This window comes from Oryza glaberrima, chromosome 2, assembly GCF_000147395.1.
Source record: "Oryza glaberrima chromosome 2, OglaRS2, whole genome shotgun sequence".
Classification (NCBI taxonomy): domain Eukaryota; kingdom Viridiplantae; phylum Streptophyta; class Magnoliopsida; order Poales; family Poaceae; genus Oryza; species Oryza glaberrima.
The window spans coordinates 25,816,083-25,953,932 of NC_068327.1; the positions used below are offsets into that span (position 1 = coordinate 25,816,083).

At 43.0% G+C, this 137,850-nt stretch overlaps 16 protein-coding genes and 1 non-coding gene across 31 annotated transcripts in view; 6 read left to right on the forward strand and 11 right to left on the reverse strand.

Annotated features, from left to right (window-relative positions):
• Window positions 1-922: 922 nt before the first annotated feature.
• Window positions 923-2,672, reverse strand: LOC127764009 (VAN3-binding protein-like). The gene is made up of 4 exons (XM_052288815.1): window positions 2,340-2,672; window positions 1,868-2,255; window positions 1,621-1,767; window positions 923-1,503 (listed from the first exon to the last, which is right to left on the reverse strand). The coding sequence occupies exons 1-4, from the start codon at window positions 2,628-2,630 to the stop codon at window positions 1,124-1,126; spliced, it is 1,206 nt and encodes a 401-aa protein (XP_052144775.1). The 5' UTR covers window positions 2,631-2,672; the 3' UTR covers window positions 923-1,123.
• Window positions 2,673-8,831: 6,159 nt separating this feature from the next.
• Window positions 8,832-10,105, reverse strand: LOC127761709 (probable aquaporin TIP2-1). The gene is made up of 3 exons (XM_052286033.1): window positions 9,883-10,105; window positions 9,552-9,802; window positions 8,832-9,433 (listed from the first exon to the last, which is right to left on the reverse strand). The coding sequence occupies exons 1-3, from the start codon at window positions 10,007-10,009 to the stop codon at window positions 9,065-9,067; spliced, it is 747 nt and encodes a 248-aa protein (XP_052141993.1). The 5' UTR covers window positions 10,010-10,105; the 3' UTR covers window positions 8,832-9,064.
• A 6,755-nt stretch (window positions 10,106-16,860) lies between these two features.
• LOC127761848 (uncharacterized) lies at window positions 16,861-17,875 on the reverse strand. 2 transcript variants are annotated; one of them, XM_052286181.1, is made up of 2 exons: window positions 17,614-17,875; window positions 16,861-17,492 (listed from the first exon to the last, which is right to left on the reverse strand). In XM_052286181.1, exons 1-2 carry the CDS (start codon window positions 17,715-17,717, stop codon window positions 17,219-17,221), a joined length of 378 nt encoding a protein of 125 aa, XP_052142141.1. In that variant the 5' UTR covers window positions 17,718-17,875; the 3' UTR covers window positions 16,861-17,218. The 2 variants fall into 2 exon arrangements, with proteins under 2 accessions (XP_052142141.1, XP_052142140.1); XM_052286180.1 differs by having other exon boundaries at window positions 16,861-17,543.
• A 2,875-nt stretch (window positions 17,876-20,750) lies between these two features.
• Window positions 20,751-22,688, forward strand: LOC127761474 (protein NONRESPONDING TO OXYLIPINS 2, mitochondrial-like). 6 transcript variants are annotated; one of them, XR_008015254.1, is made up of 3 exons: window positions 20,751-20,993; window positions 21,104-21,310; window positions 22,396-22,688. XR_008015254.1 is itself a non-coding variant. In XM_052285771.1 (3 exons), exons 1-3 carry the CDS (start codon window positions 20,881-20,883, stop codon window positions 22,419-22,421), a joined length of 264 nt encoding a protein of 87 aa, XP_052141731.1. In that variant the 5' UTR covers window positions 20,751-20,880; the 3' UTR covers window positions 22,422-22,688. The 6 variants fall into 6 exon arrangements, 3 of the variants coding, with proteins under 3 accessions (XP_052141731.1, XP_052141732.1, XP_052141733.1); XR_008015256.1 differs by lacking the exon at window positions 22,396-22,688 and adding an exon at window positions 22,137-22,389; XR_008015255.1 differs by lacking the exon at window positions 22,396-22,688 and adding an exon at window positions 21,741-22,100.
• Window positions 22,689-25,464: 2,776 nt separating this feature from the next.
• LOC127763353 (remorin 4.2-like) lies at window positions 25,465-28,534 on the reverse strand. The gene is made up of 7 exons (XM_052288023.1): window positions 28,398-28,534; window positions 27,844-28,283; window positions 27,148-27,259; window positions 26,845-27,060; window positions 26,563-26,773; window positions 26,167-26,248; window positions 25,465-26,060 (listed from the first exon to the last, which is right to left on the reverse strand). Exons 2-7 carry the CDS (start codon window positions 28,228-28,230, stop codon window positions 25,869-25,871), a joined length of 1,200 nt encoding a protein of 399 aa, XP_052143983.1. The 5' UTR covers window positions 28,231-28,283; window positions 28,398-28,534; the 3' UTR covers window positions 25,465-25,868.
• On the reverse strand, window positions 28,520-32,564 carry LOC127763352 (F-box protein At5g51370-like). 2 transcript variants are annotated; one of them, XM_052288020.1, is made up of 3 exons: window positions 31,121-32,564; window positions 29,008-29,269; window positions 28,520-28,929 (listed from the first exon to the last, which is right to left on the reverse strand). In XM_052288020.1, exons 1-3 carry the CDS (start codon window positions 32,293-32,295, stop codon window positions 28,861-28,863), a joined length of 1,506 nt encoding a protein of 501 aa, XP_052143980.1. In that variant the 5' UTR covers window positions 32,296-32,564; the 3' UTR covers window positions 28,520-28,860. The 2 variants fall into 2 exon arrangements, with proteins under 2 accessions (XP_052143980.1, XP_052143982.1); XM_052288022.1 differs by having other exon boundaries at window positions 28,523-28,926.
• A 2,597-nt stretch (window positions 32,565-35,161) lies between these two features.
• LOC127763915 (putative expansin-B14) lies at window positions 35,162-36,547 on the forward strand. The gene is made up of 4 exons (XM_052288720.1): window positions 35,162-35,327; window positions 35,437-35,549; window positions 35,690-35,883; window positions 36,199-36,547. The coding sequence occupies exons 1-4, from the start codon at window positions 35,162-35,164 to the stop codon at window positions 36,545-36,547; spliced, it is 822 nt and encodes a 273-aa protein (XP_052144680.1).
• Window positions 36,548-45,365: 8,818 nt separating this feature from the next.
• LOC127761349 (expansin-B11) lies at window positions 45,366-47,127 on the forward strand. Its single transcript, XM_052285628.1, has 4 exons — window positions 45,366-45,704; window positions 45,809-45,921; window positions 46,083-46,276; window positions 46,380-47,127. The coding sequence occupies exons 1-4, from the start codon at window positions 45,461-45,463 to the stop codon at window positions 46,705-46,707; spliced, it is 879 nt and encodes a 292-aa protein (XP_052141588.1). The 5' UTR covers window positions 45,366-45,460; the 3' UTR covers window positions 46,708-47,127.
• Window positions 47,128-58,129: 11,002 nt separating this feature from the next.
• Window positions 58,130-63,074, reverse strand: LOC127761065 (uncharacterized). Of its 5 annotated transcripts, none has more exons than XM_052285277.1 (8): window positions 62,821-63,074; window positions 61,223-61,555; window positions 61,064-61,133; window positions 60,898-60,953; window positions 60,522-60,597; window positions 60,398-60,434; window positions 60,203-60,317; window positions 58,130-59,113 (listed from the first exon to the last, which is right to left on the reverse strand). In XM_052285277.1, exons 2-8 carry the CDS (start codon window positions 61,534-61,536, stop codon window positions 58,900-58,902), a joined length of 882 nt encoding a protein of 293 aa, XP_052141237.1. In that variant the 5' UTR covers window positions 61,537-61,555; window positions 62,821-63,074; the 3' UTR covers window positions 58,130-58,899. The 5 variants fall into 5 exon arrangements, with proteins under 5 accessions (XP_052141237.1, XP_052141235.1, XP_052141240.1 ...); XM_052285275.1 differs by having other exon boundaries at window positions 62,495-63,074; XM_052285280.1 differs by having other exon boundaries at window positions 58,132-59,113; window positions 61,223-61,514.
• A 1,079-nt stretch (window positions 63,075-64,153) lies between these two features.
• LOC127763951 (uncharacterized) lies at window positions 64,154-66,497 on the forward strand. The gene has a single exon (XM_052288758.1). It carries the CDS (start codon window positions 64,219-64,221, stop codon window positions 66,076-66,078), a length of 1,860 nt encoding a protein of 619 aa, XP_052144718.1. The 5' UTR covers window positions 64,154-64,218; the 3' UTR covers window positions 66,079-66,497.
• Window positions 66,498-70,865: 4,368 nt separating this feature from the next.
• On the reverse strand, window positions 70,866-70,937 carry TRNAE-CUC (transfer RNA glutamic acid (anticodon CUC)). The gene has a single exon. It is a non-coding gene; the product is annotated as a tRNA-Glu (tRNA).
• Window positions 70,938-83,471: 12,534 nt separating this feature from the next.
• LOC127763928 (zinc finger protein ZAT1-like) lies at window positions 83,472-84,936 on the forward strand. Its single transcript, XM_052288735.1, has one exon. The coding sequence runs from the start codon at window positions 83,688-83,690 to the stop codon at window positions 84,717-84,719; it is 1,032 nt and encodes a 343-aa protein (XP_052144695.1). The 5' UTR covers window positions 83,472-83,687; the 3' UTR covers window positions 84,720-84,936.
• Window positions 84,937-92,643: 7,707 nt separating this feature from the next.
• LOC127761100 (uncharacterized) lies at window positions 92,644-95,309 on the forward strand. Its single transcript, XM_052285319.1, has 2 exons — window positions 92,644-92,988; window positions 94,431-95,309. The coding sequence occupies exons 1-2, from the start codon at window positions 92,880-92,882 to the stop codon at window positions 95,207-95,209; spliced, it is 888 nt and encodes a 295-aa protein (XP_052141279.1). The 5' UTR covers window positions 92,644-92,879; the 3' UTR covers window positions 95,210-95,309.
• A 545-nt stretch (window positions 95,310-95,854) lies between these two features.
• On the reverse strand, window positions 95,855-100,330 carry LOC127762623 (acyl-acyl carrier protein thioesterase ATL4, chloroplastic-like). The gene is made up of 5 exons (XM_052287104.1): window positions 100,104-100,330; window positions 99,439-99,539; window positions 99,232-99,341; window positions 97,168-97,260; window positions 95,855-96,124 (listed from the first exon to the last, which is right to left on the reverse strand). The coding sequence occupies exons 1-5, from the start codon at window positions 100,328-100,330 to the stop codon at window positions 95,999-96,001; spliced, it is 657 nt and encodes a 218-aa protein (XP_052143064.1). The 3' UTR covers window positions 95,855-95,998.
• A 2,889-nt stretch (window positions 100,331-103,219) lies between these two features.
• On the reverse strand, window positions 103,220-106,196 carry LOC127761101 (acyl-acyl carrier protein thioesterase TE3, chloroplastic-like). Of its 4 annotated transcripts, none has more exons than XM_052285322.1 (5): window positions 105,967-106,196; window positions 105,738-105,838; window positions 105,415-105,524; window positions 104,869-104,961; window positions 103,221-103,604 (listed from the first exon to the last, which is right to left on the reverse strand). In XM_052285322.1, the coding sequence occupies exons 1-5, from the start codon at window positions 106,182-106,184 to the stop codon at window positions 103,500-103,502; spliced, it is 627 nt and encodes a 208-aa protein (XP_052141282.1). In that variant the 5' UTR covers window positions 106,185-106,196; the 3' UTR covers window positions 103,221-103,499. The 4 variants fall into 4 exon arrangements, with proteins under 4 accessions (XP_052141283.1, XP_052141282.1, XP_052141281.1 ...); XM_052285321.1 differs by having other exon boundaries at window positions 103,224-103,622; window positions 105,756-105,838; XM_052285320.1 differs by having other exon boundaries at window positions 103,237-103,622.
• Window positions 106,197-126,336: 20,140 nt separating this feature from the next.
• LOC127762624 (acyl-acyl carrier protein thioesterase TE3, chloroplastic-like) lies at window positions 126,337-128,732 on the reverse strand. Its single transcript, XM_052287105.1, has 5 exons — window positions 128,434-128,732; window positions 127,929-128,029; window positions 127,734-127,843; window positions 126,952-127,047; window positions 126,337-126,630 (listed from the first exon to the last, which is right to left on the reverse strand). The coding sequence occupies exons 1-5, from the start codon at window positions 128,730-128,732 to the stop codon at window positions 126,514-126,516; spliced, it is 723 nt and encodes a 240-aa protein (XP_052143065.1). The 3' UTR covers window positions 126,337-126,513.
• Window positions 128,733-134,254: 5,522 nt separating this feature from the next.
• Window positions 134,255-137,850, reverse strand: part of LOC127761163 (peroxisome biogenesis protein 19-1-like) — a 3,624-nt gene continuing 28 nt past the window's right edge. The window contains exons 1-4 of the mRNA XM_052285405.1: window positions 137,690-137,850; window positions 137,274-137,583; window positions 135,916-136,232; window positions 134,255-134,577 (exon numbers count right to left, since the gene is read on the reverse strand). The exon at window positions 137,690-137,850 is cut by the window's right edge and continues 28 nt beyond it. Coding sequence (XP_052141365.1) covers window positions 134,532-134,577; window positions 135,916-136,232; window positions 137,274-137,583; window positions 137,690-137,793 — 777 coding nt within the window. The 5' untranslated portion in view covers window positions 137,794-137,850 and the 3' untranslated portion in view covers window positions 134,255-134,531. The remainder of the gene's footprint in view (window positions 134,578-135,915; window positions 136,233-137,273; window positions 137,584-137,689) is intronic.

Genomic DNA, 137,850 nt, shown 5'->3' on the forward strand with positions numbered 1-137,850 from the left:
ATGTATTATTAATTGATTTTTAATCCCGAACGAAAATCGGGGCGTTACACCGTGGCGGTCATCAGAGGCATGGCGGCCTCAGACGGCTTGCCGAGAGCGTGGGAGACGGTTGCATCTGGCCGACGCGGCATCGTTGGGTGGAGGGGTCTGAGATCGGCTTGGCACAGAGAAGCGCATCCGATGGCAGCGGAGGCCGGCTCGGCGCGAGAGGCGCGGGTGGCGGAGATGGAGGCCGGCTTGGCGTGAGAGGCGCAGCCGATGGAAGGATACCGGATTGGCGCGAGGCGCGTCCGGTGGAGGAGGCCGGCTTGGCGCAGAGAGGCGCGACCGGCGGTGGAAGAGGCGACCTAGGTGCGAGGAGAAGTTGCCGGTGGGTGTGGAGCGGACTCCGGCGCACGAAGGTTGGCCGGCGGGGGGCGCCGGTGCAGGGGTCCTACATGTCAGCAGAGCTAGTGTGGTGGTGGAGCTTTGTTGATCTAGTGGCGGTCGGTCACGCTTAGCGGCGGCTGGTCTGGTGCTAGCCTTCTCCTGGGCTTGTGTGTTGGCGATATCGGTGTGTGGGTGATGGTTAATTTTTTTTTCCTGGCTACGACCCTAGAGGGTTGTAATCTTGTATTTTTTTTCCTACTCTATCAATAGAACTTTACACCGTCTCGTGCGAGTCGTTCAACAAAGTTTATGCACTGTGCTATAGTGCTATCAGTTAGATGCACGATTGGTAGCGTGCAAAAATTGTTGCTTTCCCCCGATACCTGTAAATGAAGAGGGTCAATAACTAATGGGCTCTCCCCCGAGACCCTGACTGAAAGGTCAAAAAACGCCTTCAGAATTCATATGAGTACTACTTATCACTGCGTGTTTGCATTTTTGAGCGGAATTGCTACCTAAACAGGTAATGAGTGGCGTGTGTAAAGAGAGCAGATACATCAAAATCTTAACACCGACATTTATCTACTGATCCTTATACAAATTATTCATGTTATTACAAGTATGCACATTTATTCTTCAGCTCCAACACTGAAACGCCTCGGCTGCTCCCTTTGCGATAAAATGAACGGGCAGTCGGGGTCTCGACAGGTAAATTTTACAGCAAACAAAAACGAATTCACTGGGTTTTTACGTTTTACGAGGCGCTAAGCCGGAGAGATTCGAAGGAGTGCTCGAGCTGAGCCGTCCCGCCGGCCGCCTGCCGGAGCAGATTCTTCACCGACTCCACCCAGTCCTGCTTCTGCGCCCTGCTCTCGCACTGGAACTCGACCACTCCCTGCGCCGTCCTCAGCCCGAACTGGCACTTCTCCGACGACGCCGTCTCCGGAGCAGGAGGCACGGCGCCGCCGCCGCACGCGTGCGGCGCCGGCCACGCCTGCACGTCGTCGTCGACGCCGTACACGACGCTCTTCTTCTTCTTGGAGAAGGCGCCGCCGATGTGCTTGCTCTTCAGCTTCACGATCACCTGCGACTTCTTGTTGATGTAGACGGCCACGCGCTTCCGGTGCAAAGCGCCTGATGAGAAAATTGAAAAAATCACCATCCCAAGATCGAGCTCAGTTTGGGCGCGCGGCGACGTGACGACGTTGTGACGTGCGTCCGTGTCAAGGAGAGGCTTTTTTTGAGCTTTACCTTTCCGGCTGCGTTTCAGGAGCGTCCCTTCCTTGCACCATATGTCGCCGCGGCAGCTGCCGGTCTTCTCGTAGGGCGCCACCGCCGCCGCCTTGCTCCTCGCCTCCCGCTGCGCTCTCAGCCTCAGCGCCGTCGCTCCTCTCAGAGCTGCCATGTTGCGAGAGAACTCGAAGATGATTTAGTTGCTTCGGGGTTGGCATGCGTGGCAGGAGCTAGAGAAGGCCTGTCGTGATGCATGGTTGCTCACCTGTGGCTGCGGAGGCGGTCAGGGTCATGAGATCGCCGGGGCTCCGCACGTCGACGGCGGCCTCCACCGCGGAGGCGACCTGGTCGTGGTCGGCGCCGGCGAGCTCGGCGATCTCGATGCAGTGCGAGGCCAGCAGCTGTGTGGCGGACGCCAGCGCGGCGTCCATCTTGGCGTCGTCGAGGTCGTCCGGGTCGTTCGCCGCGCCGGAGGCCACGGCCGCGACGGCGGCCGCCACGCTCGCCACGGTGACCGCGGCGTGCACGCGCGCCCGCTCGGCGCGGGCCTTGTCGACCCTGCTGCTGCTGCTGCTGCTGCTCCCGTCCCTGTGGTGGAACCACCTCCCGATCGTGTGCTGGTGCGCGGAGATGGCGCTCCTGCACCTGGAATACTGCACGCAGAAACACGAACTCCAGATCAGATCATCTCGCAAAAAAACCTCTCGCACTCTCCATCCAATCGCGGATGATCTTACGCGTTTGCGGGGGCTCAGGTTTGTGCCGGAGGCGGCGGCGAGCGCGAGCGTCTCCGGCATGAGCATCCCGGAGAGGCGATCCACCACGAAGTTGGTGCTCCGCCTCGCGCCGACGCCGCCGGTGAGCACCCTGGATATGTCCGACGCGGACACGCTCCACGACCGGGACAGGAACTCCATGGGCTCCATCAGCGTCTGCACCGCCGCCGCCACCGCCGCCGGAGGAGGAGCAGCATCCATGAGCAGCAGGTGATCCCTCCTCCTCATCCTCCCCAACATGTGCCCTTCCATCCTCACTTCCCCTGCGATTTTTCTCACACACGCACTGGCACGCTGCAGTGTTCAAAACTGTCACTTCCAATGCCTCGCCATCGCTGGCTACTTATCATGGGGTCAGCCGAGCTGTGTCTATCGAAGGGCACACGAAGCACGGGAAAGAGGGTGCGTGGGCGGCAGGAGACACCAAGGCTTCGGTGACTGACGGAGCTGCCGCCCGTGTCGTCGCTTTGCCGCACGGGGGCGACACGTAGCAACAGTGCCACTCGCCGGCGGGTGGCCATTGCCGGCCTCGTACGTTGCATCGTAGATATCAGATGGGGCCGGGGCCCCGTGTAGGAGACAGGCGCGTCGGGGCGCTAGGTGTATAAAAAAGAGCGTGCATGCACCTCGGACTCGTGAGCCTGCCAGTGTACATTCTCTGCTATAGTTTTATGGGGTTTGTTCGTTTCCATGCGGAGGGCGGTGGACTGTGGGCACGCCGAGTTTGTCGGAGAAAACGGACACTGGTCACTTGGTCAGCAATCGTGTGGGACAATGGTGCCAAAGTGGAGTGGAGGATACTGCAGCCATCGTCGAGGAGATCGGGATCGACAATCCCCTTGCCGTCGACAATCGCGCGAAGCCACAGCCTTTTTTTTCTCGGCAGTCGTCACCACCGCTCCCCTCCTTCGATCCGACCTCCGTCGTCCCTCGCCTCTGGTGAACAAGGCAACGGCGACGGCGTCGGCGTCCTCAACCTGATGCGACCGTATGCTGCTTGCTGCCTCTGTAGTCTGAACACGTAGATGGGTTGGAAATTGAGGCCCATCAAAATGAGGCCTACATGACGGTTATCACACACCGAAGACCAAACTCTGGACCTAACGCTGAGCATTAATTAGTCTGGCCGGTACACGGCCTATTTCTTGAGGTCCGCGCTGATGAAATGAATTTACGGCTGCGCAATGGCCAAAGAGCAATTCTACGGTTTTTTAAAGGCACCATGAGGTAAAAAAATTAGTGTAAAATTTAGTACTTACAGTACTTAGATACCAAGATGTACTATTAAATTTACAACAGAAAAAAATAGTAAACCGTAAAATTACTCATGGCCAAATGTTTGCGCACGGTTCCTGTAGGCAGTTCCTGCGCTTAATTGTCATCCGTCCAGTCACAATTTGTGCCCGTTGCGCCTTGGGATTGCACGTCGGTGTCTCTATATATGGTCCCGTTAGCCTGCATCCGCTTAAGATAAGATTAAGCACGACATATAAAACGAGAGTGTTATTAGCATATGATTAATTGAGTTTTAATTATTTTAAATTTTTAAGGAAGATTTATCTGATGTTTGAAAGTTACCTTACACATAAGTTTCGTATGAAATATATCGTTTAGTAGTTTGAAAACATGTTAACGGAATCAAGTTAAAACTAGCATGGTGGCCCGCACAGATTGCACAGCTAGCATCATTATATTTTCTCTCATATAATATCATATATGTTTTCTCATTATATTATTCAAATATATTAAAATGACATCATAATTTTAAATTTTGCAATAACTTTACGAAACTACTAATGTGTAATATTCATATTGTATTTTATATACGTGTTAGTTATTAATTATTTTTAATATCAAATTTTAGTTATTTGTAAATTATATATATATCTATGTGGACTCTAAACTAATCTTTCAATATTCTTTAATTTTTAATTTTAAATTTCAGTTACTTCTAACTTGTATTCCTATATTGACTTTAAACTCTTCTTCCCATGTTTTTCTTAATTTCGAATTTTAGTTATTTGTAAATTGTATTTTTATACGGACTCTAAACTATACTTTTAATTTTATTATGTTTATTTCGAATTTTAGTTAGTTTAAATTCTTATATAGACCCTATACTCTACTTCTAATATTCCTTATTTTTTAAATCCGAATTTCTATTTTTTTCTTAATTGTATTTCTATATGGACACTATACTCTACTTCTAATATTCCTTATTTTTAATTCCAAATTTCTATTATTTCCTAATTCTATTTCTATATGGACTCTATACTTTACTTCTAATATTCCTTATTTTTAATTTCGAATTTCAGTTATTTCCTAATTGTATTTCTATATCAACTCTAGTCTCCTCTTCTAATATTCATTATTTTTTAATTCCGAATTTCAGCTATTTCTAAATATATATGGACTCTAGTCTTCTCTTCTAATATTCCTTATTTTTTAATTTCCAATTTCTGCTATTTCTAAATTGTATTTCTATATGGACTCTGCTTTTTCTTTTTCTCCGATTAATGTGAGAATTTTTAGGCCATGAGAGCGAATGTGGGAGCTCCTTTTTCTATTCTTTTAATAATATAACTAGCTGTGTGACCCGCGCAATTGCGCGGCTAGCTTCCATACAAAATTATTTTTTAAAAAAAAAAAGTTAAATAGCTATATTTTTATCTTAGGAATTTGATCAACCTAACCTTATTATCTCCATGTTTCTAGTTTTATATTTTTGAAAATCACACATGTCGCTACCTCTTACTTATTTGTCATCCTTTTATTTTCTTGCTCGATCTATTAGGGTTTCTATTTATCCTCCTTGGAACTTTTAAAATTAGACAATTTATTGTCTCGTTGGGTTTTGTTTTTTATAATTTTTATAAGTCTCCGTCAAAAGCCACCACTCTACTCGTCTACAGTCCATCCGCCGCCTCCTTTTCTTTGCTGCCATTGGGATTTTAAAATTGAACATAATTATCATCGGTGTTCATTTTTAACTTTTTAGAAGTCCCGGTAAACCGTCAACAGCTTCGCTATTGTACTCCTCTATGACCCACCCGTTGCATTCCCTCTTAATTATCATTGAGATTTTAAAAATCGAACGTGATTATGATTTTGGTTTACCTTTTACTTTCTAAAACTCTTGCCATCCATTGTGATTGTGCTGCTTAACAGCTTGCCCATCATCCCTTCTCTTAATCATTACTGGGATTCTATTTAATTTTTGTGTTAAATTTAACCACTATAATTTTAACATGATATCATCTAACAAATATTTTTTAGTAATATTAAAATTCAATAATATGATAAATAGATACTACTTGAACTCTTTGGAATTCATATTAAAAACCAATTTGGAGTTGTATTTTATTTTAAATTTTAATTTTTAAAAAATATTTTGTTGTGTTCTAGATGGACACTGCTTCTAATATTTTTTATTTTTAATTCTAAATTTCAGTAATTTCTAAATTGTATTCCTACCTGAACTTTGTCGAATTCTACGAATTCGTATTGAGATCAAATTTTGGGATTCATCATGACGTGTCTATCACTCCGCTCTTTTTTTTTTTCTAATTTCTTCTGTACTTTTTACGTTATTTGCTAATTAGGATTACCAATTAATCTTCGAAAACCCTATATCTTAGTCGCCAATAATTTATAATTTTGGGATTTACATCACTTGCATATATAAGTTTGGGATTTATATATGTAATAATTTTGAGACTTATAGTCTAAATACGTTAAAATTACATATATAATTTTAGGGACCTATAACGTAAATACATACTTACTATTATTTAATGAAAAATATGACGACAGGCACTCCCTTCCAATTTGCCGTGCTAGTCATCAATCTATTGAAAAAAATGCATGACATTTGGTGTGCTTTCTCTCCGGGACGCCATCCATATTTTCTCCAGGAGTGCTAGGCTAGCTATTTAGGCATGCATATATATGGCAGTGCATGTCCTTTTTTTTTTCTTCGATGGTTAATCGGATACGAATTAGTACAACAACACGGATACGAGAAATCAATTTGCTGTATGATTCTTTCCATATATTCATTGATCAATCTGCACCATTATAATCTGGACCCACTACGATCTAACGGTGTAGATATTTCTTTTTTTCTCTGATTAATATAGGAATTTCTAGCCCCCACAGCGAACGTGATGCCTCCTTTTCGAGCTGTCTTAATAATAACTAGCATAGTGGCCCGCGCAGATTGTGCGGCTAGCATCATTATATTTTCTCTCATATAATAACATATATGTTTTCTCAATGTATTATTCAAATATATTAAAATGACAATATAATTTTAAATTTCTAAATTGTATTTCTATATGGACTCTGTTTTTATTTTTCTCCGATTAATATGAGAATTTCGCGCAATTACGCGGCTAGCACCCAAACAAAATCATATATTTTTTTAGTATGATTTTACTTAAAATTTATTAAATAGCTATCTAGCTATCTCATTGTCTTAAGATTTTGAAAGACCAAACCTTTTCATCCTCGTGTTTCTAATTATATAGTTTTCAAAAGTCACACCAGTTGCTACCCCTTATGTCATCTCCTTCTTTATTTGCTTGCTCAATCTATCACTATTTCTATTCATTCTTCTTGGAACCTTTAAAAATTGGATTTTATAGTTTTTAGAGTTTATTGTCACGTTGGGTTTCATTTTTATAATTTCTAGATGTCCCGTCAAACGTTGCTATTATACTCCTCTACGGCCCGTCCACTGTCTCTTCTCTTTGTTGTCATTGAGATTTTAAAAATCAAACATAATTATCGTTTGGGTTTATTTTTTACTTTCTAGAAGTCCCGCCAAACCATCAGCGGCTTTGCCATTGTACTCCTCTACAGCTCGACCGCTACCTCCCTTTTTTATTGTTATTGAGATTTTAAAATCGAACATGATTATCATTTGCTTTTTTTTACTTTTTAGAAGTTCTAAACCTTTAAAAATTGGACTTGCAGTTTAATTTTTTATAATTTTTAGAAGTCCCATCAAACGATGCCACTATGCCCCTCTACAGCCCGTCCGCCGCCAAATATTTATTGTCATTGTGATTCTAAAAATCAAACATAATTATCGTTGGAACTCATTTCTTATTTTCTAGAAGTCCCGTTAACCGTCGGCGGCTTTGCAATTATACTCTTATACACCCCGCCTGCTGCTTCTACTTTTTATTGTCATTGAGATTTTAAAAATTGAATATGATTATCAATGGGTTTTTTTTTTACTTTCTAGAAGTTCCAGCAACCGTTTTCCACGTTTGCTTCACGGCCTGCCTGACGTCCCTCCTTTTAATCGTCATTAGGATTCTATTTTGGTGATTTATTAACAATTTTTATATCTCGTATCAGCCACCATCACTCTACTCCTTTATAGGCATGTTACTTAATTTATCTCGTCATGTGTTTTAGATGGTCTTTTCTTTCAATAATCTTTATTTTTATCAAAAATTTTAGTTATTTATAAATTGTATTCCTAATTGAAATCTTAATTTTCTTTTTCTAATTTCAGATTTTTTTTAAAAAAATTAGTTAATATTGTATTGTGTTATTATAATGTTTTTATTTTTTATTTTCAATTTCAGTTGTTTCAAAATTGTATTTCTGCTTGAACTCTCTTTTAATTTTTCTAGTTTTAGATATTATTTTATTTTTATTCTAAATTTTAATTAATCTCGTATTGGGTTCTTATATGGATTTTTCTTTCAATATTGCTTATTTTTACTTCCGAATTTCAGCTAATTTGGAATTGTATTCCTACTTGAACTCTTATTTTTTATTTTCTTTTGCCAATTTTGGATTTATTTATTTTTATTCCGAATTTTAATTAATCTCGTATTGGGTTCTTATATGGACTCTTCTTTTAATATTCCTTATTTTTAATTTTGAATTTCAGCTATTTTTAAATTGTATTCCTACTTGGACTCTCATTTCCTTTTCTAATTTTGGATTTTATTTTATTTTTATTTCAATTTTTGATTAATCTTGTATTGGGTTCTTATATGGAAATTTATTTCAATATTCCTTATTTTTAATTTGTATTTCTACTTGGACTCTCCTTTCCTTTTCTAATTTTGGATTTTTATTTTATTTTTATTTTGAATTTTGATTAATCTCGTATTGAGTTCTTATATGAAAACTTCTTTCAATATTGTTTATTTTTAATTCCGAATTTCAGCTATTTTTAAATTGTACTTCTACTTGGACTCTTTTTTTTCTTTTTTTTCTTTTTCTCCGATTAATGTGGGAATTTCTAACCCCCACAGCGAACGTGATGTCTCCTTTCAAAGCTGTTTTAATAATATAATAGATAGATAGATAGATAGATAGATAGATAGAATAATAGATAGATAGATAGATAGATAGATAGATAGATAGATAGATTATCTTAGCCAGAAAAGGGACATGGCTTTCAAATTTCCTGGTACAAACCAAATCTAATGCAAATTGATCTTATCAATTGTGTCGATGAAATTTTACAATTTTGATTTCCCCTTCCAGACAACAATCGCAGAAAGTGACCTTTTACATGTACCGTGTTTGACAAAAAGAAGGTAAACCGGAAAATACAAAGCCTGTGAACGTATCACACACGACGAATATCAAATCAAGCAAACGTACGATGCATGCAAACTGACACGGATACTTCAATTAATTCGGTTCATCCACTTTTAAGCGTAGTCCTGGTCGGCAACGGGCTGGTATGAGCCGATGAACACGTCGCCGTACACGAGCCCGGCGAGGCCGCCGCCGATCAGCGGGCCGACCCAGTAGACCCAGTTGCCAGCGAAGTTGCCGGCGGCGACGGCGGGGCCGAAGGAGCGCGCTGGGTTCATGGAGCCGCCGCTGAACGGGCCGGCGGCGAGGATGTTGGCGCCGACGATGAAGCCGATCGCGATGGGCGCGATGGTGCCGAGCGATCCCTTCTTCGGGTCCGCCGCCGTGGCGTACACCGTGTACACCAGCGCGAACGTGATGACGATCTCCATCACGACGCCCTCCAGCTCGCTGATGCCGGCGACGCCGTGCGTCGGGATGGCCTACACGCGTTCGGATATCGAATTCACCGGTTAATCACGCTGTCCTTCTTGTCGGGAAATATATACACAGCAGTTTAAATCTAAGCCTTTAATCTATGGCGATGGTGTGCGTGCTGACCTTGCCGTGGGTGACAAACTTGAGGAGGAGGCAGGCGATGGAGGCGCCTAGCAGCTGGGCGATCCAGTAGAATAGTCCTGTGAGGATGGTGATGTGGCCGCCAACGGCGAGGCCGAACGTCACGGCCGGGTTAAGGTGGCCGCCGGAGATGTTGGCGGCGACGGAAACGCCCACGAACAGGGCGAGTGCATGGGCGATCGCGATCGCCACAAGGCCGGCCGGGTCGAGGGCGCCACCATTGGTCAATTGCCCTACACAAACCAAGCCGTCGGTAGGTCAGAAATGAAACATACTACTGTACATATCAAACCGGAAAATGCGTTGAGCTCACCATAGGCAATGGCGGATCCGACGCCGGCGAAGACGAAGAGGAGGGTGGCGATGAACTCCGCCACGTAGGCCTTCACGGACGTGGCGCTGAAGGAGTCACCCAAGCTTCCGAATGCGAGCTTCACCATTTTTAATCTATATTTTTTTTCCTTATTACTCTGATAAGTGTGGAGAGGTCTCTACGCTTGAGAGAGAGCTTGGCGATTACTGATGTGGCGAAGCTCGTTCAGCTTAGGCCCCTTTTATACACATGGCGTCGTGCTGGCAACTTAATTCGTCAGCTTCAATTGTGGTTTAGAATAGAACGGGCGGTGCGGATGATCACCAAAAACATTTTAATTAGACGCTAGCTTGTTCTATGATTGATACTAGCCTCTGCCCAACCGCACTTTGCTTTGTCCAAATGTTTTGTTGCTATTATGAAATTTAAGTAGGAGTAGGACTAATGTGTGGCTATGAGAATACTAAGACTCTGGATGTTAGCTAGCAGTAATAATATGGATCATATGTTGTGCATTTGAATGGCAGGAAATGTTTGATGTGCTGCGGTGCTGCCTTTGTTTCTTATGATTCTGACGAAACGAAGTGAAGTTCTTTTTTCTTGCCAGTGTACACTCAAAAAGTCTGCCCGGTGCTTTTGTTCCTTTTACAAAATATAACGTCATGCCTAGAAAATTTTGAATTTTATTAGGTTCCACCGTGAAAAGCCACTGTTGACAAGTTGCGTAAAACTCTTCCTCTCAATTCAAAGGAAAAGGTAGCTTGTGCAGGAAAATGGTTCACAATTTGTTTTTCGTCTGACTGTTGAAACTAGTTCAACTCCCTCCGTTTCTAAATATTTGACACCATTGACTTTTTAGCACATATTTGATCGTTCGTCTTATTCAAGAACTTTTGTGGAATATGTATTATATATATATATATATATATATATATATATATATATATATATATATATATATGTATATATGTATATATGTATATATATATATGTATATATGTATATGTATGTATGTATATATGTATGTATATATTTATATGTGTGTGTATATGTGTGTGTATATATATAACAATGAATCAAATGATAGGAAACGGTCAAATATATTTTAAAAAGTTAACGGCATCAAATATTTGAAAATGGAGGGAATACTTCTATATGCATGACAAATACGAGTAACTAGGGAAAGTCTGCTGTGTGATTTGGCTGATAATTATTGCCCTCTTGTTGAAAGCTCGCATTTTTCAACAGTTGGTCAGGTAGAAGCATTCTCAACTCAGAATATCTTCGCTAGATACAGTGAGGTTATACTGGATGTCTTCAAACTGCACTTTCTACATTTCTAGATAGTTCGGATCACCGATCGGTAGAGGAGCAAATGGGAACTCTAAATTTTGAAGTCGATGAAATATAATATTAGATATACGAAGTTCGCGTCAGGTACAGCAAAATGATAGTGATAAATCGGTGGCAAAGACGTCATTAGGCAAGGACAGACGATGATTAGGACTTGATACATTGGTTTCTTTTATCCTGTAACCATTGAAAATTATTCTTCCTACATTTCCTCCCTCAATGGAAGTGCAGTTGAGCAAAGGTGAAAGATTTCATTTGTTCGGAGTACATTTAATCATTTATACATGTTGGTGATGGTAACAGAAGAGAAATTTTTGTAGTGAGGGCGGTCGTTGACTGCATGCATGGCTGATATCTGGACGGTGGAGTTGTTGACAATATGCAGTTCTATCCAACATCAGTAGTCTAGTTTGATTATCATAGCTTGCAGGGTTTTAGCTCCGACAAAATTACATCAGAGAAGCTGTGAATTACTCCACTAGTATTTCTCTAGCACCTAACATTCTTTTAATCCATGTAAGTGAAAGCCTTACCAAAGATGTAAAAGCTTTGTGCTCCTATCATGTAGGTCATGCAGACATCATGCAGAAATGCACTTAACAGGAAAATTGCAAGAATCTTCTGCAATTTCATATTCTCTGACAACAGCCAATTTTGTGACTCGCGAGGCACGCATTTTATAGTGCAGTTGTTAGCACTTTTTTGCTATGATCCAAGGCTCCTAGCCACTAATTTTTCAGAGATTAGTTGCGCTGTCCTGCTCTCTGCATTATTAAGCGGCAACATTCCTCTGTGCATTGCTGTCGTTTAATGACGCTGCGAGGCTGCAATGGTGTTGTTAATTACCTTATCGCTTTGCGCAGAAATGATTGAGAAATCACGCCTGCAATTCGGAATCTTTTCCACATGAGTGCCACTCTTGTGTTTGTCTGTCTGCCTGCCTGCCCTCAGTGTGCAAGTTGCACGTTCCTTCTTTGCTTAGTGTTTCTTGCTCAAATATTGTTATCCGTCCAGCTTCACCTTATCTATGTATGAACTGTGATTAATCGGAAATCCGATCCTTGCTTTGCTATTCTGTATTTATTGTCTTCCAGTTTTGTGTAATGTCAGCTCAGGTAATTTGGATTCCGTCACAGACGCATCCAGCAATGGCAGCTCAGTTGCAGCAACGGAACGAACGGTGTGGGATGCGTTGTACACGGGCTTGGGCTTGTAGGCAAGAATCAATAGGCCTAGCTCGTTGGACTTCCATGGCCCAAATTTGCATGAGATTTCTTCAGCGGCCCAAGAAGATCGGAAAGTTACCGGATCAGGCTTAAGCTTAACCCAAGTCTACGACAATTTGTCACTGTGGCCCACTCGACCAGCCCAAGCAGACCCACAGGAGACTGTGATCCTCTTCTCTGAAAGTCTGAATCCAGCCTAGTATCTTTTTTCGAGAGGATAATGGCACGAGCTCTGCCTATTCATTAAAGGAGAAAGAAGCAGTTTCACGTACAGGGACATCTCCAAGAGGTGTCTTCAGATTTATACACTGGAGGAGATTACAGCACTTTGAGAAAGTACAAAGCCACTAACAGCAAAAGTCGGCGTTTTATCATCTAAACGATTTGCGCTTCATCGAAGGCTTTGCACATGTTGAGTCAACCACATGTGACACTGTACCATAGTCATTGTTAAAATTTCTAGCATTTCTTTATAGCCAAATCCTCTATGTCGTGTAGATGAAAAGGCCATCAAAATTCTTTCTATGCTCTTTGATCATTTCTCTCCGGCAAGCTTCCCACCAATCCAGCCTAGTATCACGGTCACACCAACAGGAACACCAGTACACCACCAACACATTTTAGCACACAGGCTGACAGGCAGCCAGGGTCGAGAATTATTGTCTTTGCTGTGCACCCCCTACACGTGCTCGGTCACTATTCCAGAACGGAGGCAGTCCTTGACCGATACACAGTGGGCGTACCGCTCAAACACCTATGCATCCGATCTGCTCGCCTGGTAATTGTTAACCATGCTAGTAGACCATAACTTCCTGAGTTTGATCCCAGTTTAGCATTGACAAGGGTTGACTTGAAGTCTTGAAGTACACGCCCACTAACTAATGCTCTCTTCGTTTCATATATATATATATATATATATATATATATATATAAGTCGTGTTTTGATATTTTTTTACTAAACAAACTTATTTAAGTTTGATCAAATTTATAAAAAAATAACAACATCTATAACACCAAATTAGTTTTATTAAAACTAATATTGAATACATTATAATAATATATTTGTTTTGTGTTGAAAAATTAATGTTACTATATTTTTTCCAAAGCGACTTGTAATATGAAACGAACTAGCTGGATGGCCTGCACAATTGCGCGGCTAGCACCTAAACAAAATCACATATTTTTTATATGATTTTACTTAAAATTTATTAGATAGCTATCTTATTGTCTTAAGACTTTGAAAGACCAACCCTTATCATCCTCGTGTTTCTAATTATATAGTTTTTAAAAGTCACACCAGTTGCTACCCCTTATGTTATCTTGTTCTTTATTTGCTTGCTCGATATACCACTATTTCTTTTTATTCTTCTTGGAACCTTTAAAAATTGAATTTTATAGTTTCTAGAGTTTATTGTTATGTTGGGTTTCATTTTTATAATTTTTAGATGTCCCGTCAAACGTTGCCATTATACTCATCTACGGCCCGTCTAATGTCTCTTCTCTTTGTTGTCATTGAGATTTTAAAAATCGAACATAATTATTGTCTGGGTTCAATTTTACTTTCTAGAAGTCCCACCAAACCGTCTATGGCTTTGCCATTGTACTCCTCTATAGCTCGCCCGCTACTTTCCTTCTTTATTGTCATTGAGATTTTAAAATCGAACATGATTATTAGTGGTTTTTTTTTACTTTTTAGAAGTTTCGAACCTTTAAAAATTGGACTTGTAGTTCTATTTTTTATATTTTTTAGAAGTCCCATCAAATGATGCCACTATGCCCCTCTACAGCCCGTCCGCCGTCTACTGTTTATTGTCATTGTGATTCTAAAAATCGAACATAAATATCGTTGGAATTCATTTTTTATTTTCTATAAGTCCCGTCAGCCGTCGGCGGCTCTGCAACTATACTCTTATGCACCCCGCCCGCTGCTTCTCTTTTTTATTGTCATTGAGATTTAAAAATCGAATATGATTATCAATGGGGTTTTTTTTTTTTACTTTCTAGAAGTCCCGTTAACCGCCTTACTCGTTTGCTTCACGGTCTGCCTGACGTCCCTCCTTTTAATCGTCATTAGGATTCTATTTGGTGTTTTATTAACAATTTTTATATGTCGTATCAACCGCCACCACTCTACTTTTTTATAGGTATGTTACTTAATTTATCTCATCATGTGTTTTAGATGGTCTTTTGTTTCAATAATCTTTATTTTTATCAAAAATTTTAGTTATTTATAAATTGTATTCCTAATTGAAATCTTATTTTTCTTTTTCTAATTTCAGAATTTTTTTTAAAAAATAGTTATTACCGTATTGTGTTCTTTTAATGTTTTTATTTTTTATTTTCAATTTCAGTTGTTTCAAAATTGTATTCCTACTTGAACTCTCTTTTAAATTTTCTAATTTTGGATATTATTTTATTTTTTATTCTAAATTTTAATTAATCTCTTATTGGTTCTTATATGGATTCTTCTTTCAATATTGCTTATTTTTAATTCCGAATTTCAGCTAATTTTAAATTATATTCCTACTTGAACTCTTCTTTTATTTTCTTTTGCTAATTTCGTATTTATTTATTTTTATTCCAAATTTTTATTAATCTCATATTGAGTTCTTATATGCACTCTTCTTTTAATATTCCTTATTAATCTCATATTTTTTTTATTAATCTCATACTATGTCTATATGAATTACTATTCTAATATTTCTTATTTTTTATTCCTAATTTCAGTTGTTCGTAAAATGTATTTTTACTTGAACTCTTATATTTGATTTTTCTAGTTTCTAAATCTATTTTATTTTTTATTACGGATTTCAATTAATCTTTAATTGTGTTCTATATGAACTCTTCTTTCATTTTTTTATTGTGTTATTTCAAAATCAAATAAAAATCCGTGCACATGCCATCATGCTATTCTGGTTGCTAACGTGTGCATCACCCAAATACGGCTCACTGTGCAGCCGCACGGCTTGACCCGCTGCTTCGGATTTCCGTCGCTCCCCGCTAGCATCTATCTTCATATCAACAAAAACGCATCCAAATTACGGTTCTACAGTGGTTCGTTGCCCGCTGCCTTATTTATATATGTGTATTATAGCCTAATTCATCTCTAACTCTGGTTAATTGGTTTAGGAAATCGGACAAAACTCTTTTGAGTCCGTTTGCATGTAAAGGTCCTAGCTAGAGATTGATTCTAATTCTACACGCGTACGGTACTCCGTATCTCTTAATTAACATGCCAAGTTTGTCTTAAATCTCAGACATTGAAATCTATGCCTCTTACAATCCAACGGTGTAAATAATTCATATTTTCTTCGATTAACGTGGGAATTTCTAGCCTCCACGGTGAATGTGGTGTCTTCTTTTCGAGCTGTCTTAATAATATAATAGATATTATCATTGAAGAATATTTAATCCATTATCTAGAAAATATAAACTACTGTTGAATAAACAGTTATCGGAAATATGCCACGTTAGTCCGTGCACACTCATCAACTACCCTTTTTCCAAATTCTCATAAAAAAATTACACTAGAACACTTGGTTCGACAGACCGATCTATCTAATATAATGATATACAGTGGCAGTGTGCCCCTCAAACATGGTCTGCCAAAATGCCAACACCACTGTTACATTTGGGCAAGCACGGGCCGGCCGCTCGGCCGCGGGGTGATAGGGCGATCGACGTGCCGCAACGCAAGCCACACGCACACCAACCGTGTTCGTTTATCTCGTCGTACGGAGCAGATCAATCGAATAGCTCTGATTGACCGGAGCACGTACACAGTGCTGTCCGTCTGCCAAAGCTCGATCTTACATATCCATCTGACGGCCACGGCGAGACGGATATCGAGTGGATAGATGGATTCCCGCGCCCACAAAGATCTGCGTGCCATCCGAGGCTAACCCACAAGTGGGGGGAATATAACATGGTGTTTGTCGGCCACTTTGGAGTCCTTTAATATTTTGCAGCATACTCCGTACTTGTACGAGTTGTTGATTTGATTCCTCTGCATCGGCACGCCGCCGAGGAGAAGAAAAAAAAAAGGCGAGGGTGCCGAGCATGCAACGCGATCGCCTTCTAGAGTCTTCTTCTGGATTAGTACGTACCGATCAACTACCGAGTACCACGTACATATCGCAAGTGCCAGAGGAAGGGATGGATGATGGATCGTCGTCTTTCATGCATGAAACTAATCATCAAGCAGACGTGTAGTAGTGCTTAATTATTGAAGTCTTAATTAAGTACTAGTACTGATGTGTATGGTTCGTGTTTCGCGATCGTTTGAAGACGATCGATGTGGATGGAGACTGATCGCGATTTGGAGCGTAAACATCAACCGATCGATCGAGTTGAGGACAGTCTAGCTCGTTTCCTCGATCCGATGACGATCGATAATGAATGACGGGAAGCACCGCATGTATTGCAAGTAGGGTTTGACGACAATGAGTTGGTGAATGTCACGCATACAAGACCTAGGCTAGCTCCTCCTTTCACTACTTGTCAAGTTGATACTTCTCGTCAAACATGACATGTCTATGAAAACATACATATAGCTTTAATTAGCTAGGATGGAGTAGTATCATACATTCATACACACACGCGCGGTTAATTAACACGGGGACAATTTACACAGGGATGATCTAATTACCTAGCGATGGGCACCTAGCTAGCTAGAGCTAGTTTTGTACATGACGGGGTGACGCAGTGAAAATGAAGGATTGATCCATCAGCTATGGTCCGTATTAGACCATAGCTCTTTAGCACAAGACGTCCTTGAGAAGCTTGTACCTACGGACAGCGCCGGCCTTGGAGACCCTCCGGCCGCCGCCGCCGCCGCCCTCCTGCTCGCCTCCGCCGGTCGACGCCGCCTGCTTGCTCCTGCCACGGTACTCCCTGGAGAACGGCTCCTCGTTCCCTTCCGACGATGGCCCCTTCTTCCCGGCGACGACGGCGGCGTCGCTGAGGCACCAGTCGCACACGCCGGCGCCCGCCTCCACCGGTGCCCCGTCGCCGTAGTAGTTGGTGCAGTAGCTGCACGCATGCATCCGTTGCCACGACCCGTCAGTTCTGATCACTATGTACCTACCTAGACGCCAGGAATCAATAGGGAGAGAGGTAGAAATTAACGAGGCAAATACGGAGGAGTGCGTACGAGTGCTGGAAGCGGCGGCGGCAGCGGGCGCAGCGGAAGAGCTTGTCCGGGAACCCCACGTCACCGCACATGGAGCAGACGGTGCCGCCACTGGCCATGGCCATACCGAGACGGACGTACGTACTCAGGCGGCGGCGAGATAGCTGACTCGGCCGGCAAGGAGGAAGAGAGAGAGAGATGGAGGAGATCGTGGCGAGAGAAAGGAAGTGGCAGGATCGAATGGACGGAGAAGGGTTTTAATACGCTCCAGCTCCAGGGAGTGAGACCGAGAGTGAGTGTGACCGTGCAGACCGCGTGAGATATAGAGGAGAGAGAGATCGTGGGTGGATGGTGGTGGCAGAGTGGGCGGCTGGCACTTGGCTGCGTGATGCGTGGGGGGACCCTTCCCAGGTGCGCGGTTTTTGGTTGGACGAGGCGGGGCCGACCGGGTTGGAGACGGGCCACGTGTCCATGTATACATTACGTACGTGTAGTGGATGTAGGGGAAAGGAGTGGCACAAGTAATCGCCGCGTCAGTTATCATATCTGTTGTTCAGAGCTGGAAGCTTTTAACGGCGTTTACCAGTACTGCGCACTACTCCCTCCGTCCCGGATGGGACTAAGAAGATTCGTAGTTCGACGTTGCTATCTTATGTGATGAGGAGAGTACCGCCGAAGATCGAAGGGGTGGTTCAGATTAATTTCATTTTAAACCATGTTACTTTTTATAAAGTTGTCAAAAAAATATACATATATTTATTTTTTATCAATCTTTGATAAATACATAAGACCGTATCAAAACTTGATAATATTGTCAACTTACTAAAATTTTGGGTAAAATTTATTTTAGCTATAATGTGAACAATCCTAAAATCGCTTTCTCATGCAACCATGTAAATGTACATCAAATGACTCAAAACTTACGAACGACAACTTTTTCTACAGGGAGATAATTAATCGCTGTAATATACGGAGAACATCGACGACGTGAACAAACAACGAGCTATACTAGCTAGCTAGTAGGCACCGTGCATAATTAACCTTCAGGAGAGATCGGAAACAGTTAATGCTATAGTAGATCGTACGTACGCTGGCTCTTGGCTGTAGCTCGATCGGTCGTTGGTGCCCAGGGGCCAGACGTCCGCGTACGATTAATCATATCGATCGATATCGCGCAGCACATTTATAAGCCGTCCGGTACTCCCCACATCGATCGATCGATCGTCGTCGCTGGAACAGCAGCTACTAGTAGGTCGGTTCGACCGTGTCCTTCACGTCCATGGACGGATCGAGTACGTCCGAGCTAGTCGAGTGATTTGTATACATGCAGGGGTCCCTGGCTAGCTAATCGCTTAGACCGGAAGAATCCTGTAGCCGCTTACCGGCCGCTCAAATTAATCATGGATGGAGACGTCGCACTTGACACACATACACAATATGCATGCACGCACGCACGCGTACGCACTGTACGCTCGCTGTAGAACCAGGAGATTATTAGTGATAGATGGATATCATACAATACACAGGGGGAGTAGGGGATCGATGCAGACGTACGGCAACCGCCGAGATCCATTGAACTGCGCCAGTGCAGACGCAGATACGGTGTATCATGTACACGCCGTGTGGGCGCCGGCCGTCGTCGCGACCACTGCTGCGGCATGTGTGCCGATCGATCGATTCTTGCGATGCACCTGCCGCACCGCCTGAATTTGTCCAAGCGAGTAATGTGCGAGGTACGGAGTACGGCCCATGCGTCGGCCATGGCACGTACGTACAGACACATGCAATGAAATGGTGTGATCAGCCATGATGAATGTATGGTGCTAATTAAGCTAGCTATACAAGGAGTACTACGTACTACTATACCAATGCAGAATTTCATTGGAGCAAGAATTTTTTTCAGGAATAATATGGACTGATTGGAACAATATTTTTTTTTTCTAGGGAAGCAGTGCATTACATATTCTTGCATGTCAGGTCTAGCTCTGCCTTGCAATGCTGCAGCGCTACCTCATCGCTGCCTGCGTGGTTCCTCTTCGGAGGCAAAGGCAGCGAGAACGGGTGCTTCACTGCTTCGCCGCAGGCCTGTTTGTTCTTGGACGTTCTGGAAACCGGTTGATTCCACGCCACGCAAGTCTCGTCTGGATCGGATAAGGAAGCAGTCTCTTTTCAGAGAACTGATGCGCGCAGGATATCCTGCGGAGAAGAACGCTTGCACGTTGCAGTTGTCTCCACGTGCAGCTCTTGAACTCTTCAAGACCTGTTGCACTCTTGGTTCTTGAACCGAGAAACAGGTTATGAACTCTTGAAGACAGGTTGTACTACTCTTGAACAGATCGATCGCCAAACAGGGTATGGGGATCCTTTTGAATTTCCTTTCGATTCCATCTGAAAATTCTCACAACAATCAACTCTATCAACACATCAACTCCAGACCTCAGCAGTTCAGCAAATGCAACAGATGGAGTCTGAGAAGCTCAGATGACACAGAAGCACCACTACTGCACACTGCAACAGCGAAAGGAGATTACGCCCTCACGAGTCACAGGACCCCGCGACTTGTAGTGGTATGTCAGGACTATGGGCCATTGCCTGCCTAGCTTTCCTCCGATCCCAGTAGTGGTTCACAATCTGTGATCTGTGCAGCTTCTTCAACTCGCAAACTGTCTGTTCAGTGATCCCCTGATACCAGATATCTGGCATGTAGACCATATATTCAACGGTACGTAGACAGAGCACCGCATTGCAGCTGAACTGCTGAAGATTTATACTCACTCTCAAGGCACATTGCATTACCGGTTTCTCCCGCACATTAACTGATCACACCATCATCGCATCAAAGATGCAAATAGGAGTACAACACAAACAGTGCATGCTAACTATATTTGCATTGGTTTTGGAAGACTAGGATGCGTTATACCCGGTTTTTGGTTTTGGAAGACTAGCGATGCGTTATACCCGCTTTTGCGGTTCAGTGATATGATTTAAACTCGACCCTTAGACGAGAGACTTCAAGTGAACTTTCTTCCCTGATATATCTGTTTTCGACAGCCCATTACTGTTTCTTGGGCCAATAAGTTCCAGTTCTCTTCTTAAGGCCCATTAGACCACATCCGATAATATCTGGCCCAACATCTCCATCCCCTCCTCCAAGGAAACCAAAAGGGTATCGTTCTTCCCGTGCCGCCGCCGCCGCCGCCGCCGCTTCATCCCGACGCCGAAAGCCCGAAACCTAAACACCTCCTCTTCCTCGCACGCCCATCTCCGGATTCCAACCAAATCTCCGGGATGGCCTCGACCTGCTTCCGCGCCGCCGCCCGCATGGCCTCCTCCGCCTGCCGCTCGGCGGCCTCCCGCTCAATCCCCTCCGCCGCGCGGCGCGGCGCCCCTCGCATCTCCAGGTAACTTCCTCGGGGGGAGGCGCTGCTTGGTGTCTCTTGCTTTTTTTTTTTACCCTGAAACCGTGGGGTACCGGATCTGTGACGGAATGGCTTGTGGCTGTGGCGTGCAGGCTGCCGGTGGAGCTCGGGTGCAGCGCGGGGTTGTCGCTGCTGCCGCTGCACAGCGCGGTGGCGGCGGCGAGGCTGACGTCGCGGCTGAGCACGGCGTCGCGGAGCTGCTGCGCGCTCTCTCAGGGTACCCTCTGTCGCACCTATCCCGGACTTTAACATCAATCAATACCATCGATGAGATGCACTTGCCTGTCTTTTCCGTTTGGGTGAGAACCGTGCCCGTGCGTATTATTGTACCAGTACTTCATTTTCTTCGCCCGCTACTGGCGCAATTACTTGTTCATCTGCTGCTGTTTGTTTCGTCAATGTAATAGTTTTGCCCTCAACCAAGCGTTTTTGTGCTCAGCTCTCTTATTTGTGTGATTGATGTGTGACATAACTCTGTGCCGTTGTGAACATATAACGATTTCTATGCATACACTAATCATTTTCTCCTTTAGTGCACTAAAATAGTGTTGCATACATGATAGTGATACATCAACATTTTTACAGTACAATCCTTTTTTTCTTTGATGATCAACACACCATCACATCAATTTCATGTTGTATATAATAAGTCAAGAGATTCGCTTGTTAAGTTTTCTTTTTTTTTTTGATGAATTGAGGTCAATTGAGTAAGACATCTGGTTTCTGCAGGCACATGACTTGCTAGTTCTTGAAAGATTTTACCAGGAGCTTGCTGTTTTGCTTCACAATCATCGAGAATGAGTGCCTTAACATGTCAAATTGTAATCAAGACTAGCGTTATGTTTTTTAAGCTAGAATCTTAGCTGCCTATGTTGAGGGGCAACATGATGGAATAAAGTAACATCATTTTACATGTTTTGCGTAATAGTTGGCTGTTTGCCCAAGTCTATTTGTCTGTGAGATATTTAATACAATCTACGTAATTTTCCTATGGCATTTGCAATTTTTTCCTAGACTTTTCCTGTTTGCATGGATGCATGCTCATTTGATTTTTTTCTTTCAACAAAGAATTTTATAACATGGTTGCCATTTTAGTTTACAATATGATCATTCTTCTCTTCTCAGATGAAAGTGATGGTACGTGAAACATTTACGCAATGTCTTAAAGGTGGTGCTTGGCTGTTATGGCAATGCTGCACATGTATTACTGCGACATCCGCCTTAGTCATAGAATTTATGGTTTTGACACTCCGGATTTTGTAAAAGTTATTTTGGTAGTGTCAGGGATAAACATCAATGCTGTATGCTTCCACACTTATAAAGTTATAATGAAGCAATTGAGATATTCAAAGTTCTGATGTATGCTTTATTTGTGTTTATATAGAGATGGGTCAGTCTGTCCCAAGGTGATAAATGCTGGAAGACCTGCTCATGTCGTGCTATCAGACAATTGATTTTGTAGAGTGAACTAAATTGGTTTCTGTGTTGCCTGATTTTACCCCTCCTAGAACTGTGGTTCTGTTGGACCTTTCAAAGTTTTTGAGATAATGCCCCTTGATATCATTTGTTAAAAACAATCAAGGACATAATGCAAAAGCCCGAGCTGTATTAGTTACAATTCTGGGTGTCTTTCCTGTGATAATAATGATAAATGAGATGCAATTTACAAGTACTCAATTGTTGCTATGTTGTTTCGATGTATTTTTCTTTTTATACTGTTGTGAAATGTCAATGTGATGTGTGCAAAGCTGAACCTTAGGAGTTACGAGGTTCAGGAGTCAAGGACACTCCAGTGGTGACTGAACCATAGTTTGGCCGAATATGTCATCTGTTTGATGTTTGAATTATCCTTGACTCACAGTGTCTTGGATGTTGTCTCAATTCAGCATTTGAATTCTCAATGCGGCATTATGCTTGGAAAATTGAACTGAAAAATTATGGGAGGTGACGGGAGCCATCAGTCGTGGCACTTTTGACAGTTTGTAGCATTGTATTCCTGATGAATTTTGTGTGGTCTGTCTTGCCGCATTGCAGTTCGAAGGTGGTGCGACGTGAAGTGCTAGTGTCAGCTAAAGATTGTAAAAGTCCTATACACTAGAAATAGAAGAAAAGAAACGAAATGTGAAAATGCTTTGCTTTCAAGTCAACACAAGAAATAGCAATCCTTCAGATTTCCCAGTAACCCTCCTATTCTCCTAGGCATGAGGAGCAGAGAAACCCTGCTTGGTCACTCACGGTCTCACGCCAGTAAAGGCAGTAACCTCTTCGAGCAAGCCATGCTCACTTACTCATGGGTTCGCGCCTGCTTGCCACCGTTGCTGTGTCTGTTTGCCTTTGCTGCCGGCTGCTGCCGCTGCTGTTGTTGTTGGCTTGTTGCCGCTCTCCCGCCTGCAGCGCCTCGTGCGACGACGACGACTGCGGCGGCGGTCGCTGCTCCTGCACATAGGACGGCGTACCCGGCCTGAACTGACCCTGCCCCTGCCTCTCGCCGATGTTGCCACCGCCTTGCTGCGGTGGAAATCGCTGGAGATTTTGGTGTTGAGCACCAACCTGAGCCTGATGTGCGTCCCACCCTTGCTCTCTCCGGTTGCCCTGCTGCCGCGCCACCGGACGAGAAGAGCATGCCATGGCGGCGGCGAGAGTCCCAGACGCCGGGTGACCGTGCCCCGCAGGCCAGCCGTTGGGCGCCACGTGCGGCTGCCCCGGCGTCTCCAGCATTCGACCGGCTGCTGACAAGCCGACGGCGCCGCCTCTGCTCGAGCCGGGACGGCCGCCGCAGTTTGGCTGCTGCGGCCGCGGCATCCTCGCGAGGTTGCATTGTGTGCGCTGTGCCATCGCCGTCGCGGGGAGAGGCACCGCGAGCGGTGTCGACGGCATCGCGCGTGGCGTGGCCTCTGCATGCGGCACCGGCACTGCAACCGCTCGGTGTCGGTGACCTCCTGAACACGATGAGTTGCCGCACCGGTGGCCGCCGGCGGACTCGTTGGCTTGCCGCCACAGCTTACGGCACAGTGCCAGGTGATGATTGACCCGGTCGATCTGCCTTTTCAGCGACACTTTCAACATGAACAGCTCGAAGAACTCCTCGTTTTGCGAACGTAACTCCTTGTACACTACAATTCATAGTTTCATACATACATGTGCGCACGGTCAGGATGAACTGAATTTAGTTTATCTCAACTAGCTCGATCGATTTTGCAGATGTGAACGTTCATCCTACCAGCGTAGTAGATTACCGGATCGATCTTGCTCCTGCGAAATTGTCGGAACATTTGTCCCTTGGACAGCCGTGCTTCCAGGCACCTCGCAATCACGTCCTTCACCTGCATTGATCGTCAATTTATCACACATTTGCGAGGTCGATAGCATCATCGGCGGCTCGGCCAGGGGCGGGTCTACAGTGTAACGGCCGGTGTCAAGCGACACCGACGAATTTTGTCAAAACGTATAGTTAAACTGCTTATCCATATATTATAGCACTACGATTTAAGCATAATTAGCATACTATGACACCAGTAGATACGTTATGACACCAACGAATCAATTTTCTGGATCCACCACTGGCTCGGCGAGTCGTCAGCGCAAACAACATATATTTGTAAATGAAAAAAAAATAATATGTAAATAAAACTTGTATATACGTATTCTTAACAATCTAAAACTAAAGACTACGATGATGAAAAGAAATCCTAAAAATTAAATTTAAATTTTGGCTGATAAACTTAAGCATAAGTAAAAAGATATCTCTTATTCTTGCCTTGCTTACATGTTGGAGAATTTCTTCCGTATCGTCTACAGGTGCTGTGGCATCATCTTCCGCCGGATTTTGATCCGCGCCGCTTGCGCTTGGCATCGCCGTCGCCGGTTATTCGCTGCAGCGGTGGACACAACGCAGTGCATTCGTTACCCCACGATGTTACACCTTCTAGCTTAATTAGCTAGCCGAAGATGGCGCTCCGGTGGAAGGAGGGCGGCTTCGTTCCCGGCGCCGGAGAAGAGAGAGAGGCCTCGCTCGCGGCGGAGCTTGTTGGAGTTGGGATTCTGGAACGGAGAGACCGCGAGGCGAGATGAGCGCTATCGCGTCTCCTTTAACACGTCAAGAGCGCTCGTGCAGAGACGGGTCATCACGCGCGCGGGAGTCGGTAGCACACGTCTCCGGCTGCAACACGAGTGGCCTCCCCGAATATTCTGGTACTGTGGTCTGACAGTTACTAGTAGAATATTTCACAATCTTTAATAGATTATAAACGCGTAATTTATCTCTGAACGGAGTATTCTTTTTTTCTTCTGGACTTGCAAACCTGAGCGCATTGGAATAGTTGATAATGCACTGGAATTGTTCTGGTTGCAGTTACTTGGACAAACAAATACTTCTAGAAACCTTGTAAAAAAAAAGTCGCATCACTGTAAACAAATCATTAAATCAAACAACGAACAGGAATTAACAGCATGGAAAAGGAGAGCATATAGGGATTATCAGATCATACCAAAACAAGAAACTTGTCAGTTTGCCACTGTACATGTACATCCAAATCCTACTGGGGAAATAATGTTGTGCCTGAGAACAGTACTTGAAACCACAACAGAAGGGAAAGTACTATAATTTGGCCCTGACTGTTCGTGTCATGTTTAAGAACAGTGTTCAAATGCTAATCAGGTATACAGCCTGAAACTTCTATCATCTAAGGACGACAAACCACTGCTATTATATACAACAAATTTTCTGATTTCAGTAGTTGGCACTGCTTCTGAGTACTGACAGCATGTGCGCTCATTTTAGTCTCTCCGTGCTGGCATCTCGGCAAGAGGTTTCAAAACAATCGGCTTGCTTGGATCTACCACAAGTGAAGAACTCGTTTACAGAAAAGCCAGTGACCAGGGGAGCTTTCCTGTCCTAGACATCTTCACCATTGCTCTCTCAACACTAGCTATCTGATTGTCGGTTGCTGCATGCTCCTTGATTTTCTTCTTATCAGCTTTCTTTTGTGCATCTTTTATTGCCTTTTGCATCTTCTCTGCTGCTCTCGCTCTCTTCTTCTCCAACTTGATCTGTTTCCAGTTGAGGCACAAAACCAACAAAGTGTCAAACGACAACTCTGACTATATCCCAAATTAAAATAAAAGATAATCAATGCAGTGGGCATACGAAGCATACCTCAATTCTTTTCATCTTCTCCTTTGCCTGTGTAACCTGATTCATCTGCCATTCATCGATGTCGGCCTCTTTCCTTCTCAGCCTAATCGAATTAAATAACATCATAACTCAATGAGTTCGAAATATAACCTTACGGGGACAAACAAATCTAAATGTCATATAAACTTAATCAATGACAGCATTTTGTAGGCTATGGATTATGAAGATCGAATATTCAATAAACTAGACAATCACAACTCACAAGCATTCATGTTTGCAGTAGTAATTGATAATGGCTTCAATTCTAATATAAGGCTCAAGAGATATAATGCTACATTTTAATCAGCTAATAAGCAATAATTTTCTACAAGTGTCAGTCCAGAAGTTATGACTGAGAGATCAGAAGATGTGGATTACTTGTCTATGAGCTTTTCAATCTCCGCATTCTTCCAGGCAACCAACTTGGCGTGGACAAAATTTTCCTTATGTTTTACCGCAGAACCCTGGGGCCATCTCCCCATTCTTTGCACTGCAACTGGGCTATTTTCGCCATCTGAATGGTTAAACGCACCGCCATTATGATCACTTCCCTCATAGGCACCACCAGCCTCAAAGTTCCAATCACGAGCTGCAGATGAAAGAATTGTCATAAAAAATATTTTTCAGAACTGACGAGACTCATGAGATTTAGATCAGTACCTGAGGATATATGAGAAGACAGAGTATCAGCCTGCCAATCCGTTTGATCCACTGCTTCATCCTCTTCTTCACTGACTTTGGGCAATCTCCATTCATTGATAGCATCCATTGCCCCCAAACGCCTACGGTAATTATGTGAGGAGCGAGCTCGGCGCATCAATCTAGCTGGCGTGGCCTTGTGGATGAATCTTGGTGGCACTGGATTAGTTCTCTCAACTGCATGTTTTCAAGCGCATTCAATAAATGATGCGATGCAAGAAAAAGTCAAGTTAATCTATGGAGGGAGGCAGCAGAAGTAATCACATCTCCTATCCAGCAGGGAAGGTTGTCTGGGCGTTTGCAGTCTGATGTGTCGTGGTGTGGTAGACGGATTTATGAAATCTCCTCTGTTTGGCAGCCTTTCTTGGTCTTCTTCCTGCAGATGATTGGCTTCTTAACATTTCCAAATCACGTATGGGAAATGAAAAAATCAAACCGGCAGATAGTACAACTAAATGGATACAACCAAAAGCTACTTGTAATAATTCTATATGGACCCAGACAGAGAATTATCCAAATTTAGTTTGATCGTGTGGAAAACATGTAATAACATAACAAACAAAATGACTGAGCTAAGAATTCTCTAGTTTTTGGCTATTTCAAGATTCAGAAAGCAGAAATGTAACAGCAAACCAAGATTGTCAATACCCTTACTGCTTTGATATTTGAATCGATCAAAGGTCACAAATCAAATCCAGGAACATTGATAAATCTTGCATTGAGGCACTAGACCAATGGTTAAACTGGAGGCGTTTGTTCCTGTAAACCATGCAAGAAACTGAACAACCTCATCCAAGAAACCACCTTCCTCCAAAGAACTAACGCAAGAAGTCGGCGAAGTTTTCCACAATTCAATAGTTACAAGCTACGCAAGAATGGGAAATTAAGACCAAAGGCAGCAAAAAAATCAAGAACCTTCAGGACTGCGCCTCCCCCTGGAAAAAGAACACGGAAACTAACCAGCCGTGGCGTGACGAACGAGGAGGCGTCATCACCGTCGCGGCAGCCCTCCCCTCCATTGCTGCTCACGGGGCTGCAGATTGGGGACGGCGAGGCGGGGCGGTGGTCGGTGAGCGACCCGGCGCTCCACGCGGCGCAGCTGCCGTAGGAAGACGCCGGGCGGCGGCCGTAGGGCCCCCCGCGGCCGCCCATGGCGGCCATCGCGAGCAGCATCTGCGTGCTCCTCCCGACGGACGCCTCCGGCTCGGCCTCGGTGTCGGCGGCGTAGAACGCGGCGCCCTCGGAGGCGTCGGAGCGGGCGGGGGACGAGCCCGGCGAGACGCGGGACGCCGCGGTGGGCTCCGCGACGCAGGGGATCGGGATCGGGACCGCGGCGGCGGCCGCCATCTTCTCGCCGTTCTTCTTGCCCTCTTCCGGTGGCGGTGCCCTCCCCTTGATTTCTAGAGAGGAAGCAAACGTTAGTCGCGGAGCGCGCGAGGAAGTTGTGTATTTAGACTTGAGAGTTGAGAGAGAGGGGATGCCTTCTGACTGGTGGGCCAGGTTCTTGTACTAACCTTCACTGACATGCGGGCCCGGTTCGTAGATAGCTGTGCACCGGCATCAGTTCGCTGCCCTTTTCCCTTCATCTCCCGTTCTCTTAACTGAACCAGCACTAAAATTAGAAGCACCACATGAACATTCAAGAAGCAGGATATCATCTGACAATATGAATACATCATTTGCGATGGTATGTGCAGCGAACAAATTTTCTGTTGGCTCTACTGTTAGTCAGGAACTAACAAGTTCTGCCATAACTTATGAAACAATATTCCGTGCCATGTGTGGCTTTTAGCTTGCTACAAGTTACAACTCCGGCGCAAAGACAAATTTGCACCTCAATTGAGTTTTCATACTGTAAACTTGTGGGTATAGGGGAATTGGCGAGGCGCCTTTTGCCCTAAGTTGGAAGAATTTGTAACAACTTCTAAGATCAAGAATATTCCAGGAGCACGCAGAGCTTCTGGACTTGCAATCCTACTAAGCAGCAACACCTGTTGAATAGTTCAGCATCGTCCCTTTGACTCGTTGATGGCCTGGTAAGATCTGCTGCAAGAAAAGTTCAATCCATAGACAGATGAAGCGCAGCTCAGGGGAATGGAGCACCAAGGTGATCAGACTTCATACCCTTTTGCAAAGCACCCTGCCCTTCTTTCCCATTCCAGTGCCAGCGAGGCTTGCAGCGAGACGTGACTTGTTGTCAGGTCTCCACTTAAGCTCTTTGAAAGTGGAGAAAAGCTCTGAGAGGGCAGGGCTGATTTCCTCATCTTTGATTTTATCACAAGAGACAACTTTTAGGCTCTGCAGATCACTCCATGAGGTTATCACCGATTCTAGACCTCGAGTTGTCAGTTGTGAGCAACCTTCTAAGGAGAGGAACTTAACTCTCCTGAAAAACAAAGAGAACGCAGCAGACATAAGTCAAGATCCTGAATTAAGCCAAGAAACACTTTCCACGAAAAATGTAGGTTGTGGACCATATCTAGGTATGTAAAATGGCTCACCATTTCCAGAAGAACAAAACATTATTACAATACTATTGCCAGTGAAAATATATAGTAAGTATTTGCTAAAGCGTTTCGAGAGGAAACTATTGAAATATCCAGATGAAAATTTGAGATGGTCGTCGTGCTACTGTGGAAGTGTGGATGAAGGTAAAACATGGTTTTAGCCTGTAGGTAATCTGATGTCAACTCTAAGAATTCCAGTTACACGAATGCATCTGATTTAGAGCTTTAGAGGTTATTCGTTCATTTTATTCCACTAATTCATTGCAGTAGATTGCTGCCATATTCACACAAAAAATGATAATATGCCACAATCGATGGCATATAAGCAAATAATGGGTCAGAAGAAACTGAAAATTATTCCACGTATATAAAGAAACTACCTACCCTAGTTAGCCCTGGCACTTCCAATGCAAATCTTGGCATTGATCAGTACTAGTAACAGTTATAAGACTCTAGTCCAGGGAAAAACAAATACAGGGAAGTGTAGGCGGATAACATTTACGCATCATAAATAACTACATTTAGTAGCCCAAAGAACTACATCAAAAGACTCTACCGAGACACTGTCGATTTGTTGGCCCTTTTAGAACAAGTAATCCTTTACTGCATAGTTTGGCAGAAGATCCATGAGCAAAAATGCAAATATCCTCCAACGAATATTCCATAACATCAATCCACGGTTTGTGATGGAAGAATCGGCATGGCAATAGGTGGTAGTGGTTTATGGTGAATCTGACACCACCCCACCACTGCCTATTGTCTGTGAAGAAAAAAACGTAGAGAGCATGGCATGGGGCAAAAGGATATGTCAACAACAATTTATTTCTACTACATACATTGCAATTCTTTTTTTTTAATTCCATAACAAAGTATGGGCACTCAGCTAGTCTTTACTGAATCCATTTGCTCAGGTAGTGGTGCACGGTTTGTGTTCGAAGAATTGAAGCGACCTACATCTTTATGAAATCCATCGCTCAGACATCTAAGTCATGGTTTGCATTTTTACCAGTCACAATTATCTGGACACAAAAGGAGAAAGTGCACGAGGGGCTAGATAACGCACATCCTAAAATGGCAATATAGTGAATAACACAAACAGCATGTGACTTGCTCAACACAAGAGGAAGAATAAAAGTGATTATGACAAACAATATAACGCAAATACACAATTATGGAATACTTTCACTTGAACACATCTGTAATAAATAATTGCATCTTTTCCAAGCAATCATATGCTAAAACAACCAAAAATGACAATGTTAGCCAAACATGCAGTATACTGAACAGAGGTTGACTAGATTATGGAGCTTATCAAAGCTCACACAGACATAATCAGTAGACAAAAGGAATAATGATGGAGGCTATCTAAGTGAGGTTTTTACGACACTACCGAATAATAAATTTTGCGCCCTCAAGTCCCATGATAATTGTTATTTAATTAATTACCACAGAAGCAATAGTGGCATACTGACTCCAAACATGGAGGGGTCCATGCATTGCAATTTGCAAGCATTATATCTCCTGACACTAAACCAGGGTCAGAACAACCAATCATCAGTTACCTACGACTACTTCAATTGGTAGCAAGTCACTATCACAGTCTGACAGATCAAATATAAAGCAGGAATAACTAAACAATCAAAGTTCAAATACACAATCTGCCCACATTGTGCGATCATTGTAATATATCAACAACCTAGATTGACGAATGAGATTGGTGATTACTATACCTGCACAGTCCTGCCATGGCAAACATGTCATCTTCAAGGCCCCAGCAATTCTGGACCAATAACTCACGGGCACCCTCACAAACCAAAAGGAGAGCATGGAGGGCACGACGGTCACGCAGCTGGCACTGCTGAAGCTGCAGGCTCTCAAGCGTGAGGCAGGCACCAAGATGCTCCGCAGGCCCAGGATCGTCATCAATCCTGCAACATCCTTGCAACCTTAGGGTTTTGAGGTTGCCGCAGAAAGCGAGCGCAGCAAGCCACCCATTGTCCATCTTGTGGTTGGCGATGGTGAGCTCCTCAAGCATCGCACAGCACCGCCCCACAGCCGCGATGCCGTCATAGCTTCCCTCGCAACCAACAAGCTCCAGCTTCACTAATCTCTTGCATCCATGAGCAAGGATGGTGAGGCCGATGTCGGTGACACCACCATCTTCACTGGTGCCATATAACGCAGAGGAGGCTGCGACAAGGCGGAGGATCTGAAGATGCGCAAAGGCGGAGACCGGGCGGAGGGCGAGGTCGGTGCATCGGTGGAGCTCGAGCTCTTGCAAAGTTGCGCAGCCGCCAGCGATATCCATCAGACCCCCGGACTCCGAGGCGGCTGTGGCTGAGAGGCGGCGGAGGTTGGGGAAACTGGCGGCAACGGCAACAAGGCCCCTGTCGAGCACGTCATCTGCGAGGAAACGGCAGGCGCCGAGCGGCGGGTCCGCGCCGGTGTCTAGGGTTAGCGACACCTCGGCGCAGGTGAGGAGAGGGGAGGTCGGGGACGGCACGGCCGGAGCGACAATGGACGCCGGGAACAGGTCGAGGTCCGCCAGTTCGGGGAAGCGGTGGTGTAGACGGTGGGTCACAAAGGCCCAGTCCCTGACGACGAGGCGGCGGCGCAGGCGCCCCGCGAGGCGCATCCACCTCCTGCAGACCAGCGACGCGGCGCCCGTGAGGTGGGGCTCCGGGAGGCAGGCGAGGACGCGGAGGAGGAGCCCGTCCGAGAACTCTAGGGTTTGGTCCGGCGGCGCCACCGCCGCGGGCCGCGCCTGCTGCTGCTGCTTCTCCACCGGCGGCGGCGGCGGCGTGGTCATCTTCTTGCCGGACAGCGACCGCAGGTCAGGCCACCCCTTGAGGCCGTCGCGGTGCAGGCCCCGGCCACCGAGGACGCCGACGTCGGGCTCAGGCATTCACCGCGAACGGCGGCGCAGGGCCCCGCGTAGCCCCGGCCGCGCCGCGAGAGGAGAAGCCCCCGCAGTGCGGCCGGGCGCGGCGTCGGTCCGATTCGAGAGAGATTCCGGCGTGGTAGTGCGGCCGTGAGGGGATCTGAGGACTTTCCTTTTTTTTTTTCAAAATTTTTGGGGGGGTTTGGGATTTGGAAATTTGCCTCGCCCCTCGCCGCTGGAGGAGCGGGATAAGAGAGAGGGTGGAGCGGAGGAGCCGCGGGGCCGAGCGGTGGTGGGGGCAAACGCTTTGAAATCCTTTCCTTGTCTCCGTGTGCAAGGTAGTATAGCGTTCGTTTTGGCTCCTTGCGCCGTTGCGCGGCCCCGCTGTGCACGGTGGAGGATTTTCTCGAGAGTTTTCCTTTTTTTTTGCTTGTGTCTTGGCGGAGAGTTTCGATGGCTCGTTTGTTTCTTCTGTTCTTGAGCGACGTCATCCGGGTTGTTTTACTCGGCACGGTTTCGTCTCTGCGTGAGGGATGAACAGTTCCGTTTTAATGGAGGCACGTACGGTACGTGAGGTTTGTTGGGTGTCCCGTGTACCGCGTCATTAGGTTGTGTTCTCTTTACGTAGAAAAGAGGCTCGGATCATTTACCTAGGCTCTTAAGTGTTTCTGTAATAATGGATCGAAGGACAATTAACGCCGTATGGGCGGATCCGTCCAAAACCAGGCTGTTGCCTTTGCCTGAACTAATTGGCGGATCCCATTGTGAACCTCCATCAAAATACAGTAATGTAGGATGAAATTAGATCACGTTAATACTATAAATAGATAAAGGTATATTCATATTTGTAGTATTACGATGGATTTCTATTGCATCTTGTAGTTTTCGTTGTTTCATAACATTTTTTTTAAGAGCAATGTTACACGTACTAATTTTTCTTACTAAACTTTTACTAACAATCATCTCAACCATTTGATCTAAGTAGATGGAAGTTACAAAAAATCTAGATGCACTCATAGCATGACACATCAGTGTTAGTAAGAATTTAGTAAGAAAAAGTTAGTAGGTATAGCCTTTTCCTTTTTTTAATTATTTGTACATCATTGTAGGATAAAGTTTGGTACTACTGTTTGCAATATCGATGGTCATTTGTATATATTTTTTGTGCGTCTAGAATGTTACAAGGTCTACTGTTGTTTATACATATCACCATTGCCTTGTAACCGATAAAGATCTCATAGCATTTCTAAAAGTCTCCTCAAATCTTGCTCTTCAAATATCTATATATCAAGATAGCCAAAACGATAGATTTCTAAATTTCATACGTACTCAACAGTTTTTCCATATTCTACTCTCCAAAATTCATAGGTTTCATATGTTAGTGTCTCTTGTCCTCTCCTTCACTCTCTTTTGTTAGGCATTTGTAGGCATTCTCATCCTTTGGTAGGTGTGGAGCCCACCAAGAGCCAACCACTATGATTTACCAAGTTCGGCCAACAAGAGAAGACATTTGGCATTTTGACAAGTTAAATGGTTTATCAAGCAATATGTTTTTTTATATGTTACAAATTTAGCAAAGAGAGCTAAATGGTAAAGCTCTTGGAGATGATCCTAGACATCTATGGTACGTGAAACATACACGAATGTACCATAGCTAAATTTAATGCTCAAGGAGACGAGAAATAATCTCTAAAAATGAGAATAAAGTGATAAACCTAAATGAGGTCGAATGAGTGGGCCGGTTAAAAATTATTCCGTTAGATAAGCCCTTTATCTATCTGCGCATACTACTTGGGAATAAGTCCACTTACTGGCTAGCCTCGAGCTCCCGCCGCCATCGTCAAAGCTCCACCTCAAAGCTCTAGGAAGTCCTCCCCTCCGCGTGGCGACCCATTTGCTTCCCCGTTGGTCTCCCCTCTTTGCCTCCTGGCGCTCCACCAGCCCTTGTCGACGTCTGACACCCTACGACCCTCATCGATGCCATCGGCCCCTCTCAACGTCGTCATGGCATTGGCATGCCGGCTGCCCTCACCAAGCTCCGACTCCAACTCCGTTGTGGGAGGCCATGTAGAGGAGGGAGAGAGAAAGGGAAGGGGGAGTGAGGATGCCACCACGTGGAAGTCGCTTTTGTTTTTGCCACGCAAATGCCTAGTCAATACGAGTAGATTGGGTTAACTTGTCACGTTAGCAAAATCAACCATCTATACTATATGAGGATCTAATTTAATTCGGTTTTACAAGTTGGAGCTTAAAATTTCTGGTATTGTAATTTAGGAATGTCAATTAAACTCAACGTTTAGATGACAAACGACAAGTAGACTTAAGCTGCTCATTTACGCTGCTGCAATGAAGGCCCGAATTTCATCAAAGGGCCTCATAGACTGATCTTGGGTTCAATACAAAAGGCCCATGTGGAGACTGAAACCCAACGTAGCCGGAGGCGCACGCACGCCGTGGCCGGAGCTGCATGAGACGACTGGTGATCTGAATGAATGCCGGCTATTCAAGTCAACAAATCTGCTATTCAAGTCCACAAATCAACAACCTGTCATGCAAATGATCACCAAATCCGTAATTATGTCCAAAAACACACCTCGTATCACGGAAATCACCAAATATATGCTACTAGTACTATTCAAGTCCCAGCTGTAGATTTTGAACAGTAACTTAAATTCCACATTCGTCTTTGCCTCTCGCGGGTACCGAGCCCGACAAATAAAAGCAGAAGGAATTTAATCTTTCCTTTGTACCACTGTGCCGTCGACCTGCCAGCCACAGGTTGCAGCTGCCTATAAAATAGACAGACGGCAAGTTGTACACACATATCCAGGGGCGCGCACAGTGAAGGCCGCGGCCGCGCTGCTGTTCGATACACACAATCGGCGGCGACATGGCATTGGCAGCCAAGCTCCTCCCGTCCATCGTCGCGTTCGTGGCTCTCGCCTGCTGCGTCCTCCGCTCATCCGTCGCGTCCGTCGACCACCACCGGAAGCTCTCCGGCTGGTCCATCGGCGGCGCGACGTGGTATGGCCCTGCCAACGGCTCTGGAACCGATGGTACATCTACCTCACGGACTCGATCGATCATCACCAGAGGATGGACCATATATGCGAGCGGCCTGCAGGCTTAATTAGTACTGACGAGGCGTGCTGCATGTTGATGTAGGTGGCGCGTGTGGGTACCAGGGAGACGTCGGGCAGCCGCCTTTCAACTCCATGATCGCCGCCGGCAGCCCGTCCATCTATGAATCCGGCAAGGGCTGCGGCTCTTGTTACCAGGTTCGATCGTTCAATTCGTCTCGCCAGCTGATATATCTTTTAATACTCTTTTGTTGCTTTCCAAGAATAAGACAGTCAACTCTAACGTTTACTCGTTTGTTTGCTACTCCTACTGCCAATTTGGGAATTAAATTCTGCAGGTGAAGTGCAGCGGCAACCCCTCTTGCTCCGGCAAGCCTGTGACCGTCGTCCTCACCGACCTGTGCCCCGGCGGCGCGTGCCTCGAAGAGCCCGTCCACTTCGACCTGAGCGGGACGGCGTTCGGCGCCATGGCAAAACCCGGCCAGGACGATCAGCTCCGCAACGCCGGCAAGCTCCCAGTCCAATACGCTAGGTAATCAAGATATCTATCTCTATCCATCTGTATATCTCTATCTAGATCAATCAATCCCATATATATCCTACAGCTATAGCTAGCAACAGTCGATCAAGTGTGCGTAGTATATCTCGCATTGTCACATGCATTTAAACGCATCCGGGACAATTTCTTTGGGCTGCTTGTCACGACGCACGCAAACCACGGGGCCCGTGCATGCATGGCAGCCGTCGTGAACCGGTCGACCAACTGTGTGATCTCTTCCTCTCGATCGCTCCCCTTGGATTTTGCTTCGTCCGTGATCGATCTACATGCATGCTACCGTGTGTGCAGGGTGCCGTGCAAATGGCAGGGGGTGGACATCGCGTTCCGGGTGGACGCCGGCTCCAACCAGTACTACCTCGCCGTGCTGGTCGAGGACGAGGACGGCGACGGCGACCTGTCGGCGGTGGACCTCATGCAGAGCGGCGGTAGCGGCGGCGGCGGATCTTGGGCGGCGATGCAGCAGTCGTGGGGCGCGGTGTGGAAGTACAACTCCGGGCCGGCGCCGCTGCAGGCGCCGATGTCCATCCGCCTCACGTCCGGCTCCGGCCGGACGCTCGTCGCCAGCAACGTCATCCCCGCCGGGTGGCAGCCCGGCGGCACGTACCGGTCCATCGTGAACTTCAGGAGGGAGGATTGATGAGATGATATGTAGGGGATATGTAGGGTGGTGGTCGCACGCGCGCGCATGCACGGTACAACGGCCGGCGGCGTACGTGGCGCTAGCTTAGTTTAATTATGCTTGGAGCTATGTATATCAGGGCACAAGTGGTTTGTGTGCGCCATTGTTGCGCGTGGAGTGATGGAGCTCTCTGTCAGCTCGATCGACTGTGGTAGAAGAATAAACAGATCCTTCAGCTAAGCTATTTGCCACAGTTGGGCACTTGGGCGTTGGCTCCGGTCCATTTACCGATCAGCCAGCGTGGTCCGGGGCTCCGGGCCGTCGCCGGGGATAACGCGACTTGTGCTGGCTTCCGCGGTTCCACCTACGCACTTCGTTCGGTGGAAAAAGTCCTTTTTATTTTTCTCAACTAAAGTTTTAGTTTGATTCGCATCCATGGACAGCAAAATCAGATAGAGAGGCTACCTTAACAATCAAAATTGACCCATTTTATCTTTTCGAGTGATTTAGGTAACGGTTTTTTCCTACATGACACATTGAACTAGAGAAATTTAAAATGATCTATGAAGGAAATCATGACGGCCATGGTGGCAGCGCCACGGCAATCGAGCTCGAGATAGGAGAAATGATGCCACGGGTGGATTGAGTGTCCAATGGCTGCGAGTATGATACACGTCGAATTATTGTCTTTGTTGGAGACCTCTAGAGAGCGAGCTCCGCCCCCTCCTAGCCGTTGGTCATCTCGACGCTTGAGCTCATCCCCCTCGCCATCAGCCAGCCTCCCCAACTCTTTCCTTCCCTTCATGCCGTAGTAGATTTTGAGGAGCGCTGCTGTAGGATTGAGCTTGACAAAAAGGCAGCGGGGTTATGGGACATGCGGATCTGAGCTCGCCGAGGTGGGGTGGCGAATTCGAGAGCCTCCCTTTTGTGCCGATGGTACATGGCATGATGTATCTTGAGGTGGGGACACGGCCAACGGTGACGGAGTGACACGTAGAGGTGTTGGTGACGCGACATGCCACAAGGATGCCACCAGCTGGGATGGCATGAGCTCACGATGTCGTTGCTTCCTCATGGGGGTTGAGGGGATGTGGAAGAAGGGGAGGCAAAGAGATTGATATGAGAGATACCACATTGACATTATTATTATTATTATTTGACAAGGATGTCATGTAGGATAAAATCACTGTTAAAAGCCTCTAGAATTGAATCAGTTTTAAGAGTTAAGAGGTGCTTTATATCTATTTTTTTTGGTTCGGGGACGAAAATTAGATTGGGCTTACTCTTGTGGGACGCAAAATATACATTTTCCTTGTTTGGTGAACCGTGAGCCTTTGGAGCCTAGCGTTGCAACCGTGATGGCAGAGCCGGAGCCAACGCCCAACGGCCTACTGAGAAACTCTTCGCGAGCTTGGGCCACGCCCGCAGGTCTATGCAGTTGTACGGCTAAGCTACGCGTTTCCACGTCCACGTTGTGCCCGGCTAATTTCAGCCTGGAAAGCAGCCCGCTCACCGAGTCAGGTGGGTTCAGATGCGTGGTATTTTGGCCCAACCGTAGGCCTCTTTCATAGTCGCATCGAAGTATCAAGTATCGAACCCAACTTCTAGTTTAGTTTGTTGAGCAGATGACGAACTCCTTTTAATGGTATCAGTGAACAGGTAGTTTCAGGAATCAACAGAGGTAGCTGCAGCGTTAGCTCTGTACCGTGTTGTACAGGGCGGCAGTTGCTGCCTGCATGTGGTGTTGAGGTCATGAGGACCTTCTGCTTCTCACTGATTGTGTTTCATCAAGAGAAAAAAAGGTATCAGTTCCCACCTTGATTAATTGAGTGTGATGAAAGTCTCTCTTTAGAGGAAAATGGACAGCACATTTGAAGGTGGGCCTCTAGGAAATGGACAGCACAGTGGTGGCCTTGGTTGGTGCTTTACAAATGCTCTGCTGGGCGCGCGCCTGGGCCTTGTGAGGCTTTTGTGGCTTGGCAATAGTACACTTGCCTCCCTAAACTGTTTTACCGAAGCAATCAACTGCAACGACCTCCAACTACTAAAGCAGGTTCACTTTCACCTCTAGAAATATTTTTGTTTCCCTAAATACTGGTTGCGATTTCACCTTGACTTTTTTTAGGGTAATATATTGCATCATATACAGTGGAGAACACAACTTTAAAATATAGATGGGGCAAAGAATGGAGATGTTCACTCGATCAGAGCAATCGAACACAACAGATGTCGTAGTTATAGTTCAATTGCATAATTACCTCGATCATTATTTGTGGCATGCATGTGTTGTGAAGAGACAAACTAATTATTAGATGTTCACACCTTATTATATCTAATTTTGATGGCCTATAACTACTATAAGGGGTAGTGGGTCTTGGAGGTGTGGGGTGATACGGGTAGTAGCTGGGACGGTCGACCCACTCTGACTAATGGTTAAATCCACCCCTGATCATATACTAGGTGTGTTTGGTAATTTTTGGGAAGGGGAGATAGAGTTTAGAGAGGGGAGTTGATGATGTGATTGATCATATGTGTTTGCTATTTTACTCTAGTCTCTTGTTTGCCGAAACAAACTTTGGTCGTTGATAGTTTTTTTTATGGAAATTATATTTTAAGTGACGATGGACGTCTTAAAACTTAACTAGCTTCGCTCATGAGGGAATCTCCTCTCAATTTTCACTCATTATAAGTGAGAATCACCAATAAGCATTTGATATCCCTAAAGAAAAGGTATGCTCCCTCTCTCTCAATATAAATGCAACTTAGCATAGACATGACATATCTCAGAAATACGAATCTAGACAGTATTGGGACAAAGGGAGGAGGAGGGAGTATTGTCTATAAGCATGCGGACATGGGCTTTGAGCCTTTGAACAAGGGACAAATTTCTGATATCAAAATGCATTATATGTACACACCAATAAAGGATGGTGTTTGGAATTTTCCTCTATATCCAGAGCAGGTGCCATATTGGAATAAGCCAAATCCCCCTTGCAAAAAAAAGGACTAACCTAAAATCCATGTATCTCGTGCGTGGAAAATAGATTCCTAGATGCCAAAACCATTCTCTATTATTAAACCCCCCACAACAATCAAAACACCAAACGGGAATCATGATCAACTTGCGAGGTCAACACACCCAATGATCCATCTCAGGAAAATAAAGAATTTAGAGCAAAAAAACAAAGAAAGCGTCGGCAGAGGCAGCAGCTTTATCACAAATATGCATGTACTACGTATATCAGCTATCTTATCGCCATTCGCCAATAATAATCTCGTTCGTTATTCCCGTATTTCCCCTCGTTGTTTTCTCGGGGAAACAGGCGTCGTGCGCGCGTGGGACGTGGGCGCCATCTGCAGCACCCACCCACCAACAGGAAGTCGTCCACCGGCGTGGAACGCTCCAGGTTTCGGCTGGGCGACGCACGCCGCGGAGCCAAAAAAACCAACGCGCGCGCCGCGCGCCTGCTGGGGAGTACGGCGGCAAGGCGTGAGACCACGCGCGGGGCGATGAGAACTTTCGGCCCGGGTTTCGGCTGCCGCGCGCGGCGACGAACGGGCGAGTTTAGCCGGTAGAGCCTGACCCCTGTCGGTGGACGGTGGTGAGGCACCGGGTACACGTGCCGGCGCCAGCGCCAAGATCGGCGGGGAGCTACTACCCCTGATTATTCCTCGATTCACGGCTTGGACATGGGCTTTGTCAACCGTCAACAAGTGATGACTCATGATCACTGGCCTTTTTTGAGCTTCTAGTAAATTAAAAAGGCTCACTGAGGCGTGCGTAACAGCGACAGTGCACCGTGATTTATAGCTTTGGCTACTGTGGACGCGTGTGATTTAGATAGACCGACTTGCGGCGATGTTTGGATCCCACGTGCAATTGGTCCGGCATTCGTATTAAGAACTTCAGTACAGTAGTAAGTTCAGTAGCGTCTAGGAATGCGAGCACCATAGCGCTTCACTTTCTGCCAAAAACACACTACTCCAGATTTTAGGGGGAAACGATCAGATAATATATGCCGATGGACGTCGGTGGCCGGGTTCGAGTCCGGGGCCGATTAAATCAACTGCAACTAACGTGCTTCCGAGTCAGAGATTACGGACGGAGAAGTACTACTAATCAGCGTGCTCCGACACGATCGAACTGAAGAAAAGAAGAGAGAACGCAGAGGAGCCCCATGTGCCACTGCTTAAACAAGCAGGCGCCCCTACATACACGTGTCTCGGATCGGACACCAACTGACAACCCCACGGCTAGCTCCACGAGGCACACGATCCTGCCCGTCTACTCGTCAGAGACTAGTAACGTGGGCCCCACGCCAACGGCCAACTAATTAACGGCCGGTTCGGTTTTCTTTACTGTGTTTGCCACTTTCTCCTGCGCGTGTTCCTCCCTTATTTTAGCAGAAAGATCACCTGCTCCAGTAGGATAAAAAGAAGAGGTTCGATTAGACCCTAGACAGGCATGATTGATGATTCCAACCTTGTTTGCCAATAAAAAAACTGCGTGATTGCATAAAAGCTAGTAGCCAATTTAATTTCTTGGATAAATTGAACAGTTTAGTTTGTTTAAAACCATTGAAAAAAAATCAATAATTCCTAGTTTCGGTCACTATGTGTTTCCAAAATATCAAAAGATAGAGATAGCCATTTAGGATGATGCTAGAAAAATTGATAGCCTAAGAACAAATCAATGTATTTTAGTTAGACATCATTTTCTCTCTCACAAAATATTCATATAATTTTAAAGGATTTGAAGGGGATTTTTGGAGTCAGCCTAGGACTAAGCCCTAATTTCCCTAGCTTATAGCTCCACCCTTAGAGATCACCAACGAAGATGTCGTTGCCTTTTCACATCCTCCATTTCAGTGTCCTCGCTAGTGTTGAAGTAAAGAAGACATGGTTTTCATGTTGCTAAGGGCTGATTTAGTTTGAAGACAAAACTTGCCATACCAAAATATTGGCATTTTGAACAGTAATTTTGTTAATGTTTAGTTTGCTACGAATACTTGTCAATACCACACAAATGTTGCCAAAATATTGGCATTGGCAAAAAACTTCCACATGATTTGGCATTGCCAATAGTTTGGTATGGTTGCAAACCAAACAAGCCCTAAATCTCTATCAGTGTCTACCGTATTCTTAAGGTACTCAATGAAGACTTACGAAGTATTTTCTATCAAGTTATTCATGATAATTAGCGGTGATGACCGATCAGTAGTATTTGGTAGTTAGTACAAGTCGCTAATTTGTTGTGTGATATTGGTATATGTGATGAAATATTAAGAGGAACGATGATGGTGGCGATGCTCGTTTTTCATTAATATTACAAGTGCGGGAGTTGATTAATATCGTGTTTATGCTCGTCTATTTATATCTCTTATGGTATGGTGTTTTAGAATATAGAGTTCTTTTCTATTTCGATAGATCTTTGATATTTCTTAGTTGTAGGAATAGAGATGTTATTACTTCTCTTGTTGTATATATAGGCCCCGTTCGTTTCCTCTGAAAAGAATGGATAAAGTTTTGGATTTTCGTGGCACGCTTTTCAAACTGCTAAACGGTGTGTTTCGTGCGAAATTTTTCTATATGAAAGTTGTTCTAAAATATCAGATTAATCTATTTTCAAGTTTGTAATAATTAAAACTCAATTAATCACACGTTATTACTACCTCGTTTTGCGTGAAACACTTCTTTAGGAGATTCAAACACCATCATAACCTATCATAGTGGAAAAAGTAAAAAAATAATAATCAAAGTTTGTAACGACTAAATACGAACAGAAGCAATTGAAACGAGCTACTGCAACTGCCGCCTTTTCTGTAAGAATACCGCAACTGCTGTCGTCTTCCGTTTAGCAACAACCGTTTTAATTCAAATTTACCTTTTTCCGAGAACAGCTCGAAAGCACATAGCGTATCGGCGGTTGCTTGATACTCACAAAGTCACAAGTACAGCCACATTTCGGCTACAGAATCTGATCCAAAGGCAGATACAGAGCGTATGCACGTATGCGTGCATGTGGCTGTGGGGTCGCCTCAACTACTAAGAAATCGAAAGGTGTGGATGATTAGAGCTCTCTCCATTATTACAGGATTAGCTATTTCATCCACTAATTAATTGCTCTTATTTGACGCGCACACGTAGAAGTTCAGAAGGTCAGAATACAATTAGTTTCTGAACATCTCTTGTTCTTCTGAAGTCTGAACTGTACTGCTCATGCGTGCACATAATGCAGCTTCTTCCCCCAAACACCTCAAAAGCTCTGTTTAACTATGCAGCACGATATATATGATTATGCTCTTTGCCACGAAAAGGGGTGCGTCGCATCGACCGGTCACATGGCACAGGACGACAGGGATCAAATTATTCGGCAAATGGCGGCAGTGCAAAGCTCAAAACGCAGCAATCCGAAAAAACATTCTCCTGTGCAGGCTGGCACAGGAATGGATGAATGATCGACCGTTGCATTTTGGGGGTCACATCGCTCGTGCATGACAGGTAAGGTGTGGTGGTAAGGCCGGCCATCCTGCATGATCAGCAGCAGCAGAGAGAGAGAGAGAGAGAGAGAGAGAGCTAAAGATTGATGAACATTTGGGAAAGGAATGGATTCGAAGATGATGTTCAGTAGACAGTAAACCAATTGTTAAATCGTGTGCGTTTGAGAAAGGTTTGGGCCAGAGATGTTCGCCAATTCTTGGTTTTTTTTTTTATGCGTGCTATCCTAACCGCCGAGGGCAACTACCTCGTGAGATTTCGTTTTCTTTATCATGATTTGGGCGTTGGAGAACGTGATCACCTCCATTATCAAAGAGGATTGCCTCTGACTCCTTCCATTTTGTGTTATACTACTAACCGGTAGCAACAATATGATCATGCATATGGGATTATCCTATCGCCCAAAAGAAAATCATGAGACCGATCGACCGATCAATCCTCCCCAAATTCGTCCTCAAATCGCGTGTGATTTACTTCATTGTTGTTTTGTTTAATTCGCTTTTTTGTTTTTAAAACTAAAGCTTGATCTGACATTGATGACATTAGTGATCTCCGGGGCCGTAAATAAATAAACTCGGAGATTCAACTCATGATACACCTGAACTATTAGCAGTTAGCTTCCTGACTTCTAGCACTTCCATCATTTGAGTTTGTTTACTTAAGTCTTTGTGTAGAGGTCTTGCACAAATTGCCATCACTCTCACTCTTAACTTTTTTTATTTTTTTAGAAAAGTTTTAAAATAAATAAAGTCAACAAAGTAATTATATAATCTCCAAATGCACCCCTGAAAGATTCTTACATAATTCTTACAAACAAACTCTTAATTGTTGGATGTAATTATATGGGAGTTAAATTAAATCTAGATTTTAGTCGATATATAGAGATCACATCATTGTTTGTAAGGTTTTTGTAAGAAAAACATTGTACATATAGCCTTTTCCTTACATATAATTTTGTTAATATTATGTACGCATTCCTTAATTAGAAATTAACATATGTACATAAAACAACAACTTTAGGATACTATCCCTAATACCCTATAACAATTTTATTTTATTCATTTATTCACATTTGACAACTAGAATTATACCAGTGGGTAAAGACCAATGATATAATAGCTATTAGGAGCCCCGATAAATTGAAACATTTGGATCGCTATATACATCATAATTGAAAAAGTTAATGAAAAATTCTTCCTTGGTTTTGGGCCAAATACTATTCATTCATTCCTTTCTAGCCCCAACCTAGTCCACTACCACCCTTCGCTCGGTCTGTCTCTTTTCGACCCAGCAGGTCTAGCTTGCACAACCGGCTAATAAATATATTTAATGTAATTGTGCTGCGTGTGCATGTGGTGGATCGAATCAGAAAAAAAAATCAGAAGCCTAAAAAAACTGGATGGACAGAAAAATCCCGAAAACTTTATGTATCTTTTAATTAGTTATTATATTATAGATGTAAGAAATGGTTATCTTTCATGCAGCTTGTGTAATGACTTGTATCTCTTTCATGAGAGATGACTCCTCATATTTCTCTTACATCTCGTCATCTGAATCAACATGGCAGTCTTGGAACTAATACTTACTCGCCACTCCATCGTGGGCACTTAATTAGCCAAAATGTCCACTTTTAAAATAAGTTTTAGATGCATTTTTTTTTCTAAAAAAAGTTTTAGAAATGGAAATTTGCCTGCATACCTTGAGATTTGGGATAGCTTAAGTCCCTGGCAAACGCAGGAAATTTAACCAAAAAACAATGTCATGCAACTTCGGGAGCAACGTACTACTGTACATAGATCAATTCTTTACTTATGAATGGTATATATAAAATTGAACTAGGCGAGATGCATGGTTTCAGATTTGACTGTTCTTGAAACCGATCAGACTTGACTGTTAGTTGTGAAGTTTTCCCTGTGTTCCAATTACAAGTAGACACTAGCTAATCTAATACTAACAGTAGCATCCCTCTTGGTTGTTCTGTAGTGTACTGAAAACTAATACAACAATGCTACTAGTGACTGATAAGTTGATCTTCGAACAATGTGCGCTTATAGCAGGTACATACTCTGAGATTGAATTTCTCAACTTGTGTTATCCCAATTGTACTTCACCAATCCACTTCCTTACAAGAAATTCAGCTCGCCTTATTTTGTAGGTACTGGATACTGATCGAAAATCAACAACAGTTCGTTTAGCCTTTTTCCCTACACCAACTTGTCACGTTCTCACCAATAATTCTCGACCGGCAGAATCCCTAAATTTCTTGCCACGTACGTCTGCATCCCTCCAAAAATTCCCTATAAATACCCCTTCTCGGCCACTCCCTGCAACTCACCCAAGAACACACTCGAGCTGAGCACATCTAGCTAGCTATATCTCTCAACATCTTCCGAGCTACTACTAGTAGCTAGCTAGCTAGAGGAAGCAGCAGCAATGGCGAAATCTTGCACCTTGGTACTACTACTTGTCGCACTGGTCGGGCTCTCACTTCTTGTGAGCCCCATTGCTTGCTCCCGCAAGCTCAGCAAGCCGAAACCCAAGCCGAAGCCGAGCATGAAGAAGCCGGTGGTCCGGGCTCACAACAACTACACCGGTAGCCCGTCGGTGACGGTCACCACCGGCTGGGCCGCCGCCGGCGCCACGTACTACGGCGCCCCCAACGGCGACGGCAGCGACGGTTAGTGCTCGCTTGCTTTCGCTTTCGAGCTTACAGTACTTGCATTGCACGGCATTGGTCGAGCTGGAACTGAAATTAAAATGGAATCGGTGGAAAACTTGCAGGCGGCGCTTGCGGCTACCAGACCGCCGTCGGGCAGCGGCCGTTCTCGTCGATGATCGCCGCCGGGAGCCCGTCGCTGTACAAGGGAGGCAAGGGGTGCGGCGCGTGCTATGAGGTCAGCACACACACACGACACTGACACATGTACACACAGCAGTGTGTGGTCACACGGGCGAGCTAGCTATTACTGCTGCGAGAGCTTTCGTGTAGCTCCATTAATGGCGGAAAGTGGTCGGCTGATCCCAACTCACTGCGTTCATGTGGCCGTGTACGCAGGTTAAATGCACGACCAACGCAGCTTGCTCCGGCCAGCCAGCCACCGTCGTCATCACCGACGAGTGCCCCGGGGGCATCTGCCTCGCCGGCGCCGCGCACTTCGACATGAGCGGCACTTCCATGGGCGCCATGGCCAAGCCCGGCATGGCCGACAAGCTCCGCGCCGCCGGTATCCTCCAGGTCCAGTACAGAAGGTATATGCACATTCGCATCAGTACAGAATCACGAATCAATGGCGCCGGCAAGCTGTAGTATAATTAGCTAACCTTGGTGCTTAATTCCGTTAATCTCTCGTAGGGTGCCATGCAAGTACAGCGGCGTGAACATCGCGTTCAGGGTTGACCAGGGCGCGAACCCGTTCTACTTCGAGGTGCTCATCGAGTTCGAGGACGGCGACGGCGACCTCAACGCCGTCGACCTGATGGAGGCCGGCTGCGGCTGGACGCCGATGGTGCAGAACTGGGGCGCGCTCTGGCGGTACAACTCCAACACCGGCAAGGCCCTGAAGGCGCCATTCTCGCTCCGCCTCACCTCCGACTCCGGCAAGGTGCTCGTCGCAAACAACGTCATCCCGGCGAGCTGGAAGCCCGGCGTGACGTACCGCTCCCTGGTGAACTACTCCTAAATTAATTACAGCTCTCTCCACATCTCCTGCAAGAAGCTGCAGTGCAGAGTTGCGGTAAATTGGTAATTATAGATTTATAATTAGCCTCGGGTTAATTATATGGCGGGAAATGTGCGTCCGGGTGTTGCGAGAGGCGGTGTCAGAAGAGGAGGAAAGGAGGTTTAAGAATCGTGTTCTTCCCTCCACGGTCTCTGCATTCCCCTAGTGATGTGACTGTGTCGTCGTCGATTTGTCTGTAAAATTTTATTTTTCTTAGTTATATCTTCCTCTGTTATTGTCATGTTGAGGGAGAAGCTTGAGCTGCAACTAATGTTGCATGCCGATGTATCAAGTTTGTGTGTGTGTGTTTTTTTGTACCACGCAAATCTTTCAGATAAATGGATTAGTACTGTCAGAAGATTTCTGTACTTCACAGGAACTCATGCATTGTCATTCTGTCTCAAGTTCAATTCTCACTTTTAGGATGTGTTTGGTTCCTTTCAAGGTTGGAAGTTTTGATTGAAATTGGTACGATATTACTGAAAAGTTGTGTGTGTATGACTGGTTGATGTGATGAAAAAAGTTGGAAGTTTGTATCTAAAGTTTGGATCTAAACACAGTCTTACCGAGCAGGGTCAGTGATCTTTGAAGTACTACTCCCTCTGTCCTAAAAAAAACCCAATCCTTGGTTTGAACCTGGACACATTGGGTTTTTTTTTTTTAACGGAGGGAGTATGTCCTAGTTGCAGTTCGAATCCCTGAACAATCAACCAGTAATTTGAACTGGAGTAGCACAAGATAGATGATGTACAAAGAAAATACTGGACGTGCATTTTGGTGTAAATCATCAGCGCTCTGTTTCTGTGTCCTCCTTTTTTTCTTTTCGCTGAAACCTAATACTCCCAAACAGCATAAACTCCAATGCTGCATTATCCGCCCGCACATTGCAAAGTACTACTGTAGTATAAGTTGTGCTATAAATTTTGCTCTCCTGTTATGCTGGGTTCCTGCCGACGAAGACACATGCAGTTCTCATCGAAAGTAGACAAAAGTGCAGAGTCTTGAATGTTACACACACTGATTGTACTCAATTATTAGTAGTTTAAGACACGAACTGGTTTTCAATGGAATTATTAATGCATGGAGTACACTTGTGCTCCTCTACATACCGGAGCTTCGCTTGTCCTCGGCATTATGAACTGGAAACTGAGAAAAGTCGTCTAGTTTGTCATGTGGGTCTGACAAATGAAGATTATATATACCAGGAGCGACGACCATGGATTTCGATTCAGAAAGTTTTTTTTTCTAAAAAAAACTCTGCCTATTTCTGCACGAGTGTGCAGATTAATATTGTACAGTACCCGCCGTCATATGGATACAGATTTTATTTTACCACTTAGTTTATGTCATTTGATCTACTTAATTCCACTAGCATTCAATTTCTTATTTGAAACGTGCCGCTGGTTGCATGGATTAAAAATAAATCTCAAAATTCAACTAGCAACCAATTGCCTGCCCCAGATTTACCGGAAAGGGATACCCACATGTTAGTGCTCAACTGCACATCCAGTTTTACCATGATCTCTACGTAGTAGAAATTACTTTAAACCATTCTCTTTTTTTTTTCTGATACAATGAAACGTATATTTGGTACTAGCATCTTGACTTTTTGGTTGTAGAATATCTTTTTCCACAAGCACTGATAATAGAACTAATAAATCAATAATTGAGTTTGCTTTTAATCGTGACAATATTAGTAGAGAACACCGTAAAAATAAGTATGTAAAAAATAGATAAATTTCGATAACATACGTGTGTCGTGGATATGGATTTTCATACCTTGAGGGGATCTCCACCCGTTACTTGTATGTCACCTAAATATTTATCAAAAAATTGAAAAACATTGATAACATATGTTAATATGAAATATATCAGTGCACAAACATGCAATACCAAATTTAACTTTTACAAGTTAAAGAAAAAAAAAGTTTAACCAAAAATAGTTATCATACAATCACAGCTATATTTGTTATTTTTCTTACAGCTTATAGAAGTTGAATTGTAATATATTTAATACTAATCTATCTTGTCAATTTATTTTAAATCTGTAATGACTATTTAAATAGCATTTACGGAACTAGAGGATATCACCTATCCTCTCGAAGAATAAATACACTTTCCCGTGTGTTGTTGGTATATTTCTGCTCGCAAAATGCAAACCACATCCGATGCTAACAACCAATCACGGCCTAACAAACTAGTAGTGCGGAGTACGTGCCAACATTTTGATATGGCATAGTCTCAGCCAGCAAGCAAAAAATCTGCGCTTGTCTCCTTTTTCTCGTTTTAATGCATCACATGGCAGAAAGTGACCGTGCGTAAATCATTCATAACTAGGAGTAGGCTATTTCAAGACCTTCAATTGCTCACAGTACAACGATCTAGCGGCGGTGATACGAAAGAGACCACCATCTATGGCACATAGCTCTCTTTCCCAAGAAGAAGAACATGCTGCAGACCTGACCTGCAACCTGCATGCAGGTGCGGCTCGCGCGAGTGGTCGATGTCAAAAGACGCTACCTAGTCACTGTCAGGATCCATCGCGATCCTCCATGGCTGCGCTCCATGTGCCCGCCAAGCGCACACGACAACGATCTGGATGAAAATAATAATCGCTCTCGAAACGGCACAGTGTACGAGCGGAAAACCGATCGAGAGCCCCCCCATGCTCTGACCGCTCGCATGTTCCGCTCCCCCGTTCTGTCTCCCTTCCCCTCCCCCCTGCTAATAATCTCGGCGTCGATGGATCGATCGGTTGGTCTGTGCGTTTCACGGTCCGTGTAGCCGCCTCCGGCCACCACCACCATCACCAACCAACCAACCAAACAACCGAGCGAGCGATCGTGCAGGCGGCGTAGCGTGACGTGAGGTGAGCAGCGCGCGCGCGCGCGCGCGCGTCCCCCACCGTGTCAGTCGCGGGCGCATGTGGAGAGATTCTCCGGTGACGCGAGGGTGAAAGACTGAAAGCAACGGGCGCACATGGCGGTGGTGCTGTGCATGCATGCGACGCGCGCGCGACCCCGCCCGCGGCCACGGTTCGGCTGATTTTGTTGGGTATTCGCCCCTATTCGATCGAGGGGTGGTCAAAACTCAAAACCCCGCGAACATGTTAATTGGCAGCATCGAAATTTCTAATCTGTCCTGTCCTTCCATACATCTACCCCTGGCTTCTCATTTCACACGGCAAATGAAAACAGTATATATTATTGTCCTGTGCGTGCAGCGTGCGTACGTGTCTCACTCTTGTTGGTGTTTAATTACCGGCGTCCGTCGCCCTGGTCCCGACGTAGTACGTGGTGTTATGTTAACAGGCGGCCGAATGTCGGGGGTGATTCGTCCCCTAACCTGCCACTGACAAATAACATGGCAGTAGAATCGCAGCAGGTACACTGGTACTGGTTACAGCAACAGTTTTTTTTTTTTTTTTTAACAAGGCTTTCCAGTTTCCACATGCGTGGGTAACTTCTTTGTAATATCCAGTGTGAGTGTCGGCGCGTCTTTACATACATATACATACATTATACATGCACATACGTACATATACGTGTCGTGAATGGGCAGGATCTCTTAGGGTGTGTTTGAAGAGAAGGGGATTGAGGAGATTGGGGAGTTACGCAAAACGATGTGAGCCATTAGCTCATGATTAATTGAGTATTAACTATTTTAAATTTCAAAAATGGATTAATATGATTTTTTTAAAGCAACTTTCATATAGAATTTTTTTTTAAAAAACGCACCGTTTAGTAGTTTGAAAATCGTGCAAGCGGCAAACGAGAATCAATCTCCTCTATCTCCCCAAAACGAAACATAGCCTTAATTTACTCATGCTGCTGCTGCTGCGTGTGCTGCTGGTGTACTTGGCCCAACGCCGACGGTTGCAACTGTGCGTAGGAGTGGTGTGGAGTGGAATGAGTGGCTTGGAGTGCACACGGGGGACCGTCGAATGCATAACTGTAACAACAGTTGAAAGCCTATGGCTACCGAACTTTTTTAATGGATCGGCGTCGCTCCTTTTGGGTTTATTTTGGACCTTGGCCGGCCGGCCTGGGCCTACCGTTTTGCGGTGCCCCCATGTGAAGCGAGTAAATTAAACAAGCGGACAAGTGGAGAGATTTTGGTTGCAGGCGACGATGTGACGCCTTCGTTTGGCCACCTAGCTCACTGCACGCGCCATGGAAGACGAAGGTCTGTGTGCTCTGTGTGCGTGGAGGGTTCGGGTGGTTCTACTGGCGGAGACCACATCGAGCACTCCAGTCCGACTGACTGTGTGGCTTCAGTAATTAATTACCAGTAGAATCCAATATGCCATGTAGGATTGCTTGCCTTTAAAATCTTGGTTGCAATAAGCTTCACAGATCTACAGTGCCCTGCATATATACACAGCTTGTTTAGTTTGTACTAACACTTTTAACCTTTGGTATGACAATAACCAACATTGCTATCCTACTAAAATTTATGTAGTTTCGGAAGTTTTCACTCTTAAAACCTCAAAAAAAAAATTGATGATGGTATAAACCAAATCCATCTCATCACATATAAAAAATTTGACATCACCAATTTTTGCTAGGGTTAGTTTGAACAATAAAACAAACATACTTGGTGACATTTGAAATTATTAACTCGATTACAATGTTTTTTTTAAGAAACATTGTACAAACACAAAGCTTTCACAACATGCGCAGGTGCGCGCACATTATTCCGAGTATCTTCGAAAGACTGAACCGATATATCTTGAGATTGATAAAGTCAACATAAGCACCTCATTATCAACAGTTACGACGCCTACCACTAAAAAAATAATTTACCATAAATACGAGTAATCGTGCCAAGTCTAGAATTTTAGCCCAAGTGGGCTAGTTACACTACAAGAATCTACTAGTAGAGCTACTTGATTACAATGTTAGGTCCTTTTTGGCATAGCTGTGGATCCAAGATTTTTGGAGCTGGATATTTCTAGATTAACAAATCTATGGATTTAATATAGTTATGTTGATAACATTTATATAAATTATTTTGTGCTCATTTCAAATAAATTTTAAATTTTAAGCACTATAATTTAGCATATAAACTTCAAATGTACTATGGATATGAGATCTAAAGCCGCACTAAATAGAGTGATTGGAAAATAAACTTTACAAATAACAAACAGTTTGGAATACGTGGCATAAACTATGTAGTAGAAGATTTTTTTCTCTTTCATAATAACTAGCTGGGTGGCCCGCGCAATTACGCGGCTAGCACCCAAATAAAATCATATATTTTTTTCAGTGTGATTTCACTTAAGATTTATTAAATAGCTATCTCATTGTCTTAAGACTTTGAAAGACCAAACCCTATCATCCTCGTGTTTCTAATTATATAGTTTTTAAAAGTCACACCAGTTGCTACCTGCTATGTCATCTCCTTCTTTATTTTCTTGCTCGATCTACCACTATTTCTATCCATTCTTCTTTTTATAGTTTTTAGAGTTTACTGTCACGTTGGGTTTCGTTTTTATAATTTCTAGATGTCCCGTCAAATGTTGCCATTATACTCCTCTACGGCCCGTCCACTGTCTCTTCTCTTTATTGTTATTGAGATTTTAAAAATTGAACATAATTATCGTTTGGGTTCATTTTTACTTTCTACAAGTCCCGCCAAATCGTCAACGGCTTTGCAATTGTACTCCTCTACGGCTCGCCCGCTGCTTCCCTTCTTTATTTTCATTGAGATTTTTAAATCGAACATGATTATCATTTTTTTTTACCTTTTAGAAGTTACAAACCTTTAAAAATTGGACTTGTAGTTTCATTATTTTTTATAATTTTTATAAGTCCTATCAAACGATGCCACTACGCACCTCAACATCCCATCCGCCACCTACTTTTTATTGTCATTGTGATTCTAAAAATTAAACATAACTATCATTGGAATTCATTTTTTATTTTCTAGAAGTCTCGTCAACCGTCGATGGCTCTGCAACTATACTCTTATACACCCCGCACGCTGCTTCTCCTTTTTATTGTCATTGAGATTTTAAAAATTGAAATGATTATCAATGGGGTTTAATTTTTTTACTTTTAAAAGTCCCGGCAACCGCCTTACTTGTTTGCTTCACGGCTTGCCTGACGTCCCTCCTTTTAATCGTCATTAGGATTCTATTTCATGTTTTATTAACAATTTTTATATGCCGTATCAACCGCCACCACTCTACTCCTTTATAGGCATGTTACTTAATTTATCTCGTCATGTGTTTTAGATGGTTTTTTCTTTCAATAGTCTTTATTTTTATCACAAATTTTAGTTATTTATAAATTGTATTCCTAATTGAAATCTTATTTTTCTTTTTCTAATTTCAGAATTTATTTTTTTTAAAAAAATAGTTAATACCGTATTGTGTTCTTTTAATGTTTTTATTTTTTATTTTCAATTTCAGTTGTTTCAAAATTGTATTTCTACCTGAACTCTCTTTTATTTTTTTCTAATTTTTGATATTATTTTATTTTTATTCTAAATTTTAATTAATCTCGTATTGGGTTCTTATATGGATTCTTCTTTCAATATTGTTTATTTTTAATTCCGAATTTTAGCTAATTTTAAATTGTATTTCTACTTGAACTCTTATTTTATTTTCTTTTTATAATTTTGGATTTATTTTTATTTCAAATTTTAATTAATTTTGTATTGGGTTCTTATATGGACTCATATTTTAATATTCCTTATTTTTAATTCCGAATTTCAGCTATTTTTAAATTGTATTTGTAATTGCACTCTCCTTTCCTTTTCTAATTTTGGATTTTATTTTATTTTTCTTTTGAATTTTGATCGTATTGGGTTCTTATATGAAAACTTCTCTAAATATTCCTTATTTTAAATTCCGAATTTCAGCTATTTTTAAATTGTACTTCTACTTGGACTCTCCTTTTCCTTTTTTTCTTTTTCTCCGATTAATATGGGAATTTCTAGCCTCCACAGCGAACGTGGTGCCTCCTTTCCAAGCTGTTTTAATAATATAACTAGCTGGATGGCCCGCGCAATTGTGCGGCTAGCACCTAAACAAAATCATATATTTTTTATATGATTTTAATTAAAATTTATTAGATAGCTATCTTATTGTCTTAAGACTTTGAAAGACCAACCCTTATCATCCTCGTGTTTCTAATTATATAGTTTTTAAAAGTCACACCAGTTGCTACCCCTTATGTCATCTCCTTATTTATTTGCTTGCTCGATATACCACTATTTCTTTTTATTCTTCTTGGAACCTTTAAAAATTGGATTTTATAGTTTCTAGAGTTTATTGTCATGTTGGGTTTCATTTTTATAATTTCTAGATGTCCCGTTAAACGTTGCCATTATACTCCTCTACGGCCCGTCTAATGTCTCTTCTCTTTATTGTCATTGAGATTTTCAAAATCGAACATAATTATTGTTTGGGTTCAATTTTACTTTCTAGAAGTCCCGCCAAACCGTCTATGGCTTTGCCATTGTACTCCTCTATAGCTCGCCCGCTGCCTTCCTTCTTTATTTTCATTGAGATTTTAAAATCGAACATGATTATTAGTGGGTTTTTTTTTTACTTTTTAGAAGTTTCGAACCTTTAAAAATTGGACTTGTAGTTTCATTTTTTATAATTTTTAGAAGTCCCATCAAACGATGCCACTATGCCCCTCTATAGCCCGTCTGCCGTCTACTGTTTATTGTCATTGTGATTCTAAAAATCGAACATCAATATCGTTGGAATTCATTTTTTATTTTCTAGAAGTCCTGTCAGCCGTCGGCGGCTCTGCAACTATACTCTTATGCACCCCGCCCGCTGCTTCTCCTTTTTATTGTTTTTGAGATTTAAAAATCGAATATGATTATCAATGGGGTTTGTTTTTTTTTTTTTACTTTCTAGAAGTCCCGGTAACCGCCTTACTCGTTTGCTTCACGGCCTGCCTAACGTCCCTCCTTTTAATTATCATTAGGATTCTATTAGGTGTTTATTAACAATTTTTATATGTCGTATCAACCGCCACCACTCTACTCTTTTATATGCATGTTACTTAATTTATCTCGTCATGTGTTTTAGATGGTCTTTTATTTCAATAATCTTTATTTTTATCAAAAATTTTAGTTATTTATAAATTGTATTCCTAATTGAAATCTTATTTTTCTTTTTCTAATTTCAGAATTTTTTTTTAAAAAATTAGTTATTACCGTATTGTGTTCTTTTAATGTTTTTATTTTTTATTTTCAATTTTAGTTGTTTTAAAATTGTATTCCTACTTGAACTCTCTTTTAAATTTTCTAATTTTGGATATTATTTTATTTTTTATCCTAAATTTTAATTAATCTCGTATTGGGTTCTTATATGTATTCTTCTTTCAATATTGCTTATTTTTAATTCCGAATTTCAGCTAATTTTAAATTATATTCCTACTTGAACTCTTCTTTTATTTTCTTTTGCTAATTTCGGATTTATTTATTTTTATTCCAAATTTTTATTAATCTCATATTGAGTTCTTATATGCACTCTTCTTTTAATATTCCTTATTAATCTCATATTTTTTTTATTAATCTCATACTGTGTCTATATGAATTATTCTTCTAATATTTCTTATTTTTTATTCCTAATTTCAGTTGTTTGTAAAATGTATTTTTACTTGAACTCTTATATTTGATTTTTCTAGTTTCTAAATCTATTTTATTTTTTTATTACGGATTTCAATTAATCTTTAATTGTGTTCTACATGAACTCTTCTTTCATTTTTTATTGTGTTATTTCAAAATCAAATTAAAATCCGTGCACATGCCATCATGCTTTTCTGGTTGCTGACGTGTGCATCACCCAAATACGGCTCACTGTGCAGCCGCACGGCTTGACCCGCTGCTTCGGATTTCCGTCGCTCGCCGTTAGCATCTATCTTCATATTAACAAAAACGCATCCAAATTACGGTTCTATAGTGGTTCGTTGCCCGCTGCTTTATTTATATATGTATATTATAGCCTAATTCATCTCTAACTCTGGTTAATTGGTTTAGGAAATCGGACAAAACTCTTTTGAGTCCGTTTGCATATAAAGGTCCTAGCTATAGATTGATTCTAATTCTACACGCGTACGGTACTCCGTATCTCTTAATTAACATGCCAAGTTTGTCTTAAATCTCAGACATTGAAATCTATGCCTCTTACAATCCAACGGTATAAATAATTCATATTTTCTTCGATTAATGTAGAAATTTCTAGCCTCCACGGTGAACGTGGTGTCTTTTTTTCGAGCTGTATTAACAATATAATAGATAGATCGTATTAATCGAAGAGTGGAGTAAATAATCCAATCCGTTACAACAATCCGATGGCTAAGCTTAAAAGGAGGAGCGTATAACTGGACTGAACGACCGCTGGTGTGGCGTGTGTTGTTCCTCGCTCTCCTGAGAGTCCTAAGTCCTGACCCAGATTGGAACCGGGATTATTCACAGTGAGGGGCATCAGCGGATCAGCCTGTTGTTTTTTTGGCTCAAAATTTTCTCGGATTTTTGGCGTTCCGATACGTCAAGCAAGAGGCCCAGATGTCGTCATGTGCGTGACGACGAAAGGCAGCGAACCTGCGGAGCACCCGGTTCCGCGATGCGTGCGCCGTATATGGGCCCGGTTTATTCGCGATCCTATTGGGCCGGACCAGTACAGCCCGAACTGCCCTATAACATAACAAGCACATATCTATCTCCTCATGGATTGAGAGCCTGTTTGGTACAGCTCCAACTTCTAAATTTAGCTCTAGGAGTTGGGTCTAGAGTGGAGTTGTGGAGCTGCCTAAACCCAGCTCCACAACTCTAGTTCATTTTGTGAGAGAGCTCCACCCAACTCCACTCCCAGTTTTGGTGGAGCTGAAACTGTTTGGCTGAGCTCCAGCTCTAGGAGGGGTGGAGCTGGAGCTGGAGTTGTGCCAAACATGCCCTGAGGTGTGAAGACTGAAGAGGGAGGGCACCCCTGAATTAATAATCCCTTTTGCTCCGGATCTGATTTCAGTACCAATCAGCAAAACAACAATCTGTTGGTCTGAAGATGGATTCTCAGGCTGTTCGCTCACGAGAATGCTAATTCGCGCGCGCGTTGCCGGCGCGTACTCCCGGCCCACGCACGTGTTTCTTTCCTTTTTTTCGCTAACCTACCGCCGTTTCTTTTTTTTTTCTTTTTTTTCTTTCTTTGCAGTTTGATGCCGTATGGGTAGGAGAAAAAAATCGTAATTAGTTTAATAGCCATTAGTTTCCTATTTTTTACAAGTGATTAGTTTACTAGTAATTTTTAAATCTGAATGTAAAATTTTTAATTTTGGACTTGAAAGTTTTCAAATCTCGAGTTGAAAATTTTCAAACCTGGGATTGAAAGTTTTCAAATCTTGAATTGAAAGTTTTCAAATCTCGAGTTAAAAATTTTCAAACCTCAAGTTGAAAGTTTTCAAATTTTCAAATCTGGACTTGAAAGTTTTTGAATCTCGAGTTGAAATTTTTCAAATTTCAAGTTGAAAGTTTTCAAAATTTTCAAATCTGTACTTGAAAGTTTTCGAATCTCGAGTTGAAAGTTTTCGAATCTGAGTTGAAAGTTTTCAAAATTTGACTTTAAAATTTAAATCTTAAGTCGAAAGTTTTCAAATCTAACTTATTTTTTTAATCTATTAGTAAAAAAAATCTCCGAAAAAAAATCTTCACAATTTTTTCAAATTACTGTCATTAGCGTTAACGCGGAAGTGCGTGCCGCACACGCCAGCTAGCTTTCCCCGTTCGCTCAGGCCCTATTCTTTTCTGATTAAGATTCTGATTTTAACTCAGTTTTCGGTAGCACACGCCTTTTAAATTGCTAAGCGATATATTTTGTGCAAAAATTATCTAAATATAAGTTAATTTAAAATATCGAATATATCCATTTATCAAGTTTATAATAATTGAAGTAAATTAATCATGTGTTAATAGCTTTCTCGTTTTACGTGCAACCACTTAATCTTCATCTTCACTCAATGTCTCGCTGAAGTAGAACTGTAGAGAACTAGAAATTCGTCATATTTGCCCAGTTCCAATTGAACTCAGTAGCTCATTTGCTCCCAGGCCACAGGGCCATTTCGGAGTAGCTGGTCTCCCTGAGTATTTTTGAGTCGGTGAACTGCAGAGATGGATGGTCATGGTCTGGCATGCATATAATACTCTCTCTTAATCCCTGAATACGATACGATCTCATCAGAGACAGTGGAGCTCATGTGTTGATTTACCAAAATTAGTTTTCTGTGGTGCTTGCAGCTGAAACAGGTCTCAAGTGTCATGGAAGACATGCATCGGAAACAATTCTCAAATGCCATGGAAGAGCAAAATTTGCTCTTTGCAGCAGTAGTTGTTGTGTTTTCAGAGGCTCAGAGATGCATCGGTGCTTAATTTGTCAGGCCCTGCTTGGTGGAACGGTGGCGGGAATGCTCTAGGAACTTTTTAGCATTTAGCTCAAATTCAATTAGCTCTTACTCCTATTTCAGAACTTGAACTGGTGCTCTTTTTCAGAATTTTTTTTATAGCTTTCATGCTTGAAATAATCAAATCAGTTGATCAACAGCAGTCTAAGTGTTGCAACATCCATTGCACGACTTCTGCCGCTTCATCCTATTCCCAGCAATTTTTTGCAAGACCTGAATCCTGAATTTCAGTATGAGATCTGCACCTACCAAGCTAGCAGGATATATACTCTCCTACAACAATAGAAAGTCAAACAAGTTCTGAAAAACACCGTGTTTATTTTGGCTTTTGTCAAAACTTCACTCCAGTTTACTGATCACGCTAAGGTTATAGAAGGAAATACATTTTGGTAATAGAAACTAGCCTTACATTCGCTGGTATTACATGTCGAACAGATGGATGCGCAATACCAGTAAATACCGTTTGAGTCAAAATTAGTTCCTTCAAGAGATTGGAGAACTGTGCAATCAACACATTTTTTAACCGAAGAAGGCTGAGAACAACATCGGTCCCCAATCATATCCTCCATTCGCAAATATTACTTGAAACACATGACACAGCTCCTGCATTTCCTCGGTAAAAAAAGTTAATAGAGACCTTAATCAGAATTTTTAAAGTTTACTATATAAAACTGACAATGATGGTGAATATTTTCTTCTGAATCTACATGTACAAACAATACACAAAAGTAAATCATAGTTCATCATAAATAGGAGGAGCAGGAGCAGGAGCAGCAGGTGCTGGGACAGGCACATTCTTGACTTTTGCTACAACGTCTTCAGCTGATATTGAGCCTGATCTGATGGCATCGGCCAGCTTCCTTTGCAGTGTCAACAGGCCAATACGTCTCGAGACAACATATAGCACCGCCAAGGAGAAAATGAGAAAACCAATGGTAAGGATGATCCTGGTAAAGAAAGCCAATTAGCAATTGGTACAACCCAGAAAATAGTGTTAATACTAAGTATTGCACCGGCAGAAACTTGTTTGGCAGATAAGAAAATTGGAATCATCAAGTAACGTAATTGGTAAATCAAATGGGCATTTGGTTCCACCTTTTTTTAAAAGAGAAGAGCATTTCTATCTATACTCCTTTAAAAAGGAATAGTGGTGGTGGTGAGTGGTGAATCTGCAACCACCACCAACTCCCTAACTTTTTAAGAGATGTATACAGAAAATAATGGTAACAATGAGGTTAATGATAATTTTCGTTGATTAAAATCCTGTTGCAACGCACGGGTAATATGCTAGTATATTTTCTTATAAAAGACCATAGTGGTGGTGGTGAGTCTGCCCTCACCACCACCAACATGTGGGCCCATGGGATTGGTTGACCCCACACGAGCAATTTGATTGCTCTCTTCAGTGTACCATCCATTTGAAATTTGAGCAAGACAAGAAGCTTCACTCTTTTACTTTTGCCTTTTAAGATGAAGAGCATTGCTTTTTCACACATGAGGCAGGATTTTTTTTTACCAAGAGAACTCATAATCATGTTTTATGTTAAATAAATCATCGCATCGCACAATTATTTTACTAGTGTTTCCAAATGAAAGTATTAAGAATGAGTAATGCAATATCTATGCACAGGATCTTATTGGACTGTCTTGTGTACTCCTTCGAACAAAGATAATTAAGAGAATGCACCCTGGCCACACCAAATGCATTTTCTGGGTCAATGCATTTTGCAGTATCAGTCTGATAAGAGAGAACTGGCCAACTGGGCGATCCTAATAAAGTCTTATAAGATATGTATTTTCTGCAGTAGTAGGCTGGATTACAACGGTTAATTGCCATCTAATGAAAGATGATCTGCAACAAGGTGAGGAGTTCATCCAGAGGTGGAAAAAAGGTGAATGGCAGTTGACACATGCATTATGTGAAGATGTGGTTTGTATGATCTTTATTGATCGGAAAACATAATTTTTACCGCATGGCCGCATGGCCCACATCATACATCTCCAATCCATACGAAAGATTGGTGGAAGATACTTACCTATCAAGAACATCTTGCCGTTGCATTGTAGATAGCAAACCACGAGTACGCATCAGCAAAGAGCGGTGTCCTTGATATTCACCTTCAGCCTTACGAAGAACACTTGTTGATTCATCTGCATAATTTTAAAGTTCGCTTACAACTTCGCCTCTTGGCTCTTGTACACAGATTTAGTTAGGAACACAAGAAACATACCAAATGTTGCCAAGGTATTTGCACTTCTTTCCACTTCCTGTAAACATGTATAGTAGTTAGATTAAAATTTAAGAGCAAAAAGTCATTAGCATATAAAATATCAATTGAAAACAGGTGCGCTAACCTGGACCATCAACTGGCGAGACCGGCGGAGGCTCTCGGTTATACTTTCTGCAGCCGATGTCATCCCAGCCTTTGTCCTAAATCATTAGGTGAGTTAGTATTTACTATTCTGCAAGCTTCAAAATCAAATGTTTGTTCGATTTTGACAGTACAAGACTCCTGCCCATATAATAGAAGCAGTAAACAAAACGTTTTTTTAGTATAGATTATAAAAAGAAATATATAATTAAAATAACAAGTGACTGTGCCTTCTCCACATGCTATACTCACAATGAACAATCATGTAAACTGAACATATCATGCAACACGCAGAGCAGCCAGTTTCTCAAATATTCTCAAATATAGAATTAATGGAAACCTTGGGACAACAAACTTACTGTAGATTACGCCTGCGGATGGTAGATTCTTCTCCACCCCCTAGAAGAAGCTCCCTCTAGAGAAAGAGCAACTAGAAGTGAGAGCACATTAACTTACAAAGAAGGATGCATCGCCGAGGCAATTAACAATCAAGCTAATTTACCACTCTTAAGAAAAATTACACACCTCTTCTTGAGCAGCTTTTTTAATGTTTGCATTTGCTTGTAAGTTAGCATTTCTCAGCCTCATGCGCAGCCTGCAAACAGATACCAGCTGATAAAAAAAAAACAAAACAAAATGCCTAGGGGGATTACCAGAGGGGAAGTGGCCTAGAGAATATCTTACTTCTGATACTGTTCCTTCCATGACTGCAGGGTTGCTTGGCCAGACTGTACTTCTTCAAAAGTGGGTAGCTGCTCTGCCAGAGGATCAAGTCTGCACTGTAGTGAATTGAGCAATTGCAGTGCATCCTGTGCAGAACCGTTTAACCTAGGAAGTGAACTTGCTTCCTCTGTCCCCTTTCCCATCTTCCCACATGATTCAATTGCAGCAATGCACCCTTCAAGCTGTGCAACAGCTTGATTCCATTCCTCCTTTAGGTTCTCAACAGCTTGAGTCACCTTATCCATCCTAATATCTGAATGGACCATCACAGACATTCACTGACTAAGACAAGATCTGTTACCAAAAATACGAAGAAATGGGCTAGATTATAGTGCAAATAGGAAAAAAAAATCAACAGATAAGCTATTCTAGTTGTGCTTGTACCCTTTCACAAAAGATAGCAAAATAAGTGACTGGTACAGTAGCAAAAAAAAAAAAAAAGAAGCATAGCATCAAACTATCAGTCAATACTCTCGATGGTCTTACATTTACTTTGACAAGCTCACCAATCATTTCATTGGGACCATGAACCATATATGAACCATGAAATAACATGTGGTCTGCTTTGCAAAGACTGAGAGACAGATCATTTGTACATCCAATGACAAATCATCAACATCAAGTGTGCCCTAAAAATAAAGCCAAATGATTCATCAAGTCCTACCAATTCTACAATGGCAACAACATTTAACATTAAACTACCAAGTTGTTCACATTCACAAATCACAACCATAGTTGATTCGATCACAGGGCTGGGGCTGGGCGTGCGTGTGGTGGCCACCGGCCGGCACCCTACGCCTGTGGCTTGTGGGTTAGAGGTGGGGCATACCCAGGATTTTGAGGTTGGGTATTCGAAATGGGAAGGGGTGATTTTTTTTTTTATAACCCAAAGCCTAATATGTTTAATTTCATGTAGTTCTAAACTACTAGTTGGATAATAAATAGTGGAGGATCTAAATTCAGTACTAGTCATTTCATACTTTCTTAAAAACATATGCACTATAATTATACAAAAGAACAATTGTACAAAGCTTCACAAGGTTCAAAAATCAAAGTTCAATTGGTGAAACATATGGTTATAATTTCTATTGTTCCCTAGTGATGCCATTTCGATCTACATTTACTACAACTGGATTCACTGGCAATCAATCAATCAACCATCCATGGCTTCAAATGGAAAAGATGTTCCCAATAATCCTAAATCACAGCACCACTGAAGCAAACAACAATTACCTTAGGGTTTCTCGGCCTCTCGGGGTAGCTCGACGGCCGACGGCAGCGGCTCGACCCCGCGACGGCCAAGGGCGGTGGCGCGATCCCGCGACCGCGCGACCCCGCGACAGCCGAGGGCGGCGAATTGACAGCGGCGCGGTCAACGGGCGCTGCGCGTGAGTGCGAAGGGGATGTGGGGGTGGGGGTAGGGTGGCGCTTGGGAGGGGGAAGTGGGGGATCGGGGCTTAGAGGGATGGTCTGGGAGGCGGCGGACCGGCGGTGGGCGGCGGACAAGGGCGCGCGGCGAGGCGGTAGCGGCTCACCGGAGGGAGGAGAAAGGGACTCACCGTAGGGAGGAGGGGGCTCGCCGGAGTAGGCTGTTGTCGTCGCCGGAGGGAGGTCGCTCGTCCGCGTCTCGTCTTCTCCGTCGAAGAAAGCTCGCCGGAGGGAGAATGAGGGGGTTCTCTGGGGTAGATGGAGCGAACTCGCCGGCCGGCAGTCGCCGTCGTCTCGCCTCGCCGGAGTAAGATCGTCGGAGTCGTCGTCCCTCGCTCGCGTCAATCGCGTGAATGGATGGAGAGAGAACGAACGCGCCGTAGACCCACCCGAGAGGATCGAAGGCTCGACTAAGCGTCTGGATCTAGCTTCATGGGCCGATATGAGAAATATGGGCTGCTGGACTTGGTTTTCTTGGAGGAGGTTTATCTGGGCCAAAACTACCCTCAATTTTGGCCCAGAACTACCCTCTGTGTGTTTCTGCATACCGCATTTTGGTCATCTTATTTTCTTCTGTCCACAGCTGGTAGTAGTACTTTACCGTACTTTATCGGACTAGTATGGTACTCCCTCCGTCCTCTAAAATAATAGATTTTGACATTTTACATCAATAGTTTGATCACTTGTTTTATTAAAAAATTTATGCAAATATAAAAAAACGAAGAGTTGTAATTAAAGTAATTTGGATAATAAAGTAAGTCACATATAAAATAAATAATAATTCTAATTTTTTTAATAAGACGAATGGTCAAACAGTGCAAGAAAAATGTTAAAATCACTTATATTAGGGGGGAGTAGTAGTACTTTTGTCCACAGCTACTAGTATAATAACACATTTTTTTTAGATAATGGAATATAACATCCCAGCCAGTATAATAACACATGAATAGTACTTTATAAGTGGCTTATGTTTTTAAATTTTTCTAAAAAAATTAAATAAAATGGATAATTAAAGTTGAACACGGAAACTCAAGATTACATTTAAATAGTACTTCTGTCCACAGCTACTAGTATAATAACACATGAATAGTACTTTATAAGTGACTCATGTTTTTTAATTACATTTAAAATGGTACGGAGGGAAATACCTTTGCCGTTAAAAATCCAAAAAGTTTGACCATGTTATCTGCATGTGGAGAGGAGTGACACGGGGTCACGGGCCAGCCGCAACTGTCGGGTTCAAAAGATGCGTTCGCAAGAAAGCAAACAGATTAGAGTGGTGGCCCCGCATGCAGTGGTAACAACTGATCGAAACCACGGCATCCCGTTCAAGTAGCTGGTTTAGCTCCACGGACGCATGCCTATTCTAGTGCTCCACTGCCACTATCTTTAGTAGCGCCGTGTCGGGCTCCCATATATAACGTCCCTCGCCGTCTCCATTTGGATTTCAGCGATCGATCTCGACCGCACCGGCCCCGCATGCCTGCCCACTGCCCAAATAAAGCGTCGTCGATCGACCGCGCGCGATCATGGCGATGGTCGTCGCGGGGAGCCATCGGCCGCCGCCGCCGCCGCAGTCGCTGCGGCTGGTCCCGCCACCGCCGCCGCAGCCTCCTCCTCCTCCTCTGACGTACAGGCACCACTGCAAGGTGTGCAAGAAGGGGTTCATGTGCGGTCGCGCGCTCGGCGGCCACATGAGGGCGCACGGCATCGGCGACGACAACGACACGATGGACGACGACGACGGCCGCGATGATGATCATTCGCTGTCACCGTGCGATGGTGGTGGCGAGCCGTCGGAGGCAGCCGGGAGCCCGACGACGACGACGACGAAACGTATGTACGCGCTGCGGACCAATCCCGGGCGGCCAAGGAACTGCAGGACATGCGAGAACTGCGGGAAGGAGTTCACGTCGTGGAAGACGTTGCTGGATCATGGCAGGTGCGGCCTTGACGAGGAGGACGGTCGCCTCGACGTCTCGCTCCGTTCGCCGCCGCTTCACGACGGTGGCGACGAAAACGACGGCGAGGACGAGGAGGAGGGGGACGACCTCACACTGGCTGCGGGCGGGTGGTCGAAAGGGAAGCGCTCGCGCCGTGCTAAAGTGATGGCCGTCGGGACCGGCTCCGTGTCCGAGCTACAGCTGCCGGCTCCGTCTACCGAAGAGGAAGACCTCGCCAACTTTCTCGTGATGCTCTCTTCTTCTTCGTCATCATCGTTGCGTGTTGCACAGCCAGCCATCGTCGTCGACGACGCGGACCAAGAGTCCTGCGCATCAGGTAGCAAGGACGAGGAGAGGAACAGGTTCTTGGTGCCGCAGCCAATCTCGATGGCAGCCCCCATGATGGCTCAGATGACAGTGATCGCTCCGCAAGTGGTGCCACAGCACATCTCGACCGTGCCACGTGGCATGTTCGAGTGCAAGGCATGCAAGAAGGTGTTTACATCGCACCAGGCTCTTGGCGGGCACCGTGCCAGCCACAAGAAGGTGAAAGGATGCTTCGCCGCGAAGCTCGAGAGCAGCCGCAACGAGACTAGTCAGACTCAGACTCAGCAGCAACACGTCTCAGCCGCTCCTCATGACAATACCAGGGCCACCACCTCTCATGTCATCACCAGCGATATCAGCATGGATGCAAACACGATCGGTGCCAGTGCTGATGCTGACGGCAAGGCAGCGGCAAGCGGCGTTGGCGCAGGTGAAATTGTCCTCGCCGGAGCTTCGTCGACGGATATGGCCATGATGATGTCGGTCGAGGACTTCGCGCCGACACCGTTGGCGCCATCCGCCGTCTCACCGTTCAAGAAGAAGGGGAAGGTGCACGAGTGCTCCATCTGCCACCGGGTGTTCACGTCGGGGCAAGCGCTCGGCGGCCACAAGCGATGCCACTGGCTGACGTCGGGCGCAACGGACCCGCTCACGAAGCTCCAGCCCGTCGCCCAAGACCACGCCATGATGGCCGCCATGTGCCACCAGCTCACGCTCGGGCGCCCAATATTCGACCCTACCGACCAGCGGATACTAGACCTTAACGTGCCGACGAACCCACTGGCAGAAGCGGTCGCGGCCAGGCAGCAGCAGCAGCAGCAGGTCGCCGCTCTCAACGACGGCGCACTCTGCCTCAACGCGGCGGCGTCGGTGTACCTGCAGTCCTGGACAGGGCACAGCAACGGGAGCCACGTGAACAAGACCACCGCGACGAGCAGCCGCATCAACGACGCGGCCGGCGGCGTGACCACGGAGGACGATGAAGCGGACAGCACGAGCGCCAAGAGAGCCAAGATCGGCGACCTCAAGGACATGAAAGTGGCAGGGGAGTCGTTGCCCTGGCTGCAGGTTGGCATCGGAATTTCATCAGAGAGCAAAGAAAAGAACACTCAAGAGTGACCTGGTCATGACAAGGAGGTCATGCCGACTAATGAACTAAGAAATTAATTAATTAATTAATTAATTAATTAGTGCTAATCTAATCCATATATATATACATATTGTAGGTGTACGTACTATATCAATGCTTTATGTGATCGGGATATATGTATGTGTATATACATCCAATGTAAGTATTTACAAGTAGGGTCGATTCATGTGTTCCTAAAGGTTTGAGGCAACATCTAGGGACGTATTGCTTGGGGGACTGTAAATTAATAGGCTAGCAAGCTTGATTCTAAAAGGTTTCCTTACTGTACGATTCTTTGAGGAGCCTTGCTTTTTATTTTTATTTTTTTCCTTTTATTTTTTCTATTTTGTAACTAACCGATTATTTAATTTGCTGCTTCCAAAATGTATATATGCAAGTTGATTTTGTCCTTGTGTTCACTGCAATTAGACAAGCTATATGTGTGCCTATATATGTTTTTTTCTTGCATTTCTACACTATATATTACTCTAAATATACGACGTTCTTAACTTTTAAACATAATATTTAGCTATACGTTTTATTTAAATTTATTGTAAACATAAAAAATGCACGCCAGATATAAAGGATCTTTAATAATGCAAATTAGTAAAGATAAAAAAATAATGTTTAAAGTAAACTGAATGATAAAATAAGTTAAAGCAAAATAAATGAAACTTACTTCATAGCTAATTTTACTGCAGATATGCAAATGTATAAGCCATTCTTAACAAATCAAATCACAATAAAATAAATAATACTTAACAAATTTCATGTCAAAAAGATATATTCAAAAATGGAGGTGGTACTATTCTGCGGGAGGTGAGGAACGTCAATTTTTTTTATTCATATCGCCACGGTGGAGAAGCTTGCTGATGTTCGTTACCAGTCCAGTTCGATGGTGCATGTAAATAGGTCGGGCAGGCGCCCGATACTTATAATATGTATATAAAGTGTATATATACGTATAGACAACGTATATGTATAATATAAATTTTATGTATATGTATTTTTTATGTATAAAAATATATATTCGTATAAAAACTTTGTATATGTATATGTATACTTGTATTGGTATAATACAAAGTTTATATACATATGTATTATATCAATATAAAGTTTACGTATGTATATATAAATAATTATATGTATAAAAAATATTGGCGTATAAAAATATACACGTATGCAAAGTTTATATACGTACGAATTAAAAAAACCGAAAAAGACCGCCACCCCTCTCTCCGTGCAACACGTGGCTGCGACGCGCGGGGGAGGAGCATGCCTAATTAGAATTGGAACTAGCTAATAATCTGTCGACAGTTTTTAAGGCTCAAAACTTTTAAATTTTTAACCATAGGATTTGTCATCAACAGTTGAAATGGGTACTATTAACAGTGAAATTTGGTAATCCCAAAGTTACCATCGGTTTAGAGTCAGTATCGGCTTCAAAGTTCGAGAATCAGCCGATGGGAGTCAATGCCAAGATCATGGTCACGGTGGAGAATTTAATAGAGGAACAACAATATTGGCTCGGGGGGCAAGTGCATCAGTTTTAGCATGGTGGAGCACATTAGTATCAGCTCATGAAAGCCGATTGCAAGAAGCAAATGAAGATCGGTTTTGGAGTTATCAAGGCGAGACAGAAGATAATTTTGAAGCATGAGTCCTCATACTCCAAAATTGGGGGGCATGTGTTAACAGTGAAATTTGGTAATCCCAAAGTTATCATCGGTTTAGAGTCAGTATCGGCTTTAAAGTTCTAGAATCAGCTGATGGGAGTCAAGTCGCCACGATGTCGTGTTCTTGGTGGAGTCGGATCAATCAAAGGAAGCTTATCTAGAAGAGTTCGAGTTCAAGAAGGATGCGACATGACAGTTATCTATTAATTAGGCATAGTTTATTAGTTTCCTTTTACCTTTAGGAAAGTGTGTTTAGTGTCCGATAAGGACTTTATCTTTTCCTTTTTAGTTTCTTTCTTGTCCGACAAGGACTTGTATCTCCCTATGGGTATAAATATGTACACCCGGGGTCATTGTAATCTATCAATCTATCGATCAATAATACTCTCGGCGCATCGCCACCCTCTTCCCTGAGGTTTTTACTTATCTTCCGGCGGAACTTGGGCACCTGACGCAGGGCTGCATCGGCTTTCGATCTCCAGCGAAGGGGTAAGTCCTACGTTCTGTCGGGCCCTGGTGAATCTGTCGACTACGTTGGTGTTGTTCAAGGCTGCATCGATTTGATCTCTTGGATCGCTCTGGTTTGGTTGATATATTTGCCTACCTGATATCTCAATTCTATCTCTAATTGCATTGTGTTTAGAGACGCATCGGTTTAGTTGGGACTGTCTCGGTTAGGTCTGATCTCCTGTCTTAGCCGATATATCTCTACAATCATAATGCTGTTCTAAATAGATTTGTTATATCCATCACATTAGACAGATCTATCGGCTCATCGAGTATTAGATTATCATATACAATCTCGTGCTGCATCGGTTAGGTTCGATCTACTAGATTGTTGTTGATAATATAAGTCTTGTTAAGTCGATAGGTTCATGCTAATGTTTTATCGGGGTGCTAGCCGATAAGTTATCTGGACGTTGCATCGGCTTGTAGGGATTGCACATACATATAAGTTGGATTTAGCCGATGTCAACAAAGGTTTCAATGTTTAATCTAATCTTGTGGATCTTATGACATCAGACCTCCAACTGATGTGTGCTTTAACCTTCGGATCAATATTTGTTCTACTATTTCATATTGTTAGCCGATTGATTTCTACTGGATTATATTGCTATATTATATTATCATCAGCCGATTGCCTTTATATCATTATTCACATAGGACTTATAGCCGGTTGCTTAAACCCTATCGCTATCGGCTGGTATCGGTATCGGCTATTATCGGCTATCGGCTGGAACTACTCCATCGGCTTGTCAGCCGATCGGCTGTTTAGATCTGCTATTTGCATATCTTGTCAGTTGCAGGATCAAACTGACTGGCACGCCCGCATCTCATCAATCTTTGGACCTGCACAGGAGCTAAGCAGATCTCCTAGGCCGGTGTGTTCGATTTTTTTCGTCAACACAGATTGGCACGCCTAGTGGGACCACGAATTTTATATCCACATGTCTGAAGAAGAAGTCAATGTCAAGATCATGGTCACGGTGGAGAATTTAATGGAGGAACAACAATATTGGCTCGGGGGACAAGTGCATCAGTTTCAGCATGGTGGAGCACATCAGTATCAGCATGGTTGATTTTTCATTACATTTTAACACCGTTGTTGTCTTACTTAACTTGGGGAATTTCTGCAATTTGCAAGTGTGTTACCTTGCAAACTATACCTTTTTCTTCTATTTGAACTGTTTCATCCAAGTTCATTGACGTGATGATCGATTGTAATTCATAAACAGCGTGGGTCTACTCAGCTGTATCCAACATAATTCGTTCACCAAGAAGCAATCACCCATAGCTACTTTATTATTATTTAAATATTCTTATGTTGGTTACTGAATCCTTTTTTATTAAGGATCCTGCCAAACGTGCCATTTTTTACTTTATTCATGTATCCCGCAACAATGCGCGGGGTACCATCTAGTGTACATATTGTAGGTGTACTTGCTTTATGTGATCGGGATATATGTTTGTGTATATACATCCAATGTAAGTATTTATAGTAGTTTTACAAGTAGGGTCAATTCATGTGTTCCTAAAGGTTTGAGGCAACATCTAGGAACATATTATTGTAAAAAGCCAGATGTAAAGGATCTTTAATAATATAAATTAGTAAAGATAAAAAAAATAATGTTTAAAGTAAATTTAATGATAAAATAAGAAAAAAAAGGTACTTACATAGTTAATTTCACTGCAGATATGCAAATATATAAGTTATTCTTAAAATACATTTAATAACAAATTAAATCACAATAAAATAAATAATACTTAACAAATTTCACGTAAAAAATATTTAAAGATGGAGGTGGTACTATCCTGCGGGACATGAGGGACGTCAAATTTTCAATTCATATCTCCATGGTGGAGAAGCTTGCTGAGGTTCGTTACCAATCCAGTTCGATGGTGCATGTAAATAGGTCATGCGGGCGCCCGATACATATAGCATGTATATGTATATACACGTATAAACTTTATACATATGTAAATATGTATTATATCAATACAAAGTTTATGTATGTATGCATAAAAAATTCTACGTATAAAAATATTGACTTATGAAAAATATACATATATATGAAGTTTATATACGTACGAATTAAAAAAACTGTGCCACCCCCTCTCCGTGTGAACCACGTGGCTGCGTCGCGCAGGGGAGGAGCATGCCTAATCGACGCAGGGGAGGAGCATGCCTAAGAGCCAGTACAATAGCAGGCTATAAGCCAGCTGCAAACATATTTTAAGGAGATAAATAAGGAAAGAGAAGAGCAGCGGACTACAGATTTGTAGCCAGCTATAGCTCGGACTCTAAGACGCAGTGTGTGTATGACAGATGGGACCATGTATTAATTAGATTACTATTAAATCTAATTAAGATTTTCGCAGTCATCAAGCTAATTGCAAGACAAAACACGCTAATGTATACACGGTGTGAGGATAATTGAAGACTTAAAAATCCTATCGAAAAACGCCTAATTAGAATTTTCGCAGTTATCAAGCTAATTGCAGGCAAAACACGCTAATGAAGACAATTAATTGCAGTTTAAACACGCTAATGGAGACAATTATTTGCAGTTTAAAATAATTTACTGCCAGCAAAAAGTACTTTCCGTTGCCGGGACTCAAACCCGGTCTCTCGGGTGAGAGCCGAGTATCCTAACCAGCTAGACTACAACGGATACTCTAAATGAAGAATGAAATGTCTTTAATGAATATATTGAATTTTAATTCGTTCTTCAGCTCTATTCTTCTCGCTGCAAGAATCACTGAAATGGAATTCCAATGACGACTGGCTGCATTCCTAGACAGTTTCTAAAGTGGAAACTATTTTAATCTATGTGTCACTCGAATTGTTATGATTTTTTTAAAAAAAATTAAGAAGATGTATATATTAATATGTGATATATCACTTCATAAACCTACAATATTGTAATAAAAAACAAATTAAATATTCATACTTAAAATTGTTTTTTGGGTTGCGATACGTAGAAGTTCACATCGCCAGACATGTTGTGACACGCTGGAGAGGAGACTGTCACGGTGCTTGTTTGGCGTTGGACAAGTGACCAGCGCTACTCGGCGTGTTCGGCATACCAGGCGCGTTTTTCTATGGCTAGCATTCCTTTGCCTGTTCTGATCTTCTCTGACACATGAAGGGTCATGCTAAATGCAAGTTCTTCCTCTGATTTGCATTTTAGCAGCGCTACTGGATGACCGATCTTCTCCAGAAGCGTGGCATCGATAGTCACCCGGTCTGTCCCTTTTGTGCTCAGGAGCTTGAGATGACGAACCACATTCTGCTCGACTGCGTGTTCGCTTGGCAAGTCTGGCTCCGTGTGCTGTCGCCTTCTGGTTGGGCTGCCCTCTCTCCACCCTGTGGTAATTGGCTCTAGAACTGGTGGCCATTTTCTAGGGCATACTTACCTGAGCATCTTCGTGCCGGTTTCGACTCTCTGGTCCTACTAGTCTCTTGGCAGCTGTGGAAGGAACGAAACTCCAGAGTTTTTGACTCTGCGGTCTCTTCGGTCTCAGGGGTTCTAGAGTCATCCTCTCAGAAGGCCATCTATGGTCGTTAGCTGGCGACCTAGCATTGCTACTTTTGGGGTTTTCTTGGGAGGGTAGTGTGACTCTGCCTCCTTCCCGCTATTTGGAGTTGTGTTTAGCTGTTGTAGTAGTCTCTTCATTTTTCTCGGTTTTTGTTTTTATTTTTTCTCTCTTTCCTTGACATAAGTCGGCCTGACTGATTATGTTGTGTATCAAACACTCTTTTCTTTTAAATATATTGACGTGCAATCTGTTTGATGTGTTCGGAGAAAAAAAAACTCCATGCAAACTGCAGCCTTGCATGCGGTTGCTGGCTGTCTTGCTAAACCCAAAGTGCCGAGTGCCCACTTCACTTGCACGGTTTGACCTCATTTTGCCCCGTTTTTAGGACTAACCGTGAAGGCAAAGCTGAATAGCCTGCCGCCACTACGCCACCACATACTCTCACCAGTTGCTGATGAAATGTCTTTAGGACTAATCGTGCATGTAGTACACTTTCCGGCTTTCCGCTCCCTGCCGCCTATCTCGGACTCTCGGTGTGCATGCCACTGGTGAGTATACGGATTACTATAAGGAATGAACACCCATTAGCTGCGGAATTCTGTGTCAAGGGACCGATTGCCACTAGCTATATTTTGACTGACAAAATTCTAGGAGTAGTACTTGCCTACGGCCTACCTATGGACGTCAGTGTCACTTGGCCAACATCAAACGCTCTAGGCACCGGAGGGAGGAAACTCAATAGTCCAGCCTAAACCATGCATAGATGCAGACGGCTGATGTCAACTGTCAATTAAGCATGCTGAGATGAGCTGATTTAAGCCCAGCCGTTTGGTAATCCCTCTGTCCCATAATATAAGGGATTTTGAGTTTTTATTTGTACTGTTTGACCACTCATCTTATTAAAAAAATTAGAATTATTATTTTTTTGACTTAATTTATTATTTAAAGTACTTTAAGCACAACTTTTCATTTTTTATATTTGCATAAATTTTTTGAATAAGATAAGTGGTCAAAGAGTGTAAGAAAAACTCAAAATCCCTTATATTATGGATGAAGGGAGTAGTATATAAGTGTTGGTGTGTGATCCAACTGATATTCACAGCACACCACAGTCACATGACCAAACATACACGGGGATTTGATGCAACAGTAAAAGGTCTGTAAATAAAAAAGCAAATCCAGGACCTAATTAATCTTTTCTGGCCATCCAGTACTCCACTGCACACAGTCAATCACCAACTCTCTCCAAGGCGTAAAATGCGGCGAGCCTAGACAATCCGAGGCCGAGCAGCCATCCACACGCCAGAAGTTCGTTTGGATCCTTTCATTCAAGTACTAGTAATTCAATAATTGTCACCCACTCTTCATATAGAGTGACCGAGAATGGGATCTAAACCTTTAGTCTATAAATAACTTTATAAATTCTAAAGATTTAGGAATAAATAAAAGGGTTGGGTTAAAATTTATATACATGTTTGAGTTAGAATATTAGAAAAGGGTTGAGTTGAACTGTGAAAGAACCGTCAGCTGTATGCATGGTTGGGAGAACTAGATATTTGACCCTAAAAGAGATAAAAGGTCAACATTACACATACACTTAGGTCATACATAGTGTGAGTACCTAACGAGTGACTCAGGCTCACTACATCAGAGTTATGATGGCATATCAGCCATAGATGTGTCCTCGTGAGGCTTCTCGTGCGTCGTCGCGGCACGGTTGCCTCATCAGGGTGAGTGCTTGGGCTCACCATGTCAGAGCCGTGGTGATATATCTAATGAGATAGTTCCTTCACAAGGCTTCTTGTGCCTTTGCAGAGAGCACAATTGTCTCATTAGGATGGGACACTTGCAAGTGTAGCTAAAGCATGCAAGCCACGTCGGTAAGGCCATCGCCCCACAATATGCCCCCTCCTTCCGCGTGGTTGCACAGACCTCAATGTTGCGAGTACTGACAATGTCGGTTGGAAAGCAAAGAGGCAATGGCTAGAGATACGACCGACAAGTCCGCAACTAGTGGAGAGGGTCAGATATAGATAGAGGAGGAACGTGGCTAGTAGCACTGCATACTATTAGGACCCTGTCACCATTGCCATCACCGCGACCAGGAGATGTCATCGACCAAGTCACTGTCTTTTGCCGCCGAACTTGTTGGGTAGAGCTGCCCTCAACATGGCTGGATTTGAGGTGAAGAAGGATGGCGGCAGCCAGGGCTAGACAGTGGAGTAGCCCGTTGATCTAAACCACCTTCGATCCACCTTGCATAGGTCTTGGTGACGTCAGTTGGAGAGGGGGAAGGTCGTGGGGCTGCCTTCGATCCACAATAGTGAAGTTGTGGTGGCTGGAGTGGGAGGAGTTGTGGTGCCTAGAGTGGGAAGATGTGTTGATAGGCAAAACGAATATAATTAGTGGTTGACAAGTAGGCCAATGGTTATGATGTAACTTTTGTTGATGATTCTAAAGGTTGTTCTGCATATTTATTTAGTGTAAAACATATATTAGCTAAGTTTATGAACTGAATTATTTCAGGCCCTAGTCAAAGCCACCATACATTGTGAGAAGGGTATTATAAGATATAACTTCAATCTACATTCCACATTCTTTCTCCCTAAGGCCATTCTTAGAAGTAGCTTCCATCGTGAATGCCCTTATGCAGTTTTCCCGTCCAATTTCTACACTAAGGTAGTATATATAGTAGGAGCAATTTGCAGGGAAAATGATGGAAGACATTGACTGGAAATGAAACAGATTGTTCTTTTTTTTTCCATCAACAGATGAATCACAAAAGTTGGCATGGTATGAAAAAGTGGAGAAAAATTAAGCCTCTCATTGTATGCTTCTCTTATTTGCCGAATCCAAAATTTAAATTTTAAAACTTAATTTTAGAGTTATTTATAAGTTTGTTTGTTCATACTAGCTTTTAAATTGTGAATTATTTTTGTTAGTTCGTCAATTTTTTAAGGACTTATCAACCCGTAACTCAGACCAATCAAAACCTAATAAGTAATCCAAAATCTCTTCAAGTTTACTCCTTCGGGAGTCCAATAAGACCGGCATGCATCAACATGCTACTCATCGGTCGCATCTCGCAGTAGCGCAACTGAAACGGCTGCCTCCTGTACGTGCATGCAGATGCAGCCGCATGTCGTCTTTGGCCGTTTTTGCAGGTGACGCAGCAGATCGGCAGAAGCAAATGCTCCAATCGGAACGTACTAATGCCCCTGGCCTAGCCGTCGTCGCACCAGTGCCGCACGGCGAGGCGAACCATACACAAACGGGCAGTAAATAGTTAGTGGGGGTAATCATGTGAGTTTGTCCGCTGGGATCGGGTCATATGGTGACCCACGACCAGGAAAAGTACGTGGCAAAATTAAACAGGAGGAGATATAGGTAGATAAGCTAGAGAAAGCTTCAGAGCGCACCGAATTAAAAGCGAGCGGTTGTCTACGTACTTGCACAGTGACAGTACGTCTGACGCAGATGGCATTTTCTTGATGTTAATCACGGCTTAATTCGGTGGATAAATAAAAATAAACGGAGGGAGTAGCACCCGTGAGCTGTAGCTAGGTTCATAGCAAAGTTGTGTAAGTTTGCCTCGTACTGGATTAGTACAGACGAACGAAATGACGACGCGTCTAATTGATTTTCCCCCCACTTCTTAAGTTCATTGTGCGTTTCGACTCTCCTTATTGTTATTGTCAGTTTTGCCGGCCGTCTGCTCATTTTTGCTGAAGGTTTAGGACCTCGATCGAGCACGTACGGTAGTAGAACCGATGTTATACCGTGCAAGACGATCATGATGTCCCTTTTATCCACGACATTACAACAAGACCACAACAAAGCATATCTACTATTAGTACTCTTCCAACCACAATTGCTTGTAACAAATTATATTTTTGTTTGAACCGGACTACCATATACAGCATGTCTAAGAAATTCCCCAAACTAATAATACGATTTTCTACCCACTAGATTAAAATTCAATGCCTCACAAATTACCCACACTCTTATAATCTCAAGTGCACTCATCCCTAATCCCCATTAACTCGAACTCGACTTGCCTACTGCCACCGCCACCTCCCACCTCTTTCCCCGGCTCAGAGGCGCTATCCATCCGCCTCTCCGATGTCGCCTCCAACGCAGGCCAAACCCGTTGGCCAGCCACAACACCACCACCGGCTTCCTCCCTCCACCTCTCTACATCATTGTTCCCTCTCCTTCATCATATTCCTCACCAACCCACATCATCTTTCTATGTTTTCGGTGGCTCCCACGAGTAGATTAATCGTCACCTTATCAACATATTCTTGATTTCCGTGCCACCTCCATCATGCTCCTCCATTCTCATAGCTTCAGCAGTGCCCCATTGCCTCAACGCCTTCCCGACACCATCGCGCACTACCAGGCTATCACGCCCTAGCCTCAAAACCCATTACTCCTCCTAATCTGACCATGAAAAACCTAACCCAGTGGGATGGTGGCCGTCTCCTTGTTGGAGGGTTACTGGAGTTGTTGGGGATCGCTGAAACTTGAGGAGAAGGAAGCCATTGCATGAATTTTCAAGTTAATCAGAAGTCACAAAAGTAGTAAGATTGTTCCCCTAAATTTCTGTCGAATGGCAGTTAGCAAAATCCATTGAATCAATAATCACTAATAGGTTCTTAGATTTCTTTTGTATATCTCCATGGTGTCTCCTCCTCCCCCTTTAGTCTTCTTGGTATTTGAACTATTTGTTACTCAATCGATTGCTGTCTTTATCTTTGTCGACCGATGTCATCTATGAAAATTTTGATTTAGTGGATGGCAATAGAATTAGAAGGGAGTATGTCAGCGTCCCAGATTTACTACAGAAGACTGAAGTTGCAAGGGAGGAAGTACATAGTCGTCTAGCAAGGCAATTCGTGTGCGCAAGACCAATTATCGTGTAATCGGACCGGACTAGGCCAAATGAGCACCAGCTCCAGCTGTCCGAATCGGTAGCATGAGGGAATTGACTCCTATATATACTAATACTGTTCTTGTCTGAGAAACAAGTAGGAAAGAAGTTGGCGGCGAAGGCGGCGGCGGCGCCGATCCGGTTGGATTTGGCGGAAAAATTCCTGTGTTCTTGAGTGAATTCCTTTTGATTGTTGGATTGGCGTTAGGTAGCTAACAATCTGGTATCAGAGCCACCACCCAAAATTTTTTCCTCTTGGTTCTTGTGGTAAATCCTGAGCGAGGTGGGGATTGTTGCTTCGGCGACCTGATCCCGCAAAAGCTTCGGCTCCCTCAATCGGGTACGCGAGTTCTTGAGGAAAGCTTCAGCCACGGCTGAATACGAGAAACCCCGCTACGTGACTAAAATGGTGGCCAAGGTCTTGGATCAGGACAGCAAACTTGATTTGCTCCTGAAGAAGATGGAGGACGCAGAGCGCAAGCAAGAGGAGAGCGAGAAGCGTCGTGAGCAATCTGCAGAGAAGAGTCGTGCGGAGTTCTTGGTGCTCAAGGTTGCAGTTGAATCTCGTTTTCCAGAGGTGGAGAAGCGCGTGGATCTGCTTCAAGATTCTGTTCTGGAGCTGCAGGAGCAGGTGGATAAAATTCAAGCGTTGGTTAAGTCGCCTGATGGTATGAAATCACCCCCCTCCTCGTCCCCTTCTTCTCCAACCACTGATAATTCTGTTTCGCTTGGGGGTTCCATGGGAATTAGTGGTCATGTTCCGCCGATGAGCTGTCCTCAGTTCAATGGAGATAGTCCTCAGATGTGGAAGAGCAATTGTGAGGAGTATTTTGAAATTTATGGAGTTCATCCTCGCAATTGGGTTCGGGTGGCTGGATTGAATTTTACTGGGAACGCTGCATTTTGGTTACAGTCCATAAGGTCCACGTTGGTTGGGCTTAGTTGGCAAGCGTTCACAGATTTGGTATGTCTCCGTTTTACTAAAGCTAGGTAGGAAGTACTTATTCGTCAGTGGTTCCATCTCATTCAGGATTCCTCTGTGTCTGACTATGTGGAGAAGTTTGATGGTATAATGCACCAACTCTTGGCCTATAAAAGTGCCTTACCATTGAACTATTTTGTCACTAAGTTTGTGGAAGGTCTGAAACCTGCTATCCGCTCTAGTGTGCTGATGAAAAAACCTCAGGATTTAGACTCTGCTTGTTCTCTAGCCTTATTACAGGAAGAGATTTTGGAAGGGGATCAATCTAGTCAGTATAAGAGGCCTGAACTGTCTGTCACCTATCGACACACTAATCGACTGTCTTCCCAGGCTGCCACATCTATTCCTGTCACTACAGTTGCTGCAGCTGATGATAAGAAGTCCATTGTGACTCTTGTCAGACCTAGGGATGATAAATTGGCTGCACTCAAAGCTTATAGAAGGGCTAAGGGGCTTTGCTTTACTTGTGGTGAGCGATAGGGTAAAGATCACAAATGTGCTCCTGCCGTACAGTTACATGTTGTACAAGAATTACTAGAGGTTTTGCAAGTTGATGACTCTTTGTCTGACAGTCTGGAGGATGACTCTCCACAAACTGCTCCAACTCTTATGGCTATCTCCCAACAGGCTATCTCTGGTACTGAATCTCCAGTTTCTTTCAGGATCAGGGGATGGGTTCAGGGTGTGGAAGTCCTTATGTTAATTGACTCTGGTAGTTCTCATTCCTTCTTGGACAGTGCTCTTTCTCAGCAGTTACAAGGGGTACAGCAGCTACCTAACACTGTATCAGTGAAGGTTGCAGATGGTGGTCTTTTGTCTTGCTCTCAGTTTATACCTCATTGTGAATGGTGCACTCAAGGTTATGTTTTCCACACTGAATTCAAATTTCTTCCCCTTGGCACTTATGATGTCATTTTGGGTATGGATTGGCTGATGCAACTGGGTCCAATGAGTGTGGATTGGACTGCTAAATGGATGTCTTTCTAGAGGGCTGGTTGTCAAGTGCAATTGTTGGGTATTCAGGTTCAAACCAACCACTGTTTGGGTATTACTGGTGAACAACTTCAAGGCATGCTGAAGATGGGGTCTGTTATGCATGTCTTACAATTGCAGGAAATTTTGTCTGTCACAGAAGTGCCTCTTCCTCCTGATATTGGCCAGCTTTTGCAGGAATTTCAGTCTATCTTTGAGGAGCCCCAGGGACTGCCTCCTAAACGAGCTTGTGACCATCAGATCCCTCTCCTGCCCAATTCTAAACCAGTTTTCATTCGGCCTTACAGACATAATCCTGCTCAAAAAGATGAAATAGAGAGGCAGGTCAAAGAGATGTTGCTTGCTGGGGTGATTCAGCCTAGTTCCAGTGTTTTCTCTTCACCTGCACTATTGGTTAAGAAAAAAGATGGTACATGGCGTTTGTGCATCGATTACAGGCAATTAAATGCTATCACAGTTAAACGGAAGTTTCCTATGCCTGTCATTGATGAATTGCTTGATGAACTCTCAGGAGCCCGTTTCTTTTCTAAGTTGGACCTTCGAGCTGGGTATCATCAGATTCGTTTGGTGGAGGGTGAGGAGTATAAAACAGCCTTTCAAATGCATACTGGTCATTACGAATACAGGGTCATGTCTTTTGGTCTCACGGGTGCACCTGCCACATTTCAGGGGGCTATGAATGCCACTTTAGCTTCTGTTTTAAGGAAGTTTGCACTTGTCTTTTTTGATGATATCCTTATTTATAGTCCTGATCTGACTTCCCATCTTGATCATCTTAGACAAGTTTTGACACTTCTCTCTGAACAGCAGTGGAAAGTTAAGATGTCCAAATGTTCTTTTGCACAGACACAACTTTCTTATTTTGGTCACATCATTTCTGATAAAGGGGTTACCACTGATCAGTCTAAAGTGGAAGAAGTTGTTAATTGGAAAGTACCTACAACTCTTAAGAAGTTGAGAGGTTTTTTGGGTCTTGCTGGCTATTATCGGAAATTTGTCAGGAATTTTGGTATTATCAGCCGACCTCTCACTCTCTTGCTCAAAAAGGATGTTCCCTTTGTTTGGTCATCTGAAGCAGATCAGGCCTTTCAATCCTTAAAAATGGCATTAGTATCAGCACCAGTATTGGCCCTTCCTGACTTTTCTCAACCTTTTATAGTGGAGACAGATGCTTGTGATGTTGGCATTGGAGCTGTTCTTTCCCAGCAAGGCCACCCTATTTCTTACATTAGCAAAGCATTGAGTTTGAAAAATAGAGGCCTCTCTACCTATGAAAAGGAATACCTCGCCATTTTATTGGCAGTTGACCATTGGCGCTCTTATCTCCAGCAGGCTGAATTCATTATTTTGACAGACCATCACAGCCTTATGCACTTGAATGAGCAGAGGATACACACACCTTGGTAGCACAAAGCGTTTACCAAGTTGTTGGGGCTTCAATTTAAAATTTGTCACCGCAAGGGCAGTACTAATGCGGCTGCTGATGCTCTTTCTAGGAAGTATTCTGAGGACTCCTCTAAACTGAATGCTGTCTCCAGTTGTACCCCTGTTTGGCTCCAAGAAGTAAGTGATGGCTACCTTTCAAACCCTTACTCTGCTCAGTTATTGTCTGATCTGGCCCTCTGCCCTACTGCCAGACCATTGTTTTCTCTGTGTAGTGGCATTATCAAGTATAAGGGCCGTGTTTGGCTTGGCAATAATCTGGCCTTGCAGCACAAGATCATTGATGCCTTGCACAGTAGTCCTATGGGAGGTCATTCGGGTTTTCCAGTAACTTACAGAAGGATCAAGGCTTTGTTTGCTTGGCCTAAGATGAAACAAGGGATTAAGGACGCTATTGCTGGTTGTTCTGTCTGTTTGCAGTCCAAACCTGGTCGCTCTCGGTATCCTGGCCTTTTGCAACCACTCCCTGTTCCGGATGGTGCTTGGCAAGTTCTAACAATGGACTTTATTGAAGGATTGCCTAAGTCTGGCAGGTATAACTCTATATTGGTTGTGGTGGATAAGTTTTCTAAATATTCTCATTTTGTTCCTTTGTGTCATCCTTTTACTGCCTTTGATGTGGCCCAAGCTTTTATGAGCAATATCTATAAGTTACATGGTTTGCCTCAATTCATCATCTCTGATCGTGATAAGATATTTACGAGTCAATTTTGGGAACAATTGTTTTCTCGGTCTGGTACTAAGCTGCACTTAAGTACTTCTTATCACCCTCAAACTGATGGGCAGACCGAAAGGGTTAACCAATGCTTGGAGATTTATTTGCGCTGTTTTGTTCATGCCATGCCATCTAAGTGGAGTCTGTGGTTGTACTTGGCTGAATTCTGGTTCAATACTTCATACCATTCAGCCTTGCTTAAATCTCCTTTTGAGGTGTTGTATGGATATCCACCTGGGCATTTTGGCATCAGAGAGGATGCCTGTTCGATTTCTGATCTCAACACCTGGTTGTCCGAACGAAAAATGATGACTCAGTTGCTGCAACAACACCTTAACCGAGCTCAGCAACAGATGAAGTCCTATGCTGATAAAAAGAGAAATTTCAGGGAATTTGCAGTTGGCGATTGGGTATACCTGAAGTTGCAGCCTTATATTCAATCTTCAATTGCACGCAGGGCAAATCACAAGCTATGCTTTAAGTACTTCGGTCCATTCCAAGTGCTGAATCGAGTTGGTAAGGTTGCTTATCACTTAAATCTTCCGGATCACAGTGCTATACATCCTGTGTTCCATGTCTCTTAGCTCAAGCCAGCTATTGGATTCAAGCATGCTATACAACCCCGCTTGCCTACCCTATCTCTTCATCAAGTTCCTGTGTCTATTCTGGAATCCCACCAAGTTAAAAAAGGTAATTCTTCTTCGACCCAAGTGCTAGTTCAGTGGTCTGATGCGGTGGCTGGTGAGGAGACCTGGGAAGATTTAGTTGAGCTGAAGCAACGTTTTCCTGGGGCATTGGCTTGGGGACAAGGCCAATCTCAAGGGGAGGGGATTGTCAGTGTCCCAGATTTACTACAGAAGACTGAAGTTGCAAGGGAGGAAGTACATACTCGTCTAGCAAGGCCCATTCGTGTGCGCAAGACCAATTCTCGTGTAATCGGACCGAACTGGGCCAAATGAGCACCAGCTCCAGCTGTCCAAATCGGTAGCGTGAGGGAATTGACTCCTATCTGTACTAATAATGTTCTTGTCTGAGAAACAAGTAGGAAAGAAGTTGGCGGCGAAGGCAGCGGCGGCGCCGATCCGGTTGGATCTGGCGGAAAAATTCATGTGTTCTTGAGTGAATTCCTTTTGATTGTTGGATTGGCGTTAGGTAGCTAACAGAGTATAATCCAAGCACAATAACAATTGCATGACGTGAGTTGGGGTGGATTTTAATGGAGCACGAATTTTGTGTGGTGGGTCTTAAGGACGACGAGGAATTAATGGACCTATTGGGTTTGTTTATTCTAAGTAATTCTCTAGTCGTAAATATCTGACGTATGATAATCTTTTGAAAAAAAATGATCCATCATTTCTATGTTAAAATAAATTTATCAACTATCAAGTTTATCACATTATGGTACTGCTTTCGAGACAAATATACACATACAATTGTTGTGGTTTACTACAAACTAAGTATTTGGGAAATTATTATTCACCAAAGTTTTAATAGTTTGGTAAGATCTTATCTAAAGTAAACCGAAGGGAGTAGCAAGTTTGCAATGGTCCCTGTTTGAGCCAGCAAGAAACAATAAAATGAAAATCTTTTAATATAGAATTTTCACTATGTAAATAAAAGTTCACATATATGTAAAGGAATTGTGCTGGATTTGTTTTCTAGGAGTAAGTTAGTAATGCTCGTGCATTGACCCAGTAAGAAACAACAAATGAAAAGTTTTAAGCTTATAATATTTTCACTAGAAAATCTAAATCCAGTACACATTCACAGGAGTTGGCTACGATTAAATTGTTTCCTCCTAAATTTTCATACATGCACCTAAAATACTAACTTATGAGGATGAATCTAGATAAACATTTGTCCGTATCATGTCTAAAAGTTATTTTTTTTTTGGACTGGGTAGTAAGAAAACTGACGTACATAGCTGTATTGTGGCAAGCGAATTCGCATGTTGAATTTCTCAAATATGATATTTTAAAGGTTTTTTTTATTGATAGTTTGGAGTAAAGTTCAATGCTTCCTTGATCACAGGTGCAACGCCAGCGATACATGCAAGTGCATTAGGCAATTCTTGATTGTGTCACGATTCACTACAGACTTGACATTTACTTTGACATCTCCCGGAGCATATTACAAGTTAAAAAAAAAAAGTTGCAATACCACCACAATTCTTTGGAAGGCCATCAAAGTCGGATACATTTTTGTAACAATATAATGTCGAAATTAATTCTTGCTCGACCAGTTCATGATCAGCCACATCGTCTAGTCACTAGATGAGTCCATGCATGAATGCGTAGAAACTTAGTAAATATGAACGTCAAGGAATGGACAATATGACGTTTCTATCATGCATGACGTTTTGGTGATTTGCCAAAAATAAATAGGAAGATCAATAGCGTCCAGTTGTTATCATGTTTTAAAAAAATAAATAAAGATGTTACATATCTATATCCTACAAAAACAGAAAGCGATTTGCACATATGCGGTTTAAGGCTGTAATGGCGTAGACTATCAAGCAGCACATCTGTGATTTGATATGTTTTTTAGCCTGGAGCTCCACAAGCACCCAGAAATTGGAAACTGTCAAACCAAGAGACGAGGAGGAGCAAAAAAAAATCTGTAAAAAGGAAAGGGAAAAAAAAAAGAAGAGAAGAAATAAATAGGAGAGAGAGAAGCTTGGCCATTCCATCCACTGCGTGCGTTTGTAACTTCCTCCGCAGCTATCTCCCTTGCTCTCGCCATCTCGCCATTCTAGCTACCGCAAAGCTCTCCCCCCCGAGGCGAGCTCTCTCTGCTCCCGAGCGAGAGCTCTCGCCATGGCGAAGAACGCATGCAAGCTCTGCTACCGCCGCTTCGCTAGCCCACGCGCCCTCGCGGGGCACATGCGGTCTCACTCTGTGGCGGCCGCCAACGCAGCCGCGGCTGCGGCGGCGGCCGCAGCCGCGAAGCTGCAGATCTCATCGGCGTCGTCCGCGTCGACGTCGTTCACCGCGGCCGATGAGGAGGAGGAGGAGGAGGAGGAGGAAGAGGAGGACGTGGGATTCAAGAAGCCCCTTTCCATCTACGCGCTCCGGGAGAATCCCAAGCGCAGCCTCCGCGTCTCCGAGTACGCGTTCTCCGACCGCGAGAGCGAGGCCGAGTCCACCCCGACGCCCGCAGCCAAGGGCTTACGCGCCGGCGGCGGCGGCGGCGGCGGCGGCGATGGCGAGCCCATGAGCTCGTTGTCGTACGCGGGAACGCCGGAGGAGGAGGTGGCGCTGGCCCTCATGATGCTCTCCCGCGACACCTGGCCGTCCGTCGAGCGCGGTGGCGGCGGGGGCGAGTACTCGGACGACGGGAGCGACGACGGCTACGCGCTCCCTCCGCCGTCTCCCGCTCCGGCGCCGGCGCCGGTGCCGGAGAAGCGGACGCGGTTCCAGTGCCCCGCGTGCAAGAAGGTGTTCCGGTCCTACCAGGCGCTCGGCGGCCACCGCGCCAGCCACGTCCGCGGCGGCAGGGGCGGCTGCTGCGCGCCTCCCGTCGCTCCTCCCCCTCAGCCGCATCCGCAGCCGCCATTGCTGGAGCACGACGCGGGCGAGGAAGACATGGACGGGAAGGCGCCGCCGCACGAGTGCCCCTACTGCTACCGCGTGTTCGCCTCCGGGCAAGCTCTGGGCGGCCACAAGAAGTCTCACGTCTGCTCCGCCGCCGCCGCCGCGGCCCATGCACAGACACCCGGCGGCGGCGCTCCTCCGCCCCAGCCCAAAATTCTCGGCATGATCGATCTCAACTTCGCGCCGCCCGTGGATGAGGTGGAGCTCTCCGCCGTATCAGATCCCCACTTCCCCTCCAATCCACCAGGTCCTTGAAGCAAGAAAACCAGACTTGGCAATGGCGGAGATGATGATCTGAGGTGAGGCATAAATCGAAGAAACAGAAAGAATAACAAAATGAGGGAAAAAAAAAGAGAAGAGAAGGATAAACACAAGAACATATTTTTTAGCCCCTTAGTTAATCTTCTGGTCGTACCTTTTAGTATTCCATTCCATTGATTTGTGTTCAGAATGTTTAATTAATATGTTACTACCATGCTGTTGCTTTGTTTTTTTTTTTTTGCCTGTTTAAGCTATGGAATCGATGTAGATTTGAGCAACTGACAGTGCAACCAGAACTAGCCCCTGTTCTTGATCTGTTGATCCCAATTCTTATGCTGAACTGTTGCTTTCTGTTGCATTCTTGATCTGCCCATAGTCTCCAATCGAGTGTACTGGCTGTGCTCCTGTGCCAACAAAAACAAAAGCACAAAAGAGTGGCAGTGGAGTAGTAGTAGTAGCAACCAACGTAGGAGTAGACTAGCTTAGCTTTTGCTTACAAAAGCCAAATGCTTTGTTTGGATTTTTCGAGCTATTAAATAGCCCTCCAGAATCTTACTATTTAGGAGTATTAAACGTAGATTATCGACAAAACCGATTCCATTATCCCTAGGCTATTTTGCGAGACGAATCTAATAATATATATTAATATATGATTAGTGACTGATTACTGTAGCATCACTGTAGCAAATTATGGATTAATATACCTCGTTAGATTCGTCTCACAAAATAACCTTGAGGTTATGGAATGGGTTTTGTCAATAATCTACGTTTAATACTCTTAAAAATATCAAGATTAGCTATTTAATAGCTCTCCGGATCCAAACAGAACCTTTGTTTCCTTGTGTTACTCTTTTCTTCCTTTTGCTTCTGCTTCCGCTTCCGCTTCCGCTGCCACTGCACGCACACGCCACCTGCATGCGCCCGGCGTCGCCTACAGTGAGTGCCACTGTCCATACTGCGCCCCCCCCCCCTCCCCTCTCACTGCAAGTGGGCCCCAAGGGATGTATGTCCAGTGTATTAAGCCGTGTGCTAAGGTACAAATACGGTGTGTTTAATAGCTGTATTCTTTCTTGTAAACTCACACTGTGTCTGTGTCACATCTGAAGCTCTGAACACCAACGAAACAGTAGCCAGCCGTTCTCTTCGATCGGGAGAGAAACGGCACTCGGTTTTGTAGGTCTCGCCCTCCTTATTTGGTGGCGGGTAGTTAGAATCTCGGGCCACCGGTGGCGCACACGTGGCGCGCGGCGGTGGGACCCACCACACTTTTTCTGGGGCCCTCTTGCGGCAGCCGGGTCATTGCTGGGCGTGGGGGTGGTCTGGTCATTTCATCTATCTCCGGTAATCCGGGGGGCCGTTAATATTACCCGGAGGAATTATTAAAATCGTCATTAATAAGGTTATTATTAAGCGCATCGCGTCAGTGTGCGCGTACTAGTGTTGTTTGCCATTGCCGTATCGGGGGGAAGCCCCGGTGGGCGCGCAGTCCGAGGCGGATCTCGCGGGCGAAATGGCTGGTGCACACGGGCGGATCTGGATGACAGGTGGGGCCCCACGGGCCAACTGGGTGTGCACGCAGCCACGCACACGGCTCGGTCTCGCCACGTACGGACGGACCCCCGGTGGTGGTGGGCATGCGGCGCGTGGTGGGGGGGCTCGGCGATGCGGGGCCGTCGGATCGTGATTGGACGGATGCCGTTCCGTGTCAGAGGTCACCAGGCCATCGTCATCATCGAGCCGCTTGTCGTGTCCCAACCCCATGAGGCCATGATACGAGAACAAGTGTACTCAATTCAGTATAATCAAAATTTGAATTTAAAACTCAATTTTAGATTTGATTTTTGTGATTTAATTTCTTCGCCAGAGTTTATTTTATAGGTATTGTTGGTTACTAATAAGCAGTATCAATAAACATAATAATATAAGCGAAAAGATGTGGCTCGTTAACTACTAATAAACCCATGGCAGCTAATGCTTGATATAATACTCTTGCTTAGTGTTTCACATTACGGTACACATCACAGTAGTATGGTCGTCCATAGCTGATGGCTATATTTGTTTTTGTTAGGGAAGGAATACAACATTTGTGCAATTAAATGGCACCAGTATCTTTCCCCTCATGTCTTGACCCGAGTGCACTGAGATTTGAGAGTGGAAGGTGTGCATCATATGCTTACACCATGGTGCACGCTATACTCGCTTGTCCTATTCCCACTGGAGACCGGCCGGGAATTCTTCCTTCTACCGAGTAGTATAGTGACATTGAAAGTGAGGCATTGTTTGGGTTTAGAGCTATCTAGATCGGCTAGAAAACCAACCATGCACCAAACCTTTTTTGTACGTTCGTCCATCCAGGAAATGTAGGTGCCGAGCAGGTTCCATATACATGGATGCACGCGTGATTCCGGTTCGTTTTGTAAAGTTGCTCACACAAGTCGCATGGGGGCCGGGCCGGTGTGTGTGTGTTGGTCATTGCCTCATTGGTACGCAGTACTCCTGCAAAAGCATGTCCAAATAGTAGCAACCCTTTTATTGTACAGTTCTACGGGTCTGTTTAGATACCTGCTAAAAATTTTATACACTATCACATCGAACGTTTGAACACTTGTATTAAGTATTAAATATAGATAAAAAAATAAACAATTGCACAAATTGTGACTAATTTACGAGACGAATCTTTTAAGCCTAATTGCTCAATGATTTGACAATGTGGTGCTATAGTAAATATTTGTTAATGGTGGATTAATTAGGCTTAATAAATTCGTCTAGCAATTTACTGACGGATTATGTAATTAGTTTTTTTTATTAGTGCCCGAATACCCTATGCGAAACCTTATATAATATCCGATATGACACGCCAAAACTTTACACCTCTGGATCTAAACATTCCCTACACCTGCTAAAATTTTATACTGGAAAATTGATTAATTGCCACTATTAAGAGCAAAGGAAATCGACAATGATTACATCTCTAGCTTAGCTGCAGCCTGCAGGAGATGATCGATCGGTCCATGCATGTGTATTGTTTGCATGGTTTCATATAGTGGTATTGGTTTGGTCCATAAATGACAGCAGCAGCAAATCTCATGACCGAATGTGATGTGTGGCCATTAATGGGGGGTTCCTCCGTGTGATGGAACAACGGGAGGCCGATCGATCGATCGATCCATCCATCGAGCAGTTACGTTGGTGCGAGGGTCGGTCACATGGTTGTTGGTGGCCTCGGCTTACAAACAAGCAAGCCGTGAAGGGGGGCATATATATTGTACCTCGTCACGCTTTCGCTGTCCCAGTCTCCCAGATCTCGATCGGTCGATCGATCGCCGTTTGGGGCGGACGGCACGCGCAGGTAGCGCTGGTCCACATTCCACGAGCACGTCGACTCGATCGGGAAACAGTTCATATTTTCGTTCAAATTATAAGAAGTTGTGTAGAATTCGGAAAAGCTGCACTAGCTTCTCCCAAATATCATATTGTATCATATAGTTTCGATTCTCACACATATTCAGGGGCGGATTTAGAGTGAGATGGAGGGGAGTGCCACTTGTTTAATTTACTCTGATTTATATCAAATTTAAGCTAATGCGGGTGTCTAAATTTGTATTGAGGAGGGTGCACACATGGTGAAAATAGATTAGGTATAGCTACAAAATTTTCTAGCTCCGCCCCTACTTGGGGGAGCTCCTAGTAGCTTGAGATTCTTCTAGAAGTCGCAACTGTCGGAAGCTTCTCGAAACCGTTTAGATTTTCACTCAGATTATAAGAATCTATAGTTGTAGAATCCAAATTTTCAACAACTGCTTCTCACAATGTAAAGTTACCTCAAACAGGACAACTATATAGCTATAGGATCTAAAAAAGAACTCAAAAATCTACTCCTTCCGTCTCAGAATATAAGAAGTTTCAGAGTTGTGCACGGTTATTAAGAAAGTAGATAGAAGTGAATGATGAAGGGTTGTGATTGGATGAGTAGTGGGGGTATGTGGGAAAAGTGAATGGTGAAGGGTTGTGATTGGTTGGGAAGAGAATATTGGTGGAGAAGTTGTTATATTTTGGGACAAATCCTAAAAACTAAATATTGTTATATTTTAAAACAGAGGAAGTAGTTTATTTTAAAGATTTTTTTTTAGAAGCCGGATACCAATCAACTCCATCTTTGAATTTTAAGTTTCCCAAACGGAGCGTTAATCAGTTGCACGGTGCCGTTCATGTGAATGGATAGTGCTGAGATTGGTGAAGAGGGTAGCTAGCTGCTACTGGCTGTGGCTGGTATGGTGAGCGCGTGTACTAGCCGTAGGTATTGTTATCTTTGATCAGGCATCTCTAGCAGAGTAGCAGGTGGAGAAAAGGTTCAGAGAAAAGGACCCCAAAAGGCAGACCGAGCCGTACATCCAAACCATGCCGGATCACTGGAAAATGTACCCATTCATGCATCAATGCATGCATTCAACCCAAGCTTTGTGAATATTAGCATTTTCACGCTCATGACGACGAAGACGAAAGATGTGTGCTCTGTAAAAGCTAGCGCATCTTGTGGGTCTTGGAAAAGACGCAAACTTGGCTTGTAAAGACATCATACTCAACGTACACACGTCGAATCTGGTAGGAGCAGGAGCAGAGAGCCAAACCAGCAAACATTTGCTTCGCACAACCTGTAGAGATTTCACAGTATCTCCAGTTAAAGCTGGCCATAAAAACTGATATTAACCCAAATGCGTGTTCATGAATGTTATGTATTGTGGTGAGAACGGTTAGGGTGTCGTAGTGACTAGTAACTGACTACGCGTAAATTCTGTACAGTTGGTCCCGATTGGAAGATGCTGCTGAATTAGAATAGAGACAGAGTAGTTAGCACTGCAGGAATGCATGCATGCAGCGAACACAGGAAAGGCAGGAAGCATCTCCTCCTCTCCTCTGATCACAGTGTTTGGAATTGAAGGGGGACGGAGAAGGAAACGGAAATATTCTGTCCTGAGTGAGCGAGTTCTTGCTTGTCCGTTAGCCACTGGGGTTCTGGAGTATATCAAGCTTGTTGCTTGTGTGTACTCCAGTACTGACGAATTGTGAGACCCCCCTGGTGTGTGGTGACCACTGAGCAACCGAGCAGCTTTTGTTCAGCTGTGTGTTTACTTGCAGCGTAGTAGTACATGGCATCATTGTGTGTATTGCATAGTACTCCCTCCGTCCCTAAAAAAGACAAACCCTGGGTTTTCGTGTCCAATTTTGACTGTCCATTTTATATGAATTTTTTTATAATTTGTATTTTCATTGTTGTTAGATGATAAAACATGATTAATATTTTATACGTGACTTGTCTTTTTAATTTTTTTTATAATTTTTTTAAATAAGACAGACGGTCAAACGTTGGGTACGGAAACCAGGGTTTGTCTTTTTTTTGGGACGGAGAGAGTACGCGACAAACTGATGCATGTGCCTAGCTAGCTACATGCCTATATACAGGATGTAGCCTTGGCTGCACAGCAATTGGTCTCTCCCTATCTTGGGCTCATGGCGTGACTGCAGAGCAGGGCAAGCTCAGGTTAGATCGATGCATTGCATGAAAGTTGAGGCGCATTCGGCATGGAGCATGCTTCCTGAAATCAAATGATTTTGATCTTTTGTGTTTGTGTGCGCGCGTGTTCAGGGAGTGGTTTCAGATGAAAGTAAAGTTGTGGTTTTAGTGCTCGTAGTACTAGTTTAGGTTTTACTCCCTCCGTCTCATAATATAAAGGATTTTAACTTTTTGCTTGTACTGTTTGACCACTCGTCTCATTCAGAAAATTTGTGCAAATATAAAAAACGAAAAAGTTATGCTTAAAGTACTTTACATAAAGTAAGTTACAAATAAAATAAATAATAATTTCAAAATTTTTTTAATAAGACGAGTGGTCAAACAGTGCAAGCAAAAAAAATCAAAATCCCTTATATCATGAGACGGAGGGAGTATGTCAAAGTAAAGTTGGGATGCTAGTTTATACTATATCTGTAGGTGTCATGTGTACATCATATCATTTTAAGGGGCTGGAGCATGAGTGAAAATGTGAAATATACTGGTGTCATGTGTACTACGTACCTAGAGAGGCGTGGAGCAACCGAAGCCTGAAGGCACCTAGATGCTTTTTGCCTTCACTACTGGTTACGCACAAATGCACCATACAAACCGACCGACAGAAGCAGGCAGGATCATGATTTTTCAGATAGGGAAAACGCTGGTAGTTTCTACTGCCAATGGCTAGATGGGTAAACCCAAAGATACTGCTTGTGCAAAATGCACGATCCGTATCATCCTGGGATGGCAAAAGCGTGTTACCATGTCTCCAATCTCTCCACCCCCCCGATATATATCTCCGATATGAGCTGAAATGCGTATCTAATTTACGTCTACTATAAATATAATTTTCTAGCTAGGTTATCGTGATGTGCATATCCAAAACTAGGAGACGACGCGCGCTCACGCAGTCACTATTTGTTGGTTGCGAAATGCTGCGACTATCTACTGTAGCAGTGACAAAAAAAAACGCACAACTCGTTCGGTCAGCATGCATTGAACATGCTCCCAAGGCTAAGTTATTTGTAGGAACTTACATATGTAATTTTTTTAAAAAAATTTCCGTTAGCATGTTTTATGTAAAATTTTTCAAATAAATATATTTGTCAAGTTTGCAATAATAATACTTTGATTAATTATACCAAAAATTTTCACCGAACCAGCCAACCAGATGGGCCATAAGTCGCAACCATACATACGATAGCTATCTGGAGCCACGTGCATGATCGCTCCTGTCTCACACAAGCAATCCGCATGGCTCGTCCACCAAGCCATGATCAATATCAAATGAATTTTTACTCTATTAGAAAACATATATGAACTACTTTTTTTTTACCCATGGATTTATTAACGGGTAAAATCCATACACATTACTTTGCAGGTAAACCAATACTAAAACTATTGGTGGCCTAAGACTTAACATCCACCAAGCCTATATAAAATTCATCCTACCCGACAACCCCTGTTGTAGCGTCCTATAGACCTTTGCTATAGCTCGCAGCCCTATTTTTAACACATATACTACGGTAGCGAGTAGCAACTAGGTATAACGCACCATGCTCACGAGGTGACCTCAACTAGGGGGTTTGGACAAACATCAATGACTCAGGTCCTAGGGTATTAGGATCGAGGAGTCGTGCTCGTGCTCCATCTCTAGTCTCTCTTGCATCGTCATTTAGTCTCCTCCCTATATATATTATTGGTATTGTTACTTAACGGGTCTCTACTAACCAAATGTATATGGGGTACGGATGAATCCTACACCCACGACTGGGTCTTAGACTTTCAGTGTTGGATCGGTAGGTGTTATTTTGCATGGGTATACCTACGGGTAAGGGGATATAGTGATAATTCGTTGTTGTAAGAACTGCAATCTTTCATTATCATAATTGGTCGTAGCTTTAATTACCAAAATGAATACTACATTCTAGAAAAAAATGTCCGTCTGAAGGATATTATCACAACTGTGATAATAATACTCCCTCCATTTCAAAATGTTTAACGCCGTTGACTTTTTAGCACATGTTTGACTGTTCGTCTTATTTAAAAAATTTAAGTAATTATTAATTTTTTTCCTATCATTTGATTCATTTTTAAATATATTTTTATGTAGGCATATAATTTTACATATTTCATAAAATTTTTTAAATAAGACGAACGGTCAAACATGTGCTAAAAAGTCAACGGTCTCTAACATTTCGAAAGGGAGGGAGTACAACCAAAATAAATGTTGTATTATGTATACACAAAGACTCTTCTAGGGGTTCTTTCGAGAGAAAAAAAAAGCTCCGAAGCGTCCGTTACCGCTCCTATTGCATCCAACGGTTGAGATGGAGCTCTGATATTATCGTGGGGACAACCGGACAACACACGCCTATCTTCCCTGGTCGCCCCGCGACGCGCCGCGCCGCCTCCACATCCCTCTGCCCATCTCGATCCCCGCCGCGCCGCCGTTCCTCCACGCCGCCGACGACGTCGCCTCCCTCCGTCCCAGCCGCGCCACCGCCGCTTCTCCCCTCTCCTCTTTCCGCCCGCATTCCCCCTTCGCTGGGGCCCGCTTCCGGCAGGTAGCAGCTGCGTGGGCGCGCAGAGGGGGTAGCCTGGCGATGGAGGGCGGCACGAACGCGCGGCGGCGGCGTCTGGTGGAGAGGGGAGCCGATCGCCTCGCCTTCATCACCGGCCAGGCGCAGACCCTCCCCTCCGATCCGCTCCCAGGTAAAAAAAAAAGAAAAAAAAAGGAGAGCAAATCGTTTGTTCTTATGGCTGTTGCGAAATCTGTAATACGGAGTATGTTGCTTTCGCGTCCAGATTTAATCTCGTTAGTTGTGATGATTATTGTTCCGTTTTGTTCTAGAGAACCATATGCATGCGTCGATTACTTGGCCTGGGCGAGACTCTCTGTTAGGATTGCTGCAGATGTGTTAAACAGATCTGCAATTCACTATTAGATTTGGAATCTCATATGCCGTTTAGAAAACTGACCATATTACACAGTTCGTTCGGTGTTGTGATGATGCAAAAAACGAAAGTTGCTATTTAGCGTGTTGACAAATTGCAAGGGATGTTCTTCTCTTATTGTTCTTTTTTAACGTATGTTCTCTTATTGATCAAACGGAATGCATCTGTTCTGCATCATCTTATCTCACGAATATCACAGGATGCATAATTTGGTGGTGGTGTGTTAGTGTATAGTATGTAATCTGGTTCTTTCGACTTGTTATTTTGGTGCAATTATCTTGCTCAATAGAACACAAAGGTACATTAATACATTGCTGGAAATTTGAAGAGGAACTACTTTTATCTGAAATTTATACCTAAAAGGTCGATGTACACTTGAAGAATTAAGGCATTGTTTGGAGTGTACCAATATCAGAGGTAAGCAGTATAGTTCCTGCAGGGACTTTATGAAGATCCTATGTTCCAAACGGGGCCTAGAAGTTTCTTACCGTGTCTTGCAGTATTATTCTCTGTTGAAGGGAACATAGACAGTCCCCTACCTTTATTTTGCAGCATTTTGGTTTTTTAACATGGGAGAAACAAGAATCATTCGGGACATTTAGCCTCATGAGATGTCCTTGGACCTTGATGCTGCTTTTGCGCTGTTTGCTATTGCAGTTGATTAAACTGCATTGCAGAAGTAGGTATTGTTTGTGTTCTAGATAACGGAAGATTTCCAAGTAGTTAGACAAGAAGGATATTCATGTGGGAGCACATATAGAAGGCTTCACTCTTTCATGAACTAAAATTTAGCAGCTACCTCAGCTGTGTTAATAATTAGCTCTCCATAACAGCACTACAACTACCTATTTGCCCTTGTCATGCATCATTTATCAGCTGTCAGACAAGAGTCTTCTTAGTCTTGATACTTCCATTAACTAACCATTGTTTTTTTTTCATCTCATTTTCAGTATCAATTTACTCATTAGATTATGCATTTATGCTCTCTAAGTCGGTCATAGTTATCCTTGAGCATCTATTATAATCTGTCTGCAGGAGTATCATTGCACTTACAGACTAATAATTGTATTGACCTAAATTCTCTTTATATATCTCATTCTTAATTTAGATGATTCCTATGGGTGTAGTCGAAACATAAAAGCTAAAACTTTTGGCTTCTTAAACATCATGTTTTATGATAATTAGTTTCTGTTTTGCAGATTCACCACTTAATTCTGTTGACGCAGCCACCCCTCAAATATCTGAAAGGAATGCAAGTGAGGGTGGCATTAGTGGTGATAAATTCAGCAATATAACTCGGCTGCACAAATCACAACCTAGTGATGTAGTACCTGAAAGTCAACTGTCTGCCAAAGCCCGTCAGGAAATTCATGATGGTGACCTACTTCGAGAATTCAAGACAAGCAGCACAGTTCCTGAAATTCAGCCAGTAAATGAAACGCCCATGCAGAGGCATGGTGAGGAAACACTTGGCAAGAGGATTAATCATGATAGAACAGCAACTGTGACTAGGAAGGAGATGGAAACGAGACCCAAATCTGTTCCTCCAAACCAGTCTAACCAAGCAGAAAATGCAGCTTGGTCTGTTGAAACTCTGAAGGAGCACTTGAATTTCACACCGCATGAGATTACACAGGCTATATCAGCTACAGAGTATAACCGTTTTTTAGCCTCTGTCGCCGTTGCCTTTCTGGCGGTTCTTTCAAACTGGGGCCTGGACATTGGTGGTACAATCACAAGAGTATTAGTTGGAACAAGACCACTTCTGTTTCTTATTATAACGAACGTAACCATTGTCTTCACTTTGTTGATGGAGAACAAGGACCCAAACGTCAGGGGAAGATCAGCTGGCAGCAACCTTGGTTCTGCTGATAGCTTAGGGCAAATGCTGGAGATCGGATTGCTGCTACAGAAATCCCTGGGCGCTCTCCTGATGGACTGCAGCATTTGTGCTGTCATCCTGATCTGTTTCCTTTGAGTTTTGAGTGGGTATTTTTGATAGAGTTTCACAGAACGGTCCCCTGCTTTGTAAGTCTACGCCACTGCTCTGTCTATTGTTCAATCTTGTAACATCCTTATATTTTGATTCATTTACTTTTCTCGTCACATATAGAGCTGAACTAAGCCAGGTCCAAGAAAAATTGGACTGCACGTCGATGTTGTTCTTTGCCCTCACTATTCCGTTTGCTGCATTGTATGACCGAATTTTTTTTGTAAGTTTGAAAATTTATCTAAAAAGCTGTAGACTTCACCTAAGGTGGATGATAGAGCGGGATGACATGGGAAAGCTAGGCTCCTTCTCGGTTGATGTATCGCAGGAAATTACAGTATAATGCACATTCAGGATAGTTCAAAACTCGAATGATTTCTGAAAACCGTGAGATTAATTTACATATCCTGTAGCTGTCACGTGTACATCATGTCATGCTAAAAGTGGAATAGTACTACTATGAACATGAATCATGCATGCATAAACATCACTATAATAGAACAGAATTACTACTCCCTCCGTTTCGAAATGTTTGACGCCGTTGACTTTTTATCACATGTTTGACCGTTCGTCTTATTTAAAAAATTTAAGTAATTATTAATTCTTTTCCTATCATTTGATTTATTGTTAAATATATTTTTATGTAGGCATATAATTTTACATATCTCACAAAAGTTTTTAAATAAGACGAACGGTCAAATATGTGCTAAAAAGTCAACGGTGTCAAACATTTCGAAACGGAGGGAGTACATCATAGCTTGGAGTTTTGGGAAATCATTAATCGCTACAGCTTTCCTGGGGCGAGAAGAAGTCAAGCAACTTGGAGGACAGCTCCGGGAACACGCGAGTTGGACGGTATTCTCCGTTGAGGCAGACGATGGTGGCCGTCGATTCCAAAACGAGCTGCATCGCATTGCATTTGCATCAAGATGGGAATTAAACGTGATAAACGGTGTGCGTGCATATGTATGTTAGACATGCGTGTACTGAAAATGAAAAAAAGAAACTGAGCGGCTTCTTTTCTCGCTAAGAAAACGTGCAGCACTGCAGCTAGCACTTATTCCCTCAGCCAAGATTTATCCCTTGAATTTTTTTTTCTTTTTTCTGTAACGGAGGAAGTAGCCTATGACAAGAGTACTCCCATAAATAGTCATAACGCACTGTCCAGAGAGAAGAGATAGTATTGTTGTGTTTATTTAAACCTGATCTCTATTATTTGTTTTTCTTTAGGTAATTCTTAAAATAAATAAAATAGTAATAAATATTTGTATAAGCATTGTAATATTTACTTCTCTTCATATTATAAGATACTTTGATTATTTTTATAACTCAAACTTCTTAAAAATCTAATATATTTACAGAAAAATATAACAACACTTATAAAACTAAATTTGTATCACTACATCTAACATTAAACATATGTTGATAGTCTTTTATTTTGTGTTGAAAATATTATTATATTTTTATAAACTTGGTTAAACAAAGAAGTTTAATTTAGAAAAAAAAAGTCAAAATAAATTAAGGTAGTACGTATGAGTTCGTGACAACGACATTATTAGCATATGCCTCTTTTTACTAGATCAAACTATTCTGGACTTCAAGTACGTCCGAATTAGCTCTTATTACCTTCGACCAAAAATAATCTTATTTTTCAACCCATTTCACACATATCATATAATACCTCCCACTTTAATAAACCTGATTCTATCTACATACTCCCTCCGTCCCACAAAATTCCCATTCCTACCAAAACATCCTTCATTATTAGAAAAAAAGTAATGGTTATAGGTAAACAAAGGGCATTTAAGGGATAAAACTTATCGATTTATATGCTGAGGGTAGGTAAGAAGGTAGAAATTAATATTTTGAAGAATAAAATTTAAAGTTTAGAAGTTGTTTTTTTTTTATGAAGAGAGTAAAGCAGAAGACTGGGATTCTCTAATTACCTTGCGATCAGGCAGGGTCTCGATGAATTGCTCAGCGTATATCCGTACACCCTTGATATGTAGTGTCACCTTTACAACAAACTTGGCCCCACGCTGAAAATAACGTTAGTTAATTAGTGCGATTAGGAATGTATCGTTTGGTTTTCGTCTCTTATAACGTGTTAGAGCAGTTACAATAGCAGGCTATAAGCCAGCTATAAATATATTTTAAAGAGATAAAGGAAGAGAGAGAAGAACAGCGGGCTATAGATCTGTAGCCAGCTGCAGTACAGACTATAAGACGTAATGTGTATGACAGGTGGGATCATGTATTAATAGTATAGTAAACAACTATTGTATAAATTGGCTATTACATTGGCTATAAATGATTTGGAGCCAGTAGCGGGCTATACTATTAAACTTGCTCTAATGTATGTTAAAGGAACACATTCGTAAGGGTGTGAGTGTGATATTGCGTGTGTAGTGATGTGTATACGTGTGTCTGCTGCGTAAAAAAATATTGGTTAATTAGTTCACAGCCTTTAATGAGATAAGATACTATTTTCTCCATTCAAAGATATTTGACATTTAGAACTAGGTTCGATCAAACTTTTAAAAAAATCCACCAATTAATATTTTCTCAAATACTTAAATTAAATATAATAAGTGATATGCATAGATTTTTTTATTGAAAAATACTACTATTGTCGTATCGTAAATTTATTAGATTTTATAACTTACTATAACATAAAAATTTAATCTAATCTTATCATAAACCTTAAGTATTTTAAAGGTTTTTTTACTGTAAAAAACCTTAAGGGTTTTTAACCAGATGGAGTACACAAATCTCTCTTTTATTCATATGTATATACTGGCCTATCGCCCATGCATTACAACAGAATTTTAGGCTATTATCATCTCTTAATTGTTACGCATATTTGTTAATCATATGTGTCTTTTTTAGTCTCAGATTAATCATTTATTCTTTTTTAAAAAGTAGAGAATTGATGAGAGTAATTGATATGTGAGCTCTCTAGCTTCATATTAAAAAAAAGGAGGATAGCTACTATGCTCTCTAAAGTTTTACTTCTGGGTCATTTTAGTCCTTAATCTTTCATATTGTCCAAACAAATTCTTTAAATTTATCACGTGGGCTTATATAGTCCTTGGTCCTACCAAAATCGCCACGTGGACATGCCATGCCATCCTCCTGTGCAAAATCTATATGATTTGTCCAATTTACCCTTACATATATCATAGAAAAATAAAAAAAGGAAAATGTTAAAAAAATATATGGTATATTTAAGAGCAAAAATATAGGTCAAAAGGGTGAAAAAAAAGTAAAAAGTATTTTTTTCCTATGGTTATGTCTAATTCACCATTACATTTATTTTCTATGATATACATAAGGGTAAATTGGAAAATTCATCATAGATTTTACATAAATGATGTCATAGTATATCCATACACGATTTTGGTGGACCAAGGACTATTCTAGACCTTATGATAAAGTTAACGGATTTTTTTAGACCATTTAAAAGGTTAGGGACTAAACTAGTCTTACAGAGAAACTTTATGGAGTAGCTAAGAGTTGGTAGTGAAGGTGATGGCAAAATCACCATCAGTGCTCCTTTATACTTCCTTCATCCCAACTCCTAAAATATAGCAATATAGTATCGGATGGAACGTTTCTTAGTAAAATATATCTGGAGTATAGACAGATTTTCTATCCAGATATATTGCATAGGAAATATCTATTCGGTATTAGGTTCTTATATTTTAGGACGGATATAGTATTTTATAAGAAGTATATATACTCCCTCCGTACTCGTAAATGAAGTCGTTTTGGGCAGCGACATGATCTCCAAAACACAATTTTGACTTCTTATTTTTATAAAAAAATTTATTGAAAAGTGATATATGTATACTTTTATGAAAGTATTTTTCAAGACAAATCTATTCATATATTTTATATTTTCAAACTCAACAACTTGAAAATTATTTATGATTTATATTTTTAAAGTTTGATTTAAGCATTGTTCTAAACGACTTTCTTTTTATTTTAGGAGAGTACGGAGGGAGTACCTTCAAAGGGGCAAGGTAGTTGAGATTCTGCTCAGAGATTGCCAACGCTTTGCCTGTGCACGCTACCGTGCTTGCGCTCGCTCCAAGAATTGCAGCCAGTTCCTCTCGTGCTGGACGCACATACTCCACGTGATTAATAGTCATAGTTAATTCAGTCAAGGGTAGTAACTTTATATACTATATATAGGGTGCAGCAACTGATTAAACCTCGTTCGACGTAATTAGCATAGACAGCGTTGTTGACAACGCCGTAAGGGTCGATGTCCCAATCGCTGACGTTCATCTCCAACTCGAAGAACTTGCGCGCCCTGAATTTCATCCCAAATACAAGTAAAAAAAGCGCGCATCAACTTAATTCAGGGCCAATTACAGGATTTCGTTACAGAAGTGTAACTAACAATGAACAACAAAACAAAATGGACCTGCTCGACTTCAGAGCACGCTCATATTTCTTCTTAACTAGCAGAATATTGGTGCTTTGCTACGGATAAAATGCTCACACTTATATAAATATATATATTATTCATTTGATTAAAAAAATATATTAGTATATTATATAATTTTTTTATTCACCAGAAAATATCATACACTAATTTGTAAAACGAGAAAAAATAATGATGATGGACTGGTGGTAGAGTCACTTATATCATAAATATTACTCCATCCGTTCTGTAATATAAGGGATTTTGATATTTTATAAAAATATCATACACTAATTTGTAAAACGAGAAAAAATAATGATGATAGACTGGTGGTAGAGTCACCTATACCATAATTATTAGTATTTTCTAAAGTAGTATATAGATATATCACGATATCGGCCTCCTCTCTTGCATCCAGCATTTCAGACACTAAAGAAATTAATATTGAACCTCAATTTGGCATCCTGGTTGGGGTTGTCTTTGGCAGAGACGATAGCTTCGCGGGAACGGAGGTCCGGGGCAGCGCAGAGAGCCCGTGCATGGCAGCGGTGCGAGTGGCGGCCGGCGAGGTGCAGGCTACTGCGGCGAGAGCGCGATGATCCTGCACGGGGCACGGCATCATTTCGCGGGTGGCTGCAGGCGTTTGGGACGACGATGCCAACACTTGGTTGCTGCATGGTGACTTGGTGAATGCAGTGATGGACGGTCTCCTAGCTTTGAACCGTCTATTATACAGTAGAGGCGAAACATTCAGTTGTTGCACGTGGTCTGACCAAGCCTGGTGATAGTATAGTCTGCTGTTCTCCTGGTTGCCAAAATCCGAGAGCAGAGAACGATCCCGAGAGTGAAAGCTACTGGATTCGTCGGCACAGACGCCAGTCCGATTGGTCAACCAGTCAACCCTCACCCTTGCCAACGTCAACGTTGCTCACATATTAGTACTTACTCTATTTTTTAATTGAGAACACCATTGACTTTTAAAAACATATTTGGTCATCCGTCCTATTCAAAAATTTTGCACAAATATATAAAATATACTTTAAGTGATAAAACAACTTATAACAGAATAAATTATAATTATATATTTTTTAATAAACAAATGGATAAACGTGTAATAAAAGATTAATGGCGTCATCTATTAAAAAATAAAGATAGTATCAATGTAATAAAAGATTAATGGCGTCATCTATTAAAAAATGAAGGTAGTATCAATGTATCATGGACAGAAGCATAATAGATAAACGATTAAACTTACATCAGGTATGAAACGAGGATCAGATAAAAAATAAAAAGAAGAGAAGGCCACAGACTGACAGACCCACATTTCAACCACACGCAAAACCATATGAAAAGAACGCAGAACAACGTGACATTGTGGGCGTCACGGTACGTCGTCCTTGCCCTTTGCATCGAAGTTCAGAACTTGCTTTTTTTCCTAATTTAAATTACTCCACCTGTTTTAAAATATAATAACCTAAAATCGACACCTCATTCGATTTTAGACGGTTATATTTTTAGATGAAATTGTCGAGAGGTAGTATCGAGGCCTTGGATTTAGGGTGTGTTTAGTTGGGGAAAAGGAAATTTTTGGGTGTCACATCGGACGTTTGACCGGATGTCGGAAGGGGTTTTCGGACACGAATGAAAAAACTAATTTCAGAACTCGCCTGGAAACCGCGAGACGAATCTTTTGAGACTAATTAAGCCTTCATTAGCACATGTGGGTTACTGTAGCAGTTATGGCTAATCACGGACTAATTAGGCTTAAAAGATTCGTCTCGCGATTTCCCCGTAACTGTGCAATTAATTTTTCTTTTTATCTATATTTAATGCTTCATGTATATGTCCAAAGATTCGATGTGATATTTTTGGGAAAAAATTTTGGGGAACTAAACGGGCCCTCAATGCACCCTTGTCAACGTCAACGTAGTTCACAGAATATCGTTGATGGACGATGGGACCATATAATTCACAGTTAAACTTAACATCACCATCTGTTCAAACACAAAATAAAACATATGAAAGCAAAGCAGAAAAAACGTGACAAATGGGTGCATGGTGAGGTTGTTCTTTGCCCTCACTAATCCATCTGCTGCATTATATATTTTTCAATAATAGATAGAAATCCATTGTCCATATCTACAACTGATATACACACAGTCAAATTGTTGAATTATACTCCGTATGACTGAAATTTTTGGGAAGTACAAAAATGATCTGACAAGTTGTAGACTTTACCTGAGGTGGTTGATATCTATAGAGAGCAGAGGGATACCAGGGAAAGCTCAGCTCGGGTTGATGTGTCGCAGGAAGTTTACAAGGCATATACTCAAAACTAGAACGATTAGAAAATCGTGATATTAATTACTAGGGTAATTTTGCCTTCCTTGAAATATATCTAAAGATACTACATTTTCTAGTATAAAATTTGATATCTCTAAGTATTTAGTACCTCAAAGATAACAAAAATTTTAATGTAAAATTTAAATACCTCAAGATACTTTCTCAAGTACTATAGAACTTCTCTAATTACTATGAATCAAAAAGAAATACCACAAAATATTTATACATTTATATATGTAAAAGCGGAGTAGTACTATGAACATGAAAGCAAGTGAAGCCTGAAAAGGGAATGTTGCCTTCACTACTCTAGTAATCTTGTGTACTAGAACGAATTGATATAAAAAAGACTCATAATTTCTCTGTGTCACAATTGGCAAACCTCTGGTACTGACTAGATCTGTTTGTGCAAACTACAACGCATGACCGGCCAATTGGCCAGGGATGAAAATGGTAGTATGAAAATTTCAGATCGTGTAGCCGTTTTCAGTTTTTACCGATCAATTCATTCACTAACGGAAATTTTCAGTAACTGAAATGGTAATGTTTTCCAGAAATGGTAATAAAACAGAAGAGGGGTTTTTCCAGTCGTTTCTTCGGAATCCGTTTTTTGTCCGGCCGGTAATTTCCGAAAAACTACCGGTGAAATTCCGGAAGTTCTTCTCTAGCCAATCATCCACCAATGCCGGTTGCTGTGGGTTATTCCCGTGAAATCCCAACCAAGCATCAATAAGACAGCAAGATCAATCAATTTTTGCTAGCACAACGCATCAGATCAATTCCGGATATCTTCGTCTTGGACCCTTCCGTCGCTTCGGCGCTACCTGCCGACCTACGTTCTTGTGCCAGGGTCTCATTTGGAGAAGGTTATTACATGGGCTAAATGGGCTGAAGACTTAGAGGTGGGATTAGGCCAAAATCACGAGAATATGTCTACTGATGAGGTCCGACATAGGTTATCCGTAGATATGCGATAGTTAAATACTTAAATTGTACGCGATGATATAATGCGTTGTTTTCGATGTGAATTTTTGGTTTCCACCTGATATCGATATACTTCTGTTCTGGTAGTTTTATTTTCGCTAAACTGATAGTACCGATATCGTTATCTTTTCCGGATGTACCGTTCCCGATTTTATTTCGGAGAAAAGGTAATGAAGGTGAGAGAGTGGTTTTTCAACAGTTTCTGACTGTTTTCATTTCGTAGGCCCAGTGTTCGTATAAAACACTTTTAGTGCTCCCTGTGGCGCAAAAGTACAATGAAGATAAGTTTGGATATTTTTTATCAAATGTTGCAATGAGGCACATATATAGTATAGTAACATCCACAACCATACAGAATTTAATTAACTTGAAATTTGATATTGGAGGCACGGTAAAACACACGTACATTATATGGTGAATAACAGGTAAAACTTGAGATCTCTTCTGCCTCATGCATCATGCACCCATAAACCGATACTACATCATAGCTTGTTACTTCGACGAGTCTTGTGACCGAAATCATTAATCGCTAGCTTCCCTGTGCGAGAAGAAGTCCAGCACCTTGGAGGACAGTTCAGGGAACACGCGAGTTGGACGGTATTCTCCGTCGAGGCAGACGATGGTGGCCTTCGCTTCCAAAACGAGCTGCCGTTATATTGCGTTGCATGCATCAAGAGACGGGAATTAAACGTCGTGACAAACAGCTCGCGTGCATATGCAGATATATGCGATTATGCAGGTTAGACATGTAATGTACTGAAAATGTAATGCACACGAAAAAAAAAAACTGAACCATTTCTTCTCTTCTCGCTAAGAAAACGTGCAGCAGTGCAGCTAGCACTTGGCATATGCACAGCATGCATTCACTACCCCCAAGACTACTCCTATAGATAGTCATGATGTAGAAGTGTCCAGAGAAGAGATAGAGTATTGACTGTCTATTTAGACCTGATCTCTATAATTAGTTCATATTTAGGTGTTTTTAAATGAAAAAAAATAAATATTTGTATAAGCACCATAATATTTTCGTAGGAGCATGTGACGAACATATATATATATATATTATAGATTAAATTTCATAAAACTACAGATACTTTGCACAATCTATCACAAAACTACAGATTTTAGAACTTGTTTCACAAAACTACAGGTTTAATATCTTCATTTATCACAAAACTACAGATTTAGTGTCTCCATTCTAAAACATGTAGTTTTGTAATTTTGTGATAAATGAAGAAACTAAATGTGTAGCATTGTGATAAAGGAATACACTAAATCTATATTTTTGTGGAACAAGTTCTTAAATCTGTAGTTTTGTGATAGATTGTACAAAGTACCTGTAGTTTTATGATAAACGAAGACACTAAATATGTAGTTTTGTGAAACAAGCTTTTAAATCTGTAGTTTTGTGATAAATTATGCAAAATACATGTAGTTTTGTGAAATTTACTCTATATTTTATTAACATATGCCGCAGTGTATTTTTGGTTGGATCAAACTATTTTGGACTTTCTGTCCGAGTTATAGCATTTACACGTGACCTCAGGTGACAAGTCAGCATTTTGCTTATACTCCCTCCATACTCGTAAATACAGTCGTTTAGATTAATGTTTAAGTCAAATCTTAGGAATATAAATCATAAATAACTCTTAAGTTGTTGAGTTTAAAAATATAAAAATTATATGAATAGATTTGTCTTGAAAATACTTTTATAAAAGTATACATATATATTACTTTTTAATAAATATTTTTTTAGAAATAAGAAGTAGTTATGTTTTGGAGACCGTGTTGCTGTCTAAAACGATTTTTTTTATAGAGGGAGTACGTGGTAATACACAATTAATGCTATAGACATCCTACATGAAGCACTGGGAATGCTCTAATTAATTACCTTGCGATCAGGCAACGTCTCGATGAATTGATCAGCGTATATACGTACACCCTTGATCTGTATTGTCACCTTTACAACAAAGTTGTCCCCGCGCTGGAAATAATGTTGCTTAATTAGTTTCCAGCCTTTAATGAGCTAAATTACTATTTTCTCCGTTCAAAGGTATTAAACGTTCAAAACTGATTCAGTTAAACTTTTAAAATTCCACCAACCAATAATTTCTCAAATATGATTAGCTTAAAAAATAGAAATGATACATATAGATTTACTTTGAAAAATAACATTGTCGTATCATAAATTTTACTATAACTTCTAACATAAAATTGATTATTGTAATTTTAAAGTTTGAACCTAGTCTTATCATAAACCTCAAAATTTTTAGCTAGAGGTATTTGTCACTAGTTTGAATTATTATTGCAAGTCTGTCACTAAAAGTTTACAAAAATATCATTAGAATTGTACTTCAAGTGGCATCCTTACAAAACTGACAAAAATCAGTGGCAAATTTATAAATGTCCTTATATTTTCTTGTGTGTATATGTATACCTTCAGAGGGGTGAAGTACTTGAAGTTCTGCTCCGAGACTGCCATCGCGTTGCCTGTGCACGCTGCCGTGCTTGCGCTTACTCCGAGAAATTCAGCCAACTCCTCTCGTGCTGCATGCAAATATGTGATTAATAGGTGATATTAATTAGGTGGTGTTTAGGAAGGAGGGACTCAAAAAAAAATTTAATTCCTATGAGAGAAACTTAATTCCTATGAGAGAAACTTATGTTTTTGTAAGAGTTCCTATGTCCCAAACACCCCCTTAGTTAATTCCTTCGAGGATAGTAACACTGCTACATGCAAATATTGTAATTACAGCAAACCTCGTTCGACGTAACTACCGTAGACAACGTTGTTGACAACGCCATACTGGTCAAGCTCGCAGTCGCGGACGCTCATCTCCATCTCGAAGAACTTGCGCGGCCTGAATTTCATCCAAAACACAAAGTTAAAAGTTAAAGAAAACGAACATCAACTTAATTTGGCACTCAATTACAACAGCTAGCCAAGCAAAATGGCACCCAAAATGTTGAGCAGCAAAGATGCATGGACCTTAATTTGACGTCGTGGTTGGTATTGTTATTGGCGCCGGAGAAAGCTGATTCATGGGAACAGAGAGCCCGTGCATGGTGGCGCCCGACGTGCAGCACGGCGAGGTGCAGGCAGCTAATACGGCGAGACCGAGCCGATCCAGCTGCAGCACGGGCCAGCGCATGCTGCGGCTGGCAGCTGGTGTTTGGGGCGAGGCTAACGCTTGGTTGCTTGATCATGGTGAGAGCTAACTGAGCCTGTGCTTGATCGATCTCTCCGCCTTTGGGCCGTATATATAGCGCAAAAACATGCAGTTGTCGAATGTGAAAAACATGCATCTGACCAGGTGATGGTCTCTGCTATTTTCCGGTCTAAAGTGACAAAATCCAATAGAGGATAGTACGATCCCGAGGGTGAAGTTTATTGGATTATTCGAGCCGACCCCCTTGTCAACGTCAGCGTAGTTCACAGATTGGTAGTACTGTTATCAATGGAACCATAATAAACGGTTAAACTTAACATCGTTACATCACCTATGGAACCAAGAACAGATCAAGAAAAGGAGGCCATACGGTTCAAACACAAGCAAAAACATACGAAAGCAATGCGGAACAACGTGACACACACAGGATACTTATGGGGCTCCATGGAGTATGGGCGCTGGATCAGACTAATTAAAATGATTATATGGGGCTACTGTTGAAATTATAAGCATATAATGATTTAACATATTCCATAAATAAATCATGACATTGCATGTCACGACCGGAAATAACCCAACGGGCGTTCCTTACGTGCGTGTATTATTCCTTGTCTCAGGAGGCAAGGTACACCAAAAGTTGATACATTTCAGAGTTTATCAAGCGGAAGCGTAAATAGTTAATTTATTACATGGGCGGCGAAGGCCCAGCACACAAGAAGACAAACGAAAAACAGCGGAAGACTAGGGCGACGACCACAGGCGCTTGACGGCAGGCACGAGCTAGACACCAAAGCCTTCATCTTCCAGGAACTCCTCTTCTGGGTTTGGGAAAAATTGAGCAAGACTGAGTACAACCACCGTACTCAACAAGACACACCCACAAGTGCAGAATAAATGCAAGGGAGTACAAGGAAGCCATAATATAGGGGGTTAGGGTTTGCAGTAAACAGTATTAAAAGACACTTAGTTGCTCAAAGCTATTTTGTAAACACGATTCTAGAGCTATACAATATTATTAATCAAGGTCGTGAACCCACACGAACCTGCCTTAACCCAAGGCATACGATGATTCAGACCGAACTGGCAACCCGACCCTGGGTCCCAGCTCGTCCCAAGCCAACCCAGGCCAACCATTCCACATTTTAGTTGTTAAGCAGGTTTTAAGAATTAAAACACTAACTTGGGTACATTGCTCGGCTTGCCCATAACCGAGGGCGCGGCTATTCGAATAGATTATACTCTGATCAAAGGTGTACATCTTTACCCACAAGACACATCTTCCTCACGTGTAACCACGTGCCACATACCACCACGGTATACGGACGGAAGACGTGACATAGTTTCCAACCCATCCTAGCCATAGACAAGAGTACCGACCCAACCCCACCTACGGCCGGAACCCCCGGGACAGGTAGGCAGGATTGAGCCCCTAGCAGCAGGACACCGGCCCTGTGCCATGACATCTCGACTACCGGGCCGCAGCTCGTGTAGCCTTCATTTGTCCTAGAGATGTCCATCGACCCCCGACTTCGTCCATCTCCATCCGTGTACTTTTGTTTATAACCAGACTGAGCCACAAACTAAGCCTTACCCACTAGACATATGGAAGTACGGTAGTGCTTTGCAACAGAGGCCCGAAGACCAGTCCTTATATGGCCGAGGTGCTACTATCAAAACCTGGCACCCCGAGCCCAGCCTAAAACCATTTTGAGGATTTTGAATGGAGGGGGAGGTGTGAATCCAATTCCACAATAATCCAACCATTCCATAGTGTCGAGGTGATGAGAATATTCCCAAAGTCTAGAGTTGTAAAACCACCTAATGTTGCCTAATTAACCAGCGAAGCATCTATCTAAATTCGTACTAGTGGTACCATGAGTAGAGCGTCCACTAGTTGGGGTTTTGTTTATTCTAGGGTGAACAAGGTAATAATAACAATAACAATAATAAGGTCATAACAAAGGTAAATAGGCATGGCTAAATAAAACAGTGATAACGCGGGAATTTAAATAAAGCGATAATGCAATAATTTAAATCAAAATAATTTCATAAACTGGGATTCAATATGTTCAAGGATGATGTGACTTGCCTTGCTCGCTTTCCCAAACGTCGGCTTTAACCTCCACGAAGAGCGGATCTTCCGAAGCTGCAGCGTCTACACGACCAACGGAAAAGAAAAGGCTTTTACTCTAATAAACTCCATATAACAAGCAGGAACAAAACACAAAAATGGGTTCTTGACTTCTTAAGGAAAAATTAGAGACTTGAACGGTCCAATTCCGAGTTCAAATGGCCAAGTTATGGCCATTTGAAGTTTATATGCTCTTTAAATGAATATTTACGAATTTCTTCATTTAAATTTTAATTTTTAAAAAAGGATTTATTGCGTCAGCCGAGGGGAGAGGGCGCGCGGACCGGGTCCACGGGAGTGGGGCCCACGCGGCAGACTCACGGTCCACGGTGGACCGGGTGCACCCGGGCTCGCACCGGCCGGCGCTGTGGGCCCCACGCGTCAGCCGCACCCGAGGGCGCGGGCGGCTGATGGCCGGGCCCCACGCGGCGGCCACTCGGCGCGCCCGAAGGCGGCCACTCGGCGCGGCCGGCGGGAGGCGGCGCCCGCGCCCCTATGGTCGCCGGCGGCGGCCATAGGCACGGCGGAGCGGCGGCCGAGAGAGAGGAAGGGAAGGGGGAAAAGAGGCGGCGGTCCACAGCTCACCCTAGGTCGACGGCGACGACGAAAAAGGCGGCCGAAGCGGAGGAAAGCGGCGGCGCGGCTCGGGTCGACGGGGGTCGACGGCGTTCCGGCGGTCGGCGGACTCGGCGAGGGGGTGGACGGGGTCGACGGCGGTGCAGCGGAGCTGGAGGAGGTGACGCCGGGGCGGGAGACGGTCCCGACGAGCGGAGAAGGCCGGTCGGAGGTCGTCGGCGACGGAGGAGAGAGAGAACGATGGCGCGAGCTCGATTCCGGCGAGGAGGAAGAGCGGCGAGAGGCGGAAACGGACGGAGGAGGTGCGGGGAGGGTTTAAATAGGGTCTGGAGGGGCAGAGAGCGGCCGGGGAGGAAGGAAACCGGCGCGGGAGGTCGGCCGCCATCAATGGCGCCAACGAGATTTGCGGGGGCAAATCCGCCCGTTTGAACGCAAGAGAGAGGGGAAAATGGGGGGAAAGGGAGAGGGGATCACGGGGAATGATTCCCCCCACTTTATTGCACGCGGGGACGACGGGAGGCGGCGGGATTCGCGGCGGCGGCAGCGCTAGGGCGCGGGCGATGCGGCGGGAGCGGCGGGAGGTCGGGGATGACGGGTGGGCCCCACCCGTCAGCGAGGGTGGCGGGCGGGCCCGCCCGTCAACGGCGCGCGCGCGGGGAGAGGCCGAGTGGGCCGCGGGGAGAGGAGAGAGAGAGAGAGGGGGGAGAGATGGGCCGGGCCGGCCCAAGGGAGGGAAGGGGGACTTTTAGGGTTTTTCTTTTTATAAAACTTTTTCAACTTTGTTTATTTCTTCTTAATTATTATTTGTGCTCTGAAATTTCCACTAAAATTTATTTACACATTTTAGGCTTTTAGGAAATATACAAAAATCCTCTAAGCCTTATTTGACTTTTACTTTGCACATTTTAATTTTTGGAGGCTTTCACAAGGATTTTAATTATTCTAGGCATAATTTTAAAGGATATATTTTAGGGTCGTTTTGGGACGTGACAAGATGTAAAGCAGATTGAACGCATCATTAGATCTACACATGTAAACTAAGCAGTAAAACATGAACAGATCAAATACACGCAACATGTCGAACATGTACCGAGGTGGCGGAAAGACCGGTTGCTCGGCAGGAACTACTCACGGTTGCGAGCGTCGACGAAGGCGCGAAGCACGCAAGCGGAGAGGAAGGCGAGCCGTCGCGGACGAACAGGGAGCAGTCGCGCGAAGCGCTTCCCAAAAACCTTATTGCCGCCTTCTCCCGGTGCAGGATGTCGAAGGCAGAGGTTCCGGAGACCTGCTCTCCCGATCGCCGGTGCACGCTGGCGAGCGGGATGGAGTAGTCTACGAGCGATGGCGCAGTACAGAGTAGGAGGCAAACCCTAGATTGATTTCGCGTGTGTTGCGTGAAGGTGGCGGCTCGGTTTATATAGAGATAGATCGCCTGATCAGGGCGCCCGCGTAAACCGAACCGGATAAGTCACGCGTAACCTATCCGGACTCCATGCCGTTTTCACGCACCGGATTTTTCGGAATGATTCCAAAACAAAACAAATTCGAATTTCCCACAGCAAAACAAAACTGCAAAAGGAGGCTGCATCTGCGCAAGGGTGAGGAGCCAATTTTGCGGACCATTCGACGCGTACGTCGTGCACGCGCGCCGCCGGCCCAGCCCGGCCCAGCGAGGCGAGGCGAGGCGAGCGAGCGCGTGTGTTTCCCCTCTTCTCTCCACCACACATGCTTCAAGTGGCTAGGAGGGTATCCTCTCTTTTAAGGAGGTCCCCGTCTCCTAGAATAAGCAAAGTGGTACTAAACTCCACATGCATGCCATCCCATGAGGTGGGCTTTTGTGATTTTCCAAAGAATTAATCTTCGAATGGGCCTTAGCCCATCTATTAATTCCAACAATCCCCCACCAAATCTCAAAATCCCACTGAGATTTGCCTTTTCCAATGTACTGTTTATATACCAGCGGTTCGATGGAGACCGATTAAGGTTGAACATCCACCTAGAACTCCAAGCTACACTTACTCACAACTTGAACAATGGACTAGGCCTTGAATTGCAAGTCTTGTGCAAGCAAGTTTCACTCAGAGTCTTATCTAGTAATAGACCGACTATAGACTACCCCTCGGGTGGAGCGTATAAGTCATACTCCTAGGTCTTTAGTAAGCTTCCTAGAAGATTCACCCAAAATTTCTATAGACTACGACCAACAGTCAAGCTTACAAAGGTGAGTTCTTTCAAGAATACTCTGCATGACAGCATCTTCGCTAATTAAAGGCAACAGAACTCATTAAGGCATAGCCAACCTGCCTTGCAGCTCACGAGAGTACATGCATCTTCACTTAGAGAGGGTATAGATTGATACTCTCCTCTAGTTTACTAATGATTTGTTCTTCCCAGGTTCTAATTCACGGGATCTCCGATCACATAGACTGGATTACCACCATAGTATAACTCACATGGGTCTCAAACCCATATACTTCGATGCATTATCTATCACATTTCGTGATAGTCCCTTCGTGAAGGGATCTGCCAGGTTTCTAGCTATTTGGATGTAATCCAACGTTATAACTCCGGAGTTTCTCAATTTCCTGACAGACTTCAATCGTCTTTTCAGATGTCTAGACGATTTCATATTATCCTTAGAACCATTCACTTTGACAATTACCGTTTGATTGTCACAGTTCATAAGGATAGCCAGCACCGGTTTTTCAACAATAGGTAGATCCATTAATAGATCACGCAGTCATTCTGCCTCAACAGTAGCAGTATCCAGTGCCGTCAGTTCTGCTTCCATGGTTGACCTCGTCAAAATGGTCTGTTTGCAAGACCTCCACGAAACAGCACCACCACCCAGTGTGAAGACATATCCACTAGTGGCTTTCATCTCATCCACATCAGAGATCCAGTTAGAATCACTATAACCCTCCAGTACCGCAGGATACCTAGTATAGTGAAGCCCCAATTCCATAGTACCTTTCAGATAGCGCATTACTCGCTCAAGCGCACGCCAGTGATCATCTCCCGGATTAGAGGTAAACCGGCTCAACTTGCTCACAGCAAAGGAGATATCAGGCCTAGTTGCACTAGCCAGGTACATCAGCGAGCCAATGATTTGGGAGTATTCCAGTTGATTCCTAGCAATTCTTTTGTTCTTGCGAAGCAACAAGCTAGGATCATAAGGTGTTGGAGAAGGCTTACTATCAATGTAGCCAAAGCGATTTAAGATCTTCTCCGCATAATGGGACTGCAAGAGTGTAATCCCATTCTCACCTCTAATTAGCTTAATGTTTAAGATAACATCAACTACTCCCAAATCCTTCATATCAAAATTTTGAGACAAGAATGATTTAACCTCATTTATCACCTCAAGGTTTGTCCCAAATATCAGTATGTCGTCAACATACAAGCACAGAATAATTCCCTCACCCCCACCATGGCGATAGTACACACATTTATCTGCCTCATTGACTGCAAAGCCTGCAGATGTCAATGTTTTGTCAAATTTCTCATGCCATTGCTTAGGAGCTTGTTTCAGACCATACAAAGACTTCAACAATTTGCACACTTTGCCTTCTTGACCTTCAACTACAAACCCATCAGGTTGATCCATATAGATCTCCTCATCTAGCTCTCCATTAAGAAAAGCTGTCTTAACGTCCATTTGATGAATAAGAAGACCATGTGAGGCTGCTAGGGAAAGTAGCACACGAATTGTGGTTAATCTAGCAACAGGTGAGTAAGTGTCAAAGAAATATTTGCCTTCTTTCTGAGTATAGCCCTTAGCAACAAGCCGAGCCTTGTACTTTTCAGTAGTACCGTCAGGCCTAAACTTCTTCTTGAACACCCACTTGCACCCCACAGGTTTACACCCATAGGGTCGCTCTGTCACCTCCCAAGTCCCGTTTCACTACGGACAGCCTCCTTCCAGTAGTTTGCATCAGGAGATGCATATGCTTCTGAAATTGACTTAGGAGTGTTATCCACGAGGTACACAGTGAAATCATCACCAAAGGACTTAGCCGTCCTTTGTCTCTTACTCCTTCGAGGAGCTTCACTAACATCCTCCTCAGAGACATGTTCATGTGTATGTTCAATTTGTTCTGGTGGTGTGATTGAACTGGGAATTATTTCAGAGGGTTGGCTCGAACCACTATGTGTATCCTTCATTGGGAAAAAGCTCTCAAAGAAGGTAGCATCACGAGACTCCATAATTGTACCAACATGCATGTCAGGTACCTCGGATTTAACTATTAAAAATCTATAGGCAATGTTGTGATGAGCATATCCCAGAAAGACACAGTCCACAGTCTTAGGTCCAAGTTTGCGCTTCTTCGTTATTGGTACATTGACTTTCGCCAAACACCCCCATGTGCGCAAATAAGAAAGTGATGGTTTTCTCCCAATCCATATCTCATATGGTGTTTTGTCTTTATTTCTGTTAGGAACTCTGTTTAACACATGATTCGAGATCAACAATCCCTCCCCCCACCATGCCTTAGGTAGTCCCGCGGTGTCCAACATGGCATTCACCAAGTCAGTCAGTGTGCGGTTCTTCCTTTCAACAATCCCATTAGACTCGGGAGAATAGGGAGGCGTCCTCTCATGTATGATGCCATGTTCCTCACAGAATAAGTCAAACTCGTTCGAGAAAAACTCTCCACCACGATCAGACCTAAGCCTTTTTATCTTTCTGTCAAGTTGATTTTCAACTTCTGCCTTATAAATTTTAAAATAGTCTAGAGCCTCGTCTTTCGTTTTCAACAAGTACACATAGCAAAATCTAGTAGCATCATCAATCAACGTCATGAAATATCGTTTTCCACCCTTCGTCAACACCCCATTCATTTCACAAAGATCTGAATGTAGGAGTTCTACTGGTGCCAAGTTTGTCTCCTCGGCAACCTTGTGAGGCTTGCGAGGTTGCTTCGATTGCACACAACTATGGCACTTAGAACCTTTGACAATGGAAAACTTAGGAATTAAACACATGCTGGAAAGCCAAGACATCAAGCCAAAATTAATATGACATAAACGTGAGTGCCAAACATTAGCCTCATCATCCACACTAGCACAAATATGGTTCACAGACTTATTGCAGAAATCAGAAACGGAAAAACGGAACAGGCCTCCGCACTCATAACCTTTACCAATAAAATATCCATGTTTAGACACGACTACTTTATTAGACTCAAAAACCAACTTAAATCCGTCTCTAGTCAAACGGGAGCCACTAACAAGATTCCTGTCGATAGAAGGGACATGCTGCACGTTCTTCAGCTGCACGATCTTTCCCGAAGTAAACTTCAGATCTACCGTGCCAACACCATTCCCCATTAGGACGGTGGAACCCCGTGCGACCTGATAAGAAGAAAACAATGAGATGCTAGCACAAACATGTACATTAGCCCCAGTATCAACCCACCAATTAGTAGACTGATTAACTGAAAAAACAGTAGGTAAATTACCACACCCGCTTCCATCTCCAGTGTTGCCAATGGTCACATTAGCAGACTTAGAAGTCTGCCCTGCAGATGCCTTCATCCCCTTGCACTGTGGACACTTCCTAGCCAGATGACCAGGTTGCCCATACACAAAGCAAGTCCTCTCATCCTGGTTAGGATTATTGTTGTTCTTCTTCTGCTTCTTGAAGTTGGTGGTCTGTTGAGCTTTGTATTTCCCCTTGCTCTTGTTCTGGGCCTTGTGCACAACATTGGCACTGGACTGCCCACCATCGCCCTTAGACACGGTGTCTTTTTCCCGAGCTTTCTCCTCAACATCAAGAGACGCTATCAACCCCTCAACGGAGTATTCCTGTCTCTTGTGTTTGAGTGCAGTACCGAAACTTCTCCATGATGGAGGTAGTTTCGCAATAATGTATCCGGCCACAAATTTGTCGGGTAAGACACAATTAAGGAGTTTGAGTTCCTTAGCCATGGTTTGTATCTCATGAGTCTGTTCGACTACAGAACGGTTGTCAGCCATCTTGTAATCATGAAACTGCTCCATGATATATAGATCATTGCTAGCATCAGTAGCACCGAATTTAGTATTCAGTGCATCCCACAACTCCTTAGCGTCGGTCATATGCATATACACCTCGACCAGACGATCGCCTGATCAGGGCGCCCGCGTAAACCGAACCGGATAAGTCGCGCGTAACCTATCCGGACTCCATGCCGTTTTCACGCACCGGATTCTTCAGAATGTTTCCAAAACAAAACAAATCCGAATTTCCCGCAGCAAAACAAAACTGCAAAAGAAACAAAACAAATCCAAATTTCTCGCAGCAAAACAAAACTGCAAAAGGAGGCTGCATCTGCGCAAGGGTGAGGAGCCAATTTTGCGGACCATTCGACGCATATGTCGTGCACGCGCGCCGCCTGCCCTGCCAGGCCAGGCGAGCGAGCGCGCGTGTTTCCCCTCTTCTCTCCACCACACATGCTTCAAGTGGCTAAGAGGGCATCCTCCCTTTAAGGAAGTCCCCCTCTCCTAGAATAAGCAAGGTGGTACTAAACTCCACATGCATGCCATCCCATGAGGTGGGCTTTTATGATTTTCCAAAGAATTAATCTTCGAATGGGCCTTAGCCCATCTATTAATTCCAACAGCTACAGTAGCATAAGAGAAAGGTCAATAATATAGCTAACCGCTGGTTGCTTCTATGTCCAAATAACTATTGCTAAAGCCTACTCCCTCCGTCCCATAAAAAGATGATTTCTAGGGGGGAAGTTTTGTCCCAAAAAAACCAATCCCTGCTCACAAAACGAGAAACATTCAATTACCCCGTCCTCTTTCTCCTGCTCCTACTCCAGAAATCTTATCTCATCGGTTCTCCCCCATCTTATCTCCTCCCACCAATTTCTCTCCTCTTCAGAAATCACGTTCACACGACAGTGCCTTCATCGCTCTGCCGCTCCATCTCCCTCTCCGCCTTCTCCCGTTCCTCCCCGCACCTCCCTCCCGCTCCATCATCTCTCCCTGTCCGTGGCCTTCTGCATCAATCTCGATGTGGTGATAGAGGCATAAGCTTGCAAGGAGGGAGATCCAACGCAGCCGACGGTGGCGTCAGATGGATGCGGCTCGGATGCGATGGTGAAGGTGAGAGCGACGAGCGGATGCGGCGTCGATGGTGGGGGCGGCCACGAGCGGAGGCGGCGTTGTCAGCGGGGGCGGCCACGAGCGGACGCGGCGTCGTCGGCGGGGGCGGCCATGAGCGGACGCGGCGTCGTCGGCGGGGGCGGCCATGAGCGGACGCGGCGTCGTGGCGGCAACGAGTGGACGCGGGCGTTGGCGAGATGCTGTAGTATTTCTCTTTTTCTCTGTTCTTGCTCTTCTCTGTTCTTCTTGATACTTGCTAGTTCATGCAAGCATTTGTTTTTTTGATTAACTGGAGATGTTATCTTTTCTTCTTGCAAGTGTAAAATTTGATTAGTTCTTTTTTTTTTCTAGATTTGAGATATGTTTCTTCTTTCAGCATTGTAAATTTCACAAAAAAAAATGTCTTCTTTTCGGGCACAGATGCCTGTGTATGCATTGTAGTACTACTGATGAATAGGTACAGAGAGTGGCAGTGACGATGAATGGCTGTGGTTAATAAGGGCACTTTGGTATTTTCACTTCATCCCTAAACCTGCATCGAGAATCCAGAAATCGATACTTTCTTAGACGGAGGGAGTAGTAGTAGTACAATCGTTAGCCACCACCACCGCATGACTAGTATATGCATTCAACCAACTAGATGACAAACATCAGATAATAAAAGAAAAGGAGAGGAATAAGATCATGACAAGTAAGAAGCTGTTCCTCTCGTCGACGATGAGATCAAAAGTACCAACGGGGCACATTAAATTACCCTTAATTTTTTTGGCACCACTGCTCGTCGTGGTGAGGCAAGCTCCGCTTCCAACCTGTTTGGAACTCCGGCCGGCGGCCAGTATTCCTCTAATGATCTAATCCGCCCATGCACCAACACGGCAACACCACCCTGGCATGCATCGATCTGGATATTGGCAGCATTTTCGTGGGCGTGGCTAATGGGCTATCGATCCCCATCCCCTATACACTCCTCTCCCCTTTTCTCCTCCACTTCTTCTCTTCCTACTACACCATAAATTTAAAAAAAATAAAAAGACAAAGTTGAAAAAAATTATATATAAAATACTATATATAAAAAATATTTGAATTCAAATTTAAATTTGAAACTGGTATGTAAAACTTTGAATCTATAAACTAATATTTAAATTCAAATTCGAATTTGAAACGGGTATGTAAACTTTTGACTTATAAACTTTGGGTCTATAAACTAATATTTGAATTTAAATTCAAATTTGAATCGGGTATGTAAACTTTTGACTTATAAACTTTAGTTCTATAAACTTTAGGTGTATAAACTTTAGATGTATAAAAATACTATATATATAAAATATTTGAATTCAAGTTCAAATTTGAATTGGATATAATTCAAATTCAAATTTGAATCGGGTATATAAACTTTTGTCTTATAAACTTTGGGTCTATAAACTTTAGGTGTATAAACTTTAGATGTATAGAAATACTATATATAAAAAAATATTTAAATTCAAATTTAAATTTGAATCGGACATATAAACTTTTGACTTATAAACTTTGGGTCTCTAAACTTTAGGTCTCTAAATTTTAGATATGTAACTTGAGGTGTACAAACTTTAGGTGTATAAATTTACTAAAATAGGAAAGTAATGTGGTGAAAAAAAAACCACGTGGAGGATGAGAGATGGGGATCGATCGCCCCGGGCGATCGCTCGCCCAGTAGGACTAGGGATATTTGGCGTAGCGGCGGAGGAGGGCAGAGCACAGGGAATATATCGAATTTATTTCATTCTAAAACTAAACATACACATGCTAAATCATCATTCTCAAATTATTTTCATCATATTTCAATCCAAATCATTTCATCATTTCTCTAATATCTAACATATATATTCACAGTAAAGCGTGAGACATCATCTAGTTTTTCATATATGTGTGTCTAGTTAAGAATAGAAAGCATTCTAAATAGTAATGGAAGGTAATTAAACTACCCCATCCCTCACGGAAAATCATGGAAATATACGGAAACTAAGTATTTGGATATATGGTAATATATCTCTAACATCATGGGAACTAAAGTATTTTAAAAGTAGAAACTAAGTATATTTGCAATTTCCGTGTAATATAGAAACTAAATATTTGAAAATATTACTTGAAAATATAGAAATGGGCATATTGCAATGAACACGTACCTAGCTAATCTTGCCGTGTATGACGTTTTTAATTTCCTTAATTATTAATGTGAGGTACGTCTTATTTCCAATTATAGCTCACGCACAGTTTTTTAATTATGGAACATGATTCATATGCTTTTTTGGGTTATTTTTTAGTATGCTAAAATTTTGGGTTTTCGTACCTAATTTTGCCGTGTATACTGTTTTTAATTTTATTATTATTGTGAGGTCTCATTTCCAATTTCACGCGTGGTTTTTAAGTATGTGGTACGAAATTACCGTTTGCAATTTTCACACATGGTTTTTAATTAAGTATATGGTACGAAATTGCCGTTTGCAATTTTGGGAAATGTATCGAAACTTGAGTTAGTAAAATTTCGTAACTTCTATGCGAAGGTACATATTTTTTTCCTCAATTTTCTGGGAAATTTTAGTGAAATTAATTATTTAAAATGAATAACGAAGAACTAAATATTTGAAGAATTCTGAATGTAGTATGTACAGACTATGTGGTTAGGTATGCGATTTTTTATTAAATAAGTAATAATGGTAGATAGAATTATCTTAATTGATTATTTCAAAAGATAGGTGAGAATTTAGGTATACATAACAGAATCAATATACAAATGCAAAAATAAAACTTTATTTGACTGTGGTCCAAGAAACTTCATCATAATAAGCATTATAAATGATGTTTTAAAAGCGTCTTCTCATCCTTGGACATGCTTCCTCTACGTTGTTTTGAAAGAATTCAAAATTATAAATTGGGTACACATACTTGCCCACAAAAATATTGGAAATGAAATAAAATTGTTTAATTTAATGATTTCGTTCCTAATTAAGTCCTAGTCATGAATAAAACCCCAACATATACACGTGACGCAAAACGTCTCCAATGTACTTGTATTAAATTTTCAACTTTGACTTTATTAAATATACATTAACTTTGCTTAACAGTACATTATTATATACCTAACTAATTATTAGCCTGGATAGTACATATACAAAATTAAACTTCTATAAAAAAATTCCAACATACACATGTGCTGTGTACATTCAAGTAGAATTAAAAATGCACCAAAGCAGGAATTCTGAAAACCTCGGTCGTGGATTGCACTCGACATACACAAGTGTTGTGTATGCCAGGTAAATCAAATACTTTTTTGTACGGTTTTGGATCGAAAAACCGGCCATACACACATTCTGGTTTGACACAAAACCCTTAGAGAAGCCTGGATTGGTCGTGTGGGACCAACGCGACCCCTTTGATCGATTTTGCAGGACCGACTTTCTTTGTGCCATCTCACGGGTAGACACAACTAGGGGTGTCAACGAGCCGAGCTCGAGCTCGTCTGTCTAGGCTTGAGCTCAATACAAGCTCGAGCCGAGCCTATAAAATATTCGAGCTTTCCGACAGGCTCGGCTCGAGCTCGACTACCGAGCTTGATTTTCAAGTAAAACAACATATATTTCAAAGATAATCTTTAAAAAATAATTAATTTCGAGTTAGGCATACAAATAACATATTTGATCTCCTAATTTATTAAATAACAACAAAAATCATATATTACTAGGCTCGTTAGAAGCTCGAGCTCGGCTCGACAAAGCTCGCAAGCTTAGGAAGAGGCTCGAGCTCAGCTCGTTTGAAGCTTGAGCCGAGCTCGAATCGAGCCTTGGATGAGCCGAGCTCGAGCAGCTCGCGAGCCTCGAGCTTTTTTAACAGCCCTAGACACAATATACATACTTTTTTTAAAGGTAAAAATTCAACTTACACATGTATAGCGTACGTGCAAGCAGAGTTAATTTTTAAAATGCGCATTATTTTTAAAATAGACATTACTTTTAAAGCATTATTTTAAAATATGTTTTTTATTATAATTTTAACTATAACTTTACTAAAATATATATATTAGCTTTATTTCACAATCCACTATTACACACCTACCTAATTATAAGTTTGGATAGTACATACCTAGAATCAAATTAAAAAAATCAAACTAAGTTTGTTTGAACTTGTGAGTAAACGTTTTAATGTTGATACCTATTTATTTTAAGAAAGCATAAATTGGGTATGTACTCTCCTACAAAATATTGGCAATAAAATAAAATTGATTAATTAAATGATTTCATTAATAATTAAGTCCTAGTCATGAATAAAAACCCAACATGTACACGTGATGCAAACGTCTCCAATGTACTTGTATTAAATTTTTAACTTTTGACTTTATTGAAATATACTTTACTTTATTTCACAGTTCATTATTATATACCTAACTAATTATTAGTTTAAATAACATTTGATGACGAATCAAGTCACAATAAAATAAATGATAATTATTTTTTTTTTTGATAAGGCAAATGGTCAAACGTTGGACAAAAAGTCAACGGTATCATACATTAAAATAGGGAGGTAGTACTTTTTTACTGCATTGGATAAAAAAATCGACCATATACACATTCAGTAGACACAAGGTGTCCTTAGGCCATGGCCAACACTCCATGCTAGAGTGTGATCTCACCCCTCCCGAAGCGAATATTCGCGCCAGCTCGGCCGGGACCGCGCCCTCGCAAAGCGCCTCAACCCCCTGCAGAGCGTCGCGTAGATTCGTCAGCTTTTGGCGAGGAACGGGCAAGGAACTGCGTTGGGGGAGAGGTGTCGCCTCGGGACGTTATGGCCAACTACCTCCCATGCCAAGGACAAAGATGGCGAGGATGTACAAGGGGAGAAGAAGATGGCCCCGATCCCACTGCCGCCGCGGCTCGATCCGTCATTGCCGCCTCGATCTGCCACCGCCGCCACTCGATCTGCACCGGGGAGAGAGGCGGCGCCGCCAGGGAGGGGAGCACCGGGGAGAGAGGGCTGGGGAGGGGAGAGGCGGCGTTGTCAGGGAAGGGAGAGCCGGAGAAAGAGGAGGCGTGGGAAGAGATTGGGAGGGGAGATATGGTGATGAGAGGAGGGGTTGATGTTTATATATGTTTGTGAGTTTTAGGGGACATACTGTAAATATTGGACTTATATGCGAATAAAAATAATCTAAGGGTTTAAATGCAAAATATAGACGACTGGCAGATACTGACTTATAAAAATAAGATGGAGGTAAGGCTTGTATTGTGTGAGGCATATCCTTACCCAGATCTTTGATCATTTCTGCATTGGTCATGTGGGACCAGCACAATCCCATATATTGGTTGATTGGTTGTGCAGGACGGACCGTGTCCGTGCCGCGGCGCGGCCACGGTGCTGCTACTGACCTTCAGCCAAATAAAACTAGACCAACGGATTAAGATGGTATGCCACATTTAATCACTTCAAGAAAACTCCTGAACGAGATGTGATTAAGGCCCTGTTTGGAGCCAAACCCCTGCTGTACCTGGAGCTCAGTCAAACAGTTTCAGCTCTATTTAAAATGACAGTTGAGCTAGGTAGAGTTCTTTCACAAAATAAACTAGAGAGGTGGAGCTAGGTTCAGCCTGCTCCACAACTTCTCTACAGACCCAACTCCTAGAGCTAAATTTAGGGGCCATTTAGTACTGCTCCAACTCCTAAATTTAATTCCAGGAGTTGAATCTGGAGTGGAGTTGTGGAGCTGTCTAAATCCAGCTTCACAACTCTAGTACATTTTATGAGAGAGCTTCACTGTAACACCCTGAAAATTCGACCGATAAAAATCTAAACTCTAAAAATATGGGCCTTCAAAAACTTTTTAAATAAATTGCATCATGCCGATTTTATTCGCCTATTTCATTGGATTCTGATTTTGGAGTTTGTTGATCGCGAATAAAGAATAATTAATTAGGAATAAAACCTAAAATTAAATGAGCAAAATAAATAACTGAAATATAATTTAAAATAAAGGTTGAGGTGGGGATAGAAATGAATAAAATATTATCGCGATCATATTTGTATTAATTAAATCTAAATACGACGGAATGAGAATTAACTCTAATTAAAATCAAGTAAATTATATAAAAATAAAATATGGGTACAATTAATCTAGAGTGGATCCATTGGTTGGGATAATACATATATTGAGTAAACTTCATTTATACAACATTTAGAAATTATAGAATCAAATTTATATGGGAAATAAACTAAAATCGGGATAAATAGGAAAATACACTGTTTATTATGGCGCAGGTGTTCGATGCGGTCCCTAGCCTTCCCCCTCCTCTCCCACCTCTGCGCCCTAGCCGGCCTTGAGCCCCACGACGCCGCCGCCCGTCGCGTCGCGTCGCCGCCCCGCGCCGTCGCCGTCGCCATCTGCCGCCGCGCGCCGTCGCCATCGTCGCGCGCCGTCGCGTCGCCTCGCGCCCCGCGCCCCTGCCCCGCCGCGCGCCCGTCCCATCGCCGCGCGCTGCCATTCCGTCGCCTCGCGCCGCGTCGCCGTCGCGTCGTCCGTCCCGTCCCCACGCGCCGTCGCCATCACCACCCCCGCGCCCCGCGCCGCTGCCACGCCGTCGCGTCGCCGCGGCCGTCTGCCACTCGCCGTGCGCGTCCCGTCGCCGCGCGTGTTCCGTCGCCACCTCGCGCCCCGTGCCGCCGCTGCCGCGCCGTCGCTGTCTCCGTTCCGTCGCCGCACGCGCGTCCCATCGCCGCCTCACGCCCCGCACTGCCGTCGCGTCACCCCCCTTCACCGCCCCCTCTCTTTCTTTCCCCCTCTCCCCTATAAAAACCCCGGCCCCTTCCCCCTTCTCCACCCCACTCCATTCCCTCCTCCTCTCCCTCTCCCCCTTCTCCACGCGCCGCCATCGTCGTGCCGCCGCGCCGCCGCCTTCGAAGCCGCCGCGCCGTGCATCACCGCCTTGCGCCACCGTCGCCGCCGCCGCCATCGGTAAGCTGCCGCCCCCCCCCCCCCTTCATGCGCGCTATCGCCGCCGCCGCCTCGGGTAGGGAGAGAGAGAGCCGAGAGAGAGAGAGAGAGGAAGGGAGAAGCCGAGGGAGAGAAGGAAGAAAGAAAGAAAGAAGGAGAGAAACCGGGAGGGAGAGAAAGAGAAGGAAAAAAGAAAAGAAAAGAGAGAAAGAGAAAGAAAAAGAAAAGAAAAGAGAGAAAGAGAAAGAGAGGAAAATAGAAAAGAAGAAAAGGTGAAAATAGAAGAGAAATTAGGGGAGAGATTAGGAGGATTTAGGAAATAAAAATGGTCGGGGTTAATCATAGATTATTTTTGGAAATTCCTAGAGTGTAATAGTATTTCGATCGAAATTCCGGGTTAATTATAGAAATATATTTCTTGATAGGATTAGATTAAAATTGGTAGTAATTTAGATGTAATTAATAACTAAACAATTAGATGAATTCTTATAGATTATTATAGATTATTTTTGGTAATCTCTATAAGTCATCGATTCACGGTAGAAATTCGGATTTAAGTACTAGGAATTTTAGCCGTGTATTATATTTAATCGTTTAGTCATAGACTAAATTAAATCGTACAATATTATAAGATAATTTTAGGATTTTGTCCGATATTTAGGTCGCGATAGAAATTTCAAACCTATTATATGGATGTAATACCCGGGCGGATTAAATTAAAAACTTGTGCTAATAAAATAATTATGCCACAAAATAGTTTGGGGATGGATGGAGTTAAACAAACGGAGTAGCTCTATTTCACGAACGAAAATAGATAATGTAAGAAACCGACTTCCGCGCTTGATATCTTCTTGGATTTACTTGGATCTTTATTTGAATTCTAACCGAAATCAAATCGTTTCTTCGCACGTAATTATAGAGCCCGAGGGAGTTGCGGATCCAAGCGAAGGACAAGACCCGCAAGACTTTGAGCAAGGCAAGTCATCACTATTCCTTGAACATGTTGATCCCAATTGCGAAGTTATTTTGTTTACAAATAAAAATTGCATGCAATGATGAACATCCTACTTGCGATTATGCCATGCCTTGATTATTGTTTACCCCCTTATTTCTTCATAACCATGTTTACGTATGGGTCCCTAGTCAATTATGACAATTGCTTAGAAATGCTATTTTAGAATCATGCATACTCATATTTATAAAATGTTATATGCTTGGGCAATTACCTTTGGGAAGGTAATTGAGATGCGGCATGTGGAGACATGAGCGCCACATTGCCCTGATGTTGATGACATGATTTGTGGAAGGAGAAATAAAATTAAACAACTGTTTTCGACTGGGGCGGACGGAGGATTTGGGTGGTATCCGGAAAAGGCTAGCACCGTCCCCGGTCAATTAAGGACAGAGCCATGAAGTTAAGCATGAAACGACCCCCGTACAACCGCACTTCTCGTATAGGTATAGACCTAGCGGAATAGATAGCTGAGCGGAGGCAGTATCCATGCATAGTGGTTTCTTGATGTGTGAGGCAGGGGCTCTACGGTGGGGCAGCCATTGGTAGGACCGCGAGGCGGGTGTCTACATTGGTGTCGCCATCGGTAAGACTGCCATGTGAGAATCTAAATATAATTATAACCTAATGCATGTGAGAGTCTTCCCTTCCCGGGTGCGCCAGAACTCCTCTCACTGCTAGAAACCGTGTACGCCTAGAGTGCATGAGGATGTAAAGTTCATGGAGCGGGTACTGCCAATGCGAGATTATCGAAAAGCTTTGCCGTGACGCGTCTCATGTGTTGGGACGAGGCTCATGTGTTGGGCAGTTGCGGAGTGCGGGTAAAGTGTACATCCACTGCAGTGTGAGTAAACCAAATCTATTTGAATAGCCGTGCTCGCGGTTATTGTGCATCGGGACATGTATTACACTTGGCTAGACTCTAAATTCTTAACTTGTGTGGGATGGGATATTGCATGATGATTTCTATGCTGATGGAGCCACTTCCTGAGAGGCGGGAATGTGGACGTCCTCAGAAAACCATGACGACTCAATGGCGGGAAGCTATCCTTGGGATCACAATGGATGGTGGACAGAACCGTCGTTGTTTAATGAAAACACTGGTACTAAAATTTGATCAGTCTGTGCTAAGTCTTAGGCTTGTGAAAAGAATTACAAAACTTGCTTTGCGCAAAAGAACCATAGCCATCCTTTGAATACCCCTGTCATATGCATTGTTGCTGTGGTGGCTTGCTGAGTACGGTTGGTACTCACCCTTGCAATATACAAACTTAATCAGAGGTCGGAGATGAAGCTTCGGAGGATCCCTATGCCTATTACCAGGAGGGTGATGAAGACGATGGCGCTCAGTAGGTCTTAGTTACGGTCGTTGCCTGTGGCAATGGCGTGCCGCTGCTTTAACTCCGCTGCCTTATCTACTTCTGTTTTTGGGATGTATTCCGGACCGCTCGGTCCGATGATTTAAGACTATGCCTGCGGGCTTATGATATAATGATTCGTACTAGACACTCGTGTATGTGTACTTGGTATTTCAGCTATGAATTCGTGTGTACCAGACTACTTGATCCAGGGAAATGGTACTGTTTACACGATTGATTCCTGTTTCCCCCATCTAGCTCCACTCCCAGTTTTAGTGAAGCTGAAACTGTTTAGCTGAGCTCCAGCTCCAGGAGGGGTGGAGCTGGAGCTGGAGCTATGCCAAACAGGCGCTAAGTAGTTGGAGCTCTACCAAACAAGCTCTAGGTATGCTCCTACGAGATTGCTAATTAGATTTTTTTTCTCCCACCGCTTTCTTCTTTTTTGTTTTTGACACACCATATAGTTTTTCTTTTCGGGGTAAATTTATATACCTAAAGCTTATACATCTAAATTTTACACATCTAAAATTGGTTAAAAGTTTATGTGGCCGATACAAATTCAAATTCAGATTTAAATATTTCTACGTAGAATATTTCTATACATAAAGTTTATACGTATGAATTTTGTATTATATATTTATAAGTATAAAGTCAATGTACATATATATTTTTAAGGGTATTAATTTTTTTTCTAATTTTTATTTTTTAATTTGTTTCTTTTAAAATTTATGGTGCAATAGGAAGGGAAGAAGGGGAGTAGCGTGAGTGTTAGGAGAGGGATGGGGGGCGATCACCTGTCCATTAGTCCTCCCCATGCTCTTGAGCCTTACGTGGGGAGCATGCTTCTTCTACTGCGTGGTAGACCCTTTTTTAAAAAGAAAAAACGAGCCCGGGTTTAATTTGAGCCCGAGTTGCCCCTGATGGTCGTTCTCCAAATGTTCATTTGACTTTGCTAAAGACAATATAATTCAAATTAATGATCTCTTATACTTGATACTGCTGAAGAAAATTCAAAAATTAATGTTCCCTTATAAATTTGATGTTTAAATTGTATGACTTGATACCACACATGATTATTTGTATTATCTTTATTTTACAACCCGTTACAAATTAAGCACGAGCATATGAGTATCAGACCACTCATTTGAGATCCTTCTTCCCTCAGGCATGATGTATGTGCATAACAGATGTACAACGTATAGGATGTTACTGCTGTAAGTTTTGAGAAATCACTAGTCGCTAGTCTTCCTGGGACGAGAAGTAGTCCAGCAGCTTGGAGGACAGCTCCGGCCACACGCGAGTCGGACGGTGCTTTCTGTTGAGGCAGATGATGGTGGCCGTCGATTCCACAACGAGCTGCCATTGCATGCATCAAAAATTAATGTAGATTAACTAAACATACACCTTTTGTTCTTAAAAAAACCAACTTCTAATAGTAAAACTAGGCGAGTTCAGTTCAGAGTTATGGAACGGAGGAAGTATCAATTATATATGGAGGTAGCATCAAGTATGTGATTATGCATGTTAGACACGTGTTGTACTGAAAATGTAGGCACACGAAAAAAACTCAATGCTGGCTTCTCTTTTCGCCAAGAAAAACGTGCAGAGCTATGGGCCTATGGCAGCAGCACTCAGCATGCACGGGCGGCATTTGTTTGTGTGGGCACTGCTGGTTACCTTGCGATCCGGCAGCCTCTCGATGTATTGTTCGGCATAAATCCGTGCTCCCTTGATCCGTCCAAGTGACAACCTAACAACAAACTTCTCGCCTCGCTGCGAATTGAACAATGTTGCAATAAATTAGAAGACATGGTAAAACATTGGGGTTAATTAATTAGCCGTCTCCAGAGACTTTGGTTCTAATAATTAAAAATGGTAGTTAACAAGAAGAACGCATATGTTTATACCGTGATTAGGGATGGTAATTTTATCCACGGATCCAGTATCCAACCCGATGAACACGGGTGTGGGTGTGATTTTTTACCATGGGCACGCCCGACTAAGACCCGGAGACGTTGTGGACAACAACCGGGTTTTATTTTTTTACCCATGGTTAACCCATGCCCAATCGATACATATGTATTAGCTAATTTCGACTTATCTCTTAATTCTTATACCCTTTTTTCTTGGTCTATTTTGTGATCCTAACTGATAATAACTTGGGATGTAATTTAAATTATTGTTGATAACTTATAATTTGATAAATTATTGATTTTGTTTCTCTTTGTTAAATTATTTATCTTTCGAGTTATTATTCATATGAGATCCATTAGGTATTCATTGGGCATGCCTGTACCCATTGGGCATAGGTATGGGCACAGAGTTTTGCCTGATAACCCTAGAGGGTAGGGTTTAGGCGAGCGATATCGGGCATCAGGTCAGACATGGTTTTTCTCAATTATATCTGTGCCCGACCCAACCCATTGCCATTCCTAACCGTGATATTTAATTGTTTATACCTTTAGAGGGGTGAAGTACTTAATGTTGAGCTCGGTGAGTGCCATCGCGTTGCCTGTGCACGCTATCGAGGTTCTGCTCATTCCAAGGCCTGATATCAACTCCTCTCGTGCTGCACATGCACGTAAGTGATTTAATTATTAGAGTGATTGTTAATTCATTCATGGGTACGTTCATGGGTGCAACAACTGATCAACCTCGTTCGATGTAAGAAGGATAGACGGTGTTGTTGACAACGCCGTACTGGTCCAGATCGCAGTCCTGGACGGTCATCTCCAACTCGAAGAACTTTCGCGCCCTGAATTGCACATCAAAATACAAGTTAGAGAAATTAAAAAGATCATCAAGTTAATTCAAGGCCAGATACATGGTTCATTTTAAGAGATTTAATTAACGACTGAGTAGAATAGAAACCAAATGTTGAACAAGAAGCTAAGAAAACCACAAAAATTTAAATCTTGATGCCTACAAATATTACACACATAATGCACTCTTCTATAAGAATTTAGTGAGCTTGATATTTGTCACTGGCATGCATCTCTGTCATTTTAGCTAGAGTCTACCAAGAAGGCGCATTTGCGTATGTCATGTGTATAGTACGTAATACGTATGAGCATATACATCTTTCATGTAAATCGAAGAAAGAAAATGTATTGAGCAGAGAGAGGAGGCAAAATGAATATATATTTAGTTTGGATGAACCTTGGTTTGGCGTCCTGGTAGGTGTTGTTGGCGGAGATAACAGCTTCATGGGAAAGGAGGTTCGGGGCGGCTATAGCTTCTTCAAGGGAACGGAGGGTCGGGCCGGTGGCAGGTATAGCTTCAAGGGAACGGAGGTTCGTGGCGGCGTAGAGAGCCCCTGCACGGCGGCCATCCGAGTGGCCGACGTGCAGCAGCACGCCGAGGTGGCCATGGCTACGGCGTGACGACCCAGCTGCTGATCCGGCGTGCTGCGGGTGGCAGCTGGTGTTTGGGGCGAGGCTAACGCTTGGCTGCTGCATGGTGAACCAACAACCGGTACGCGTGCTTGATCGATCTAAGCTGGAGTAGCTAGCGCCGCCTGTGAGGCCGTGAACCGTGTGTTGATCGATCGATCAATCGATCGTTCTATACGCGACTACACTACGCCTGTGTGTGTGTGAGCCGTGTGCTTTTGATCGATCTCCGGCTTCGAACCGTCGTCTATTTATAGCTGCTTTCCTAACACAACTGTCATATCACACATCATATCAATATCGTATCGTATCATACAGCGTATCATATACAAATTCCATTCACACTTCCTCCGATCCTGCTTAAAGAATTCCTGGTGTTTCTACCGTCACCGATCGATGCGAACGTCTCCGCCACCACTTCCAATTAATTCGTCGGTTCCTGTACATCGATCCGAATGATCTGTTACCAGTACACGTGCTGATCATACGGTTTCACGGCCCCATTGTTTGTTGCAAATGAGAAATAATTTGTGAATAAAATTTTTATATACGTGTTCTTAGTGATCTAAAATCAAAAGCTGAAAAATAAACTTCGATAAAAAACCTTAAAATTAGCTTCAAGAAAATTTAAATTTTAACTAATAAGCATAAGTATAAACGAAAAAATGAGGCTTCAATTTTTCACATGCATGAATGCAAGCGGGTCGACCCACTAATCTACTTATATATTAATTATCTTTCCCAAATTGATCATCATATAAATTTATATACCAAGAACAAGGATAATTTAAATCACATCAATCAAAACACCATACACACATTCTCTCACCATGCCCACCTGCACACATTCTCGCATGCTGCATTAATTGTATTACGATGAAATCAGTGTCCATGTGATTATATGATGATCAATTTAAGAAATTTTAAATTCCATTACATGGTGATCAATTTGGGAAGGAGGGAGTAAATAAAGCGTAATCCGCGGGTTTTCACGTTATAGCTCGGCTTGCTGTGTCATAGAGATGCAAGTGGATCAACCCATAAACCCATTCATAGGTCAAATTAGTAGGTAACCCGTAAGCTTACATCCCGCTTGATAGTGCAGTAGTAAGAAATATATATGTGGTTTCAACTCTAAGATCCCGTGTTCAATAATCTCTCCGTACTCGTAAAGGAAGTTGTTTTGGACAGCGACACAGTCTCCAAATACAACTTTGACTTCTTATTTCTATAAAAATATTCATTGAAAAATGATATATGTATACTTTTATGAAAGTATTTTTTAAGACAAATCTATTCATATAATTTTTACATTTTCAAACTCAACAACTTGATAGTTATTCATGATTTATATTCCTAAGGTTTGACTTAAACATTATCCTAAACGACTTCCTTTACGAGTTTGGAGGGAGTACTCAACACACTCACAATTATTTCTTAATCCAAATCTCGTTTTTTTTTCTCAACTTCCAAGGGTCCGCATATGCACGCACATGTACAAGGAAGATCAGAATATATATTTGATAGTATCTTTCGGGGGGGAGGGGGGAAGAGTGTACGCAGATGCACGCACGTACAAGGAAGACAAGAATATATATTTGATAGTATCTTTCAGGGGGAAAAATGATATACTATCTGTTTGAGAGGTGGAGAGACCAACAGAAAAACTAGTAGATCAAAAGAAATCAAGCTTAACGTGTCAAGGCTTCAGGGAGAAGAAAGTCATGTAACCGGTTCACAATCCCCACCGAATATGAAGCCAGTCTTGCATACACCACTTCTTCCGTGGCCATCTTTAAAAAAAAAATCGCGGCCCTTAATTATGTCGATTCTTCTACTCTGAATAGAATAAATGCAGTAACAATTACATGACACTTGGGTAACAATTAAAAAACTCATTTACAATTATGCTGATTCCAGGTCAATCTTCAACCCCGGATGTCGCAATATTAATTTCAAGTCTTCTTTCAAAATTTGGGGGCATAGGATAGCAACAGCAACAATTGAATTCTTTTTTTAAACAACCCGTACAAGATAGTGCGATATTTCTATTGATATAGTATAAAAATAGTAATAAGTCTATAATTCTAGGAGACTATAGTCAGGAAAAAAATAACAACCACACCATGCATCTACGACTGATCCTACTGCCAAAATAGAACAAGCACACCACACCTCTAAGGAATGGGTCTTCTGAACTACGACTCCAAGAAGGAAACAACGCTAAGGGTAGTGCCGTCACTCGTCCTAGAGAACCAGGACGTGATTTTCACCAAAAAAAACCATTGTGGCATAAGAGAAAACGCAACAACGCCCTAATGGGAAAGCGGCGCCCATAGGCGTCTCCGTTGTCGGCCTGAAGGCTAGGCCTTCATCCGTAGCTCCTACACTCAAGCGCCAATGGGTGCATATCCAATTCAGCAGAAACCACCAGCTAATCCCCTGCAACGCGCAGCCACCGGGCCGACGCCTCGCCACTGTCCGACCATCAAAGTAGGATCTCAACCTCCGACGCGCTCCGATTCCATCCACTTGGTTGAGTTGGAGAGGGATAAGGTGAGAGAGAAGAATGGATCCTCTCACCTCCATCCAGCGTGGCCATCTTGCAGAGGCAAGTCGCCGCCACAAAAGGATTGACGCCTGGAAAGGAGCTTGCCGCAGCCTTCAATGCCCACCTCATCACGCTACCTTCGTCACCACCTCGAGTAGGCTGGTCGTGTTCGAACATGCCACCTGGTCGTATCGTCGTCGCCTCCATCCTCCCACCGCGACAGTCTCCCTGCCGTTGCACCCCAGTCGTGTCATGCTCCCACCATGGCAAGCTCGCCGGCACACTGTTCTAGCCTCCATGTCGTGCTCGCTGGTCTCCCACCGTCGGTGTCTCTCGCGCCTGCTGCCGCTTGCCACGACTCGTCCCTCCCGTCAGCTGTTGTCGTCGCCCGCGTCGGCCCTCTATCGTCAGTCGTGCCAGCCAGCTGCTGCTGTGGCCTACGCCTCCCATCGGCCAGCCGGTATGCTACCGCTCGAACCTCCCACCGGCCGCAGCGTCCTCTCAACCTCCCACCATCCCACCGCCGTCACTCGCGTGGACGCCTGCTCCTCCAATCAAATCCCACGACCGACACCAGATCTAGTGGGGGAGACAAATACGACGATGGCGGATCCGCAGCTTCACGCTACACCGTCACACAGCCTTCCCAGCGCGTCGTGCCGCCTCCTCATGCCGAGGGCGGGCTGCAACTGGGGTTTTGGCTCCGCCGTCGCCATCCCGGCAGCCGCGTAGATTTCGGCGACAGCGAGGCGGGGAGAGGAGGGGAGGGTGGTGGCTGCAGGGAGTAGGGCCGTCAAAAAAGCTCGAGGCTCGCGAGCAGCTCGAGCTTGGCTCGTCCTAGGCTCGATTCGAGCTCGGCTCGAGCTCCAAACGAGCCGAACTCGAGCCTGAGCAAAAGCTCGCGAGCTTTACCGAGCCGAGCTCGAGCTTCTACCGAGCCTGGCCGAGCTTGACTGCGTATAGTTTATATTGCATGTTCACCTTATTAATATAATAAACTAATAGATAAATATATATATATATTACTATCTATTTACAAAATAAATTAGCATGTGTTAGCACAATATATTTATTTTAATCATTTTATACTCTTTTATTAGTGTGATCAATAAGAAAATAATTATACTTATCAAGAGATTATCATTAAAATATATATTATACTACTTATTATACTACTTATGGCCGAGCTTAGCACCAAGCTCGAGCTCGAACGAGCTCGAACCGAGCTTGCCTAAAAGCTCGAAAGTGCAATAGGCTCGGCTCGAGCTTGTGTCGAGCTCGAGCTTGGGTAGACGAGCTCGCTCGAGCTCGGCTCGTTGACAACCCTAGCAGGGAGCTAGGATTCGCCCCCGGGCGCCCAGGCGTGGACGACACGGGAGCACGAGTGGTCGCGGGTAAACTTTTATCGTGAAGCATCCAACAACTGAAATTTGATCATTGCTCCAATTTGGTTGTTTCATTTTATGGTCTTGCTCCGTTCAGCTTCTTGTAAAACTGAATCTTTTTTTTTTCCCACAGAGTGCGTAGGTGAAAAAAGGTGAGGGCGACTTTAGCTCTGATTCAACCAGGCTTAGCCTTTCCGATCCCAAATTCCCACAACCTATATGGTACGACGTTAATTTTGATCAAATTCTGATCATTTTTTTGTAAAATTTACTGTTTTAAATTTGGATCCTCGAAAACCATTGGACATTTCAGTCGAAATCTGCTTTTGTCATGTACAAAATCTCAAAATTTCGTAAAAGAACGTGAATCCTTTTTTCTTTCTGAATGAATCGATGAGACCGCCAATTTCATTGAATAAAGAAGAAGAGAACTGTACAAAAGAAAACTTTACAAAAGCAAAAAAACAGGAGTGCAGCCCTGCCGAAAAGGCTAATTACAGCGGCAGCCAGGCAACGAGGCTTCTCGTACCCGCAAGGCTCCACGTTGTTCTTCCCCTTTTATCTTGGATAGAAGATTTGACGCCGACAACTCCTTGTGCTGGAAAGTCCTCCAGTTTCTTTCGTTCCAAATCTCTCAGGCCACTAGCAAAGTTAACGTGCGTAGTGCCTTCTTTGGTGCTTCTCTTGTACTTGCGATGGCCTCCCACCACTCGTGTACCGTAGGCGTTGCTCGCCAGCGATGAGGGCTTAGGTGTCCATTGCCAGTCCAATGCGCTATCTCATTTCAAATTCTCCGAGTGTATCTGCAATCCACTAGCAGGTGATGAGCCGTCTCTTGGGTCTGACGACATAGCGGACACGTGGATCCGTTTGGCCAGCCTCTGGTTGCTAATATATCCAAAGTCCACACACTGTTTTAGAGAATCAATCAGGCAAAGGTTTTGCATTTGCGTGGCGCCCAAGAACGTGAATCCTAGATTCAATATATTGTGACTTTGTGTTGATTTTCCTACTGGAATGTAGAATATGCATCTGACCTGCAGGTTAAAGCCTGCCATTTTCAATTGCGAAAATCCTAATGGTACTAAGTGCGACATCGAGGGTGAATGGGTGTGATGCTGTAGGATTCCATGCACCTTTCAGCATCAATATAGGCCTGGTTTAGTTAAAAAAAACATCACATCGAATCTTTAAATACATGTATGAATTATTAAATATAGATTAAAAAAACTAATTGCACGGTTAGAGGGGAAATCACAAGACGAATCTTTTGAGTCTAATTAGTCCATGATTAGTCATAAGTGCTACAGTAACTCACATATGCTAATGACAGATTAATTAGGCTCAAAAGATTGTCTCGTGGTTTCCAAGCGAGTTATGAAATTAGTTTTTTCATTTGTATCCGAAAACCCCTTCTGACATCCGGTCAAATATCCGATATGACACCTAAAAATTTTCTTTTCGCGAACTGTTTACCTAGCGCACAGATAATCATTGATGGACGATGGGACCATACATCACCATTCCAGAAAAAGGACATTGTTCAAACACATTCAAAAACATATGAAAGGAAAGCGGAACAACGTGACATGGTGAGCGTCACATTACGTCCTTGTGATTTGCATTGCACTGTGCATGCAGCATGCTTCACAAATTCAGCAATATCCTTTTCTTGTTAAGAGTTGCCTCCGACATAACTTGTGCATTCAGGATTGCACATTGCACACCTCGCACAAGGCAAACGGATATATTTTTCTTCCCTTTCACAGTACATCAATTCGAACAAATGTATCTTTCGCTAAAGAATAAGAAAACATTGAGTTCATATGTATCTGTGAAGCTTTACAATTGATCCATATGAAAGTAACTTTAGGGAAAGGGTAGAGATAAGGTAGCTACTTCATAATCCATAACGGAATGTTTTACTCATCACATTACACAGCAATTTGGTGCTGATTCAAGCATCTCCGGAGACCTGTGTTGTATAGAAACGCAGATTAGTCAGACCTTCAATATCAAAATCAAATGCATCTATAGTAGTAGCTTACTCCCTCCGTCCCAAAAAAACTCAACCTAGACAAGGATGTGGCATCTCCTAGTACAATGAATCTGAACAGCTCTAGAAAATATCACATCCCCTTCTAGGATTAGTTTTTTTGGGACAGATGGAGTTCTTAAGGTAATAAGAAACATAAATAATATACTGATAAATAACTAATTTAACATAATGGACAATCCAGGAACATGTCATGATAACGTAATCACTTTGCAGATGATTATTTAATCTGCGGGGAGAATCTTCTCATCCAAAGATCCTTAGGTATTTTTGCAAAGTAAATGCCATGTACTACAGAATTAGTTCATATTACAATCAAAGAAGGTCCTAATAGCACCTCAACTAAATTAAGAATAGCAAAATATTATATGGAGAAGGTAAAAGTTAAAGCTGCTAAAAAGTGAGCGTATTTAAATTCACAAAAAGACACGATATGGACAGTACAATATATTTTGAGTTAGAATCTGCATGATTGGCCCTTTTGAATCAAAGGAATTATGAAGGAATTTCATAGGATTGAAATCCTATATGAAATTTTCCTATGTAGCCCTTTGATTCAAAGGATTGAAGTTTTCCAAATCCTACAAAATTCCTATGGAATGGCTTGTTGCATATAGGTTTTGGAGGAAACTTAGCAAGAGGTCCAACCTCTTGGTAAAAATCCTTTGAGTCTATCTCTCTCATCTGATTCCTATGTTTTTCCTGTGGTCCAATCAAACGATCATTCCTGTGTTTTTCCTGTGTTTTACAATCCTCTGTTTTACACTTACATTCCTGTCAAAATCCTATGTTTTTCCTATTCCTCCGTTTTTTCATTCCTACGATTCAAAGGGGCCCTAATGTTAATGCAATTCGAAACTGAAATAAAGAACTTTTGAGAGGGACAAAGAAACTATGATGCGTGACTCTGCCTGAGTATAGCAATACTTAATACTCACAACCATTTTCTACAAAAGTCCGCCATGATCTTCATTAATAAAGTTTGACCATTAGACAGTTGTACATATTACAATATGTTAGTTAGAACTTTATAATCATGATAGAATATTAACAGTATAAATCAAAAACCAACATATCAGTAAAGCAATTGCCAGGCAAAGTTTGATCCAGAAATGCATGCTAGACCAAATATTTTGAAACAATTTAGCATCCTACAGAACCAACAGGGTATAAACTTTCAGTTCAGTTGAATGTGTGAGTGCCAACAGTAATGACTAACAACAGTTACACTTAAAAGAAAAGGTTTGTAAGACTCACAGTTGTCCCAACTTGCTCAGATCAAGATCTGGAGCAATGTCTTGAACAAGATCACTGGGGGGTTGACCACATTCTTGCATGTTTTGCATGATCTCAAAAATCTTTGCCATGTTTTCCGGCTCCTTTTCGTAGACCTCATTAAGCTTCATCATGAGTTCAAGCTGGTTGTTGTAACGCTCATATTCTTCTTTGCTTATTTTGCTTTTATTTTCCTCGAGCCATTTTGGGTATTTTTCCACAATGTCCTTCATCGGCTCATGAAGAATCTCCTTGGATAGAAGTTGTTGCATCATTGTTTCAACAATGGAGTCCATATCCTGTAGAAGGTAAAACAATATAAAGCGCTTGGTTCATAGCTGTATAAATGCAACATGAATTAACTAAGGTCTAGCATCAACTGTTAATATAACAACTTATAATAGGAACACACAAGTGGCATATTTTTTGAGGGAATACAGAAAAAGCTTGCATATCTTTGTATTAAGATAGAAAAGCTCAACCAACAACAGACTTGTTTTGAGAAGCAGGCTACCCCTTGAGCTATTATGGCCTTATGGGTTACTCACATAACCAATTTTGTAACCTAATATGGAACATACAAGAAGTGGCATATCCCATGGTCCAGTCATCTCATATAGAACTTATCTTAGTAAAAACAACCACTATCCTGCATCATTTTCACCTAGATGAAATAACAGCTTGCAAAGTAAATTGCCAGAGGCTGGTTGTGTAATTTTCCAGGGAAGTTATAATCAGGTGGGCAGGAGTGCTTTTGCACCCTGAAAGGCCATGCCTAGAAAAGAACTACATACAGCTGGGAAGTTACAAGCATATAATCTTATCAGTTGTGCTGCCTTCAAAACTTCTTAGTGATAGCCAGTCAGTCGTACATGATGACATGATGACTGTCTACAATTGCATTGCACAATTGAAGACATGGCAAAATGGCATATAGGATTGGGGCTATCTTGCAGAAAATCACATGTATCTGTTAGATTCATGAGTATACACACCAAAGTCCTTTCGTCCAGATTATTTCAATTGTCAGTTTTGTTCATCAGTGCTGTTTTCATATCACTGCCGTTCAAATAAGATCCCTTCTCTTCCGCAGCCAATTTCACATACTTTCTCAATCAAAGTACTACCATAGAGAAATCTTACTTTCTCAATCAAAGTACTACCATAGAGAAATCTAAAGCTCATCTATATATACCAGTGGGCATAAGGGTCATCCATCGATTTCAGAATGCAAAATTTGTATTTACAGCACAGTTTAAACAGCCCACGCTCAATCAGTCCCTAAATTCTCATACCGTTTCTAAGTTCCATCGACCAGATGACATTCCAAAAAAGCATACCTGCGCGCCGGCGAACTCCTCGAACTGCTTAACGAACTCCTCCATCATCGCATCGTCATCCAGCCCCGCCATGGCCCCGGTGGCCGTCTCGAGCCCGCGCACCGCCTCCCGCGTCTCGCGCGTCAGCTTCTCGAGCGCCTCCGACGCGTACGCGCCCCTCGGCGGCAGCGGCGGCGGCGCGGCAGTGGGCTGCTTCGCCGCCCGCCGCCTCGGCGCCCTGGGGTCCGGCAGCCCCAGCCCCAGCCCCTTCACCGGCTTCGCGTCCCCCGACCCCGATGACGACGACGACGCCGCCGAGGCCTCCCCGCCGCTGCACGCACGCACGCACACACACAGAGATGTCATCAGCGTCACGGATTCGATCGGAATTCCAGCGGTAGGCTCTGACCTGGGGGGGGGGGGGGGGGGGGGGCTACCTTTTGGGGGCGGCGGAGAGGTCGAGGCTGGTGAAGTCGTCGAGGGCGCTGTCGAGGAGCTCGTCGAGGAGCTCGTCGCCGGCGCCGGGGTTGGAGGAGGCCATCGGGAGGAGGGGGGGCGGAAGCCGCGGCGTGGTGGGGGAGGAGTGGTCGCCGGGTCG

Excerpts from the sequence above, each read along its gene's own strand:
- LOC127764009 (XM_052288815.1), bottom strand. The coding sequence starts at position 2,630 with ATGGAAGGGCACATGTTGGGGAGGATGAGGAGGAGGGATCACCTGCTG. Across the intron at positions 1,768-1,867 it reads GACCGCCTCCGCAGCCACAG|CTCTGAGAGGAGCGACGGCG; the intron begins GTGAGCAACCAT and ends GCAACATGGCAG. Across the intron at positions 1,504-1,620 it reads CCTGAAACGCAGCCGGAAAG|GCGCTTTGCACCGGAAGCGC; the intron begins GTAAAGCTCAAA and ends TTTTCTCATCAG.
- LOC127761709 (XM_052286033.1), bottom strand. The coding sequence starts at position 10,009 with ATGGTGAAGCTCGCATTCGGAAGCTTGGGTGACTCCTTCAGCGCCACG. Across the intron at positions 9,803-9,882 it reads CGGATCCGCCATTGCCTATG|GGCAATTGACCAATGGTGGC; the intron begins GTGAGCTCAACG and ends TGGTTTGTGTAG. Across the intron at positions 9,434-9,551 it reads AGTTTGTCACCCACGGCAAG|GCCATCCCGACGCACGGCGT; the intron begins GTCAGCACGCAC and ends GAACGCGTGTAG.
- LOC127761848 (XM_052286180.1), bottom strand. The coding sequence starts at position 17,717 with ATGGCCATGGCCAGTGGCGGCACCGTCTGCTCCATGTGCGGTGACGTG. Across the intron at positions 17,544-17,613 it reads CGCCGCCGCTTCCAGCACTC|GTACATAGTGATCAGAACTG; the intron begins GTACGCACTCCT and ends GCGTCTAGGTAG.
- LOC127761474 (XM_052285771.1), top strand. The coding sequence starts at position 20,881 with ATGGCCTCGACCTGCTTCCGCGCCGCCGCCCGCATGGCCTCCTCCGCC. Across the intron at positions 20,994-21,103 it reads GGCGCCCCTCGCATCTCCAG|GCTGCCGGTGGAGCTCGGGT; the intron begins GTAACTTCCTCG and ends TGTGGCGTGCAG. Across the intron at positions 21,229-22,395 it reads CTGCTGCGCGCTCTCTCAGG|AGATGGGTCAGTCTGTCCCA; the intron begins GTACCCTCTGTC and ends GTGTTTATATAG.
- LOC127763353 (XM_052288023.1), bottom strand. The coding sequence starts at position 28,230 with ATGGCGGCCGCCGCCGCGGTCCCGATCCCGATCCCCTGCGTCGCGGAG. Across the intron at positions 26,249-26,562 it reads ATTGAAAAGCTCATAGACAA|GCTGAGAAGGAAAGAGGCCG; the intron begins GTAATCCACATC and ends TAATTCGATTAG. Across the intron at positions 26,061-26,166 it reads AGAAGATGAAAAGAATTGAG|ATCAAGTTGGAGAAGAAGAG; the intron begins GTATGCTTCGTA and ends AACTGGAAACAG.
- LOC127763352 (XM_052288020.1), bottom strand. The coding sequence starts at position 32,295 with ATGCCTGAGCCCGACGTCGGCGTCCTCGGTGGCCGGGGCCTGCACCGC. Across the intron at positions 29,270-31,120 it reads GCCATGGCAGGACTGTGCAG|GAGAGTTAAGTTCCTCTCCT; the intron begins GTATAGTAATCA and ends TTTGTTTTTCAG. Across the intron at positions 28,930-29,007 it reads GCAGGGTGCTTTGCAAAAGG|CAGATCTTACCAGGCCATCA; the intron begins GTATGAAGTCTG and ends CTTTTCTTGCAG.
- LOC127763915 (XM_052288720.1), top strand. The coding sequence starts at position 35,162 with ATGGCATTGGCAGCCAAGCTCCTCCCGTCCATCGTCGCGTTCGTGGCT. Across the intron at positions 35,550-35,689 it reads GCTGCGGCTCTTGTTACCAG|GTGAAGTGCAGCGGCAACCC; the intron begins GTTCGATCGTTC and ends TAAATTCTGCAG. Across the intron at positions 35,884-36,198 it reads CTCCCAGTCCAATACGCTAG|GGTGCCGTGCAAATGGCAGG; the intron begins GTAATCAAGATA and ends CCGTGTGTGCAG.
- LOC127761349 (XM_052285628.1), top strand. The coding sequence starts at position 45,461 with ATGGCGAAATCTTGCACCTTGGTACTACTACTTGTCGCACTGGTCGGG. Across the intron at positions 45,705-45,808 it reads CAACGGCGACGGCAGCGACG|GCGGCGCTTGCGGCTACCAG; the intron begins GTTAGTGCTCGC and ends GAAAACTTGCAG. Across the intron at positions 45,922-46,082 it reads GGTGCGGCGCGTGCTATGAG|GTTAAATGCACGACCAACGC; the intron begins GTCAGCACACAC and ends CCGTGTACGCAG.
- LOC127761065 (XM_052285277.1), bottom strand. The coding sequence starts at position 61,536 with ATGTCTGTGATGGTCCATTCAGATATTAGGATGGATAAGGTGACTCAA. Across the intron at positions 60,435-60,521 it reads CTCGCCAGTTGATGGTCCAG|GAAGTGGAAAGAAGTGCAAA; the intron begins GTTAGCGCACCT and ends ACATGTTTACAG. Across the intron at positions 60,318-60,397 it reads AAATACCTTGGCAACATTTG|ATGAATCAACAAGTGTTCTT; the intron begins GTATGTTTCTTG and ends AAAATTATGCAG.
- LOC127763951 (XM_052288758.1), top strand. The coding sequence starts at position 64,219 with ATGGCGATGGTCGTCGCGGGGAGCCATCGGCCGCCGCCGCCGCCGCAG.
- LOC127763928 (XM_052288735.1), top strand. The coding sequence starts at position 83,688 with ATGGCGAAGAACGCATGCAAGCTCTGCTACCGCCGCTTCGCTAGCCCA.
- LOC127761100 (XM_052285319.1), top strand. The coding sequence starts at position 92,880 with ATGGAGGGCGGCACGAACGCGCGGCGGCGGCGTCTGGTGGAGAGGGGA. Across the intron at positions 92,989-94,430 it reads CCCCTCCGATCCGCTCCCAG|ATTCACCACTTAATTCTGTT; the intron begins GTAAAAAAAAAA and ends TCTGTTTTGCAG.
- LOC127762623 (XM_052287104.1), bottom strand. The coding sequence starts at position 100,330 with ATGCAGCAACCAAGTGTTGGCATCGTCGTCCCAAACGCCTGCAGCCAC. Across the intron at positions 99,540-100,103 it reads AACCAGGATGCCAAATTGAG|GGCGCGCAAGTTCTTCGAGT; the intron begins GTTCAATATTAA and ends GATGAAATTCAG. Across the intron at positions 99,342-99,438 it reads TGCTAATTACGTCGAACGAG|CACGAGAGGAACTGGCTGCA; the intron begins GTTTAATCAGTT and ends ATGTGCGTCCAG.
- LOC127761101 (XM_052285320.1), bottom strand. The coding sequence starts at position 106,184 with ATGATCAAGCAACCAAGCGTTAGCCTCGCCCCAAACACCAGCTGCCAG. Across the intron at positions 105,839-105,966 it reads AACCACGACGTCAAATTAAG|GCCGCGCAAGTTCTTCGAGA; the intron begins GTCCATGCATCT and ends GATGAAATTCAG. Across the intron at positions 103,623-104,868 it reads AGACGTTGCCTGATCGCAAG|CTCGTTTTGGAAGCGAAGGC; the intron begins GTAATTAATTAG and ends ATATAACGGCAG.
- LOC127762624 (XM_052287105.1), bottom strand. The coding sequence starts at position 128,732 with ATGCAGCAGCCAAGCGTTAGCCTCGCCCCAAACACCAGCTGCCACCCG. Across the intron at positions 127,048-127,733 it reads AGTACTTCACCCCTCTAAAG|CGAGGCGAGAAGTTTGTTGT; the intron begins GTATAAACAATT and ends TTCAATTCGCAG. Across the intron at positions 126,631-126,951 it reads AGAGGCTGCCGGATCGCAAG|CTCGTTGTGGAATCGACGGC; the intron begins GTAACCAGCAGT and ends ATGCAATGGCAG.